The 139,717-nt window shown below is 42.0% G+C and overlaps 5 protein-coding genes across 8 annotated transcripts in view; 3 read left to right on the top strand and 2 right to left on the bottom strand.

Annotated features, from left to right (window-relative positions):
- Nucleotides 1-18,669: 18,669 nt before the first annotated feature.
- eme1 (essential meiotic structure-specific endonuclease 1) lies at nucleotides 18,670-27,719 on the bottom strand. Of its 2 annotated transcripts, none has more exons than XM_066665690.1 (9): nucleotides 27,239-27,719; nucleotides 24,732-25,453; nucleotides 24,463-24,590; nucleotides 24,011-24,100; nucleotides 23,481-23,605; nucleotides 22,240-22,360; nucleotides 20,177-20,292; nucleotides 19,856-20,045; nucleotides 18,670-19,042 (listed from the first exon to the last, which is right to left on the bottom strand). In XM_066665690.1, exons 2-9 carry the CDS (start codon nucleotides 25,426-25,428, stop codon nucleotides 18,866-18,868), a joined length of 1,644 nt encoding a protein of 547 aa, XP_066521787.1. In that variant the 5' UTR covers nucleotides 25,429-25,453; nucleotides 27,239-27,719; the 3' UTR covers nucleotides 18,670-18,865. The 2 variants fall into 2 exon arrangements, with proteins under 2 accessions (XP_066521787.1, XP_066521788.1); XM_066665691.1 differs by lacking the exon at nucleotides 27,239-27,719 and adding an exon at nucleotides 26,590-26,607.
- A 516-nt stretch (nucleotides 27,720-28,235) lies between these two features.
- On the top strand, nucleotides 28,236-30,983 carry mrpl27 (mitochondrial ribosomal protein L27). 2 transcript variants are annotated; one of them, XM_066666201.1, is made up of 4 exons: nucleotides 28,236-28,334; nucleotides 29,263-29,394; nucleotides 29,591-29,658; nucleotides 30,282-30,981. In XM_066666201.1, exons 1-4 carry the CDS (start codon nucleotides 28,295-28,297, stop codon nucleotides 30,486-30,488), a joined length of 447 nt encoding a protein of 148 aa, XP_066522298.1. In that variant the 5' UTR covers nucleotides 28,236-28,294; the 3' UTR covers nucleotides 30,489-30,981. The 2 variants fall into 2 exon arrangements, with proteins under 2 accessions (XP_066522298.1, XP_066522299.1); XM_066666202.1 differs by having other exon boundaries at nucleotides 28,331-28,410; nucleotides 30,282-30,983.
- A 3,588-nt stretch (nucleotides 30,984-34,571) lies between these two features.
- Nucleotides 34,572-68,212, top strand: pkd1b (polycystic kidney disease 1b). The gene is made up of 42 exons (XM_066663021.1): nucleotides 34,572-34,632; nucleotides 34,739-34,919; nucleotides 35,274-35,434; nucleotides 35,645-35,763; nucleotides 36,205-36,352; nucleotides 37,598-37,860; nucleotides 38,945-39,688; nucleotides 40,499-40,630; nucleotides 41,118-41,293; nucleotides 41,393-41,529; nucleotides 41,720-45,354; nucleotides 46,262-46,432; nucleotides 46,548-46,685; nucleotides 46,774-47,059; nucleotides 47,341-47,563; nucleotides 48,462-48,612; nucleotides 49,195-49,329; nucleotides 49,751-49,899; nucleotides 50,980-51,581; nucleotides 52,305-52,437; nucleotides 52,540-52,792; nucleotides 53,230-53,425; nucleotides 54,483-54,650; nucleotides 54,735-54,878; nucleotides 55,042-55,252; nucleotides 57,489-57,612; nucleotides 57,775-57,927; nucleotides 58,202-58,266; nucleotides 58,367-58,551; nucleotides 60,023-60,137; nucleotides 60,328-60,494; nucleotides 61,569-61,771; nucleotides 61,996-62,193; nucleotides 62,558-62,709; nucleotides 62,831-62,943; nucleotides 63,268-63,406; nucleotides 63,597-63,719; nucleotides 63,910-64,084; nucleotides 64,376-64,663; nucleotides 66,097-66,231; nucleotides 66,973-67,287; nucleotides 67,385-68,212. Exons 1-42 carry the CDS (start codon nucleotides 34,572-34,574, stop codon nucleotides 68,210-68,212), a joined length of 12,195 nt encoding a protein of 4,064 aa, XP_066519118.1.
- Nucleotides 68,213-71,344: 3,132 nt separating this feature from the next.
- On the top strand, nucleotides 71,345-75,620 carry LOC136691040 (pepsin A-like). Its single transcript, XM_066663293.1, has 9 exons — nucleotides 71,345-71,403; nucleotides 72,178-72,328; nucleotides 72,767-72,884; nucleotides 72,977-73,095; nucleotides 73,226-73,419; nucleotides 74,141-74,257; nucleotides 74,424-74,565; nucleotides 74,733-74,831; nucleotides 75,483-75,620. The coding sequence occupies exons 1-9, from the start codon at nucleotides 71,345-71,347 to the stop codon at nucleotides 75,618-75,620; spliced, it is 1,137 nt and encodes a 378-aa protein (XP_066519390.1).
- Nucleotides 75,621-91,233: 15,613 nt separating this feature from the next.
- The window catches only part of thrab (thyroid hormone receptor alpha b), a 126,525-nt gene continuing 78,041 nt past the window's right edge, over nucleotides 91,234-139,717 (bottom strand). The window contains exons 3-10 of one of the 2 annotated variants that reach the window (XM_066662904.1): nucleotides 122,613-122,850; nucleotides 107,578-107,639; nucleotides 103,120-103,220; nucleotides 102,037-102,184; nucleotides 100,111-100,316; nucleotides 94,488-94,634; nucleotides 93,006-93,264; nucleotides 91,234-91,765 (exon numbers count right to left, since the gene is read on the bottom strand). In XM_066662904.1, the coding sequence (XP_066519001.1) occupies nucleotides 91,515-91,765; nucleotides 93,006-93,264; nucleotides 94,488-94,634; nucleotides 100,111-100,316; nucleotides 102,037-102,184; nucleotides 103,120-103,220; nucleotides 107,578-107,639; nucleotides 122,613-122,668 (1,230 nt within the window). In that variant the 5' untranslated portion in view covers nucleotides 122,669-122,850 and the 3' untranslated portion in view covers nucleotides 91,234-91,514. Of the gene's footprint in view, nucleotides 91,766-93,005; nucleotides 93,265-94,487; nucleotides 94,635-100,110; nucleotides 100,317-102,036; nucleotides 102,185-103,119; nucleotides 103,221-107,577; nucleotides 107,640-109,979; nucleotides 110,102-122,612; nucleotides 122,851-139,717 lie in introns of those variants that run through there. The other variant, XM_066662905.1, reaches the window with a different exon arrangement.

Genomic DNA, 139,717 nt, shown 5'->3' with positions numbered 1-139,717 from the left:
GAAAAGCGCTTTAAAAATTCCATAAATTTTTATTATTATTATTAAACAGCACTAATGCCATCTGAACATAAATGTGTAATATGTTAGGCTTCTGTTCCCTTGATATTTCTGGACTGTTAAACAATCGAGTGACTGGTGATTTCAGTTTAATGCACTAATATCATTAATATCTCCTCTGTGGTAATGCAGATTTACACTTGGTAGAAATCATACTGGAACCTTTTGCTCATATTGCTCAATGTTTTACCAGTTTTATGAAAAGTAATGTTTCCTACTTGTGCATTCCCCAGAACTTTTTCAGTCTTTTCTTGTAAATATCAAACTGATTATAAACAGTGTTCATCTGATAGTGATATACTTTACACATCTAAGTCCAGGTAACAGAAAGACAAAGAAGAAACCATAATTAAAATAATAGAAACTCTTAAGAGTGATACTACTGCTATTTATAATATTTTGTATGTGTTATTTGATCTCATTAACCTTAAAGATTCAAATCCATCTGGGCACCACGTTTACATTACAATAACTCATTTTGTTTTGACAAATGAAGACGACGGATTCAGTGATGACATATCTCATGCAGTTAAGGAAAATGTTAAAATATAGTAGTGTGTTTATTTATGGGCTTTTTATACAAACAAGTTTCCTTATCTCTCACACTAGTGAATTTATATTCAAGGTCATTCAACACCTCCTGGAGCCTTACACTGAAAGAGAAGCAGAAATGCAAACACGACTTTGGAAAAGCAGCTGTTGGGGGCTGGATAACTGGTAAAGCCAAGGAAATCTAGAAAGAAGACAAAATATACTTCTCAGACAGATTTGGGTATTATTAAAGAAGGCCTTCAGAACATGAGCATGTTTTACTAATCTTATAAGAAGCTACAACATCAGTCTTAAAGTCCCATGCCATTATGAGAAATGCACAAAGACAGGTTTTACTTTGGCAAGGCACATCAACAAGGCTGTGAACTATCATTATTCTTGTTCAGTCTACATGTTACATGATGAAGTTTCTAAGGGCTGAGCCCACAGCATAACCCAAATCATATAGTAATACTGTACACTGCTTTGTCCTTTGTGCAGCCAAAAGGTGTTCATCACATCCACACAAATTTATTACAATAATGCATATCAATTTATTTTTTTCCAATCACTTTTTTCAGAAAAAGAAACACTGTGAAATAAATGTTCAAATACAGCTTGATGTTACATTATGCAGAGATTCCATCTGCAGCAGGTAGTTTGAAGCCTCAGTGATCAGACATGGAATGGTCGTTTTTCTCAAACTGTCTGTTTTTCCATTTCTCTTTTTCATTAGGTGCACTCAGGTTCTGTAATGAGAACTTAAATAGACAAAGTTAAAGTTAATATGATAAAACATAGACATTAACACTACAGCCCCAATACCACCCATAAGAACACTGAGACACCAATGCGTCTGCACGCTGTGCCTTATTACAAGTTACCGTTAATCAGAAAGTACATTTCGTACTGCACTGAGAGGTATTCTCTGGGTGCTTGTGGTTCGGTGCGAGATGACCTGACCTTGAGAGTTTCTTTTCTGTTTGTGAGATTCTACTCAAGCCCACAGCACATCTCACTCAAAAGGCGTTATGTTTCCTCCCCATCCCTACTGGAAAGAGACTTCCAATGCGGTAACCATGGTAACAACTCATCTGTAACACATTTCAGATCACCAATACTGCTGACACATACACACTATCAGCTTTTGATGAATATGAATCTCTGTAATTACAGAAACATTGTTACAGCACTTCTCATGACTCAAATGCCAGACAAGGCAAAAATCACTCTCTGCGTTTCTGTAGTGTTAATCAACTGCTCATATATCATCACTTTGCTGCAACGGACACTGAAATAGCCAGAGAACTCTTGCTTCATTTCCCCTCCCCCTCCAGAAATGATACATTCAAATACAGTCATGAACTCTTATATTTTACATACTGTATTAATAACTTATTACAATAATTAATGCATTTACCCTGCTGGCCTCTTTCTGTAAGCATCATTTACATAATGAACACGCATACCTTGAAAGCATATGTATATATTTTTGCCAAGGAGGTTTTAAGAGGAATTTAAGAGGAGCAGAGTCTTTAAGAGGAATTGCAACAAGACTAATTTACAAGAGATAAAGTTGTGCTGTTTTGAAAAGCACTGTGTGATCACCTGGAAGATTGTACAGATCCCACCAGGTAAAAGACCACCAGCAAGAATGAAACAAAGTGAAACACACACTGAAACAAAGCTCACAGTGCTTTTGGTTTTGGTTTTCTCTTATTTCCCCATTTTCTTCTGTTAAACTGAGTTTGGGTTCTTTGTTAGCTTTTTTTTTTTAAGTTACAGTAGTTAAGTGATAAGCTAAATTTTATTTCCATATTTCAGCATCTCTTTCAATTTACGCACACTCAAGCCATTCTTCTAACCAATTATATATGTACCTACAGAGCTCCTCACACCATGCATTTTTTCATAAGTGCTGTAGTTTTGACTGCTCCCCCACACAGTCAGTGCCAATTATGTAAGCTCTTTACAATAAAACCATTCCTCTTGAGTGCTACAATATTACTAGGAATTCTCATGAGCAAAGTTACATTTAAATCACTCTCAAGAAAAAAAGTCTTATAAATTCTATTAACCATTAATGTAGAAATGTTGCTGTAACTAAAGATATATGGCAGTAACTACATTAGCTGGGGTTGAGTGTGTTTGGGTGTTGGTTTCTGGATGTTAGGCTGGAAAGGTTTAATAAATCTTCAGTCTCAGTACGATCTGAAATGATTTACTTATAGTTCGCTCAATTCTGGATCCCTACCCTCTTCCAACAGTTAAATAGTGCAGTGTCTGCAGTGCTGATCCCAGGATAGCAACAACAACATTTCTGATCTCTCTATTACAGGTCCTTGTAAATGCATATAGTGTTTCTTTATGTATTTAATAAAAAAAACATGCCACAGTCAGGAGTCCTGAGTGGTCAGTTAATTACCCATGATGCCATAGCTATCTAAAGTTGGCATCTCTCTTTCTCTTTTTGGCTGGGTGGGATGGCCCCCTCTCTCCCATCATCACATGGCACAATGTCAGCCAGTGCAGGTATCTGTCAGATGATGTGATGGACCTAGGCAGTCTGTGGTCTCCTCCAGCACATGGAGCTGTCCAGTTACATTGCATAAGCAGCAGTGCAAAAAGAAGTGGCTGACCTTACATGTCGTGGAGGAATCACATGCTTTGCCTCAACCTCACCCACAGTGCTGGTGGTAGTGTGTATGGTAAAGGGAGTTCAACTAACAGCAAATGAGGTGGAGTTTGGAGACAACTAATGATTGGGTGTAAATTCAGCTAAAACTTGGCTAAAAAATAGAAATAAAGACCTAAGGTCTTTAGAAGAAATGAGATTTCTCAGGTGCCATTGTGAGTTGTGAGGAAAATTCACACAGTTCTTAATGGTGTTATTTAAACTGCAGTAACATAAACCTATGCCCAAAACAATAGAAAAAAAAAACAATTTCAGAAAACAAATAGCACTTGTTGGTGTACACCATGTTTCCTGAGCTGCTTGTCCTTTCCAGTTTAAATAAGCAAAGCTTAGATTATATTCCTTATCATGAGTGGTTGACTCTGTGTGTTTGTTTTTAATTGGACTGGATTTGATAGGATTATATTTTATTAAACCCCTTCAGGGAAACTGGCCTTCTATGATTCGTGAGACACTGGGGCACCAATATTCAAGGGATCATTTTGCACACTGTCCAGACCCATAGAGTATTCCACACATTAAAGGTACTGAGAGTTTGAGGAAGATGTGTAGGGGAATATACCACACAGGGACTGGCTTTTTCTCTATTTCTGGTTCAGCATTTCAAATTTTTCGAGGGGTCACCAGCATGTACTTGTTAATAATGTGTCAAGAGTTAAGTCCTTAGCAATTTCTCAGAAGTAAGACTTGTGTAGATTTTTTTGAGGTAGAGCCACAAAAGCAATTTTCACTTCTGCTGCCCTGTAGTCTGTTGAAGAGCACAGTGATGACTGAGTGTGTCGAGCTACAGGCAGAGTTAACAACCTCTAACAATGTCCAGCAGGAACTGTAGTGCCACTCAGCAGTGGACTGCAAAGATAATTAAAAAATCCTAAGCAGGACAAATAAGACTACCTCCTAATTACAACAACTAACAGCTACACAGCCCTGATTTACAAATTAGGGTCATTTTTAATGGGTTTTTAACACCTTACAGTCATATTATTGCTCATATCTTTTAAATCATAACCCTGCAACAGTCTCAGTGCTTTTAATCATTTTAATTTTTGGTAAATAATGGCAATTCAAGTCCTTATCATATCATCATTGTCCCACACGAGAGCCAGGATCTCCAGAATCCTTCTTTCTTATAATGTAAATTATAGGGATTTAATTCTAAGACTGTGGAAACATTTTCATTGGTTCAATACTCATAAATATATCAAATATTGCAAAATACAATAAAAGACAGAAGGTGTATAAGAATTAAAACGTCTATTATATTAGTACTTCAGTAATAATCATGTAATAAAAAGTTTTTGTTTTTATTTTTTATTTATTTATTTTCTATTTGGAGTGGGGAGTAGACAAAGACAATATATAGACAGGGTTGTTATGGTGTCATGTTTTCACAGTTAGTCGTGAAACTAATGTATGTATGGTGACAGTTACTTTTGTACATTTATTTCAATTTAAAAACAAGGCCAAACAAACAAAACCATGAAATTACCAAAGCTAGAATTTTAAATAACTTTTATTACATGAAAGAAGTTAAAGTCTCTATATTTTTCCTTGTTATTTTTATGCATTTCATTTTACTTTCATTGAAAGTTTTTTTGCTTTTTTTTTCTAAGTAAATAAGCTTTTGAAAGTTTAAGGGGAAACAGAAATAGTAATGAACTGCACCTTCAAGTTTTAATGTTCATATATTAAATTAACTGCCTTACATTTCTTTGTATATTTTTTAAAAAGGCCATGATATTCTTTACCAGATTATTATACCGTGGAAATTAAATAACACCTTGATATTTTTAAACATTGCAGACAAAATTCAACATATTAATATGGACTGACCATGCATGTTCACAAAGCACAGATGTCTCTTTAAAAATGCGTAATCCCAGACGTCTTTGCTTCAAATTTATATAGAGGTTTGACCCTTCAATTGTTCAGGACTCTTCAGAGGATCCGGCTTTTCATTCGTCATTGCAAGAATAACAGGTTTGTGCTATTTTCCTATTGATTTTCAGAATGATGCCTCAAAGGATGTAATAAGTTTGAACGTTTATAGCTTAAAAGAGGAATTTTAAAAGGTATTTTAATGGAAAATGTACCAATGGATATTTTTGTCAGTGTAATTCATATTTCTTTACATTCAGGATTAGTACAGAGCAGTCAGTGTCAGTTAGAGCCAGTGTGCAGTTCACAAAGTATTTCCACTCAAATGTATTTGCTTCAAAATGCTTCAGGATGATTCCATCATTAAAAAGAAAATATTTTGAGATTAGATTTGAAAGTGTTCAAAGTTGTATTGAAGACAAACATGTATACAAAGTATTTAATCTTCTAAAAGACACTTCACAGAATTATATTAGATAAGAGTAAGGATAAGTAATAAGAAATTAATTCATCTTCTGTGACTACTTTACCCTGTTCAGGGACACTCTGTGGATTCTTTATTTCCCATAGCTAATCTATACCAGCATAAGTGTTTTTTTGTAATGTGGGAAGAAACCAGAGCACCTGGAGGAGACCCACACAGGCTTCAGAAGAACATCAGAATACCATTCCGCCTAAACATTTCTATAAAGTAGAAGAGGGGCACTATAAGACATATAAAAAGTCCCCCCAGTACAGCTAGCTTTTCCCAATTTAGCAGTACTTTACCATTATCTGCATTTTGCATAATAAATATCAAAGGCATGTTTAGGTTCCCTGCACATTTTAGACAGTAAATAAAACTCTGGGGTTTGAGTCTTTTGTACAACGAGCAGTTTCATATTAAACCACTCTGTTTGACTGAGTTTGGAACCACTGAACTGTGGAGAAAACTGGAAAAATCACTAAAAGTTCTTTTTAACCAAGAGGTGAAGCTACTAAGCTGACAGAACCATTTGTTCACAAATGTAAAATCATTTCACTGGGGAGGCACTTAATGACGTTACAAACACCTGCAAATTAGCAAACAACTAACAATAACACCAAAGTAATTGGATTCTCTATCAAAGCTCCTGACCTGTAACTGCTTTCACAGAACAAAGTGTAGCTACAATCAGTTCCATTAGCCGTAGCAACTGTCCTTATCCATCCTCTAAACAGTCACCCACAACAAAGCTTAATCTTGCCATTGCGTCACTGTTTCTTTGTTTGTTTGTTTGTTTGTTTCCCCTCCAAATGAAAGAACTGCTGTAATATAAAATTTGCAACTGAACTCCACAAGGACAACAGCAACATTACCCAATTTAATGGGAATGCACAAAAGTCTCGTTCAGATAATTATCATCATTAAATACCTATCAATCAACATTCGATGTCAAGAAACGACATAAATCCCAGAGCCACAAAAACGTATAGCACATATACTGAATTATTTACCAGCCTGGACAGTTTAATAACCCTGAAGCTTGATGGATGAAGTTCAGCCAAAGCCATAGTCACTTCATCATGTTTAATGTTTGCATGCTTGGGAAATTTCCAGATAAGGAAGAACAGCAACAAATGACACAAGGTTTCACAAATTCTCTGTGATAAAAATGAAGAGCATGCTGAGCATTCCTCATTCATTGTGCAGTTAACTGGCGTTCATAAACAACAATAGCAGTGGAGATGGATTCACACGTGTAATGCCAAAACACTATGGACTACAGGAAGCTAATATTTTGATAAAGACGTCCCAGTGTTTTCTGAATAGTAACAAATGCCATACCCCAAGGCCTAATCCATGCGGACGGAGATATTCCGGCCACGTAGAGGAAGTGGAAGCTTTCATGTAAAAAAGTGGTTATTTAACAATTAACAAAGAACACTTGCTTCTAGAACCTGAGAACTCTTAACTTCCTTTAGAGCACTTCCAACTCATATGTGGCAATCAACTCATATGTGAACTGGCCACAGAAATCTCCCCCATAAATCTGTTTTGTTACTTCCTGTAAGACATCAATCACAATCTGCCATAACACCAGCAGCGGTTCATGTTGGAGAGAGACTGAAATATGCATTTCTGATTCCATTAGTCACTTTTCCAAAGTTAACATTTAAATGTGTGAGAACATAATAAGCTGTTAGGCTATTTTCGCATCACTGAATGTACCTTTTAGCTTGAGAAATGACAAATGAAAAGAAAATTATGGTGTATGCACACCTGGAAAAAGACAGCAAGACAGAGAGAAAGGGCATGAAACTTCACAAAGTTCAAACTCCATTATAGAGCCCTTTCTTATAGATGTCCCTGGTGCACAGATGCTCCATGCCCTTTTTTACTGTAAACGTATTATACTGTAATTACTGCACAACTGAACCCTACAAAGTTTACAAAGGTTGTTTGTATGTACACAAAGTGTGTTACTGTGCTCTGGAGGACAGTTGACAATCTATATTGTCAATTATATATGCTAGCAAAAATACCACTGTAATTATTTAACATCACTGTTATATTGTGTAGACCTTAGTGTTTACTGTGTACATTGTCTCTTATAAGTCTTCGGTACTGGCTTGTGGTTTTTTGGACAAGGCATTTTCATCAGATACTATGTTTCACTCAGTTAATCTCACACAGTTTTGTTTAATATTTCTGGTTGTTGCCACAAAATGCGGTCTACATTGTACTACATCAATGGTGGTGGAAAATTCAAGTTTTGATTTATTTATTCACATATTTTTGTTTTTTTTAAACTATCCAGGTTTTGTTGGAGTCTTTCGTCAGCTACCAATTTAATGAGTGTTTGAATCACTTCAAATGACCATGGTGTCATTTTACAAGCTGTTATTGCAAGTCAGATAAAAACAAAATGTGATCTCTACTGTAGCCTGAAGATTAGTTTGTAAAGTTCCACTTCTTTTCTGCCTGTTATACAAGCCAAAAATTATTGAAAATATTTCTAGCATCACTTGGACATATGAGCGATCTAAAACAAAGAAAAATGATTCTACCTCATTTTTCCTACTACTGAGGCTAACACTTAACTTATCCATGTCTGACACATGTTAGAACATGGATTGCTACCTTGTGGTCAAAGCTGGAACAGAATGTTAATTTTGGCAACTTGAGCGCTTGAGAATTTCTTTTCTCCTGTTTCATTGGAGCCTTGAAGGGTAATGAAAAACAAAGAGACACTAGGCAAGCCTAGTTTAGCTGGACCACCATTAGCCATACAGCCATTGTCACAGAGTTTTTTCCGGCATTTCAAAAACAGGAAAGCCCAAATACATACCCTTGACATTGTGGAAGATCTAGCTTTGGTGCTTCATATCTTTGTTTACAATAATAACAAATAATAACAAACTATAAAAATAGTTTATCTTGTTGGTTGCTGACAGTGTGTATATGATCATTGAAAGCCTGTTATTTTCTGTTCAGACTAATCTACAAAAACTGAAGCACAGTGTTGAGATGACATTAATGCAACTTGTTTACCAGAAAGAAACAAGAAAATATTTTGACATTAAAGTTTTCTAAACATTTCTAAAACCAAGCACTTTATCATTTTATCAAACACATAGTCTATACTTAATAAAGGAACAGGGCATTTCTGGGAACTAGATATTTATTACTGACTTACATTTCTATAAGGGTCTGGCGGCAATACACCCTGGAGGGGGCGCCAGTCCTTCACAGGGCAACACAGACACACACACATTCACTCAAACCTACAGACACTTTTGAGTCGCCAATCCACCTGCAACATGTGGTTATTTTGGACTGTGGGAGGAAACCGGAGCACCCGGAGGAAACCCACGTGGACACGGGGAGAACACACCACACTCCTCATAGACAGTCACCCGGAGCGGGAATCGAACCCACAACCTCCAGGCCCCTGGAGCTGTGTGACTGCGACACTACCTGCTGCGCCACCGTGCTGCCCCCAAGATGACTTTTTGTTTGTTAAATATATTTTAGAAAACAAAAGGCTGTGTCACAGAAACATTCTTCAAACATAAAGAAGAGACTATGACAAATATTACCTTGGCAATGTTCAACACATTTCTGTTTCAGGCTCCAGTAAAACACTGAGCTGCACCGCGGTGGACGGTGGACCTACAGCGCTGAAGTGGCGAGAGGGTGTCCCAATTCAGCTCTCAACTCTCTAACCCCTTGAACACTTGAACACGCATTTTTTACATCCCAAAAAGAGTACTTGTCCAGGGAAAAGAGGTCACCTCCAAATGGTTCCAAATTTAGTTCACGAACTGGAATGTAAAATATAGCTGAATTAACAGTTCCTACTCGTGCATGGGCATTTCAAGGTGTCAGTCAGTCAGCAAGTGCAAATGCCTCTTCTAGGCTGAACCGGCAAAAAAATTCTGCTACTAGCCACTTGCTGGTCAAAACTGATATAACATGATAAGTCTTAGCCTATTTTTTATATTTCTGGTTTGTATAACAGGAAGGAAAAAAACATTATGCAGAACTTATTCTCAGGAAAATACTTTTATTTTCATCATGCCCTTCAGGGCTTCCATAAAAACATTCACAATAGATCAAAACCTTTACATAACTTGATTGAGCTGTGGTGTGACAGCAAGTTAAGGCAGGTCAGGTCAAGTCTGAGTCATAAAGAACATAGCATCTCATGGCAGAGCAAAAAGCACCCCATATTTTGGCATTAAAGATCAAGCGTAGATGTTGACCAGATAACCCTAAGCTTTGAAATGGACACCTCAGTGTGGCTCTCACAATGGAGCTGGGGTTGAAGCTTTTCCGCCGGGGAGAGTGACAGACCTGTGAAAGTGTCACACGATGAATGACACCTTCTGTCTTTCTTTCATCTTCCTATCTCACCGCTGCCGTCCTGCGAGAGCAAAGTGTGTCTTTTGCAGACAACTGTGGCTGTCAAGTGTCTCCATTGTGAGAATCCGTCAGTGACACGGAAAAGAGAAATCAGGTCAAGAATAGAGCACAAGAGAAAGCTTGAAAAGTGTCCATCATTGTACAAGGACCAGTGTGACAGTGGCTCAAGGGCTTAGAGTAAGCGATGCAGATGCACAAAAAGGTACAACACCATTTAAATAACAAAAAAAAGCATCAGTAATGGCACAATCTTCCCACACTGAGTCAATCTCCACGTGTGCTTTGAGCATGAATTGAGTATTTTCTTGTGCCTCCTGGTGTAGGAGTGTATTCAGCTGCTATATCAAAGCCTATTCCCAATTTGTTTCTGCAGATCAAGCGTCGTGGCCCGGTGCTGATTGGAATGTTAATAAAAATGCCCTGGAGGGTGACCGTGTGTAATGAATACCGAGCGGTAGCATTGCAGGACACTCCTGCAGCCCTGGCCAGACTTCTGATGCAGACATGCACTCTCATACAACCCTAAGAGACTCCCCTGAGATGCAGACTGTCAGGCCACTTCACGGACAGGCTAAGCACGGACTCCTGAAGGCATGTGCTTCAAATGAATAAGTCGAAGCCTCAAAAACGTCATAAAACCAGCGCCACCCATGGCGAGAGCGATGGCTTGCACAGCTCCACACAAATAGAGCAATTAGCAATCGCATCAGGTTGCCACAGGAGTGGGATCATAAGGAGGGTGAGAGCATAGCATTGATTAAAGGTTCCTCCAGGGCTGGGGGTGTGATACAGAGTAAACAGAGCGAGGACTGGACTGATTTCACTCTCAAAATGCCCTTTGGAGACAAGAGCCTCCCTTGGTGAGGCTTAGCCTGTAAAGTGAGATTGAGTGGAGAGAGAGAGAGCGATTGAGTGAAGGGTAGACGGGCAGATAGACAGATGGTGATCCAAGATGCAAACAGCCACCTAAGCTTTAGGTCTAGTGTAGATGGAGGATGTGATGGATATGAGTATCCACAGCAAACAGGTAGATAGTACAATACAGAGTGGTCTCATCAAGTGTAGTGAGCATGGAGAAGCAAGCATCAGTGAAAAGAATTTCATAGTAGACTCGCAGATACATCGAGAGCAATGAGAGTTTCCAAAAGTTAATCTGCAAAAATAGACAGTGTTGTCTCTTCAAGCAACAAGCGTCAGTGGACATAAGGATTTCTGTCAGACAAGCAGACTTAGAGACACTGATCAGAGTTTCCCAAGGCCATCTAAGCTTTACATTCTCTAGACAATGAGGATGTCATCTCCTCAGGAAGCAAATGACAGCAAAAATGGCAATCCATGGCAGACAGGCAGATACAAAGGTGATCCAAGAAACAAAGTCATCCATGTTTCCAAGGGCTACCAAAGCTTTATGTTCATCTTCATAAAATGAAAGCTGTAGCATCTCCAAGCAGCACACACAAGGATTTGAAGTTTCCAGGGCTCATCTAAGCTTTATGTTCAGCTTCAACATAGTAGAGGATATGATCTCCTCTAGCAGCAAGCATCAATGAACACAAGGATCCATCCAGGATCTGAGACTATGCTGGAGCACACATGAGCAGCATGACAACTCAGCGTGCATCAAGAGCATTCAGTCAGCATCTTGCTATAGCGCACTATATCACCGTACAATAAAAACGGCATCAGAGAGCGAGTTTTGAGGCAGCTTCACGTCAGATTTCCTTCAAGATTCCACAAGAGAGGGTTCATACACTTTTATTCATTCATTCATTCATGGGCTTTTCCAGTTCAGGGTTGCAGTGGGTCTGAAGCCCACCCGAAATCACTGGGCGCAAGATTGGGGTTCGCCAGCCCTTCACAGGGCGACAGACACTCACACATTCACTCACACACTCATACGGACACTGGGACCTTTTAAGACTTTTCAGAAAAATCGAAGTATTCGATTTCTGAATAATCCACAACAAACTGAATGGAAACTGTGACACACCAGTGATTTTAAACTACTGATGGCAGAGTAGGACACACTATCAGTCTAAAGCTACAAAGGGCTGCTGATGATAACTGCTTTGCATCTACACAGTAGGGTATCAAAAGTAGTCGAGTTTTATTGCCCTACCTCATTTAGATTCCTTTATCTGCTCTTGATCCTCCGCTTAAAATCGAGTTCATCCTGGTTCTCTCTTTTTTTTTTTTACATCAAGTTTTTTTATGTTCCTCTATTTATTTAAGAGCATTTTTGCCCCTTCCTTCTTCTTCTTCAATGTGAGATCCCCATTATAAGCACCCCTGAGCAAACATGAGCTCTAGCAGCACATATCATAACTACTGGTGGCTAATCCACTGGCCTAGAGTGGGGTCGAGCTGTGACATCTAAAACAGAACTATCCTTTGCTTTTCTTAAGTTCAAAATATGTTCTTCCATTCATATGGCTTTTCAAATACCACTCACCCATATTTCCATTTTTGAATGTCTTCCTACACTAACAGGCTGCCACCATATGATCCAACCATATGCAGAATTTGTTAAAGCCAGTCCTTGCGGTCATAATTTTATAATCATTGCATATTAAACGCACTTTTTCCAGGGACTCTGACTAAGATAAATAACAATGTGACTTATATTTTCTCTTATGCACTCTTTAAACTCACAAGGTCATGTGAATTATATCCTGTGAAAATTAGACGATCAAATTTTGCTGGAATTTAACACATCCATTTCCCATGGTCTCCACATTTCCAGGACCCTACAAGTTCCACAAACCAGGTGAGAGTCAGTTAGAAAATGCCAGTGCTGTCAGGCATAGGTGGTGTTGTTAGACACGTGCAGGGCTGGCACTGTGCTGCTGCAGTACAGATTAACTTCAATAGAATGATTTACACTATGTATATGGGGCAGATACTTGTCATATATTTCTATAGAAATGTTTAAATAATTAATGGATGTTTTCTAAAAAAAAAACCTATACTCTAAAATACCATTTAGACTGTCAAACTGTAAGTGCAAAAGAAGACCACATAGTTCTGCTTTCAAGCTCAAAAATACATTAGGAACTTCATTACATCTGTAACCATTCAATAGCTCTCACTGGAATATGGTGCTTGATTTCTGTATTCATTATTCAGGGACACATTAACATGCACTGTAACCTAGAATTGTTCAGGATTTTAGCCAGAGGGGCTGTATGTGTGAAATCGAACACCCGCAATATTTGTCCTGGACTTTACATGACTTTAAGTCAGAATCAGAGCACGTGTGAACACAGATGCTAATGTTTAGGAATGTTTCCTGCACTGCACATTATTTATTTTTTCTACCTGTTACATACACGTGTGTATATAAGAACACATATTTCATTGTGTTCTTCAGTGCTTCTGTAGAAAGGGGCTATAATTATGATATCATAGCTATAGAGTAGTAACCCTTTATTCTTAATACTCTGTTTATACACTTGTTGTGTTTGAAGTATTGCTCTTTGCTTTGCTCTGGTGTCAAACTGAGGAGACGCTGGGTTCCTTTTTGAGTTTTGGATCCTCTCAAGGTTGCTTCACCGTGCTCTGAGTGGAGTTTTTCCTTTTTAAATCCACTTTACTAAAGAAAAATCATCACAGCACATTCATATACATGTGTACGTACATAATACACGTAACTTCACCAATTAAAAGTTCAGGGAAAAGTCTTTTCAATTTACAAATATCTGTCGAAAAACAGTTCCTGCAGGAATCTCACATTGCTCAATTATTATTTTACAACGAGTTTTCGAAATATGACAATTAATAATGCATACAATTAACCAAAAGAAATTAGCATCACTTTTAGAAAAGGACTCATTAAAAATCCCATAATTTCATTCATTATCTGTAAGCCCTTATCCAGTTCAGGGTCGCGGTGGGTCCAGAGCCTACCTGGAATCATTGGGCGCAAGGTGGGAATACACCCTGGAGGGGGCGCCAGTCCTTCACAGGGCAACACAGACACACACACACACACATTCACTCACACACTCACACCTACGCACACTTTTGAGTCGCCAAGCCACCTACCGACATGTGTTTTTGGACTGTGGGAGGAAACCAGAGCACCCGGAGGAAACCCACGCAGACACAGGGAGAACACACCACACTCCTCACAGACAGTCACCCGGAGGAAACCCACGCAGACACAGGGAGAACACACCACACTCCTCACAGACAGTCACCCGGAGGAAACCCAAGCAGGCACAGGGAGAACACACCACACTCCTCACAGACAGTCACCCGGAGGAAACCCACGCAGACACAGGGAGAACACACCACACTCCTCACAGACAGTCACCCGGAGGAAACCCAAGCAGGCACAGGGAGAACACACCAAACTCCTCACAGCCAGTCACCCGGAGCGGGACTCGAACCCACAACCTCCAGGTCCCTGGATCTGCGCCACCGTGCCGCCCATCCCAGAAGTTATACTTTTAATATTTATATTCGTGTACAGTGGAGAAGGAGATCAATTGTTTCATCTTCATTACAGTTGACCACAGGACATGTTTGAGTTGTCACATAACAACTCCACTTTACAATACACCTAACTGGTAACCTACCAACAGCTACAAGCCACATCACGTCTCTTGCATGTTCAGTCATATCTTTCAACCAGATGTTCCTCACACAAGGAGCTGTGAAGCTGACTTTAGACAAAACTAGTAAAAAGTGCTGTACGAATAAAAACTGAATTGAACTTAAAAATGTAATACAATGACCTTCCTCCAGTACAACTTCAGTGAGTCAAAGCCACACACTGTTACTTCAGTGATTGTTTTTGCGTCAGAATTGGGTTTAAATTTAGTTTATAAAATGAGGACATGCCACGTAATTATCAAACATTATGACGCCAGTGTTTATCTGCCAGTTGCATCATTCTCTTATCCAAGCCAGGTGTCCGCTGGGCTGTTTTACAGGTGAAGAAATACTGCCAAATTTAAAGTTTCTTAGATTTATTAAAATGTATAACTTGATGTGCTGACACAGAGGATGAACTATATTTACAAATAAAACTTTCTGAATCTTTATCCGAAGAGAAATCAGAACATCACATTGCACTTTTCAGACATAAATTCTTAATTATGACAGCCCATCAGGAGAAACAGCACTAATGTTCGGCTTGTTCCTGAGCAGTGGATTCAAAACAAGATGAGCGCTCACTGGTTTTACATTGGCCTCGCCTTTTTACAGCAAAGAGATGGAAGTCAATAATTGCAGATTTCATTGCCAACATCTCCACGAACGTAGACGGGAAACATGAACCTCAGCCATGTAGAGCAATTCCCCCACCCCGCAATAAAATGCTCAGAAGTGTGTAAGTGTTCAACAGACAGTGTGAGGTCTATGATTTGTATTTTTCATCTCCACATTCTGGCCATTCTGGCCTGTCTGACCTCCGCTGGGACAGAACTGTCTGGCTCGCCTCTACTGCCCCTGTAAAGCAAGCCTGCCCTCTTGTGGGAATCCAGGAATTCAGTCACAATGTGGAGAGCAGTTTAAAAGACTGTATGCATAGTTTATGTGCTCGCCATTGAGAACTTGAGGGGGAAAAAATGGGAAAAATAACATTCTGCAATAACGATGCAACCTTTTTTTTCCTTTGAGGTAAGAACTCAACTTCAAGCACAGGCAGCCGCAAAGTTCTGCTTTCTTGCGTTTTGCTAGCTCTTGGCCTTCTAAACTCTTGTTTGCTAATGAAAAATTGAGGCATAGATGTGAAATATTTTGAAAAGGAAGCAGGAATGACCGATTGAATGCTGGTGGCAAGGAAACCAATACCGTGTTGTGGGTTTTGACATCATTAAGTAGTTTTAGAATAAATTTATTTTTCATTCTTTGGTCCATGATGCCACAAGGTACATGCTTCATATGGAAGAGGAGCTCTACAGAATGCAAAAACATGGATAATACCTTGGCTTGCCACATATTACCCAGGCCTCTCTCTGCCGTATGTAATGCTGCAGAGTCCATCTTAAATTGGAGCTGAATTCTAATACAGAGATTTTCACATGTGGCAGGATTGTATTATACTGACTGTGTTATTCTCATCAAAACACTGAATAGTCTAAATTCTATTTAAAACCTATTTTATTGGCACAGCAGGTAGTGTCGCAGTCACACAGCTCCAGGGACCTGGAGGTTGTGGGTTCAAGTCCTGCTCCAGGTAACTGTAAGTGAGTAGTTTGCTGTGTTCTCCCCGTGTTTGCAAGGGTTTCCTCCCACAGTCTAAAAACATGTTGGCAGGTAGATTGGCGACTCAAAAGTGTCCATAGGTGTGAGTCTGTGAGTGAATGTGTGAGTGTGTGTTGCCCTGCAAAGGACTGGCACAGCAACCCTGAATTGGATAAGAAGTTACAGACAATGAATGAATGAATTATTAAACTATAAATAGGGTAAACAGGGTAACAGGCTAACATGAAACACAATGGCACACTCTTGTGAATCAGTGAGTTACAATCCAGTTCCATGAGGTGCTTTGCATCGAAGAAGAAACCAATAAATAGTAAGTCAGTTTTGTCGAGTCAATGTTGTGGTGACAATAATTCACACCAACTTTTAATTTTGGCACAGGAGCTTCTTCAAGGTTTTCTGTATTTCCAATGTTCAATAAGCCACAATAACTGCAGTTTGGTATTTTACATATGGTGCACCCTTACTCAGTATTAAAATATGATACACTCATTATACTGTGTACTTAAAGGGGACTTACCAACAAATAAAAATTAAAAATGACTGTACATTAGCGTATACATTTGAATATCTCAAGTGCATAGCAACCCACAAACTGGGAAATAAAGCAACCCAGTATTTGTGGGCCGGGCCAGCTAAGTCCAAAAACAGGATAAAAAAAAAACATTGTTCTTATTTTGTGCCACAGCCTATTTACTTTAGATTGCCCCACCTCCTCATAAGTCTCTGTCCAATCACAGTTCTAGCATTTATGTGTGTGCCAAGATGCTTAAACTGTGTAAATCGGAGGTGAGCGCAGGAAAGATAGGTGTACTATAGAGAAAAACAATGACTGCATTTCAGAGCATCTGCTCCTCACCCCTCACTCCTGGGCTCTGACACTGAACTGAGCTGTTGCTCATTATCATTTAAAGCTGCAGGTGCTGCAAGCAGCCATTTTGAACAGGTCTGTTTAAACAGGGAAAGATGCCGCCGTGCTCTTTGATCAATGTGGCATTTTTGGGTACATTTGACCCTTGAAATAGCACAGATTTTACCCAATCAAAACAATGCTGCAGTGTGAAACCCATAGAAACCATTTGTTTTCAGGAAAAGTCACCGTAAATGTCTATTACTTTAATATTTGTAATCACAGAGCAGGCAAAAGCAACATCATTTTAAATTTACCCTATAAAACTACTAAGTAAAACTTCAGGATGCATACATACATCAGGGCAATCATTAAAACAGGGAGATCCAGAAATCATAGTACTAAGAAAATATATATTGAATAAATATATATTGAACAATTTGTGGCAGTAGTTAAAAGAGGAAAATAAATAAAATGGAGAAATGAAGAAAAATAGATAATACCAGCAGATCTAATAAAAGGTAGCTGAAATGGTTTCTTCTAAACCAAAAGCCACACTGGTGGGCAAACTACCAAACCTGTTTACATAAACCCAATTCTGAAAAATACCCATTAATTCAGAACCTGTGGCTTCAGTATCCAATTGCATTTTATTCCATTTAAAAAGTCTGGCAACTGCTACAGCAATTTAAATTCCCAAGAAATTTTCAAGTGGAAATATTAGCTCTTCTTCGTTTGGGTAATAAAGGTTAATATCGTTTGGTTTTCGAGAACACAGGATTGAGATTTCATGTGCTCCGGCTAAACAATCACTCCAAGGTGATCCTTTTTCAAACCACCATAATGCTTCTGCTAGTATAATTCCCCCCTCAATGCACATGCACGCCTCTACCTGCTATAGTTTTTATGTAACCCCTCCCCCCCCTTGAAATGTAGGAGAAGTGCTGCCTTCAGGGACAGGGATGGCACGCAGCTCATCTCTTAAGCACATTTAACGGCTCGTTACCCCGTTGTTCGTTTCAGGCAACACGACACTCCTTGGTCAGGTGCCATTCGCTAATGTGCTGGAAATGAGCCGTGAGCCTCTACAGTCCTGAGACAGTGCAGCACTGAGAGCTCTGGGAGCCATTTTAGCTCAGAAAATGACAGGTTTGCTGTGGCACTTTAAGCTGGAAAAAAGTCAAAATAACACAGCAAGAGTAAGCAAATTGTTGGTTCCGCAATTACTGATGCCCTGCTACACACCTCCAGAGTAAGACAGCAGACAAGAGTAGGAACCAAAACCTAAGGAACTGGATGGTTTATGACCCCTAGTTCTTGACAGACCATCAAGTGGCAGGTCAGTGTCACCTGAAAATTGCTTTAAGTGTATATCATTTCTGAGAAAAACACACTGTGTCTGCGCCCGGAGCTTCTTGGTGTCCCAGTTCTTTTCAAAATACAGAAAAAAGGTATAAAAAAAAAAGATGAGAAGGGGATTTTACCTCTCCAAAAAATATGGAGCAAACATGTACGGTGTTAAAAATATTTAATAACACAGAAAAGTACATGGGTATTTCAAATCATTAAAACCATATATATACACACTGCAGATAAAAATGATATACACAGTACATGGAATCGGAAGACACAGCAAATAGCAAAAGCTCAGTAGCTGAAGGGACCAAAGTTGAGAATTTTATCTGGATCATTGGCTTAAATCAAAATCCCCAAAATTTGTCAAAGCCATTTGTAGAGAAATTTAAAAATGAAATATTTACACCATGGAATCAAGAGTCTGTTGAGGGTCTGCTGAGGTCATCAGCAGGAAGAGTCTTTTGGACAGCTCTGGACCAACCCGGCGGGTCGTCGATGTCACTCCTTCCCCTCGGCGAATCAGCACGTCTGACAGCAGTTTGACTTTTTCACGCTCTGATTTGCACTGTCTGTATGCCTGTGAACAAGAAACACGTACACGAGCCGAGTAAGACTTATCATGCCTGCTGCGTGTGATATCACAAGTGCAATCGTCAGCTTGAATGCGCAGTTGAGTTACTTGCTCTAATTGAAATGTAATGAGGGAAATACATTATTAGCAGAGCCTGGGAAATGTAATTGATTCTCAGATCAGGATTATCTATTAAAAGATTCAGAATCGATTCAGGCTCAGATTTTTACATTCGCTCTGCGTTTTTTAAATTTTCTCTCCAGTTATATAAAGCACAGGAGTGCCAGAGGCATTATGAAATGGCATACTTTCGGACACAGGGCTTCAAGAAGGAAATAAAATGCAGCATCTTACTAATCCACACACGTCTGCAACAAAACAGGCTGGTACAAGGTAAAACGTAGGATACTGGTATTTGAATACAGGTTTACAGTAATGTATACATATGTTGAGAAATTACAACAAATGAAGCTATGTACAGAGTTAAAACCTCACTTGTTGGGCTGATTAATATGTAAAGCACATTCATTCATTCATTGTCTGTAAGCGCTTATCCAGTTCAGGGTCGCGGTGGGTCCAGAGCCTACCTGGAATCATTGGGCGCAAGGCGGGAATACACCCTGGAGGGGGCATGTAAAGTACATATCCATGCAAATTACAGAGAAAAACATCATTTAGAAAATAGAAATAAAAATGAAGATGCACCTAAAATCATTCACAATCACGTTAAATGAGTTTCCTAGGGATTTACATCTGTGTAATATTTGTTTTGTTCTGTGGATGTGCCCTGTTTTTGTAAAGTGTGCTATTTCTGTTTACCTGAGTAAGAAGCTGTGGCGAGGGGTACGCATTTAATATAGCACTTGCGATGTCAGGGCTGACCCGATTCAGCTGCTGGATCTGCCTCTTCCACACCTGCAGAAGGCCTTTTCCTGTTCGATCCACCTTCTGACCACCTGCCCACTCACTCTCCAGGCAAAAACTAAAGCCAGTCTTCTCCCGCTCCAACCTAGAAGACCACACCACACACACAGAGTGAGAGAGAGTAATGACCCAGCCTGACCTCTCCGCTCAGCTAGATCATCCATAACTCTGAGCAAAACAGATGGAAAAGAGAAAAGACATCTGCCGCCCACTCACTTGAACGGTGCTTCGGCTACTGCCTTGGTTGACATAGTAACATAATCAGTGAAGTCTTTCCAGGTTGATCGAAAGTGGACTTGGACCCCAGTGTGCAGCTGCAGGTCAACTAAAGCCTGACAAATAAATATGAAAAAGTCAAAGAGGCAGATGTTAATATACAAAGACCAAATGATAGAAGAATTGACAGATTTAAGAGCGAAGAGAATTTACGGCTTATGACTGACACAGACAGTGATGGCAATTTATTACACATTTGAGGCCAAACAAAACATTAAAGAACAGGCCTTCTCATTTACATTATAGACAGCCCTGTCCAATAGTATGAGAGCTGTGGGCTGTTACTATTAGACACGACCGAGTTTTGGTCTCGTGTTATCTGGTTTCCTAAGAAATCCTGCTTTGTGAGATAATCCCAGGACATATCCGGCAAAAACAAAAACAGAATGCATATGATGAAACACTGAGCATGGGATAAAGCATATTCACACTGGGGTTTGTGTCTTATTTTCTGAGCTATAGCCTTTCTGACTGAAGTACAGAGCATGAGACAGCGTGTGTCATCTTCTGTTTTCTGTAAGAAGAAATGCTTACAGTGTAGAGAGAAATCACTTGCATTTGGATTTCAACCTAAATCGAAATCCCAGTCACCTGCCACTAGCAAGTGTGTGACATTCAGAACTTGCCATGCAAGTCTTGCCATTTTTGTTCTTTGTAGTCTAGCGAAACCAGTGACTAACACCAGCTTATGCGATCTGTCGTGAGAAACAATGAGATGAACAATGAAACAGCAGTGAACTGCATTATGCAAACAGCCAGCTGGGTAACTTTGAACAAAACCACACAATATACATCTAACAAGGACAGTGTCACTGATGCAAAGTACTATACACAGACACATGCATAGTACCTTGTTGTTGTTATTATTATTAGTAGTAGTAGTAGGAGTGGGAGGAGAATGAGTAATAACTCTGTAAGTACATCAGCTTATATTACTGTGTACAGTGATATTCCTGAAAGAACTGGCTGGTATTTATGTTCCTGATTGCAATAGCACTTTATCTTTCAAAATTTCTGAGACCAGTCTAGGGCTGGACAACTATATTAACATTGAATAAAATGTTTCAATAACAATAAAATGACTTTTAAATATTTTCAATATACACTATTTACAGCATCTGTCACTGACTGAAGTGTTCTCCCTGTGTCTGCGTGGGTTTCCTCCGGGTGCTCCGGTTTCCTCCCACAGTCCAAAAACACATGTCAGTAGGTTAATTGGTGACTCAAAAGTGTCCGTAGGTGTGAGTGAATGTGTGTGTGTGTTGCCCTGTGAAGGACTGGCGCCCCCTCCAGGGTGTATTCCCGCCTTGCGCCCAATGATTCCAGGTAGGCTCTGGACCCACCGCGACCCTGAACTGGATAAGCGCTTACAGATAATGAATGGATGGATGTCACTGACTGAAGGTCATTACAGGACACTGTTGTCAGTTCAGCACTCCATTTTAAATTTAGTTTAAAAATATTAATATTAATAAAGCCAAGATGTTTATGGTTGATGGTGATTTTGGTCATGTTTCTTGTTTGTTCTTAGAAGTTTTTCAGTGGATTTTATACGGTTCATATTGATATCGACCAAATAAAAGTAATACATCGTGATATAAATGTTGGCTACATCGTCCAGCCCTAAACCACTCCTAACTCAAATGTGGTCATTAATGTGGAAACTAACACTAAGCAGGGCACAGTGTGACTTGTGCAGAAGTTTGTTAAACCTGAGTGTGTGAGTGACTTAGGGAGTGTGTTGCACATCAAAAGTCCCTGATCCTAACCTTCTACCACAGTGCTCTGATAATTTCCCAAACAGTGATCAGAATAAAGGATACTATTAAAACCACAGCCATAATTTACTAAGAAATTCCATTTAGTTAATTTAGATAAAAAAGTAATTTTATTGAATCATATAAGCCCTGCAACTCTAAAAAAATTAAAGATATGTTTGAAAGAGACTTGAACAGACTCTGCCTTGTCCTTGAATAAAATGTCAATGTAGAAATTTAACCTGCCTCCTCCATCTCTACTCGAGACACACTGGGATGCTCCTCCATCTGTTTACGCTTTTTTTTCGTGGCACCATCACCCAGCACTGCATCACGGAAGTTCTGACGGCTCTTAGCACTCTGACTTCTGCAAATGAGAAGTTACAGCTAAAATGTGCAGAGGTGTTTCTCACAAACTGAGGAATACCAAGCCTCAGTAGTCAGCTGTGTGAAGTAAATCAGGTTGTTTTCTTTTTAGAGCAATGTGACTTCAGTCTATTCTCCAATGGCCTTTAAAGCCATTACTGTTCACTCAGTGTAAAATAGTTTTTAAGTGAACATTGCACTAGAGCCACACCAATAAATATCTAAATGTAGTTTTACCAGAAAATATCTAAAAACCTTCAGAGTAAAGAAGTTAATGATCAGTTTGTCCTTTATGCTAAAGCCAATATTTAAGGGACCAACACAAGATGTCATTTTTCAGATCCAATATTAATTCCAAGTGCCCAAACCTAAGTATCCGGCAACATGTAAGAACCATACACAGCATTTTGGTAAATCATTAGATGGATATACACAACCCTGGCATCTGCATATTTTATGAAGTTTTTCAAAACAAGTCTTGATCCCTTTATTTTCATTTTAAATATATAAAAACACTGGGGGAAAACATTAAACATTATATAAACATGACTTTTTAATCATTAAGTCGTTTAATAAGAAAACAGAGTCAAATCCCTTATGATAAGAACCGTGTTTTTCCCAAATTTAATTTTTATTGCAAACACGTGCATTTGATACTGTTTATACTCTTTAAATAACCTGTGCAACATGTGTTTTCTGTAAAGGGGAGAATCCAAAGTCCACCCCCACCATTTTACATTCAAAACATATTGTTTTAACATCCTATTTTCCATCATTACAGAAAATCTGCTCTGGAATTCAGCTCCAGTGGTAAACCACGCAGTTATATTTTTACATTTTTAAAACTAATCACCGTCCTGAGTCTGTGAATCATCAACCTGACTAGAAAACAACATAATTTTCAAACATACTGTATGCTTACAATGTTTTTGGGCCATTTTATTAATATGGATGACATCTGTGAACAATCTGAGTACAAACGAGACAGGTTGAGAGATCCAGCACTTTTATATAAATAAATATCTAATTATAATGGTTTGTGAATATATTTACATTCATTGCCTTATTTATTTATTGTTCATTTAATGAAAACCACAGAAAGACATTAAGAAAGTACTTACTTAAAATACACCTCTATGCCAATTACTACCAGACTGAGATCCTTGCCTGGGTTTTTGGACATGAGACGAAGGGTCCAGGCAGTCAGAGTTATGCCGCCGTGAGGTGTTCCTCCACAACTTTGCTCCTGTATTAGCACACAAACAACTTCAAGGTCCCCACTTTTAGGCATGCACCTCCAAGAAGAAGGAGAAATTTTGTAAGGTTAAATGAGAAACAGCATATTATCACAGGCGAATAGATCATTTGTAGATAATAGAGGTATGAGAATGTAATTACATTCATTAATTTAAATAGCTCAATTAAATCATCACAGGTCAAAACTACAATTTTGTGCTGGCCTTTTGCCTTTAAGACCGTCTTGCTAATTTCATTACACCCTAGACTTGATACAGCATGCAGGGGAAAGACACAGGCAAGTCAATGGCATAATTAGCATATTAATGTTGAACTGCATAATTCTTGGCATCTAATGAGTCTGTCTATGCTCCCTATAAGAGAGCAGCATAAAGTACAGTGCTCTACTGCTCACCTGACTGTAGTTGTGAACCATGCTGATGAAATCTTCCACTGGTACTTGAACCACAGCGTGTGACTCGGGAATAGACACCAGTTCACCAGTCTGTGATCAAAGAGAAAAAGAAAATATATATATATTCTTTAATATATATAATTTTATTTATTTTGTAGAGTGTTTAAAACTGCAGCAGAAAATGGTAGCCAAAAGGGTTTTAATATATTAATATACTCTGAAACTGTCCAAGTTACATCATATATTTCATAATATTTAACATGGTGTACATCTGTGTTTTATAACCCTGTTGTCTTGTGCCACACAAATAATAAATGCACTGAATTCCTTCACGGCGTGATGATGTATTGTGTGTCCTTAAATAATTCGTCCACCATTAAAGCTGCTATAATGAGTGTTAGAACAGAAACTAAAAGACAGGGAGTGCCAGTCTATGTGCACCAGTGACTAGCCTGAAGGCAGGACGCACGTCTGACCCAGGAGACACTGCGGGGGAGAGGCTGCTTCTCAATGGCACAGCTGCAGCCTAGTGCATGCAGGGAAGTCAGGAGAACTCCACCACCCTCCAGCTGCAGCAGCCCTACACAGGGAGACAGTTAATCAATACTAATCCATTCAGCAAATACAGGTTAATACTTCATGCCAGTGCTTTTTAAAAAATCAACACAAGTATCAAAGAACACAGAGCCTTCGCGTCTGCTGGAGCAACAGTGCCACCTACCTGGGTCTACGGTCACCACCATGTGTTTGAGGCATTCCTCGGGCCTCATGGCCTTCACAGCATCCGCCAGTGCTTTCTTCTCTGCTCTTAGCCTTTCTCTCTCTCCCTGCTGCTCTCGCTCCGCTCGCCTCCTCAGGGCTTCCTCTCTGGCCGCATCGATTTCCGCAGGGGTCCTCTTGCCCTTTTGCAGATTTTCCCCTCTCGACAGGTGGTCTTTTGAAACACATGCTGCGTCATAATCACTGCTCTGATGGCTAATGTGATCTGAATATTTCCCTGGAAAATCTGCTGTTCGAACTTCAGGAATCGTAGAGGTGAGAAGTGCAGGTGAATTATCCATTAGCTTTCCTTTCTGCTTGGCAGATGACGCCTGACTCTCATGGGTGCCCCTGGCTGTAGCAATGTCTGTCTGTTTCTGCTTAAGTCTCACTGCCAGAGGAACAAAAGCCTCTTCCTCTTCACTCTCACTGCTGACCATAAGGATGTCACCTCCAGCAGCTCCTGTCGGAGGGGGGTTTGTCCAGAAGGAGACCTGGTGAACCATCTTAGAATCAGAGCTGTCCAAAACCACCAGGTCATGTTTTGGTTCTTCCTGCGCGTTTCTACGCCGCGAGAAATCAATTACAGGAAGCTCCTCCGAGTCACTGGAGTCAGTGTCACTGAACTGGAATTGTGCTCTGCTGCTGCTGCCCATCATCCCAGCATCCCCAGCTTCCTTTACTCTAGAGAGAGAGAAGAAATATATATAACCTTATGCCCTTTACTCTGTGGAGAATTTAAAAACAAAAGTACAGCCTCTTCACCCATGTTTTGACTTAACTGAACTTCGGCGTTACAAAGGGATAGATCCAAGGACTGAGAGTGAGTTTAAATATTTAACAGCCTTTTGGAAGCCTTTTCCGGTAACCCGGAGTCACTGGGTGAGTCACTGGTATCCACCCAGAGTCACTGGTATCCATCTGGGTGCATCCTATCTGAGCTAATGCTATGAACATCTGGAATCTATAAACTAACTTTGAGTAAGGGATTTACAGGTAGATATATGGACTGTATACAATAATATTCATGCACATTTGCCATTTCCAATATTGATACAGGTACAAAAACATTCATAAAACGTTGAACTGCACCTATTAAGATAAACAACTACAAAGAATCAGAATATATTTCTAAATAATAATTTACCAAGTAATAAAACAGAAATCTCAAACACACATCTCAATGTTTTCTGAGGCTCAATCTCATATAAATTTCACAGTTATTCAGTTTTTCCACAGAATTTACAGGTAATGATCAAAGCTAAGTGTCTCAATGCTAATTTTGACTTTGCTTTTACTTGTGCAATATTAGTTTTGTATAAGGAATGTGATCATGTAACTTAAAATAAGCATTTTTCTAAGCCAATTCAACATCATCAGTGTAATTAAAGCTCCAGTGAATCACATCATTTAACACAAAAATCGGAGCCTTTATCTCAGCACGGAACATCACCCAGAACCTGAATAGCTGTATTATTTCAAAGGAAATGCAGTTAAACCAATCAAATGCAGACATTTTAGCACATTACTCATTCATTACATTACTACTCTCCTGCAGCTTTTCACATTCAGTCCAAGTCCAAACGTAAGACTTCCCTATCCTCAGCCAAAAATCTGCAGCTACTGACATCATCATACAACTTTCACCTGAAAAAAGGGTTATAAGTGGAAATCTATATAAACGTGGGGCTGGTAAATATTAATGTTTCTTTCTTTTTTATCTTTCATTCATTCATTCATTTAAATCCTGAGAATATCCAAGATTTCGTTCAATATCCAGCGTCTATCTCCACACACACACACGCGCCTCGGCTGCTCACCTGCAGTTTGAAAGCCCCACCCCACAAGTTGAAGGGATTGGTTGCTTAGATTTATGACACGAGGAACAAATGCTAAGCCATGGCAGTGACTACACGGTTCACTCATTAAACTGTATTTAGCATAGGTACACCACACATATAATAATTTAAAGAACAGGCTACTGGATCTTAATCTCAGAACTGAACATGGTTATGAAGTCTGACAATTATTATTATCCTCAATAAAAAGAAATGCATGTAAACAAGACACATTCCTCTCTCACTGATTCTTTATAATCTTTCAGTGTTTGACTATGCCCTGACAGCTATTATCTCTAATATCATCCTGACAGACTTTATTCTAACGAGCAAAAAGAAGGTGAGGGTCTCTCACACTTTCTGCTTTGATGTGAGGAGATTTTCTAGGTCAACCTCTATAATGTATAAGATAAAAATGAAGCGCCAAAACGTTATAAATAATGCAGTGACTTCATTGAGTTCAAACTTCACAACTTTATTCTGCTTTCCCAATTCAGCTCATTAACCCTAACTGTTCAGAAACCAGAAACTACCTTCATAACCTGTTCAGCGGCCTTAACAACCTAACTTCACCTTCCTATCATAAACATGAGAAACACAGGAATACGCACACACACTCAGATAAACTCACTCAGAGAGACAGGAGAAAGGCACTGTGCTCAGAGACTCAGAGCGTTCAAAAACCCGAGGAGGAAGTTAACGCTGTCCACCGGAGCCGCCGCTGTGTCCGCCTCGCAGACCGTGTTTATATATCTTAGTATATTAAACACAGTCCATGGTCGGCCTCAGAGACTGTGTTTATTCATTTGTTTATTACATTAAACACAGACCAGGGTCCACCTCTAAACAACTACACATCGCGCGGGTCTCCTCTTCTTCTTCAGCGGGTATGAGTTCAGCACAGAGTCACGGCGCACTGCTGCCCCCTGCAGCATCCAAATACACCAAACTGCACTCTGCTAAACTACGCAAAACTAAATTGCACGCCACTAAACTACACGGAAATACAATTAGCTAAAACATACTGCCCTGAACTACACTAATTACATTATAATATACGAAACTATACATGACTAATCTACACTAAACTGTGACCGGTCGTCCTCTTTTACCCGGACATGTCCTCTTTTTTAGACTTAAAAAAATGTCCGTGCAACATTTCACAAACGTCCGGGATTTTGTTTTTCTAGAGCTTACATAGAATTTCGAGAAGTTTCGTTCACAAACTAGTCCCGCCTTTCCCTACTCCGATTGGTTCGCTTGAGTGAGAAGGGGGCGTGGTGAAGTAGCCTAAAATCTTCTGATTGGACGGTCTGAGTGTAGAGCTACCGTTATTGGTCGAAACCTTCTCTGTAAACATTTAATTGGTCAGTCTTGACTTCAGTAGTAGTAGTAGTTTCTTCAAAATCCCCAACTCCATGCTTAAGAAACTTTAAGATTTTTCCTCTAAAGCTTCAGAATGTATACAACCGACCACCACCACCCCATTCAAAAAAAAAAAGAAAGAAAGAAACTAACAAATAATCAATTAAATACATTAAAAAAGTTTTTTTTTTTTCTCTAATGATTCAATATAATCATTATATAGCCATATTGGAAGATTTATTGAAAAAAAAAATCAAACCGGAGTGCGCGGGTCGGTTGAAATCTCGCGGGATGTGGTTCAACGGCGTCACCGGTCTTCATCATGGCGGCGCTGGTGTCCTTGCTGCTGCGGCCGAGAGTGGGTGAGTTTTCGGTTAAAGCCGTCGTGTTTGGTGTTGTTTATGACAGAAAAACACACGGAGCTGCTTCTGGAGAAGAGTGAGATAAAGACTCATATCCCTTTATTCCGCTGTGTGTGTGTGTGTAGTGTACGTGAGCTGTGCGCTCAGAAAGGGATGCATATATTTCTCCTTAATACATCCACAGAGAGCACTAGTGACCACACTCCTCACTGTAGAGATCGTAGTGCATTGATTTCTGACACTTCAGAGTGTGCTACTCGTCTGTTTTAGGCGTAAACTGGTAACAAATATAAATAAGTAAATCATATGATGCTTATGAAACAAATGGATTTAATAGGTGCTACCACTTTGCTGCACCGAGAGACTATTCTTTTGGGGAGGTTTTAAAGCACATCTCAGAACACTCAAAGATCCCATTTATTGAGAAATCGTGTTTTTAACCTTGTTAACACGCATGCGTTGTGTTGTTTATACGCTGGATGACGTATAGAGTGTGCCATGACTGAGCATTTCAGTATTTTAACAGCACTGTCCCAAAGATGGTCTCAAAGTGACAACTTCAAACTGGGTTTCTTACATTATAAACCTAAAAAAACTTGCAAGGTCAGACTTTAGAGATGCAGGTGAGCAGTGGAGACAGTGGTGGTGCTCACCTAGCCGACCCTTGTCATTGATCAAGGTGAGCTTAGGCTCGTGTAGTTGCTCTAGTGTGTTCCATTTCATTTCATTCTTTTCTGTAGAGACTATACAAGCTGGCCGTGCACTCCTGAATGTTTGTGTCCAAAATGGATGAATAAAGTTTGGGTGAATTCACTATTTATAACGGCAGTCTACTAAGTTTGGACATGTAACGAACAACGGTCAACTGACACTGTCACGAAAACATGAATAAAATAGGTTCACATCAGTATTTGTTCTCCCTCTGTAGGTATTCTCACATCATGCCAAACACCAGCAGTGGTAGTATCCACCAGATTTGCCTCAAAAAAGTCCGGAGGGAGCAGTAAAAATCTGGGAGGGAAGAGTCCCGGCCGCAGATACGGATTTAAGAAGCAAGACGGTAATATTTACTGTTTGATGACATTCTCGTAATTTCACAATTCCTCAGTCTCAACCACAACTAATCCATGAGCCATGATTTCATAGCTGTAAAGCACTCAGCAACAGCTGTAATTTAAGAGTTAGGTTAAGTTCCTTCTCCTTGCCTTTCCCTTGCATCTCATGTAAAACTATAATCTTATCTTTTGTGTTTCAAGGAGACTTTGTTCATGCTGGAAACATCCTCGCAACACAAAGGGCAATGCGTTGGCATCCAGGAGCTTATGTAAGATTTCCTTTGCACTATTTTCCATCACTGTTTCTGAAAAAGAGAAAACTATGCTGTCTCCAGTATGAAAATTCTGCATGTTCTACTTGTTTATGTGTTGCAAAAATTTCTTGTTTATGTAGGCGCTAAAGAAGGGGCATTCTGTCTTAAACCTAGCATTTAGTTAGGTATTTGTCATATTATTCTGTTCAGTTCATTATACGTCAAACAATGATCAGAAACGGCGTTCTCTGGTATTGAGTGTATAGTGGAGCAATAAGTGAATTTTACCAACAGGAATAAGCAGAGTTTTAATGCACGTATGTATATAATTTTCACTTTATATGAGATTAAGAATCACATTTGCTTCAGCCCTTGAAGGAAGTAGTTTATGCTGCATACAGTGGGTCCACCCACGTAAAGGTGGCTATACAAATCCCTGGTACAGCCAAACTACTAGCTGTCATTCAAATTGAGAATTCACAGCATGAACAAGAATCTTTGGAGAACATGACAGAGCACACCTTAGTGTATTAGAAAACAGATGTAGCACTGTTGTTAAATGTATTTATTACCAGAGTGCACTTTTTGTTACTATGGAAACAGTCCTGAGGTGCTGCACTTTTTTTTTTTTCTCACAGGTTGGCATTGGAACAAATAATACTCTGTATGCACTGGAGGAAGGCACCGTCAGATTCACCAAGGAGGTGTACGTCCCTCGCCCTCGCAGTTCTGAAGCCAGGAATATAATCCCAAAGCTTCCTAAGGGGGCTGTTCTCTACAAGTCCTTTATCAACGTAGTTCCCACAAAGCAGGAGAACAGTTTCAAACTGGTAGACATGGTCTGACAGAGACTTCCTGACCTGTCCCCTTGAACTTTGCCCTCGGGTGGCATGGATGTTTACTGGACACTGAGGAAAGCTTTGACCTCACCACTGATTAAATAATACATCTTTTTTCCACTGTTGTGAACTCAGAACTTGTAATAAATCTTCTGCTTATTTAGTTCTGTTTTCAGTGCTTATTCAATGTATGGGAAGCAAATACAACTTTGAGAAACCTTTCATAGCAATAGGTTATAAGAACAGATGCTTAAATTCAGAGTTTGCCACTTCGGTCATAATATTCAATTGGATTTGAACAGTTAAAAACTCGTATAACTACTGGTTGGAATCCTGGGCTGTGTTAAAGAGCTATGATGAGTTTCTGATGTACAGGGGTTGGACAATGAAACTGAAACACCTGGTTTTAGACCACAATAATTTATTAGTATGGTGTAGGGCCTCCTTTTGCGGCCAATACAGCGTCAATTCATCTCGGGAATGACATATACAAGTCCTGCACAGTGGTCAGAAGGATTTTAAGCCATTCTTCTTGCAGGATAGTGGCCAGGTCTCTACGTGATGCTGGTGGAGGAAAACGTTTCCTGACTCGCTCCTCCAAAACACCCCAAAGTGGCTCAATAATATTTAGATCTGGGGACTGTGCAGGCCATGGGAGATGTTCAACTTCACTTTCATGTTCATCAAACCAATCTTTCACCAGTCTTGCTGTGTGTATTGGTGCATTGTCGTCCTGATACACGGCACCGCCTTCAGGACACAATGTTTGAACCATTGGATGCACATGGTCTTACTGGTGCAATGTGCAGTTAATGAAGATTGGCCACCAGGCTGCTCCAATTTAGCCATGAAACCTCCCACAGTAAAATGACAGGTGTTTCAGTTTCATTGTCCAACCCCTGTATATGTTTGTTGTATACGCCAGCATGCCTAATGAGTACAGCCTTTTATTTGAAAGTGAAAATAGTGTTTCCCTGCACCTTTCATTATTGTTTTTTCATTTAATTTACCTACAAATTGGTAAAACAAAACTGAGGCCCGTCTTATGGAACAAAATGGCTGGAGAATACATTAGATATTTGAACAATACATTAGAAGATTTGCCATGGGCCCTATCATTGTTGTAAATTGGTGCTTTTATATCTGAGTTACAATTGTAAGTCAGGAGTACACACCAATTTAAGCTGCATTTACTGAAAACATCACTGAACTCTAGACATTACATGGTAGAGTGAGTATCACATTGAATACCCCTCCACCCCCACCCCCTCCCTGGTTTCTCACTGATGATTCTGTGTGAAGCATTTGGAGAAGACTCGTTGAAAGACCTAATGGATTCTCAAGTGATGACATGTGAGTGGTAGAGACTATAATACAAGGGCTACACTGTATGGCCCAAAGTTTGTGGGCACCTAAAATTAAAGGTATTATTACAGATTTTTTGAGGTAACAGCTTCTACTTTTCTTTCAGATGTTGGAACATTACAGTTAGTATTTGATGGCATTCAGCCAAATGGTCATTGATGAGACCGTGGGTATTGGATGATTACTTCTGAGTTAATGTTTCCAAATGTGTAGAATGGGGGTCTGTCAATCCAAAGCACAACCAAATGCTCCGCAACCCAACGCTGAACACTTGCCACCGAGTGACCTTAAGATCAGGTGCAGCTGTTCTGCTGAGTATCTCTTAATTTCATATTTTCCCGGGGGAATTACACAAGCTGGTGAAGTCATGTATACGGGATGTTTACAGACAGTTGGATGTATAGTTCTGATGGTTCAGGTTTCAGTCAGACTGAAAAAGCATGGAAAAAAGTTGACCTTTTTGTCCTACTGCAGACTACTTTGCAGTGTTTGCGCACCAGCGCGTCACCGCTATTGACTCTGTCCTCTCTGGTTGAAGAAGAATGGCACAGAGGAGGAGGAGGAGGCTGTTTAATTGTGCCTCATCACCATGGTGATGTGTTTCTCCTCTTCTGAATTCACTGGTATTTTCTCCTTTTTCCCCCCTAAATACACGTTACCCAAATTCAAGCTAATGAGATCCTTGGCCATGTGTGAAGTGTTGTGTGTTTATAATGAGTGCAAAAAAGCAACAAAAACAAGGCTAATCACGCAGGTTTTCTTGAGGACACTGCACATTAATGAATTCTCTTTTATCAAGTTTAGAGCTGGGCAAGTTTAGAGCAAGTTTAGTTTCTCCAAGAACCCCTTAATGCTTTTCATGGTTCAACACATTTTTCTATCAATTTTAAATATTTAGCATTATGCTTCAACTGCTCCAAACAAGTCCAATCAGTTGTCCAGTGATTGGCTAGTGGTGTAACTGTAGATGAATAAAATCAATAAAACATGACTGTAATTTTCCTGTTTATTCAATACTGTCGCAATCAAGGCCTAGCCTCTCTTTCATCGGTCTAACGTCAACTTAAATATTCATGGTATATTGTCTGTTGTAATTATATACTTATGAATAATTAATATATTATACTGCAGCTTTTGTAGGGTCGGTCTGGGATCTGTTACAAAGAATGGGATTCATTTTGAATTAGAAGGAGATAAATAAAAAAAGGTTTATTGTTGGATGCTGATGAGAAACTGGATGTTTCTCAAAGGTAGAGGTGTAGTTTTGTTCCCATATCTATATGTATGGGGATGGAGGTTAATAAAGCACTATTTCTTCACTTTCCTTCATTTACATTTTTCCGTAACAGTTTCTTTCAGCTACGCTTCCTTTCAGACCCACACAAATGAGTTGTTTTCTCAAAGTGGAAGGATGGACAAAAACACAAAGTTTTTTTGAAGATCTGCAGCAACAGTGGAGCTTGTTTTTCACCTGTCACTCAAAGAAGGCGGTTTCCAGGATACACAGCTGTTAAGAGTACAATTTTCTATATTTTTTCTTCTTTCTTTTTGTTTTAAAAAGTTATCTTATTTTTCTTTAACTATCCCCTTCCATGGATGAGTAGGTTCCCCTAGATCTTATAAAAAAAACATATAATAAGGTAATAATATAACTTACATAATGATTCTTCTGACTGTAATTGCAATGATTGTGGGTTGATCTCTGACTTTTACGCAGTGCTGCATCTGTTGTTGCGTAAATGCCTACACTGCACAACTGTCAAATGCTAATCCTGCTAAACGGTTGCTTAGCAACGAACCTTGCACCTGTCTTGTGTTTGTCTATATTTTGATTGCTTTGAGCATGAAGGGCTTTAGTGTTGTGAGAGCTTATGTAAAACTGCTGGAATCGCTTCTTTGTGAAATGGTATTGAGAATTCTCCGAAACCACTTGGTGAAAGCCTTCGACACAAAATGAAAACCTGACATTGCCATTTAATGACAGTCATCATGTGCTGCTCAGATACTGAACAAGGTGCAGTGCTGAAGATGGAAGCTTTGAGGCATCAGAAGTCTTCTGACAATTGTCTTTTCTTGAGGCAGAATCACAGATGGCTACATAGTTCCCTACAGAGTGGACTGCATAGGTCTTGACTTTTACAGCTAAAGATCGCACTAAATGTTAATGTAATCTTGTAGCTTTTGGTTGAATATAAATGAATTCATAACGGATACATAATTCGCTATTTACACGTAGAAGCTTTAGTTCCATTATCTGTTTAGTGCACTACATAGGGGACGGAATCATTTGCCATTAATCCTTATTTTATTTGTTTTTAACTTTGCTAGAGGTGAAGGGTTTAACCTGCTTCAGTGACTTTAACTGCCTATTCACCAGGGAGAGACTTTACAGCATGCTAATGAGCCCCCATCTGTCCTCTGTACTCACAGGCCTGTTGCTGTGAGACAAACTAAAAGTCATGCAGATAGTTTAAAAGAGGGGGTGGTGGGGGGCAAGCTATGTTGAACACAATGCTAATAAGTCACTGAGCAGAAGAGGAAGAGAAAAGGGCAGAGACCAGAGAGAATGAAAGGACTCGTTTTAAAAGGGGAGATGGCGAACAACAGAGTGGGTATTGAAGGTTGGAAGACACCAGCAACAAACTCCACAGAACAAGATATGAAATGGATCTCGCTCTAGCTCTTGTTTGATTATGGGTGTAATCTACACTGGACACCAAGGACATGGCCATTGTTGTGCACCTGCTTCTCTTCTGGATCCTCGGTGATATCACAAGCTCCGCCGGTGAGATCTGTACTGCATCTCTCCCCATAGATAAGCAGCTCTTTATGGGTCTATGACTGTTCTGAGAGATTCCTCTAACCTGCTGATTTGTTGTTAATTGTCCTAGATGAGGATTCCTGTCCAAACGGATCCAAAATTGACAGAGACAGTTTTCACTGTTTTTGGATGCCAGACTCCACATCAGACTGGCTGCATGCAAGAGATTATTGTCAGAAGGTGGAAGGAGGAGATATTGCTCTGGTGGACAACCCCAGCATTCTGAACTTTATAGAAAACTCCTTTCAGCCGTATGACATTGCTACATTTGATACATCAAATATTCTTTTTGTTCTCATCAGCTTATATTTAAATTCCACTGTGATTTAATAAAGACAGAACCTTGTGTGAAAGACATGTCACTGAAATCTTACATTGTGTTGAGAATGAACAATGAATGAGCCAATAGATATGCTCCAAAATTACTTCAAAATATATTGTGTTATATTGTGTTATATAATGTAAAATTACGAACCTTCACTCATTGATTTTGGAGATACGAGGTTTTGTTCTGAGAGTGATAATATGATAGATCTCCACTGAGCTTTATAGAAAATATAATGTCATACTGGTAATACACCTTTGTGCTTGCCGTCTGTTTCCAGACAAGCACCTGCTCTGGTTTGGCTGAGAAATGGATCTTCCAGCTCCCAGCTTGGAGACAGAGGGAAGGAGACTTGTCCTCAGATGGCACTGGGTTCAAAGCAGTGGAGGATTAGCACATGCAGCCAAGAGCATCATTTTGTGTGTGGGAAAGAAATATCAGGTGCTACAAACTTTTAAATATGCCACTACCTTATAAAACTGATAAACTTGTTCTCAGAACAGTGTTTACCACATATTGCTTTTTATTGCCGTTTTTATGACTACAGGGTAATTTCACAAATATTAGTCCTTAATATAAGGGCATTATAAGGGTACAGTAATATCAGTCTCACTTCTGTCAAACTAAACTAATCTCTCTTCATTCCTACAGTGTCTTTGCCATCGCTGGACAGTTATGTGATAGGAGTGACTCTAATGTCAGGCAAATACACACGATCCCACTTACAGATACTACCCTCACCTCCTGACATAGGGCATCTGAGAGTGGAGGTAGGTGTACATAGTTCAGCTGTATTTCTAATAAAGCATTTGGTACAAAGCATCACCTCGTACAAAGCATAATGTGACACTGATAATGTAGTTCAGTAATCCACACTTGTGGTCCAAATTTAGTAGATGTCTTGCTAATCCAATTTACCATAACTCTGAGAAATTGGAAAATGCTAAGGCATCTTGAACACAGGCATAAACTCATCCTGCCCAACGGCAAGCATCAGCCAGGGGGTTTAAGGCCCCCTAGCAAAGCCATGGATCCCTAAAGCAATGTTGCATTATCTAGTGTGCAGCCATCGGGAAGACTAAAAGGTGTTACTACAGTAGATGGAAACAAACTACCTATATTAATATCCTTAATATTAGAAGAACTGTTGGATGAGCAGGTTTCCATAAACTGGTGTTGCACTTTAATGCTCTTATATGATTCTGCTGCAGATGATGCTATTCCCAGGACTTTGGTTTAGTCACGAAGGCCAAGTGCTCTCAGTAGATTTGGTGTCTCAGCCCAGTCAGCTGCTCACCATGGTGAGAGTGCAGATATTACGACCCTACTGCAGTCCCAACCATCACCTAGTGCCCCCAGGTAAGACTTAGATCAGTAAAAGAATGTATGGCTGCTGTAATTATGTTCTGAAACGGTACCTCCATGTTCTTAAGACCCCCTGCCTTCCAGTAGTTTCAGCTATTCCCTGCTAAAACACAATTTTACGGACTCATCGGCCTGGCCATTTCTGAGCAGGGTCAGGTGTGCTAGGACAGAGTTGAAACTGTGATGTGACAGAGGTTCCTAAGGACATGATTAAGAAACACTGAATCATAACAAACACAAACGTGTTGTATCACAAAACCCAAATTTGTTCTGTAAAAGAATCATGAAAATAGAGACACTTAACAAAGGCAGACTACTGGCATCCCAGTCAACACAACACCAGCTTTACATCGTCTTCTTTTTTTACTTTAGAAATTATACGTTTCATTATCATCATTAGTGAGAGTGAACGTGTGAGTGTGTGTCACTCTGCGAAGGACCGATGCCCCCTCCAGGGTGTGTTCCCGCCTTGCGGTCAGTGATTCCGGGTAGGCTCCTGACCCACCGCGTCTCTTAACTGGATAATTATCTTCATTATCTAATCATTCAGCTCTTTGCAAGCAAGAGTTTTTTTCCTACCTACCGGCCCTTCTGTAGGTTGACACTGGGCTGGCCCAATCATATCATGAAACACCTCCTCCCTTTCACTCTGTTCGCCCGTGTGCAGTGAAAGTTATCTGTTAGGATCTTCTGAGATGGAGAGAAAACGCAAAGGAGGTGCAGAGAAACAGTGATAAAAATAAAGAAGCTTGATCTTGAAGCAAACACTGCCAAAAGTGCCAAAATTACAGACGTTTGCCACAACAGAGCTTTCATCAGCTCCCGTGGCTGATGAAAGTGATGGCGGTGGTGACGGTGGTTGTAACGGTGGCACTCACTATGAACAGTAACATGTAGTAGAACCTGCAGTAAGCTGGACTGCTTTCAGAACACTTAGGCTATGTAATGTTTAGGCCATTTTTGGAAATTGGAATCATTTAGAAACCACAGCAACTCAGACACAAAGTGGCAGGTCATGTAAAATTACATTTTACAGGTCATGTAATGTTAAATTTTAGAAAATAAAAAAGGGGGTGTAAGATGTAAAATAAGACGTAAAATCGTAAGATGTCAAGTTCTAAGAATGTAATTCTGACTAACAGAGCTCTTATAAATATTGTGTACACCCAGCCACAACTTTTCCCCTCTTTTTTTTACCCACCTACTCTGTCTCTCTCTCTCTCTCTCTGTCTCTCTCAGGCTGTAGTTCACTCCTGAACCCCTTCAGCATCTGCTCTGTTGACCCCATGTGTAACACCACTGGAGCCTGTATGAGTGGTTATTACTGGTGCCACCTGCTGGAGAGCTGTCTGCCCTTTACCAGCCCCTGCAGCCCTTATCTCTCTACTGAAGGACGCGTCTTCCCCCTGCCACCTCGCTACACTGCACTGCCTCCATTCTACCATATGGTGGCAGACATGTCCTTGACAATACCTCCAATTTCTGAGCCTGTCCACTTCAGAGTGAGTGGTCCCCATTGGCTTTTGTTTCCCATTTCTCTTCACTAAAGCTCATGTAAATCTGATATTAAATTTCAAACAGAACGAAGAATTAGAAAACAAACAACTATTTTTTTAAATAAAAGCACCAGTTTCATTTTGGGAACACTGGATGTGTATTGATCTAAAGCCACATGTTTTGTAGCATGAAGTGGCTGACTGTGGTCCACCTGTTTCACTGATTTGTAAGAATAATATAGCCAAAGGTTTGTAGACACCTAGCTACTCAATGAGAACACCAGTGAGGTCAGATGCAGCTGTTGAATGATTAGTTCTGGATGGAGCTCTTTCACTACAGAGAAACCCAGTTGCTGGGGTATTTTTCTTTATCACTCTTGTCCACTCTTATCACTCATGTCCTTGAGCATGATTATGTTAATTATAATAATAATACACCTGAATAAGTTAGCAGAACTCAGAAACATTAAGGCACTCTGTTGCCATAAAACTTTTAAGTTCATAAACTTAAATGTCAGAAGTATGCATACACATATACTTTAAGTGTCTACAACTTTATTTGATGCTTAATACAACTCTATAGAGCACTATTAACTAATTTAACCATAAATTTATTAATTGTCTGTAACACTCACACCTATGGACACGCTCGCACAGCCAGTCCACCTACCAACGTGTGTTTTTGCACCGTGGGGAACACACCAAACTCTTCAAGGCAGTGACCCGATGCAGGTCTCGGACCCATGACCCCAGAACTCTGGGTCTATGTGACAGTGATTCTACCTGTTGTACCACCACCCCTTGCACTGAAATAAACAAATTAACCTCTCCAGATCGACTAAAAGCATTGAACCCCAGACCATCCGCCATCTTGGTTCAAAATGGCTGCACTGGTATCTGCTAAATCAAAATTTTACAGTTTCACAAAAGAAAAAAATGTTGAAAATAATTGAATTGTCAAAATGAAACTTTTTAATATATTTTAAGTTAGAATCACTCAATCCAGTTAATTACTTTGGACATTAGGGTTTACAGTATACATGTCTGTGTGTGTTTGTGTTTGTGTGTGTGTGTGTGTCCATTTCTGCAGGTAACACTTCAAGAAACTGCAATCCCTGTTTATCCAGACGATATTATAGCAGTTCAGCACACTAGAAAACAAGGAGACTTCCTTCATTGTGACAGTGGCTCAGACTCAGCTTGGCGTCAGAGCTACATCTCCATGTCTAGACCTGAATTAGGAGGCTGGCTGGACGTTGGTGTGTCTGGACCGACAGATGGAGGCCAGTGGGTTGACAATGTGGTGTGTGACTTGCGGCTGGTCTATGAAGACCCTCTGCATCTCTATGCTGCTCCTTCTGTTCTGAGCAGCACGCAGAGTGACCTCAGGATGGATACTACTACACCAGCCGGTTTGGTCAGACCACAATCCCAAGTCTCAGGACTCCATGTTGTGTACCCTGTGCTTGGCAAAGGAAAGCAGATACATTTACGTGTAAATGTCCCAACAGTGATAATCATCAAGATCCTTTCAGGACAAAGTGCTACAAGCATGTGGTCAGCCCCAGTGTCTAGGAGTGGAATCCCCTTCCAACTGTCCTGCCCAATGGATAAGCTTGAAATCCAGGCAGTTTGTGAGAGGGACACAGCTGGCACGCGATTCTCTTATACATACGTAACCTTTTTCAACCAAGGGGAACACACACTTAACATTACTGCCTCAAACACCATCAACTCCCAGATGCTGAGTGTAAAAATACAAGCTCATATTCCAGTGTCAGGGCTGAGCATCCAGCCACAGGGCTTCCACAGAGTTCTGGTGGATATACCACAGGTACAGCTACAGATATCTGTCCTCAGTATTTCTATTAGACCCTTAACCCATGATTTATTAGAGCTTTCTGCATTTGGCTCAATTTTTCCAATAGTTTTGAAATACCAAAAAAGATGGTAGTATATAAACACAGAGTCACTCACTCATTCACATTCATTCATTCATTCATTATCTGTAACCGCTTATCCAGTTCAGGGTCGCGGTGGGTCCAGAGCCTACCTGGAATCATTGGGCGCAAGGCGGGAACGCACCCTGGAGGGGGCGCCAGTCCTTCACAGGGCCACTCATTCACACCAATAAACAATTTCTCACAGCCAGTCCACCTACCAACATGTGTTTTTGTATTGTGGGTGTGAATGGGAGCGCCTGAGGAAACCCACAAAGACATTGGGAGAATATGTTTATTTAATTTAAGGGAGGTGAGGGCAATACTGGGTAACACTTTACTACAAGTCCTCAGTTCGCTTAAAAGGACACCTGATACTTACATTTGGCATTCATGACAACTGATGTAACCCTAAATAAACCTCTCTATATATACTTCTTCCAACAAGCAACTGTTGTTGTAACACTCTCCATGGTAAATATCACTGACACAGCCTTTAGGTTAATTCATGAATGGAGTTTTTACACACCGCAGTGTCACTGCACGGTTTAGAATCGCCTGCCATGCAAAAATCTCCAGCCCTGACCACTGAACCAAGGCAACGAGTATGACTAATGCAAACAGTATCTAATTTTAAACCTATGAGTGTACTAACAAGGTCAAGTGGCCAGTAAGTGTAAGTTCTTCTTTCCCTCTTTGTCCAGGAATTTACAGCAGCAGTGGCCACTGGATCATCTGTGAAGTTCACCTGGGTCACTGATAATCGTGTCCAGTTTGCCTACATAGGACAGAATTACAGTATAGTTCTCAGAAAGCCTGCAGAGTATATACTGAAGGTAAGCATATAATATTGTCTTGTGTCCAACATAGATATTCATTCATTCATTCATTATCTGTAACCGCTTATGCAGTTCAGGGTCGCGGTGGATCCAAAGCCTGCTTGGAGTCATTGGGCGCAAGGCGGGAATACACCTTGGAGGGGGCGCCAGTCCTTCACAGGGCAACACAGACACACATTCACTCACTCAATCACACCTACGGACACTTTTGAGTCGCCAATCCACCTACCAACGTGTGTTTTTGGACTGTGGGAGGAAACCGGAGCACCCGGAGGAAACCCACGCGGACACAGGGAGAACACACCAAACTCCTCACAGACAGTCACCCGGAGCGGGAATTGAACCCACAACCTCCAGGCCCCTGGAGTTGTGTGACTGTGACACTAACATAGATATTAATCAGTAGAAATTAATAGCACAAAAAATATAAACATTTTAATAACTGCCTATTGATAAATATATATTGATATATTGTCTCTATTAGGTAACAGCAGAAAATCCTGTCAGCTCTGAGTCTCTACAAGTCAAGCTCATGGCCGACGTAATGGCCCCATTATCCAACCTTGAACTGCTCTCCAGAAAGGAGGTTGTCACTGTGAACACCTCCGATATCTTCATCCTCAGGTTTAAACTGGACATCTCCATAGGGGCCACAATACGGTTAGCACCGATCCAAAATCAGTGTGAAATTGTAAAATACAGTGTTGTTACTCATTACTTATATTTAACATAGATTATGTAAAATCTTATGTTCCAAAGGTGGGATTTTGGTGATGGTTCCACTTGTGTGAGCCATGTATTTTCTGCTCCCTTGGAAAGAAGTAACATCTCTCTGGATCAGAGCATAACACAAATCTATCTTCAAGACTCCACACCTCATAGCTACATCACTGCAGGTAAAAACAGAACTGTATTTAGTCATGCTTAATTTCTGGCATTTCCAAGCAATATAGCCTTTCCATTTTTTTAGAGAGTTAACTTTTCTTATTTTATTAATGATAACTTTTTAACCAAAACCCCACTGTCTATTATACTTCTGTCTGTTGATGTTCTTTGTATCTATTATAAATGACTTAATCTCTCAAGGTGATTACACGCTGAGGATACAAGCTGAAAATAAATATGACCGTATCGGAAAGGATGTGTCCATTAAAGCTCGGTCTCCACTGACGAGTGTTCAGTTATCATCAGTACCCACTGTCCCTAAAGTCAACGAGGCTGTTCTCCTTGAATCATCTTCACTGCCGTCTTCATATGGAATTCTTTACACTTGGAACTTTGGAGATGGTTCTCTTGAGCTTATAGGACTTTATCAAAAAGTCAGCCATGTTTTTAAGACTCCTGGTGTTCACAGGATTTCTGTGTGTTCCAACAACACCCTGTCACAGATGAGCTCCTGGATGGACGTGGATGTTCTTGAAACTATTTCAGGTGTCCGTCTGAGCTATAATGGCCCAAATGAACTCAATACAATCACTAAAATTAGTGGAAGAGTGTCTACAGGCTCCAATCTCAGATGGACCTTTGAGTTTGGAGATGGGTCCATGTACAAAGACATCACAGAAACCACAGTCTCTCACATCTACGAGTCTGTGGGAAACTACACAGCTCAAGTAACTGTTTCTAATGCTGTGAGCAGAGTGATGCAGTCGATCGATGTAGAAATCTATCAGCTGTTGATTACAGATATCCTGCCATCTGACTGCATTGTGAGTGGAAAAGAAAGAAGTCTTCAGGCAGTGGTCACTGGGAATATTCCTCTGCTTACTTTTCACTGGGATTTTGGAGATGGAACACCCCTCTGTGTGAGAAATGGAACATCAACCATTGCTCACACTTTCACAGACCCTGGGTATTATCTTATTGATCTGACCGTCTATAGCCAAACAGGATCCTCACATTATCAGACCAATGTCTGTGTTCAAGCCTTAATCACAGATTTGACTCTTCACTCGGCACAAAGTGCTGTAGCAGTGGATGAAGGGATATGCTTTGATGCTTTGGTGCAGCCCACTGGTGAAGGTTACCAATATCTGTGGTACAATAGTTCTTCCAGTGAATTTCCAGTTAGTGGACAATCACACCACTGCTTTGTTTTTTCAAAAGAAGGCATGTATGAAATCATGGTGACCACACATAATCAAGTCAGCCACAAAAAAGCCAAAGCTACAATTTTAGTCCAAAGGCCTGTCTTTAAACTGTTCATAAAACATGAGGGTAACTCAGACACTCTTGTCGTTAATCAGCCTTATTGCTTTTGGACTGAACCGAGCTTTAATCATGGAGTTGTTGAGTGGGACTTTGGTGACGGTTCCTTGAAGAAGGAAGGCCAAAATCAATCCCATATATTTACTACATCGGGAAGATTTCACATCACTGTTTCAGTTTTTAATGCTGTCAGCCAAGAGTTTACCGATACTTACGTAGCTGTACAAGTTCCTATTTCAAATCTTATAATACACACTAATCAGCCATATGCAGAGGTAGGCCAAGAAACTGTGTTCACTGTTGTGAGCAATGTCATGGAGGATGTGGCATTTTATTGGACAGTGGTTGCTTTCTCTCCATCAAAACCTGGAACGTCAGAGTACAGGTATGTGTTTCCCAAAGCAGGACATTTTGAGGTTAAAGTCAAGGTACAGAATCTTGTGAGTGAAATGGAAACATCAGCGTCAATAGAGGTTCTAGAAGGAATCAAGGGGGTTCAGATTACAAGTCAGGCTTTAAAGTCAACCACATATTTCCCAACCAATGAGACCATAACTTTAACAGCTGCTGTAAAACATGGTTCTAGCTTGACATATCTTTGGCTGGTTAATCAAAATGGACTTAAGAGAAAGGTTGGAAATGGTGACCAGTTTAAACTATTTACAAACAGCTCTGGTAATGTATCTGTCAGTCTGACAGTTGCCAATGCCCTTGGCAAAGAGCGCAAGGATGTTACACTGAGAGCAGTGGAGCGTGTTTCTGGTGTAAATATTTTAACACCAGTTTACGTAATAGCCAAAGGCTTACCTGTCAACATGTCTGTGATTGTAAAGACAGGGACAGATCTTCAGTACACATGGTTGCTGGACTCAGACAGCGCTCCTGTAACCACAGATATACCGTATGTGCTTCATGTATTCAACGGTATTGGTATTGTTAACCTTAGAGTGTCCGTGGCGAACGTTCTTGGCTCAGTTGATGCCACTAAACAACTCACGGTTCAAGAGTACATTTCAGAACCTGACTTTGAGGTTGATGGAAAGTCTCATACATTCTTTGTAACCTCAAACAGCATTTTGCAATTCCATGGATCTGTAGGTAAGGGAAGTTCTCTGCACTGGGAGTGGACTGTGGTCTTACAGGGAAGAAACATGGCTGTTTTCGGTAATAAACAAACAGTCAGCTATTCTTTTGTGGATATAGGGATTCACCGTGTAACACTTAATGTCTCAAATGACATTAGTTGGCAGAGGGTCTCACGTATATTAACAGTGGAGGATGCCATCCAGGGTCTTAATCTAAGAGTCAGTAAAACTGTCATCTGTGAGGATGATCCAGTCACATTCATGCCTTCCATCTCCCAAGGAAGTGGGATTACATTCCTCCTTGAATATGCAGGAGGGAACTCTTCCCTAAGGCATTTGGAGGACTTTACCATCTCATCTTTTCCTGTAGGAAACAACACAGTTAAAGCAATTGCCAAGAATCATGTTAGTATGTTATCAGCAACTGTAGAAGTACAAGTGGTAGAAAGGGTAAAGGGCCTTCATTTTTGCTGTTTTGCTGTTTTGGAAGCATCCAAACCTTTCCAATTTACAGCATCTGCCACCAGCAGATCACAAGTGGCCTACCAATGGAGTTTTCAATTAAACCATTTCAATTTGTCACAAGAAACTGGACAGAGTGTTCTGTATTCACCATTTAGCAATGGTTCCTTGTCAGTGACAGTAGAGGCTAGTAGTGCCACCTTCTGTTCACAGTCCATAACTGACACATTAGCTGTTCAGTGGCCAGTGAAGAAGGTGAAGCTTTTTAGTTCCCCAGATGGACCTTTCATAGATCACCCTGTCACTTTTTGGGCCCTTGCTGACAGTGGCAGCGACCTATCGTTTCAGTGGGACTTCGGTGACACTGATGAGCCAGTTAAAGTTACGAAATCCAATATGGTCGACCACAAGTACAAGGTTAAAGGCACGTTTGTGGTTCAAGTAACTGTTTTCAATAATGTCAGCCAGGTCTTCACACAGCTGCCAGTTGCTGTAAGGAAATTGGAATGCACACAGCCTCATGTCTCCCTGATCCAAGAGCAGTCAAAAATCCTGAAGTCCATGCCAAGCTATTTTGAAGCAAGAGTGAAACTCAATGGCTGTGTTTCTTACAAGACCACCTACCTCTGGGAGATATTTCAAGATCAAAACTGTACAGCGAAGAGAGTGACTTTAAACACTTCAGTGGATGTTTCTGCACCATTTCTATCCCTTCCAAAACATACATTTGAAGTGGGGGACTATTGTGTGAAGTTTACTGCAAGGTTTCAAGAAACACCACTGCAGCATTATAAGATCACCAAGATCTCTGTAGTGCACAGTCCTCTGGTTGCCATTATCAAAGGTGGCTCTCATCGGCTGTGGTCAAGCCAAAGGGACCTCATACTGGATGGAACAGAGTCCTGTGATCCGGATTTGGTGGTGGAGCAGGATGACCACTTACAACTTCAGTGGGATATTACTGTGGTAAGTCTCACGTTGTTGCACTTTTGGGTTATTTTCAAGCACATATGTCCTGTTTGGGGCTGTTTGGCTCCTTTAAACTGTTAAAAAAATTTAAAAAATAAAACTATACAAGGTATTTTTAAAGATAAGTATGGCACAGTTGTATTGGTATTAATGATATGGGTCAGTATATCTAGTATCCAGATGTATACATAGATTGGTCAAACTACACAGATGCAAGATGATCAGTAATAATATGAAGCACAACAGTACCTCTTGAGGATCAGTCCCTAAATACGAGTGTTAAGAAACAACCCTGTAATACGTAACCATGAGCGAGTAAGTGAGCAAAACACAACCTAGTAATTCACATTTAAATAACTATTGTGACATTTTATTGCAGATCTTTGTTCATAAGGCTATCAGCTTATACATAGGGTACCTACACAAACCTGCATTAACACCTATAAAGGCTTATTTCACAAAACGTCAGTTGTAATTAAACTTTTCAAGTAATGGACTACAGTAAAATTGGTGCCAAAATGACACATAATGTATTTATTACTTTAACACCTTCACAAACACACACACACACACACAAAATGATATCACCCTTTGCTTATTTACAGATATCTAAATTGCCAGAAGTCAACAGTTTCAGGATCCATGTTGAGGTATAGGTCCAGGGGTTAAGGTTGTCATTAAGAAAGGTCCAGAGTAATGGTTAGTGGAAAGCTTAGTGGAACCATATATATTTAGCTGAAGGTTGCTCCCAGAGATTCTAGGGAGGCTCTGAACCCACCCCAACCCTGAACCGATTAAGTGGTTCGAGAAAATGTATAAAGGAAGGAAGGAAGGAACAAAAATTACATGCTATATTTGTGTTATCATTTTCTGTCTAAAGTCTAATATTACCTTGTTACAGCAGCAGAACTCTACAGCATCTCTTTCTTCTGGGTCTTTTCTTCCTGATCATTCCATTCTGCAAAACAGCAGCATCCTCATCCTGCCCAGGAAAGCTCTGGAACCAGGCAGCGTTTATCAAATTAAATTAACAGTTCTAAAAGCTGGCCGGCCATCTGTCTCTACTGTGCAGTTTGTGAGTAAAATTTTAAACGACTTCTCGTGTAGGTTGTTTCTAGTCTTTGTACTAAATATGTTGTGTGAAAATGGTTTTGTAATTAATGTGTATTTGGATCCATTTACTCACACAGGTGACTGTGTACAGTGCAGAAGTGCTTCCTGTGACTGTAAGATGTGTGTCCTGCAATTTTCTCTTCTCATCTTATGTCAGTCACAGCAATCCAATTGTTTTGGCTGGACATTGTTCTCAAAGCAGGGCCTCTGTTCAGGTATTTTAAATGTTATTATCTTTGTGCTGTATGTTCAATGGTATACATTTTCTTATTGAAATGAAGTCAACCATTCTCTATCTGTCAGTATAAGTGGACCGCGGAGAATACTATAGGAGGAGAGGTTGTACAACTAAATGAAGATACATCCTCAACTGGAGACAGCTCTTCTGACCTCATCATAAGGCCTAATGTACTGACAGCTGGCTCTGAATATATATTCACGCTCAATGTGTTTCAACCTAATACTGGACAATGGGGTTCCGCCAGTGTAGCTGTAAAGCTCAACCACCCACCTCAAGGTGGCCACTGTACACTTTCACCAGAAGATTCTGTTTGGTTTCTGCAGGATATGGTTTCTTTCACCTGCTCAGGTAAGTGAGAGTCGTTCTTGTGTTGTAGATTATTATTGTCGTTGTCAATAAAACACATGTAACTCCATAATTTTAGTTTTACAGGATTAGGAAAAACCTTCTTAACTTTCAATAAAAGTCAATGTATAAATATTATATTCCAAGTCATTTTCGAGGTTTTTATTTGGTTAATTCACCATAAACATTTCACACAATGTAAAGGAAAAGTACAAAAATTGAGACAGATCTTCAAGTTATTCAACTGGTGAATGCAGTGTTTGGTGTCTCTTCTCTAATAACAGGTTGGGTGAGTGAGAACGGTAATTCTGCTCAGATGATATACTCTCTGCAAGTGGCACAAAATGAAGACCATAGACCACTCCTTACTCTGTACAGAGGAACACAGCACACTTTTAAGACCTTGGTCCCAATGGGCCATGCAGGAACCAGGGGCAATACCTCTATCATTACTGTACAGGTGCAAGTTGAGGACAGCATGGGAACCAAAATAACTGCTCTCAAGAGGTGTGTGTTTGTGTGATATGTTACACTAATACATACATTTCTAATTCAGTGTGTGTTGATGCTAGTCTTGTGGTACTCCATCCATCCATCCATTATCTGTAACCGCTTATCCAATTTAGGGTCGCGGGGGGTCCAGAGCCTACCTGGAATCATCGGGCGCAAGGCGGGAATACACCCTGGAGGGGACGCCAGTCCTTCACAGGGCAACACAGACACACACACATTCACCTACGGACACTTTTGAGACGCCAATCCACCTACCAACGTGTGTTTTTGGACTGTGGGAGGAAACCGGAGCACCCGGAGGAAACCCACGCGGACACGGGGAGAACACACCAACTCCTCACAGACAGTCACCCGGAGTGGGAATCGAACCCACAACCTCCAGGCCCCTGGAGCTGCGTGACTGCGACACTACCTGCTGCACCACCGTGCCGCCTTGTGGTACTCCATATTTTCTTATTTTATGATTTACTTGGAAATCATCACAGTCAGAACAAAATAGGCGCTGGAATTAGTTTTAAAAAATGGAGATGCAAGGTTTGGTTCTGTGAAATATCATCAGACGTTCAAAATGTCTTCCTATTCTCTACATTAGTCACGATATATTGCACTTTTATAGGGAACCCATTTCAGGAGGTTAGTGAATGATTTCAGACACTACCTCGTGTGGTTATTATGGGTCTCCACTATACGAACTATATTTTTGGACATCACTAATCCCCACAATAGTGCACCATATAGTGAAGAGGGCACAGTCTCTGACAAAGCAAATGTGTAACCTGAATGATGTAATTACCTCTCACATTTTCCATGCCTGTTATTTCCGGACCTGGTTACATTTTTCCCCCACCAAGTGAGAATTGTAATCTATTTCATAATTCATCATCACATGCAGGAATCTAGCAGTAGTGTTGCCTGTAAATGACATCAGCTCAACAGAATGGCTGAAGAAAAAGAGCCAATCAGAACTCTCTGCCTTACTGCAGCAAAGCAACCCACAGGATGTTATACCATACTCCACTGCCCTAATCAGCCATCTCAATCAGGTGAGGAGTGACAGTGAGGATCTCACATTCTTGGCACAACTGTAGTATCATTAGGTGGCCATCAGCATTAAAATTGTAGCTGACTTCACAGATTTAGTTAGAACAGTAAGTGTACTGCATGCTGCAATGTCCAATGACACTACATTATTAATATTTCAATGTATTACATTATTCAACAATATAAATATATATATATATCAATAAAATATATAGTGTATTTTTATAGCACTTTGAGTGACTGCAATTTGATATTGTACAATAAGTGTTATATAAATAAACTTGCCTGGCCCTGACTTAATCTATGCTTCTAGCTACATGCTAGTAGGCTAATAATCATAATGAAATAACACAATATTATTCAGTATCAAGTATTACAAATCAATGATTAATGAAATATTGCATTGATAAATACCTAGACATAGATGTATCTATTATCTATCTATTATTGTTCTAAGCTTTTGAACTGCATATTTTGTCTATGAATTCAGCAGAGGCTTCATTATAATGGAAACATAAATGTCCTTGATAAAAATGAAAACTACTTCTTTCTGCATCATTAACCCTCTTTCTCCTTTTGTCCAGTTGGAAGCTGTTAGTGCACATGAGTTGGAGGACAGAGTACAGATGCGAGGCAATGTGACCCAGGCCCTGGCTTCTCTCTCTGTGTCCTCGCTCCAGGATGCAGCTCAGATCAGCTCAGCTTTGGCTCAGTCCACTGTACGTCTCTGCTTTAATGATGCTTACTGAAAAAGACAGCTGTTCCCTCAGGCATCAAAAAGTGGCCTCAACTCCGCCAGCTTCAGCATCAGTTAAGACCCAACACCAAAGGGTCAACAGTGTCCGGTGGAGCATGTATTTAACAATCATTCTGTGTGGCAGAAAGGGTAAAAGGGCACCACTGCACAGACTGCCTGCAGGGATGTGGGGGAAGAAACAATAAATAAGTAAATTTTAAAAAGACGATGCTTCTTTAAACTGACAATAAGGAATGATTGGAAACTATAGAAACTGAAATAATAGATCCAACTGTCATTGAATTATTATCATCCAAATGATACATTTTCAAATTTCTGTTATTTCTCTCTCTCTCTCTCTCTCTCTCTCTCTCTCTCTCTCTCTCTCTCTCTCTCTCTCTAAGGCTGTTTCGTCTGAGCTTCAATGTGGAGACTGCCACACTAAAGTAGTGGAATCCATGAGGAAGATGATAAAAGTGATCAGAGAACAAACTAAAGAAGGAGACAACACACCTTTAGACACTGGAAGGAACATTCTGAATGTTCTAAGTAAGTTTAATGTCGGTCAAAAGCTTATAAATGTCTGTGTTGGTCAGAAATTATTGCTGGCTATTTGTATTCTTTATACGGTGTATGTAATGTGGCGGCACGGTGGTGCAGCAGGTAGTGTCGCAGTCACACAGCTCCAGTGACCTGGAGGTTGTGGGTTCGATTCCCGCTCCGGGTGACTGTCTGTGAGGAGTTGGTGTGTTCTCCCTGTGTCTGTGTGGGTTTCCTCTGGGTGCTCCGGTTTCCTCCCACAGTCCAAAAACACACGTTGGTAGGTGAATTGGTAACTCAAAAGTGAGTGAATGTGTGTTGCCCTATGAAGGACTGGCGCCCCCTCCAGGGTGTATACCCACCTTGCACCCAATGATTCCAGGTAGGCTCTGGACCCACCGCGACCCTGAACTGGATAAGGGGTTACAGATAATGAATGAATGTATGCAATGTCATGGGACAGCTCAGTGCACTTGAAGTAGAACAATAACTGCCTTGTTCTATCATGTCTTCCAACACTCAAACTGTGAATCAAGACTGGGCAGGTTTTTTTTTATTATTATTATTTATTAATATTATACTTATATTATCAAAGTCATTAAACAAAGGATAAAACAAGCAGTTCTGATTTTGTGCTGGTTCTTACGTGAAGTACAGACACTTCAAATGTGTTTTTGAAACAAATGCAATGAGCAAAGCATAAGAGTACTGGTTAAATATGTAGAAAGTGAGAATGGTTGGCTAAAAACCAGCGCTTCTGCTCCTCACTCCATGACTCTTATATTGAACTGAGCCATTCTGAACAGGGCTGATTAGACAGGGGGAGAATGGTCCTTGTGGAATTTTAAATAAAGCATGTCGCAGATATTTAATTAAGACCTGAGAGAGCTGTGTAAACTTGTGAGAAAAGGGGTAGAATACATTGCCTTTAACAATAATCTGGGGGAAAATGGTCAGATCATTATTGAAATCAATTGAATAAATGATAATCAAATATGCAAAGTGACTTTCCCATTCCTGGAAGTCATTGTTTGATTCACAGATTCACTCTGCAGTGTTTAGTTGACAATGCCTTTTCTGTCTCTTCAGGTAGCTCAATGACTGCAGCTCAAAAACCAAAGAAGACTTTAGGCTTAAACTACCACTACCAGCATCCAGGCCCTTCAGAAGCTGCAGTGTCAGCTCTGCAGCAGACAGGAGAGCTCATGCACTCTTTAATGGGGTCGAGGATGCCTGGCGAAGAGGCTATTTTTCTGAAATCTCCTCAGATCACTGCAGTGGGCATACGTGGCAGCCCTACTTCAAATCTACTGTGTGCAGAGCCCTCCAGCCACTGCCAGTTCCACATTCCTCCAGCCCTGAGCTCCCAGCTCAGCGAAGAGACAGAAGACCTCCTTCAGGTTCTGCTGGTTATGGAGCCAGAGGGGAACCCATTTGTCTCAGCTGCAGATCCACCGATCTCCACAACTCTCGCAGCAATGGAGTTTTCTACACCACAAGGTCGGCCCGTTCTCATCAATAACCTCACATCAGACAGAGCCATACACATCACTCTGCAGCAGAAGGAACTGGACGCCTCACCCAGGGTCAACATCACTCTGCCGTCCAGAGGGAGTGTGAACTTTATTGTCAGGGCAGTTGAGACAGACCCTGATGCCGGACTCTTCCTTGCCTTTAACTTTAGTTTGATTCAAGGTAGCCCTCTCTCCAAGAGCCTACTATAATCCATTAAGCTATTTATATTTAAATATATTTTACATCTGTCGTATTGTGCAGCTGATATTCTGCATACTTAAAAATAACCCCCCTCCCCTCCTGTTTTTCAATAGTCAGGACATCTACTCAACCACCACAGAGCAGTTATTACCTGGGTGAGGGGGTCATTCTCAGCACTGCAGTTACATTAAATTGGTGATTGGTGTGGTGCTCAGTCACAGCAGTGCTGCTGGAGTTTTTAAACATCTCAGTGCGACTGCTGGACTGAGAATAGTCCCACAACCAAAAAAGTAAAACAGAAATACCAATGATGAAAGACACAAACTGTGCAGCAATAGATAAGCTTCATTCTCTGATTCTACAGGGTGGACCAACAAGGTAGGTGTGTCTACTACTGTGGCCAGTGAGTTGACACAGTGGTGAAAAACTCCAGCAGCACTGCTGTGTCTGATCCCCTTGTACCAGTGTAACACACAGTGTATCACCTCTCCTCGGTGATGACATTTGATGAACAGGCCGAAAGGGGGGGGGGGGGGTATGAATGTATGGAGAGCAGCAGATGAACTGCAGTCTGTAATTGTAGAATTAAAAAATGCAAATAGATGGGCAGTGGAGATATAAAACTAGACAATGAGTGCAGAAACGTGTAGGTTTGTATGCTGTATATACACCTTGTGTATATATAATGTATTTGTTTTTCAGGAACTGCTCAGAAAAGCTATGGACATGTGAATATCAGTGTATCTGACAAACAAGGACCTCCACTGTCCACACACAGCATCTCTCTCTCTCCTGATACCCCTACAGTGGAAAATAGCATTTTCCTTACACCGCTGTAAGCTAAACATTCACTGCATTATTGTCTTCATGCTTTTAATGTATTTTTTTTCTACTAGTCTAACCTGAGATGATTTGTGCCTTTTCATATCAACCCCAGTCTGAATGGCTCTCTTGCGGACCTGTATGTGACCCTGAACAGCAGTGTGAAAGGAGCGGAGGTGTGTGCATCAGTGTGTGTGTTTAGCTCGCTCTGTCAGTTCTTCAGTATTGAAGAGAGACACTGGAGCACAGAGGGACTGAGCGTGCTCAATAACACCAGCCCCCACACAGCTCATTGCCTCTCTCGGCACCTCACACTGTTTGGAGCCAGCCTCTTCATTCACCCTGATGCAATCCTGCTTCTGCCTCCAGTGCGTAAACCTTACAGTTACACTTCAGCAGCATGGATACACACACAGTTCTCAGTGTATTTTATGCTAACATAATAATGATACACTACACTGACATATGTTTGTAGGCATCACTTGTAATGAGTAAATTCACCATGCTCAGTGCTAAATGTCAGTTAGAATTGAATTATAGAAGAGCCTTATAGCATTGACAAGGCTGTGATGCAGTGTAACTGTTCTCTGGAGTGATAATGCTCCATCCAATATGTTCGGGGTGGCTTTTATAACCCAAAACTAATGGATCCCTAAAGAAATGCTGGATGAGCTGGTGTCCACACACTCAGTAGAGAGTATGTGATAAATGCAGGACGTAACAGAAAATGAATTAATGAACAAATTAAAAAAAATGATGTCTATTGCTGGTGCTTACCTGACATTCCACTCCCCTGTTGTTGCAGTCAGACGGGCCGGTGAGGAACGTGGTGGTGGGGATTGTGTGTGGAGTTCTGCTCCTCATCCATTTGCTGGTTGGTCTCATCGCCCACAAGCTTGACCATCTGGAGAAGCTGCGCCTGAGCTACATCCCTCTGTGTGGTCAAGCAGGTCGCTATCATTACAGAGTCCTGGTCAAAACGGGCTGGATGAGGGGGGCTGGTGAGTGAAGGATGAATATTTCCATGAGAAAGCGCATTCACTGTAGTCTACAGTCAGATCAAAACTAAAACGATAGGATTTTTTTTTTTCACACACTGTTTTGGAGTAGGGCGGCACGGTGGCGCAGCAGGTAGTGTCGCAGTCACACAGCTCCAGGGGCCTGGAGGTTGTGGGTTTGATTCCCGCTCCGGGTGACTGTCTGTGAGGAGATGGTGTGTTCTCCTTGTGTCTGCGTGGGTTTCCTCTGGGTGCTCCGATTTCCTCCCACAACCACACATTGCAGGTGGATTGGCGACTCAAAGGTGTCTGTAGGTGTGGGTCTGTGTTGCCCTGTGAAGGACTGGCGCCCCCTCCATGGTGTTTTCCCGCCTTGTGCCCAATGATTCCAGGTAGACTCTGGACCCACCGCGACCCTGAACTGGATAAGGGTTACAGACAATGAATGAATGAATGTTTTGGAATAAATATAAAACAGCATTATATGCGGTATGTTCACAATGTAATAATGTTCATTTCTTTTTTAAATGTCCCTTTCATTTTTCAAAATAAGCAGTTTGCTGCATTCCTTGTTAGTTCACTTTCATGCTGTTCTTGGACAATCAGGACCTTCACAGTTCCAGCACAGAGCAGGTATTATTTAGGTAGTAGACCATTCTCCGCTCTGCAGTGACACTGAAATGGTGCCCACTCACTGGCCACTGTCCAGATACACCTACCTTGTTGGTCCATCTTGTAGATGTAAAGTCAGGGACAGGAGCTCATCTATTCCTGCACAGTTTCTATTTGTCATCCTCTAGTCCTTTAGATGTCATAGGATGTTGTTTGGATATGTTTGTGGGTCCTGACCATTGATGAACATGGGTTAAATGGGGGTAAAAAAGAATGCAGAGCAACAGATGGACAACACTGTGTAATTATAGAACTACAAAGTGCACCTACATGGTCAGTGGAGTTGATAAAATGGACAATGAGGGGAGAATTAAGGAGTTAATTGTAATGTTTTGGGTGATCTGTGTTAATTTGTGAATATTTTTCACTGGATCAATATCTCCTACAGGTACCTCTGCTCATGTGGGCATTAGTCTGTACGGTTTAAATAAAAGCGGCTCGCGTCACCTGAAGAGAGAGGGAGCCTTTCAGAGGAACAGTCTGGACGACTTTCAAATAGAAACGGATGCCAATATGGGAGAAATCTGGAAAATATGCATCTGGCATGACAACACAGGTGCATTATACTGTACAAACACTTGCTCTCGTGTTTGAACTGTGCAAGAATGTATAAGCAGTAACGGTTTCTTCTGTCCTTCAGGTCTGAACCCCTCGTGGTATGTTCAGCATGTGGTAGTGTGGGACATGCAGATGGACAACATGTTCTTCTTCTTGGTGGAGGACTGGCTGTCTGTAGAGAATGAAAAGAATGCTGGAGTGGTGCAGAAAGTGGTGCTAGCTACTTGTGAGGATAGATCCTATTCACCTATTGTATGCTGAATGAAGTGTTGCATGGATAAATCTTATTCTTATCTGACATTGGAACAACTGAGAAATTCTTAACTCATAATTGGGTTTAGACAGAGTCTAGTTTGCTTGAATGCTGTGGTCCTCTTGTATTTTTCCAGGTCCTCAGGAGCTGCATGAGTTTGGCCGTATACTGCGAGCTCAGCTGCTGTTTGGGCTGAGAGAACACCACCTCTGGCTGTCTTTATGGGAACGTCCAGCTCACAGCAGATTCAGCAGGACACAGAGGGTCAGCTGCTGCGCTCTGCTTCTGCACCTTTACCTGGCTGCCGGGGCAGTGTGGTATGGTGCAGTGAGCACAAAGAGCAGCAGGTAACAACCAAACACCACTCACACTCCCACAGCACTGGCCCCAGGTGTACTACACATTGCTGCAGTGCCTTCTCATAGCCGAGTGCCTACTCTGTGGTCATTGACTGCACCGAGTCAAACTCACTAATTTGGGTTAATGATCTACTGATGTGTTAAATCACTCAATCTAGGAGGGCATATAGCCCTCCCTCTCTCAATATTAGGCATGATACCACTATAAGCTGACATTACTAGACCTTGCAGATTAGTGTTCTCCTCCAAGGGTGTTGAAAAGATGTGGCAACACTTCATGTATCTTAAGATCTTAAGACATGGACACAAAATGAGAAGGTTGAATTTAATAGAAATTAAATTGGCTAGAAAATTGGGTATTCATATCCAAAAATTAATTAATTTATGTACAATTATCTTATGTTATACTTGCTCCACTTTCCTTTTACCTGTGTCTGAAAATGCATCATTATAATGCTCTGATGCTTTTTAGACTGTAAGAATCTATTAATATTAGTTATAATATTTAAAATGCATTTTGAGTCTAAATAAAATGCTAAGGGGCGGCACGGTGGTGCAGCAGGTAGTGTCACAATCACCAGGGACCTGGAGGCTGTGGGTTCAATTCCCACTCCAGGTGACTGTCTGTGAGGAGTGTGGTGTGTTCTCTCTGTGTCTGCGTGGGTTTCCTTCGGGTGACTGTCTGTGAGGAGTGTGGTGTGTTCTCTCTGTCTCTGCGTGGGTTTCCTTCGGGTGACTGTCTGTGAGGAGTGTGGTGTGTTCTCTCTGTGTCTGCGTGGGTTTCCGTCAGGTGACTGTCTGTGAGGAGTTTGGTGTGTTCTCCCTGTGTCTGCGTGGGTTTCCTCCGGGTGACTGTCTGTGAGGAGTTGGTGTGTTCACCCTGTGTCCGCGTGGGTTTCCGCCGGGTGACTGTCTGTGAGGAATTGGTGTGTTCTCCCTGTGTCTGCGTGGGTTTCCTCCGGGTGACTGTCTGTGAGGAGTATGGTGTGTTCTCCCTGTGTTCGCGTGGGTTTCCTCCGGGTGACTGTCTGTGAGGAGTATGGTGTGTTCTCCCTGTGTCGGCGTGGGTTTCCTCCGGGTGACTCTCTGTGAGGAATTGGTGTGTTCTCCCTGTGTCTGCGTGGGTTTCCTTCAGGTAACTGTCTGTGAGGAGTTTGGTGTGTTCTCCCTGTGGCTGCGTGGGTTTCCTCCGGGTGACTGTCTGTGAGGAGTTGGTGTGTTCACCCTGTGTCCGCGTGGGTTTCCGCCGGGTGACTGTCTGTGAGGAATTGGTGTGTTCTCCCTGTGTCTGCGTGGGTTTCCTCCGGGTGACTGTCTGTGAGGAGTATGGTGTGTTCTCCCTGTGTTCGCGTGGGTTTCCTCCGGGTGACTGTCTGTGAGGAGTATGGTGTGTTCTCCCTGTGTCGGCGTGGGTTTCCTCCGGGTGACTCTCTGTGAGGAATTGGTGTGTTCTCCCTGTGTCTGCGTGGGTTTCCTTCAGGTAACTGTCTGTGATGAGTTTGGTGTGTTCTCCCTGTGTCTGCGTGGGTTTTCTCCGGGTGACTGTCTGTGAGGAGTGTGGTGTGTTCTCCCTGTGTCTGCGTGGGTTTCCTCCGGGTGACTGTGTGTGAGGAGTATGGTGTGTTCTCCCTGTGTCTGCGTGAGTTTCCTCCGGGTGACTGTCTATGAGGAGTGTGGTGTGTTCTCCCTGTGTCTGCGTGGGTTTCCTCCGGGTGACTGTGTGTGAGGAGTATGGTGTGTTCTCCCTGTGTCTGCGTGAGTTTCCTCCGGGTGACTGTCTGTGAGGAGTATGGTGTGTTCTCCCTGTGTCTGCGTGGGTTTCCTCCGGGTGACTGTGTGTGAGGAGTATGGTGTGTTCTCCCTGTGTCTGCATGGGTTTCCTCCGGGTGATTGTCTGTGAGGAGTATGGTGTGTTCTCCCTGTGTCTGCGTGAGTTTCCTCCGGGTGACTGTCTGTGAGGAGTATGGTGTGTTCTCCCTGTGTCTGCGTGAGTTTCCTCCGGGTGACTGTCTGTGAGGAGTGTGGTGTGTTCTCCTTGTGTCTGCGTGGGTTTCCTCCAGGTGCTCCGGTTTCCTCCTACAGTCCAAAAACACACGCTGGTAGGTAGATTGGTGACTCAAAAGTGTCCGTAGGTGTGAGTGTGTGAGTGAATGTGTGAGTGTGTGTGTTGCCCTGTGAAGGACTGGTGCCCCCTTCTTTCTAATTTAAATATTTTTCCCCACAGTGGTCCGGTTGCTGAGCAGATGCTGATGAATCCGCAGACTGTTCTGGTTGGAATGACCATGGCTGCTGTGATGTTCCCTCTTCAGTCTCTCCTCACCTTTCTGTTCAGAATGACAAAGAACAAGGCCTGTTAATCTCTCACTTCCTCTACGTGTGCCACTTTTACTTTATCAAAAGCCACAATGATAAGCCAGCTTTGAAAACGTAGTGTTAATGTTAATAATGGTGCTTTATCAGATTATTTGATAGTGATGTGTACATGTGGAGATAAGGTGTTATTGTTCCAGGTGGTGATGGAGCTGTCACTTCCTCCTTCTCCTGTGTCTGACACTGTGGAGATGGAGGTGTATCTTAGTCACCCAGAGCTTTCTTGCTCTTCCTTTCTGTCAATTCCAAGAGGCCCTGAATCCTCCGCAAATGACGTGCCATCCCCTTTTAATGTGAGACCACTACTAAACCCATATTTCATCCACTAGTCTAATACACGGTAGTTTGTATTGTACTGATTTTTGTCAATTTGCACTTTTTGAATGGCAAAAGTTACATTCAAGAGATATCAAACGTATATATATTCAATTAGATTAACTGAAACAGACATATAAGGTAAAGAAACATAAATAATAAGGTGTGTGATGGATTCTAATGTAGGACATGCATCTTATCACTGGTCTAATGTGTTAATACAGAACTCTCTATGACATCTGTTTTATTAAGGAGTCCTTGAGTAGCCCAAAACTGGATTTGGAATTCTGGGGCAATTTAAACGCAGGAAAAGAAAGGTACAGCAAAACACTAATGATACTGCAGTCAGGTTACTGTCTGTGTAAACATTTGAGACTAGAGAAAACATGCATTTATCCAGTGCATTTACCTCTGTAGCAGTGTGGATCAGTGGACATCCAGTGACAGTATTTTTGGCCTCTCTGAGATGACTGGACCTACTCGACTCCTGAAGAGAAAAAGAGCACTTCTCCAATTACGACTGGTTTCTCCAGCCTCTGACCTCCCCAACTTTGAACCCTGCAGTTCTCCACATCTGAGAAAAACTCCTCCTTCACTCTCAGGTCTGCTACATCTCTCTCTATACCCTGACGTGGGCAAAATGTTTCTACACAGTTGACAGCGTATTAAGTACGCCAACCTGTTACGTCCGTGTCCAAACCTTTGTAGAGACCTTTTCTAATGAGTGGTTTTCACTACTTTAAGGTGTAGAGGTTTCTATCACAGACGGGGGTAGAGTTTGTATAATTCATAGTAAAGCATTGAACATTGGAATAGGATGCTCTGGAACAGCTGCACACGAACCTAAGGTTACCCAATGGCAGGAACAGTGGAACTGTGTTCTCTGTAATGATGCTGTTCCACTGGTTGGTCATGCTTTCATCTGAATTTTATAATGGAAGTATAAATTAAAGCATACATACATCAATAAGCACCTGTGGCCCCTCACCACAGCTCCTGAAACTGCTGTGAAAAGTAGCACTACCCACTAACCAGAGATTTCTGAAAGGTGGAAATCCAGCAAATTGTAATCCTGTTGTCAGAAATTGTGCTAGAACTTGTGTTAGAACTTGTGTCACTAACACTGACCGGTGGGTGGGCTGTGTCTAACACAGTGGCCAGTAAGTGTACATTATCAGTGTGTTATGGAATAATTTCTATACAGTCAGGGATATGCTATCAGTCGTGGTAGTTGAATGCAGTGATATTGTGAGCTTTTCTGAAGGGCAAGAGAGGAATTTGACCTATACTGCCTTGTCCAGACAGCCATTTTTGTTTTCCAATTTCAACAACATAGAAAGGTGCTTCCAATAGGAATCTCCAATAGGAATCTCCGATAGGTGTCCATCCCATCACATCTAAAATCATGATGCTATATAAGTGTGGGCTAGAATACTATAAAGTTGAACTGCATTCTCATGAGTGATGCTGGGTGTTCCATCCAGTACCTTATGAATGGGAGTGCTGTTTCTGCACCATGTTTATACTTGTGGAGTAATGCAATCAAAGTCTGCAATGTTCCAATATTTTGTTGAAAACACTTGGAAGGGTGGCGCAGTGGCGCAGCAGGTAGTGTCTCTGTCACACTGTTCCAGAGTCCTGTGTTTGTGGTTTCGAGTCCTGCTCCGGGTGACTGTTTGGATTGGTGACTCCACCTACATAGGTGTGAGTGAATGTGTGAGTGTGTGTCGCCCTGTGAACGACTGGCACCCCCTCCAGCGTGTGTTCCCACTTTGCACCCAGTGATTCCGGGTAGGCTCCGGACCCACTGCAACTCTGCACTGGATAAGCGGTTACAGAAGGTCAATGAGAGCTTTAGGAATGCTGTTGGTGTTGATATTAACGCTGCTGCTCTCCAGACTAGGGTTTAATTCCCTCCTCAGGCGACCATGCAACATCACTAAGAGTTCATAGACCATGAAGCATTCGTTCACATACATTTTTAACTTATAATAAATAATAAAAGGCAAGATTCTTTGTAAAAAAGTGTCTGCTAATGCAAATAGATTGTTTTTATTGGGTGTATTATTTCAGGAGAGGAGCTGAAGTCTGTTACTACAGACCCTTTCCTGTCCAGCACAACTTCCTCAGGACCAGCTACATCTGACAGTGGACGCTATTCACCCAACGAGACTTTTTCATCTGACTCGTGAGTGATGAACTGACTTCTGTTCTGCTAAATTAACAGTTCCATTCACCAGAATCTGCTTCAGCAAGTTCCCATTGAATATTTAAACACATGCATATTCTGTTCTCTGGCCTAATTACATCAATCTGTGAAGCATATTCTCATGCGTGTTTATTAGCAATGACTGCTCCATTCTGTGTGTTTATTCTAGGCAGGACAGGTCCTGTAGCGACTGGTCAGAGCTGAGTGAGGACAAGCTTGTGTATCAAGGAGGCCTTTATAAAGCCCCATCCTCTCTGTCCTTGTGTAGTGTGGCCAGCACCTTCCTGCCCAGTCTCCCTCCAGACACCTGCAGCACCACATCCAACACACGCATAGGTGAGTGGCCTAAGCCCAAACTGTCTGAACTCTAGTACTGCCACAGTCTCCAGTTAAAATGTATTATATATTAAACCCAATGCAAATGCAAATAAATAAAATGAACTGTTAAGTCTGTTAGTGTGATGACATATTCACTCCAAATCTCTCCTTCAGGAAGCTCACTGCTTGTTGGTTGCCATCCCATAAGTAATTCACCAAATCAATACTTCATTAAAGTATGCATGAAGTTAAATCAAGTGTGTCTGTTGTGCAACTGAACAAATCAATATGAAGCCTGAAGAAGGGTCTAACTGCAGACCTCCAGTGACAGACCTGTCACTTTCAAGAGACCCCTGTGTATGTGAATTTTGTTGATGTGAGAAAGACACCATCAGTACTTTCTCAAGGCTGAAGTTGGATTCTCATTTGAATCTGTGGTTACATCTGTAAACCACAAAACCTGCTGAATGCCAGAATGTAACTGTGTGTTTGTGTGTGTGCGCATGGTGATGAACAAACTGATGAACAGATTGTCCATTTTTTTTTATTAACTCTTGTGTAATGGTGATGTTTCACTTCACATAAATAACTGGTTTATGTCTCAATGAAAGTGAAACATCACCATTACACAACAGTTAAAACAATTGGGCATTTAGTTCATCTGTGGCAATGAACACACACACACACACAAACATATTTGTATTTGTGAATTGTGGGGACATTACATAGACTTGCATTCATTTTGTGGAGAATCAGCATTAACATTTCCTTATGTACTACCAGCTTAACGCTGACATGAAAATGTTTATATTGTGGAGACCAGCTGGACAACACTTTTGTTTGAGTATGTAGTTTGTAGTTGCCTACCTTAAGGTCACTTCAGCTGTGGATGTTGAGGAAGGAGAAAGCCCTGTGACACTTTATTAACTTTTTGAATGCAACATGACTATGTCTTTGGTAAACTGTGTCTGCTTTATGTGGTTGGATTCACATTAACTGTCATTAAGGGACAACTAAACACAACTCACCCCAATGCATATGACCAGGCAATACTCAAATGTGGAGGTAAACCTCTCTGTGTTGAATCTGCAGGTGTGGCTCGTGGTAGTCTGGGTGGGAGGTTACCCTCCTGGGTGTTGACTGTGCTGTACCTGCTGGTGGCTCTGCTGTTGGGAAGCTGCCTGGCTGTGGTGGGCTTATACGGAAGTAAATTCTCCAGCTCTGTGGTGCTCATGTGGCTCACCTCAGCGCTTTCTGCCTTCCTCACCTCCACTCTGCTCCTGGAGCCCCTCATGGTGAGCAGGAACACTTAACCCAAGTTAGATTCCTGTATTCCCTTATGTTCCGGAAGCAGTTTCCTGTATGTGCGACGTACAGCTACAGACCAGTTGTGGTGGAAATGCAATGCCCATATAAAAATGTATATAAAAAAAAGATTAAGATTCCTTTTTTAAGCTCATGCCCTCCGTGTTGGAGCTTACTCTGTACTGATGTGATGTGTTTGTCCTGTATGTCACAGATCTGTGTCCGGGCCTTGTTCCTGGCTGCTGTGGTGAAGCCGGTGGATCCAGAGGTGGAGGACCGACTTGCTCAGGAGACAGTGGTCCAGAGGTTGGGGGAGGAGCAGGGGATTAAAGTGCGTCCTCCCTGTGGATACGGCCTGCTGCAGGCCAAAGAGGAGGCACGGAAAATCAGGACCCTCCAAGCACTAATGAGGGTGGGTTGATTTACAGTACAGTCTCCTTCAGTGTTTAAATTTTAGGTTCTGAATAAACATATCAATTAATAACACTCATTATCACTAGTTATATTAAGGTTGTTTCATGCTTTGTTCTACTGCAGAAGCTGGTTTTTCTATCATTATTATTATTAGAAACTTGTTAGCTATTACTTTATGTTGCACTTCATTTCAAAACATGCTTTATGATTATGAGAATGATTATTATGATGAATATATTAATGCTATTGCATGTTAGATTCATATTAGTCACTGAATAATAACTGTATAACAAGGTCAAACGTGATGTGCCTTGGAAAATGATCATTTTAATGTCCATGCTGCTTTTCTACACCTTGTCCAGCGCTGCCTGGTGCACATGCTGTTCCTGTTGGTGGTTCTGATGGTGAACTATCAGGAGAACGTACAGGAAATGAAGAGCAGACTGCTTCATAAGGCAGTGAAACAGTCCATCATCTCAGCTTCAGCGGGGCCCAATTTTACAGCTCTCTCAGGGTGAACCTCTAAATAAAGCGGCACAGTGAATCAGTGGAACAGAGTTGTAACCATTACAGTAAAGTACACACTGTCAGTTCTACCCATGTGTATTAACAGGGTTTGTGTTGTTCTTATTCAGATGGACAGAAGTCTGGCAGTGGATGGATCAAAGCTTAGTTACACACCTCTACCAAAATCCATCCCTGTCTCTGATTGGCTCAGCACGACTACAGAGAGCGCAGTCAAAAAACAGTGAGCCTCGTTTACTATCGCATATCAATTCCATCAATCTCCACGTGGTAGAGTTACACGAGCAGGAAAATGTTTTTAAATCAAATGAAAGTTAACTGAGTATTTATTCCGTGTAATTTTATTCGCCTCGACATTTCACAGTGTTGACAGCAGCTGACATTGTGAAATGATGCCCTAAAAATGGGAGATACAGGGTTTTGCCCTGATGTCAGTGATCTATTTATTTATACATTTTCATTGCCACTTTACAACACATTTCAAAATAACAATATAAAGAAACTGTCATTAAATTAAATATGAATTACTTTCTTGCCTCTTTTCCAGATTGTGAAGGAGACCCTGAAGTCCTTCTGAAATACAACTTGTCTTCAATGGTGTTCACTCCTTCTGTTTGGTCACATTCTAAACCCCAACCCCTAAACAAAAACACCCCGAACCCCAACGCTGCCTCCCTCTTGCCCTGGTGAGAGGTTTCCTTCTGTATATCAGTGTCTAACTTTGTCGGTTTATCTTAGATTATTTATACAATGGGCTAGATTTAGCATCTGGTTACACTGGTATATTGTGTGCAAGTTTATTTCATGCTTTTATAGAGAGATTAAATATGGTGTAGTTATAACGTGGGTTTTACTATTGATTCGGCTTCTGTTTAGGTCGTGGTCGAACGACCAATTCGATATGTTCACTGAGACTGAAAAGATATTGCTGGGAAACAATAGTGTGTCCACCAGTCACATCCTGTCAGACCTGAAAACACAAGACTGGATCACGGCTGAGTGAGTGTGTGTTTACAACATTTAGAAACACGCGGAATGGCTTTGTGCTGTCATATTGATATTGAAGTATAGACTCAGGCATGGACCTATAATTCAGCAATAAGCCCAACCTTCAGAATGCAAAGTCCCCTTTTTCCTAAAAGCTGAAATGTTCACTTACCGAATCAAACCTGTTCCTTTTCTCGTACAGGACCCAGACTGTGTTGGTAGAGTTCATTCAGTACCACAGAGAGACTGGACTGTTCATGACTGTCTCTATACTACTGGACAACACACAGACTGACAGGATTCTCTCCACTTTCACCATTCAGTCTTTTCATATCCCGACACCTAGTACTGGACTGCACTTAAACATCACCTTAACGGTAAGAGCACCGGGAGCAGTGCTTCATATTTTCATTCATTCATTCATTGTCTGTAACCTTTTGTCCAGTTCAGGGTCCCGGTGGGTCCGGAGCCAAGGCGGGAACATACCCTGGAGGGGGCTTTTCAGAAGGCTTTATGAACTCAGGGTGGTTAAAATAGGAGTGTGTACATAATCAGTTCTCTTTAGTTTAAGAGATTATTATCATCATCAGTTATGACTCTTCTTTGTTAGAGCATGTTCAACTCTTTAACTGTGAGGAACTCTGAAGATCTGTGTTGTTTTGCTCTAGGCTCTGCTGCTGCTCTTCTCTGTGTGTGTTCTGAGCGCTGAGCTGTGGTCCGCGTTCAGGGCAGGTGTTCAGTACCTGAAGCAGGGCTGCCCTCTCTTTCATCTGCTTTTGGCCCTGCTGTCCTTAGCAACAGCTACGCTGCGTTTTTGTTTCCTGTCCAAGGCCACCTCCTGCCTCACAAACCACATCACCCACCCAGATGCCTTCACTGCCGTCCACAGAGCTGCCCTTCTGTCCGAGACATCCTCCCAGCTCTCAGCACTCTTACTGACCTTACTGCTCCTACAGGTAAAAGAAATAACTTGATCACAAAGAGTAGCATTTCAGTCAAGTAGGGCCTGTTTTTCTTCTCAGAGGCAAAGCATTACTCACATTCTGTTATTTACATTTTATTCTGTCTCACTGCTTCTGCCCTGGTTTGCATTCTCTGATCATTTATCTAGTTTTGTATATTGCTTAAATTGATCTGTTTAGCAGGTAGTGTCGCAGCTACACAGCTCCAGGATCCTGAGGTTGTGGTTCGAGTCCCGCTCCGGGTGACTGTGAGGAGTGTGGTGTGTTCTCCCTGTGTCTGTGTGGGTTTCCTCCGGGTGACTGTCTGTGAGGAGTGTGGTGTGTTCTCTCTGTGTCTGCGTGGGTTTCCTCCGGGTGACTGTCTGTAAGGAGTGTGGTGTGTTCTCTCTGTGTCTGTGTGGGTTTCCTCCGGGTGACTGTCTGTCAGGAGTGTGGTGTGTTCTCTCTGTGTCTGTGTGGGTTTCCTCTGGGTGACTGTCTGTGAGAAGTGTGGTGTGTTCTCTCTGTGTCTGTGTGGGTTTCCTCCGGGTGACTGTCTGTCAGGAGTGTGGTGTGTTCTCTCTGTGTCTGTGTGGGTTTCCTCCGGGTGACTGTCTGTGAGGAGTGTGGTGTGTTCTCTCTGTGTCTGTGTGGGTTTCCTCCGGGTGACTGTCTGTGAGGAGTGTGGTGTGTTCTCTCTGTGTCTGTGTGGGTTTCCTCCGGGTGACTGTCTGTGAGGAGTGTGGTGTGTTCTCCTTGTGTCTGCGTGGGTTTCCTCCGGGTGCTCCCAAAACTGTAAATCTGAAGTCCTATAATGTCTGAAAGATAAATAATGCTGTTGAATACAGGGGGAAACATGGAGTTATCAGAACAGCAAGCTCTATTGTTTAAAAAAAGAACAGTCACCATTCTCAGACAATTTCAAGTTCTATCCTTGTGAATACTTTCAACGTCATAGTTATGAAAAGAGCAGACTGCAATCTGTAGCTCAGTGCAAAAGCCTTGATACTTCATTTTCTTGATGTTTACTTTTCTACGTCAGTTAGATGTAGTTTGTCTCTGGATTGTGACAGTGTTTCATCATAAATGAACAAAACAATAAGTTCATAAACATGGAATACAGTTTTTTACATGCCATTATATTTATATTAGCCAACATTAAAAGTTAAAAATGTTCTTAAATTTTACAGTTGTAGATGTACTGCATATATCTGTTTGTTCTCTACATTTAGTAACACTAGGTAGTATTTTTACCTCAAAATTAGAACTTCAGTATCATTATGATGATTCACTGACCTGTAATTGGGAAAATAGGGCCTCAGTAGTAACTTCTCCAGGCTGACCACTGAAGAAACTGCACTATGTAAAGTTTGGAGGCTGTCAGTATTCGATAGTTGCAGTGATAAATGCTTGGTTGTTTTTTTTTTTTTTTTTTTTGTCTTTTGCAGATGGTGGGCGCTATGAGGTTTGTAAGGAGGTGGGTGGTGTTTGGTAGAGTTCTTCAGAAGGTCTGCACTCAGATGTGTGGAGTCGCCCTTCTCTTTATTCTTCTGCTGCTTCTCTTCTCCCACACAGGCTTCATGGTACTCTCTCTCTCTCTCTCTCTCTCTCTCTCTTATATCAGTGTTTATTTCACAAATAGGCTAGTAATATCGCTATATTTTTTATATGCCCTTTAACATGAAATGTGAAAGAAAAGTACAGGGTGGGCCATTTATATGGATACACCTTAATAAAATGGGAATGGTTGGTGATATTAACTTCCTGTTTGGCACTAATGTTCCTAATGTTCCTAATGTAAACTTCCTAATGTTGGCACATTAGTATATGGGAGGGGGGAAACTTTTCAAGATGGGTGGCCATTTTGAAGACAGCCATTTTGGATCCAACTTTTGTTTTTTCAATGGGAAGAGGGTCATGGGACACATCAAATTTATTGGGAATTTCACAAGAAAAACAATGGTGTGCGTGGTTTTAACGTAACTTTATTCTTTCATGAGTTATTTACAAGTTTCTGACCACTTATAAAATGTGTTCAAAGTGCTCTTCACACTGATAGCAACACCGCAGGAGAAAGGCTAGCACAGGCTTCCAGTATCCGTAGTTTCAGGGTTTTTTTTTGTTGTTGTTTGCATGCTAAATACACTAATAAGATGCTACTGTGATCCAGAACTGATCATCCAACTAAATCAGTATCTGACCTCACTATTAGCAGGTTTTTAACTAAAAATAGACAAAAAAGTGAAGATACATGAAGATACAGGTTTTTTTTGGACAGCAACGATAAAATTCCATATAATGTGGATGTACTTCTTGTTTTTCAGCTCTTCTCAGGTTCAGTAGAGCGTTTTAGCACCATATGGAAATCTAACCAGTCTCTACTGAGTTTACTGAGGGGTCAAAAGGTGCTACATCAACTCTATGAAAGACATCCCGTGCTCGGACCCCTGTACAGTTTCTCTGCATTTGGGGTGGGTTTCTGGTTGCTGGGGCGGCTCTGTGCAGCTGTGTTAGTTCACACTTATAGAACACTGAGAAGAGAAATGTACTGCTCATACCTGGAGCCACAAGATTATGAGATGGTGGAGTTCCTAATCAAGAGACTCAAGCTGTGGATGGGGCTCAGCAAAGCAAAGGAGGTAAACATGTCCTTCACTTTCTTACTGCGGATCATTCATAACCATTTTCTTTTACTTTTCTAACAGTGTGATTTTTCTCATACACATGTTTTTTCAGTTCAGACACAGAGTGAAGTTTGAGGGTATAGAGTCCCCACCTTCCAGATCCTCCCAGTTCTCCAGCTTATCTGTGCCCAACAGTCCCATCAGTCCCGGGATTCCCAACAGTCCAACAGGGTCACGCCTTGCCTCCTCTGCCTCCTCACTGGCCTCTGAGTGCTCCACCCTCTCTGACAGCCCTGACCTCCAGCAGTACCTTCACCGTCTGTTGCCCTCTGTGGACAGCCTCCTGGCTGGCTTTGATCGGGTCAACCAGGTGACCGATGATGTGTTGAACATTGAGTTGCAGCTTCAGGAAGCATGTAGTAGAATAGCAGAGAGAAGAAAAAAGCAGAAAGATCCACAACCACATTCACAAACATCTCAAAACCTATTCAAAGTTGCCCAACCTGAGGAATCTCCCCAAAGTGTGAGACCGAAAACTCTTCAAACTTCTCCTCAGGGTCCTCCTTGGACTCTTCCTCATCGCCGCGGTACACACTCTGAGTCGTCCATACTGGGGCCAGTCACTCAACCCACTGTCCACTCTGGAAAGCAGGCCTGGGAGCAGAGTCAAACAGCAGAGGGGGACATCAGGAGCTTCCCCAGACGTAGAGCTTGGCATTCAGGGTCCTGTCACTCTGCAGACCCCACCCAGAGATCGCCCAAGTCTCTGGACCCGGCCGCTATTCCAGCAAGACCTCGCAGTGAGGAGGGAGACAGGAGTGAAGTTGTTAATGGAGTGCCAATAAAGAGAAGAGCGTGGCATCCTGAGGATTCTGAGATGGAGAAGGACCATGTTTGCCATGTGTATACCACAGAGACCAAAGTTTGTAGCATTGATTAAAAATGCTTTTTCCAAACAAGAACAGTGCAGTGGTGAAAAGAAGACCATGGTGGAACAGAACAGAAAGAATATTTTATGAAATCATACTGAGAGATCACACACCACACACACATTTACAATAATGATAGTGAAAAGAATCATGGCATTTAATAATACTCTCAGTTTGAAAATCCATCTCAATTTGTCTGAGGTATATAACTCCACACTTTTACCCAAGATGCATCTACAATAGTATGTTCTTCCATATAATTAAAGTTTATATTAACAAATACATCTGAACAAATACATTACATGTCATCTCATGCACTCAGAACACAAGGGAAATATAAAAATAACTCTTTCAGGCAACTGTAATATTTCTTATTTGGGATTAAACTTGTGTTCCCTTCTGATAATTCCAATAAATATATTTTTGCTGTTTTATTACATTATTCATTCATTCATTCATTCATTCATTATCTGTAACCCTTATCCAGTTCAGGGTCGCGGTGGGTCCGGAGCCTACCTGGAATCATTGGGCGCAAGGCGGGAATACACCCTGGAGGGGGCATTACATTATTACATTATTGCAAACACTCAAACATTCGTTGTCACATGTACAATCTTGGGGTACACTGTTCCCAAAGCACGGGAAAATTGAAAATCTGTTGGGAAGCTTAGGAACAACTCGTCTGACCACAGGTTTTTGTACGTTAGCTACTGCATTGTTCATTTAATACTTAATGATTACATACAAATATTGTACATTCATACAAAATATTTTAAGTGTTTACACTGAGAGAGTAGAATAATGTTATCCACCCCCTGACCTCATTATCAACATTTCACATCGCGGTTTGCTTGATAGCACCTAAGAAACGCAATCAACATCAAACAAGTTGGAGGTAATATTTGATAAGTGTGGACGCTGTACACAATTTGAGACAACACTTCAGTTCTAACACAGAGGTCAGTCTTTGACCGTACCTGGATTTGATGGAGACTTTTCAACTTTTCTTGCTTTCTTAGCTGTTTACAAAGTTCCATTCGTTTCTCCTTATGTTTTACTCTCAGTTTCCATTTAAATTTCAACACAACCATAAAAGTCACTTCTGAGTTCAGGGTTGAGAGTGGGTACTGAAGTCATCTAATAACAGAGACAGGGACAGGGCTTTGTCACACAGCAGGTGAGAAAAAAGCCCTTACAGACCACTTATAGTGGATGGCATTTAAAGAGCAAATCATTCGCTTCTTATGTATAATTATATACAAAGACATAATTCAAGACACTTTGGCTATTTATCAGTTCTTCATGAACCTTTCACACGATGTAAAGGCCAACTACTATGTACCAATCAGGTAGAAAAATAAAAAGAGGAAACAGAGATCCATGTATTTGTTTAGGCAGCAGTGGTATTAGTCGCGGTGGTTCCAGTGCCTACCTGGAATTATTGGGCGCAAGGCAGGAATACACCCTGGAGGGGGCGCCAGTTCTTCACAGGGCAACACAGACACACACACACATTCACACACTCACACCTACGGACACTTTTGAGTTGCCAATCCACCTACCAACGTGTGTTTTTGGACTGTGGGGAAAAAACCGGAGCACCCAGAGGAAACCCACGCAGACACAGAAAGAACACACCAAACTCCTCACAGACAGTCACCCGGAGGAAACCCACACAGACACAGGGAGAACACATCACACTCCTCACAGACAGTCACCCAGAGGAAACCCACACGGACACGAGCAGAACACACCACACACTCCTCACAGACAGTCACCCGGAGGAAACCCACACAGACACGAGCAGAACACACCACACACTCCTCACAGACAGTCACCCGGAGGAAACCCACACGGACACGAGCAGAACACACCACACACTCCTCACAGACAGTCACCCGGAGGAAACCCACACAGACACAGGGAGAACACACCAACTCCTCACAGACAGTCACCCGGAGGAAACCCACACAGACACAGAGAGAACACACCACACTCCTCACAGACAGCCACCCGGAGGAAACCCACACAGACACAGGGAGAACACACCACACTCCTCACAGACAGTCACCTGGAGGAAACCCACGCAGACACAGGGAGAACACACCACACTCCTCACAGACAGTCACCGGAAGAAACCCACACAGACACAGGGAGAACACACCACACTCCTCACAAACAGTCACCCGGAGTGGGAATCGAACCCATAAATAAATATATTAATAAATAAAAATGAGGATGCGCAAACTAACCAGAGCTCTCAATTTCTTTTTGCTTCAGCATAAAATTGCTAAATCAGGATTATGCATAAGAGTTCTTGTCAGTGTATGCACAGAATCTGGCCTCATACTGGATCATGCAAAACTGCCACTGTGCTAATCTCTATTAATGAATAGAAATACTGTAACTGTCAATGTACATATTATCCATTTGTAACAAAGTTACTAAATCTAACATAAATATAAGCAATATATGTACATATTTATATATTTATATGTGCATATAGTCACATCTTTCAGTGTGTGAGCATGTCATACATAGAACAGTTTAAAGGTGTAGCATGTAGGTGTTCAGAACAGCAATGTGTATCAGTGTGGGGTTATAGACCTGGGGTTTGGTTCAATGTTTCAAGGTCTAGCTGTGATGTTGCACCTATACTAATGCACAGAGTGTACGAGGGTGAAGGCGTGATGGCAGGGTGTGTAGGGTCACTGCTGATGGTGTTTCTTCATTGAGAAGCAGCTGGTGAACAAAGTAGGAATGCATTAAGTGAAGATGCTCTCAATCTGTCAATACTACGGCACTAGAAAGTGACAAGCTGGTCTTTGCTGAGGTTTGTTGTTGTGCCTCCTTTGCCAGTGCTGTGCCGTTGACAGTCCTTGATAAATCCTCCAATATATGAACTCCCAGGAACTCTTTTTACCAATTGTACTTTCTGTTCCTGCTGACACTGTCTAGAGGACATCAGTATTTACTATTCTAAACTAGCCCTTATCACTTATCACATTTAAGCCTGGCCTCTGTAGTTCCTTATCAGTCTGATATAATGAAAAGCTGGATGTTGAGGTGTATAAAAGACTCTGGACTCTAGCAGGTCTCTCAGCCCTTGGGTTCTGTCTACACGAGTGTTCGAAGAAGCAGCCATGATGAAGTGGGCCGTGCTGTTGTGTGCCGTGCTTGCACTTTCTGAGTGCAGCGTCAGGTAAGAACAAGCCTTCCTCACCCTCACTTACTGCAGCACTGCCTCGTCTAGAATAGGGGCAAACTTGTGTCTTGGCCCAGCATGCTAATTAATAAAGGCTTTAATGGAATTCAGGCATGAGGGCATTACTGAGGTTAAGGTACTGATTTTTGACAGTCCAGAGAACTCTGCAATGCTCCATTTGCAGTTGCATCGTTTCATAGTTCAGTGTTTGAAGAGATGTGCGCATCTTGCCAGTGCTTGGAACTGATCATGCTGACCAACTGATATACAGCTGCTCCAGAGTCTCATTTCTTTTGCTTTTCTTTAGATGTTATACTATATAAGATATGTGTACAAAACCCACTAAATATAAGGAGTGTCTAGAAAGTGTTGGGCTTATAGTGTTTGTTGTTTCGATGAGTGAGAGGGCCGCAGTTGCCCACAGGCCACACTTTGTACAAAGATGAAGAACAGGATAATCTTCTTTATAGCATCATGGAGAGTAATGAATTATGCAGATCCAATTTAAGGCTCGATCCATTTACATTTCCCATTATACAGAACAGAGTGATGCACTGAAACCACTCAATTCAAACGTGAACATTAGTTCTACATTCATAAATATGACAATGTGGTATATTTTATTCATGTGGAAATGATGTACACATCTCAACTCAGTTAAGACATTTTACCGTGTACTGGACTCCCCTGTCAAAACTATACACTAATGGATGAATGTTCTCTCTCCTCTGTGTGTGTGTGTGTGTGTGTGTGTGTGTGTGTGTGAAACAGGGTTTCTCTGATCAAGGGGAAAAGTGCCCGTGATGCTCTGGAGGAGAAGGGGCTGTGGAATGAGTACAGGCTGAAGTACCCCTACAATCCAATGGCCAAGTTCGGCCAGAGCTATGCCGTCGGTTATGAGTCCATGACCAACGACGCTGACGTAAGCAAATGCTTTAACCCCTTAGACCCTATATTTTTTTCTTCTTAAAGCAGCCAAAGCAGCTATTGCTGACAGAAACATTCAACTTTACACAGACAGAATAGAATAGAAAAGAGGAGGGTGCTCTGGATCAGTTCCAGGAGTCTAACGCTGCCACGTGTGAGATTGATGACTAACAGCTACCAATTAATACTCATTTCTTTACAAATGCTGGATCTTTATTAGCCTCTACATCAGTGGTTAGTCTTGTAGTGAGAATTTTATTATTGCTTTGGAGTGGGATTGTCAGTGGTTGCATGACATAGGGTTAAATAATGCTGTTTCAGCAGCAATACAATACACATTTTTAACATGAAAAGAATATCAGCCATTCTTTCCTGCTACTGCAAACGATTAGAGAACCAGTGGTAACACTAATGTCCCTTCTCCGCTCTCCAGATGTCCTACTATGGAGTGATCTCCATTGGTACTCCTCCTCAGTCCTTCCTGGTCATCTTTGACACTGGCTCCTCCAACCTCTGGGTTCCCTCTGACTACTGTGGCAGCGCTGCCTGCAGTGAGTATACCCTCCTGTCCAGCTACCACACCTTTCTGTAACTCACTCGAGTAGAACAAGAAAACTATCACATTGCTACATGTCCCTTTCAGACAACCATCACAAGTTCAACCCATCCCTGTCCAGCACTTTCAAGAGCACTAACCAGCCTCTGTCTATCTATTATGGCACTGGCAGCATGACCGGCTTCCTGGGATATGACACTGTTGGAGTAAGTACTTCCGCAAAGCTATAACACACTTATTAATACGGTAAGATTAACACTTACACGTAAGCTGCTGTGGTTCTCCTGGCTTTGCCCTTTGCCTCATGAGTTGCACTCTTGTTTCTCTTCTGTCCAGGTTGGAGGTATCCAGGTCCCTCATCAGATTTTTGGACTGAGTCAAACCGAGGCTCCCTTCATGGCTTACATGAAAGCTGATGGAATTCTGGGTCTGGCTTACCCTCGTCTGTCTTCTGCTGGTGCTCAGCCTGTCTTTGACAACATGGTCCAGCAGGGTCTGGTGCAGGACTACTTCTCTGTCTACCTGAGCAGGTAAATGCTCTCCACTGTTAATACATTTAACATCAGCGAACACGTTTATTCATAACATTTTCCTTGTTCAAAGCGTATCTTATTTTTTAAAAATCACCTGCCCAAAGTGTAGTTGCTTGCTTCCCTCAGTATGCATCAATATCATGTTGACTGACAGTGGGAAAGGTCAAAATTACCTGGAATAATATACTCCTACTATATTCCATCATTCTCCTGAACATTTTCTTGCTCCAATAGTGACTCGGTTACTTCAAAGGAAAAAGAAACTATAATTAATTCTGATAGATTTTCAAAGACGTTCTCCCTTTGACTGCTACAATGGTCCTACTCTGAGGCTGGACTGGGGCTTGATCTCGGCACCTTGCAAAATGTACAACTTAAAAGTACCTCTCTGTAATTGTTACCATCACAATATTTATGTAAAATTTATATTTTATAAACTGCAACATGAGCTGAAGACACAAATTGCTCTGTAGTTTCTGACTGACCAAGTTCAGCCCCTTTTATAGGGGTGGCCATGTTTAAAATATATTTACCACAGAATCTCAGACACATACAGACCACTAGGTGTCAGTACAATGGCTGCTTCATAATATGAAAAAGAATATTTATTGAGAAAATGTCTGATCGCTCCTAAGATCTGGTTTAAAAGATCCAGATCTTGAGTGTGGTCTTGATTAAATCTTCATTTAAATAATCACATATTGTTTATTGTTTCTAGCAAATCTCAGACTGGCAGTGAGGTTATTTTTGGTGGAACCAACCCCAATCACTACACTGGCTCTCTGATCTGGGTCCCTCTGTCCTCTGAGACCTACTGGCAGATCACCATGGACAGGTAACCCAACCTAAGGGCACATCATACATACAAAATTATAGCATTATAAATGTATTACATTAATTCGGCCATCTTTAATTAACCCCTATAGCACCAGTCTGATCTGGTGCTGGTTTTTATACTGACCACTGATGGTATGAATGTTTTTGTTGTTGGTTTCGTCCAGTATCACTGTTAATGGTCAGGTTGTTGCTTGTAATGGAGGATGTCAGGCTATCGTGGACACCGGCACCTCTCTGATCGTTGGTCCCAACAGTGACATCGCTAGCCTTAACAGCTATGTGGGAGCCACAACTTCCAACGGGGACGTGAGTACTACGATAAGAAATGTTTCAGGAATACTCAGAATAGTCTCATTAAATTCATGTTTTTGAGAAAATATATATAAAATATACTAATTACATTCTATATAAATATGATTTTGAATAGACACTAACAGGTGGGAATTATTTTTTTCATTTTCATCTTCTTTCAGGCTGTTGTGAACTGCAACAACATTGCTAGCATGCCAGTGGTCAGCTTTAACATCAACGGCCACTCTTTCACCCTGCCTGCCTCTGCCTACACCAGACAGGTCAGTACCACTCCGTTACAGAAATCACACAAACTCTAACATTCAGAGGAAAGCAACTAAGAATATTTTCTCAGCCGCGTGTTTTCAATTTAATAGATTTACTTTAATATTTCATGAATCAGTTTCGGAATATGTTTTGATGATAGTAAAGGAATGATGATTTGATGACTGTTACACTAGTTCATTTCAGGACCGTACTCTCTAACAAAATCAAGTCTTTGAAGCGCTCTTACAATATTCTTTAAAATTACAAGGGCGTTAGTTTTTAGGGTCGCAGAATCTAATCAGCTCGTATCATCTCTAACATTATATATACATCGCACACCAAAATCAAATGTGGGCAAGCATTAAGGGGATGTCGCTCATTAGGTGGGGGTTTGTGTATGTCACCACCCCAATGCACAATTAGTATATACCATGTGCAGTGACAATAAAACCTTTGCATCTTATGTATCAGCACTGCTTTGCTCTTGCTAAATTTTTTAGTTTTTGAGCTTCAGGCAAAAACAAGCCCCACCCCCCCAAAAAAAAGAGTATGACCCAAGAAGATTGTTTGTGAACTCAGTACTTTTTGGAAATCCTTTATAGTAAGACGGGACGAGATGTGAAATTGTATCATTTCAAGCTTGTTTGTTTGTTTGTGTTCTACAGTCTTATTACTATGGCTGCCGTACTGGTTTTGGCAATGGTGGCTCTGACCTGTGGATCCTGGGAGATGTGTTCATTAGAGAGTACTACACCATCTTCAACAGAGGAACCAACTCCGTGGGTCTGGCCAAGGCTGTGTAAACTCACTCTGATTACATCTGTAGATCATATCCATAACCACCACAGCACTTCAGCTGAAGAGGTTAATATTCCACACAGTGAGAGTGATAAAATGGGCCGCTTAAACTAAATAAAATCTTCTGCTTTAATGCATTCAATGTGAATGTTTCATTGATTTCGTTTTATTGACATCTTGCTATTAAATTATCATATAAACACATTACTATAAAGTAAAACGTGGAATAGACCAGTTTACAGATCCTGGGTTCAGCCCCTTCACAGTTAGTAGGAAGGATGACCATATTAGGACAGATGATGAAAGACCACTCTACTTATCCTGATTTATACTGACAACTGAATTATTATTCATTCATTCATTCATTATCTGTAACCCCTTATCCAGTTCAGGGTCACGGTGGGTCCAGAGCCTACCTGGAATCATTGGGTGCAAGGCGGGAACACACCCTGGAGGGGGTGCCAGTCCTTCACAGGGCAACACAAACATTCACTCACACACACACACTCACACCTACGGACACTTCTGAGTCGCCAGTCCACCTACCAACGTGTGTTTCTGGACTGTGGGAGGAAACCGGAACACCCGGAGGAAACCCACGCAGACACAGGGAGAACACACCACACTCCTCACAGACAGTCATCCGGAGCGGGAATTGAACCCACAACCTCAAGGTCCCTGGAGCTGTGTGACTGCGACACTACCTGCTGCACCACCGTGCCGCTCTTGAATTATTATTATGATGTTAAAATATTTCATAACATTTAGAAATACTAAAATATGGACACCACCAGTGTATTTTAAAAACACTTTTTTTCAATATTTAAATGTTTTGGGGCAGCAACAAATCATAAAATTAATAATAATATACCTATATATTATATTACTGTCATATGAAGATTAAGATAAATTTACCCAGGTGTAGAGTCACAGTTTCAGAACAGAATAATTTTAATTGTCAGCTTGCATCAAAACTCAGGTTTAATATTATTTAGAACAAACTGCAAATAAATTATTAATAAAAAAATACATAAATAAATATTTGGAAAATAATTCTTTCCAAAACATGTATGATTTCATTCCTCCACTAGATGGGGCTGTAGTTACACAGTGTGTGAGTGTAAGCCTGCACCTCCATCTCTCAGCTGTTCCACCGGGTGCCAAGAAAAAGCTGCAAATGCTTTCACAACTGAGTACACTTTCACACGTAGCTTCGAAATGCCAGCATTAGAAAAGCATCTGTTTGCAGGGCAGCACAGGGGCAGTCTCCAGGGCGCCTGGGGTTTGTCGGTGATGCCCAGTCGCTTCCCTTTATCAAATAGTACAACAAACTGGCTGTAAATACCCCATCATGTCTGGGGTACGGATGGATGGCACTCTGCTGCACAAAAAAAGGAGCACTTTCATACCTGTTTAACCGGTGTGTTTCTGAATGCAGCGCACGGTGAGCCGATGCCCATCAGAACTTTGTACCTAGTCATTCAAACTGTTTTATCCCTGTAACTGTTTAGACCGTATGTGCAGGGCCTTTCTCGACTAATGACAGTCTCAGTAAGAGGATTAGAGAGGGAGCTTTAGCACTGTGGCTGCAGGGAAAGAGTCGGTCTGTACTCTCTCTCTCTCTCTCTCTCATTCTGCATTATGTAAGAGCGCAGAGGCAGAGGATGCAGACGTGATGTAACAGTAGCAGAGAGTATATCCTGCCCCGTCCCTGTATAACCCTCCTCGCCAGCCTCAGCACACTTCCTGCCATCTGTCTGCCTCATATTCCCTCTCTCTCTCTCTCCCAACTTCACCCCTTCAGGCTGTGGAAGCCCCTCTGGGCCTAATCTCCTTACTGCAAATAGAGACTCAGCCTCCATTGCCCTAAAGTGCTGCACTTGGCTCCTGACATCACTAATGCTTCTGCGGTGGAATGCAATCAAATCCTCACAGAAGTGTTCCAACATGTGGTCACAAACATCAGGCCGCAAAGCTTGGGACCGTGTCAGAAACCTCATAGTAACTCAGTGGTTGACGCTGTGTAAAAAGTCTTGTTTTTATCAGCATCGAGTCAGTGAGAACGTGACCTGCTTTAGCACACACTGGGCCTCCTCGTGGTCAGCTACGGCAGGAACATGACAGCCAAGACCGGGGCGCTTTATTTACAGGGTGTCCAAGCTTAGCTGTCTTATTTTTGCTTTGCCTAAACTGCCCTCTCTCCCTCCCTCTCTCTCTCTCGCTGGATGACCTGATCAAAAAAATCCCCTTTTCCTCTGTAGTTGGCCCACGTGGTCTTCATCATCTCCTTTTTCTTCATCCACATGGCTCTAAGTTCTGAGTGGTTTGAAGATTCTGATTCCCCGCAGCCTTGTCCCTGTGCGTTCCAGCGTTCTTGCTTCACACACTTCTCTCCGCAGCGTGTCCTCACCTGACCCTCACAAGTGGAGCCAAGGACTCGAGGCTTGGAGGGGCGGGCTCTTACGTAAGGGGCTTTTGCATGTGCGTAGTTCTAAATGAGTGAGAGGGAGTGTGTGTGTGTGTGTGCACAAGTGAGAGGGGGAGAGTGAGGGAGAGGGGGACAAATTGAGAGAGAGAGAGAAACTGCTGTCAGATTCAATTCATTTCTGATTGTTTGGAAGCAGGAGGAGGGAGGAGTGGCTGCACGCCCCCACTTTCTGCTTTCACTCACACAGTGGAGTAGTGTACACTTACTGTGTACAAGCCAATGTTTATTTTAAATATATATGCACACACACACACACACACACACACACACACACACACACACACAAACACAAACAAACATCTGTTTGTTGATGCCTACTCCAACGTTTCTGAAACAGTGTCTCAATAGAGGACTATCCCTCACTGCTGCAGTAATAGTCTCCTTCTGTTTTGATGAAATGTTGAATCTTGCTGTTTGGATTTGATTACATTCAGACAGAGCGCATCACTCAGGTCAGACTGGTGTTGAATGATTGGTTCTGGATCAGAAATGTGGCTCCAGTTTATCCCAAAGGTTTTGGGTGGTACTACATCCCTCTAGAGAACAATGAGAGAGAGAGAGAGGGAGAGAGAGAGAGAGAGAGAGAGAGAGAGAGAGAAAGAGAAAGAAAGAGAAAGAAAAAGATAGAGAGAGAGAAAGAGAGAGACAGAGAGAAACAGAGACAGAGAGAAAGAGAGACTGAGAAAGAGAGAGAGACAGAGAGAGAGAGAGAGAGAAAGAAAAAGATAGAGAGAGAAAGAGAGAGACAGAGAGAAACAGAGACTGAGAGAAAGAGAGAGACTGAGAAAGAGAGAGAGAGAGAAAGAGAGAGAGAGCGAGCTATCTACAGACCACCGCTGAGAAGGAACCTATAGACACTCACTGTGGGGAATGGTGACCTAAGGTTCAAATGCAGTGTGGCGTGGTCCAATTGCGTTAAGTGCGTTTTATGCAAATATTATATTCACGTTTCCAGCCGAAAAGGCGTAAACACAGACTTTAAAGTTTTAAAAATTGAGCAAATAAAATGTAAAAAAAAGGCATTGAGTGATGTCAGAGCGAATCTGTGTGTCTTACTAAAACAAACATGTGGTCTTGTAACTAACATACTCACTCACAGTGAGGAACTGTACCAAAGGGGGCGCTATTTCTCTCACACTCACTCACATTCAGAACCACCTCCACAAGGGGGTGCTATTGTGCTTCGTGTCCTGGGTTTCTGAGCTGGAATTAGTACTCAGATTAACTCCCTCTGATTGGACACTGCGAGGGTCAGTGACTGGGTGAGGTTTGACTGACAGCGTGATATCACTGTCTACGAACCCGAATATTAATTGCTGAATAAACTAGTATCTGAACAAAGACAGGAGTAGTACTTGCTTATTGGTGTGTGATGTGTGTACCTGAAACTACTGCACAGCTGGCAGTGACGCTTGCTTGCTCCACAATATTCTGCTGAAAACTGAGAGAGAGAGAGAGAGAGAGAGAGTAAGGAGAGAGGGTAGTCAAGGGCAGAGAGAGAGAGAGAGGCTGGGCACGATGCAGGCAGTAGGAAGGGAGGGGCAGGGAGGCAGGGTTTTCATACTGCGTTCTGATTGGCTGGCTGGAAAGCTGCCTTTATGAGCTCACACGCTCCACAACAGCTTCAGCCCACACGAGGACTGAGACTGGGCCTCACTCGGCCACTGCTGTGGACGTTAGCGTTGGAGAGCCTCTGTTCCCAAAGCAGAGGAACAATCATTCATTCAGTCATTCTCAGAAATAAACAAAAATAAATAAATAAAATCTGAAATAGCATCAAACAGCCAAAGACGTGCACAGATCTCTCATCTGGAGGCGCTGGTGCTCACTTGATTCCAATATCTGCATCACACCTACATGAAGAAAGCATGTTAACAACACAGTTTTGAGCATCAACCACTGGAAAGACACACGTGGAGATGATGTGCACGTCGGACACTGGCGGCCATGAGCTTCAGTCCATTCAAATAAATGCTCATGCAGAATCAATTCCACCATTTCCAATGTAGTCTAAAAATTGATGAACACGCACCCACGCCTCTGAAAGTTCATGATCTCTATCAGCAGAGGGCAACAGTCAGTCAGAACGTGACCAGCTTCACAGCCACTTGGCTGACCTTCCTTTCTCCTTCAGCAGTTCAATATAATTCAATTTGTACCCATTGGTTATATCACTCTTGTTCGGTTAAGGCAGAGTGTACAGATTTTTCACAGCCTCTTCAGCATAAATTAAAAGGTGATGTCGCTTGTTCCAGGCAGAACCAGCGCCCGTGGACCCCACTGCAGCATGTTCTCTTTCTAATAACGATCAAACCACACGTACAGCACAGAGACGTCACGTCAGAGAAGAGAAGGAGTAGGAGAAAGCAGAGGCAGGCTGGAAGAATGGATGTATATATAAATATAAATATAATAAACCATCTGCACATATTGTGATGTGTGGAAACGTGGAGGCCCAGGAGCTGTGGAATGTGTGGCCTGCGTGGTGCTGGCTCCAGGACCGCAGCTCGTCCACTGCTAGAGGTGTGTATGGAGGGCAAATAAGTACAACGTTCCCCTACAACACAAGGATGTATCTCTCATTTCCCCTTAAGCTTGGCACATCTCACGTTGGTAGAGGGTGGATGGAGCTTTCGTTAAGTCATTAGGTTTGTTATGAATATTAGAGCTTAGTGCAAACACTTTTAAATAAACGCTGGTGAAACGGCCAACACCTTGGACAAGTACCGCAGCCCAACCCCAAAGTCCAGCAAACTGACACCAGAGCGGGGAAAGGAAACGCAAATGTGGAGGGTGGGGGGGTGGGGGGGACGTGGCAATAACAGACCAGGGAGTCCGGGATGTAAATTTAGTCACATATTTATTACATAAATATATAGTAAAATAGACCAGCGACAATTACCATAAAAATATCTTCCTTTAAAATCCTGACCATAAACAAAGAATTGGAAAATCACACATTGACATTTACAAACACGCTGATTGTCTGGACCTGTCATAAGCAGCCCACCACAAAAACCTGACATCACACCACCCACTGGACTCTTATTGGAGGAAAGGGTGGATGTAGAGGCATTGGGGGGTGGAGGGATGGTGGTCGTCAGGGTGATGGAGGTGGGGCGGAGTGGGTGGTGTGAGAGGAGATCACAGTAAATATTCGGAGGTTTTGTGTGTGTAGTTTTGAGAGTGTGTGTGTGTGTGTGAGTGTGTGTGTTTTGTTTGTTTTGCCAGAGCTTGCATATAAGCCGTCCCGTGTTTTACTGCGTACTCTCTCTGCATGCCTGCGCTGAGTGGGAATTGATTCTAAACACTGTTCCTTGACTGCTTTACTGCACCCTGGAGACTGGGGCACTTGCTGTGGCTGAATCTGGCCATCGGTCAGCGCCGTGAAGGCCACCACACTGGAGTCTTTAAGAGTGAGATATCTGCACTTGCCTCGGGATTGTTCCTCTAAAGTGAGCGTTTAGCCACCACTGTGGTTTAGGATCACTACGCCATAGCTGACTCTACACTAACGCCGTGCTCAGGTGTTTTGATGTTGGCTGTGTGCCACTTGCATGGCCTTTTAATGATTTCCTATAGAGAGTACTGTGTACAAGTCAGAGGCCACCATTTATTTATTTAATTTCCAGTCAAATCTATTTATTCCTTCAGATATTTATGAGGAGATCTAAAAATCACCAGTTTTTAAGAAGGATCTTTGAATCTATGGGTAAACACAGATTTTAAAATCTGGTTTTGGTATCTGTGTGAACTCTATCCAATGTGATTTCAGCATAAATACCATCACCGATGGAAATTAAATAAACGAAGAGCCCTCTAAAGCTCTCGCGGATTGGCATCAAAGTGTTGGGTTTCCTCATATTACAGGGACTTCTACTGACTGTCACAGTCCTACCACTTCCAACTAATCACCTATCAGCTGACAGCATAAGCCTGTGATTGGTCAGGACCCCTGAGTGACTGTGAAGAACATGCCTTCTTTTCCCAGCCGCCTCAGAGATCACAGTGAAGTGAGCAGCATGGACAGAGAGGAGTGAGGACGAAAACACAACAACAAAATAAAAAAAAACATTAGCATTCAAACCTTCCGAACAGTAGTAGTAGACTAGTATTAGTTGAAGTAGCAATGGTAGTTACAGTGTTTGCAATAGCTTCTGCTTGTTTACTGCTGGTTGTTGGTAGTTTGGAATCACTTTTGCAATTGGTGTGTCATCAGAACCACAAAACACATCGTACAATGTCCCGAAGTAGAAAATAAAGAACAATAAAACACCTGCATAATACTTAACAGAGACAAACAGAGAGAAAACAGAGGCTCAGACGTGAAGTCAGGATTTGGTTTTTAGAGAAGAATACTGCTCGAATACTGTTTGCTTTCGCGTCTTTTTGCGTGCATTCTCCGAGACTCAGGCCGAACACGTGGGAGTCCTCTGAAGTGGACCATAGAGCGTGAGCCCCAGAGGGAGTGGTCGACTATTTGAAAGAAAGAGCATGAGCCAGAGTGAGCAAAAGAAAAGAGTGAGGGAAAGAATGATGGACTTTTAGACATGGACCCTTCAGGTCGCACCTGAAACCGAGGAATCTGGCCAGATTTCAAATAAGTAAAATAACTAATCATCAGCAATATCCATGTATTGACTGAATTCTTTTCTTTCAGTGCCCCCTGTCCAACCCCCATTTGGCTGTTGGCCGTATTTCACGCTGTGACTAAAGTGTTCCATGCAGGGAAAATCTATTCAGCTTCAGAGCAAGTCAGCATGCTGGGAGTGTGAGGGGGAAAAAGCCTAGACAATCATGCAGCAATCTGTGGAGCACAAGAGGGGGCAGCGAAAGAGCACCCTCCGAGGCCTCGAGACCTAACCTGAGCAAGCCCAAATCCACGGCGCACGCTTTCAAACCTGACACACATTGCATAAGTATCAATAGCTATTCCACAACACACAAAAACGCCCCCCTGTGGCCATCCACAAGCATCCTCCTCGGGAATAATCTCTCTTCCTCGGCTAAGTACATTTGCATCAGTGTTTGCATACATTCCTTGTTGTCTAGGCATATCACATCGTCTTTTAGTTTGATATCCGAGAAGATAGAATCTAGGAAAAACAAAAAAAAAAGATATCAAAAAGAAAAAGACGTCAGCATAAAGGTTGTATATATAGGTAGTCAAAGCACAAAGACATCACTCCAGCTCATCGGGCTAAAACACCTCCAAACATTAACCATTCACTAGGCTCTAGACTTATTCACCTCCCACTCTTTAAATCAGCTGTCACTGAGCGGACATCTTAGATCACAGCTGAAGTGGCGTAGTGTCAGTTAAAGCTCTCAGCACAGTGTGGTCTGTATCGGCTGGTCTTTATTGCCATATTGATTAGGAGATACAGCTATTGCGCTCTCGTTTTTTTTTGGACACAAATACGCCCCAAGTCTAACATGGCTCCATTACTGCATGAGGCTTGCTAGAATTCTTGCTGGAATCCTAACACAAGCCATAGGACTTTGGTGTGTCTGAAAATGCTTTTGGTAGCATGGCATACATGTGCATATGAAGCATCAATAAATGTCAGCGCATCATCAGAGAGGAACTGCACCAGACACAATCGATATAACTGCTGTAGAGAAACCTATGAGAGAGAGAGAGAGAGACATAATGCAAGAGAGTGTAAGAGGGGAACAGACCTGCCTCACTGCTATTGAAATGTTTTCCATTAGCACATGGAAAATCATTAACGCTTCCCTTAAAAGCTAGACCTCAGAGTCATTACCGCGACTCCCTTCGCCTCTAGGACCATCTACTCAATGTCACTGGCTACATTCTTCCTGAAAGTAATGTCTATTGCAAATCTCTGCTTTATACAGTAGTCTCCGGCCTCGAAAGGTGCTGCGAGCGGAACAATAGTCAGCGAAGGACCCTGCCCAACATCCAAGAAGAGTGCACAAACGCACCACTACAGTCGCACGTGTGCACACGCACATATGGTACACACATACACACAGCACATGCACAAACACACAACCTGTAGAACATCGACGCCTTCAATACACAAGCAGAAGCATTTAGTGAGGAGCAAATAAAAGAAAGGGTTGGTTGGTGCATGCTGCATGTCGTGGTAGTTGATGGGCAAACATGAACAATCTGACAAATTACAAACACCCACGGTCCTGTTGGAGTTCACACACATATATAACTCGTGTCTCTCGGTGTGTACATGTAATTACAGGTTTCATCGAAGGAGTTGAAACAGTCCAACTGGGCCTAACTCATAGGGCAAGCTTATGTACATTACAAATGGAGCTGAAAAGAAGTGTCTCGGTTCATATGTGCAATTTACATCTTCATTAACTGCTCGTGATCTGATGGGTGGGAGTTTAACGTGGTTTTATTACGTCTATGAAATAGGCCCAGACAGATACAGAGAGCGAGAGAGAGAGAGAGAGAGAGAGAGAGAGCAATGATGGACTCAGGAAAGATAAGGACACTGGACACAAACACAAAGCACAACCTCCACTCAGAGAGCAAAGAATGATGAGCTAACAAAATGGCAGTGGCTCGAGTTTTTCATCATTTATTTAAAAAAAAATGCTTGTTATATTTTTGTTTTATACCTGAGAGAATCCTTCAATAGTTTTCTTTTTTTTTTTTTTCCAGTCTCACTGATAACAAGTTTGGAGTGGACATCATCCTGCTCTCCTTGCACACTCTCATGGATGGGTGCGTTTTCAAAGCATTCGGGCATTTGGGGATACATTCACACTAATTCAATTTGATTCAAACAACTCAAAAAAAAAAAAAACCCAAACTAAGTTTAGATTCCACTAGGATTTAGGGTCATGTGACCAGGGCAACAATTTCTTTTTTTACCTCATGTATTGCACTCGCTGATTTGGTTAGTTTAGGGTTCTCTCAACACCACTGTTAAAGCTGATTAGAAGGACAGGGCGGCCATTGGGATCGATTGCAACGCGACAGCTAATTACATCCGTCTCCTGAACTGTACACAGGCCAGCAGCTGCTCGTAAGCACCACTGTACCTGTGCCACGGAGCGGGGCCTTGTTCGCTTGCTAAGTGACTGTAAACAGACGCCGGTGGCGCTGTCGACTAATGATCACTTCACTCACAGGAGAGGTGCCATTCACCTCCATTAAGCACTCCACCTCAATTCTGCCTCGACTACATTCTGCCGTCTCACATATATACGTACAAACTTTAAGTGCGTCTATGTTTCATAAAGAGCGACTTGATTTACTCATATCTTCGTTCCTTTCTTTTCATCTCTTCTACCACCCCTTTTTTTTTTTAGGTAGTACCAATCCACCGAACCATGAGAGCGTTCGTCTCACACACACACATACACAAACAAGTACACACACTGGCTTCTAAGCAGCCTCTTGACAGTGGATGACAATCGCTGAATCATAGCAAAGCGCTTGCCTTGGGCTAACAGGCAACAGCAAGAGCCTTCTGTTTCAGGGACCACAGCAGGACTAAGAGAGGCTCCAGTGGTGAAGGAGGAGGAGGAGGAGTAGGTGGGCATGGTTTTTTAGAGGGGAGTGTCGGTACAGGCCTTTGGGCTCACTCTAACAGCCTGAGGGGAGTGAAGGGGCATTGCATAGACATTCTTGCTACAAATTGGTCTTTTTCCGTTGTTGTTTTTAGCTTTAGGAGGACACAAAACACAACTGCATTTGGCAAAAGAATCAGAGGAACATAAACTGTGCTATCAGCGAAAAAGCCGAACAAAAAACACTCCCCAAGCCGTCCTCTCCTTCCTGGCATGCCTATGCATATGTATATGTGTGCGTTTTTGGGGTGGGTGTGGATGCATGTGGCCACAGGTTGTATACGGTTGTGATCTAGCTGGCGGCTGCGAGGCGAACCGAAGGCGTGTGAGCAATGTTCCTCCGCTAACGTTAAAAAGGGGGGCTCACAAGACGGCACTTTTTTTTAAAATTGATCCATCTCTTTTTTTCCCACCTGCCATCTGTCATCCGAAGCTAACCCACGAAGGTAGAACAGTCTACAACAACTCTTTCTATTTGCATCAGGGTCGGAGGGAAATGTATGTCTGTGATAACTTTGTGAGGACTAGGAGGCACAGGGTCGGACCGTTGAATGGGGCACTTCTCTTTTTCCGTAAAAAGGGGTCAACATGCGCGTTTGCGAGTGCACACAAGCACACATACAGATGTATGAAGCAATTACATAGCTACGTATGCAGATTTACTTTACAAAGTGGTGGATTTAGCCAGCATGGTTTGCCTTCTGGCCTTTCAACATCCAGTATGTGAGTGTTGCATATGGTTAACATATACTGAATTAATCTTTCAATATCTTTTTGTTTGTTTTGTATTTACAACCTTAGTTATGGCCAAAATAAAACCCTAAATGAAAAGAAAAGAAACAAAACAAAGTACAAAAAAGGAGAACACAAAAGTTGAACAAGTATTGCACCTTGCAGACGGGCAATAGATTCTCAGTTTGTTGTTATAATGTCATTTTTTTTGACAGCAATGTCCACTCTGCTGGTGACCTGAAGTGAGGTTCTGGTTGCTGGGCTAGGGTCTAGCCCAGTCCTGTCAGCTACATTCAATACCATGAAGCACTCTCCACTGTCACAGAGACACACAGCTCCGCTCCAGGCTTTTTTTTTTTTTTGGCCACGCTGCACTCAGCCCTGCTCCACACGCTTCCAGAGGGAAATCCTGCTTCCGGATGATGACTGCAGACTACTGGATTAGAAAACTGGCTCTGCTGGCCATCAAACATGGAGAAAGGGGCTGTGTGCGTCTGTGATCACTAGACACTCCTGCGCACCAAGCACTTTTACCTCAGAGTACATCTCTATACATGCATTTGATGCACTTGAACAAGTGCCTTGCAGAAAAGCGCTCCTCCCAAGTTCATTTGAGTTTTGTGTTGTGTGAGGTATGAGTAGATTGTGTTTCAGTTTTTACTTTTCTTTTTTGTTTTTTTTTTTGTTTTTTTTTGTATTTTCAGTCTCTGTTGCATTATTTTCCTGTTTTCTTTCATAAAAAAGGAAACAAAAAATATAAAAAAATGAAAATATTCCTGTTTTTGTTTGTTGTAAATTCATCTGGATAAAAGGACGGACAGTAGGACAGATATACAGACAAACAGAGCAGTTGGCTTATGGATACAAACTAGTTGTGAGGTGAAAAAGAGGTGAAATTCTGTCTAGGTTACACTGCACGCATGGTCAAAAGTGACTACGGCTGTTCTTTTGTCTCTTACACAGAGCAGTTAAGCGCCAAAAAACCAACAAACAAATAAAACACATTGAGATAAAAAAAAAAAAAAGAACAAACAAACATAAACTCAATCTCCAAATTTTAACTTTGTTCTGGAGTCTTTAAAGTCTTTTTTTTTTTTAAGTTTTGTTTTCTGGGTTTATATTTCTTTCATTATATCTTTTTTGTTTCTCTGAAATAAAATTAGACTCAGAAGGTAAAGCAGCATCGTAACCCCTGCTTGTTACACACACACACCCAATCAGAACCAGTGACATCACTGTGACCCGAGGCGATCCAGCGTGTCGCTCCAATTCCATACGTGCATCTACGGATCTCCACCGTGACAAAGGTCTCTGTTTGGGATTTGGTTTCTCTTGCTCTGAAGGTGGGGGTTACAGGGATATCCACTGAGAGGGGCGGGGCCAACAAGGACAACTGTCCAATCCAGATAAGGGAAGTGGGCCTGTTCTCTCTCACTTATTCGCTCCGTTCTCAAAGTCATGATTCACTGACTCTGCTAAGATTGCCCATTCTGCTTCGCTTTTCAGAGCAGGGGTCTCAAGCTGCTCTTTGCGTTCGTTTCTCTCTCCCGCTTTCGTTTGTACTCGTTTGTCCTGCTGCTTACCGGTTCACATTCACTCGCTGGTGCCGTGTCTCAGCCTTGTCTCACAAGGGAGAGGCCCCAATCGATTTGGTGTTTGTCTCAAGCCATTGCAGAGGACGCCCAGAGGGGAACACAAGGGGATGTGTGCGCGCGTGTGTCGTTAGAGTGTGTATGGGCTGACGCGTTGGTCGTTGCTGAAGTAGAAAAGGGTGATGAGTTACTTTAATACTGACTCTGAGAACGTGTTGAAGAACACATGTAGGTGTAGCCTCTGTCTGACAGAGCGCTTGTGGGGGTGTGTCCTCAGGATAAGGGCGTGCATTCAAACGTCTATGCTGCGGTTAGATTTTGTAGAAGCGAGCGAACGATCTCTTCTTAAGTGCAAAATCTACTGTTGGGGGCGGGCACACACGAGCACCTTATTGGTGGTACTGATTTATAGAGAGGCCAACCTTGCCAAGGGCCTATAGGAACATACAGGGACCTGCCCGCCTCCCTCTCTCTCTGTCCTCTTACTCAAATCTTGCTCGTTTTCCCCTCGCACGTTATTTCACAAACAACTGCTTGATATTTCAAAGACACCAAAAGAAAAAGGTTTTGTTTTTTTTTCTTTTCTTATTTTGCTATCCTTTTTAAGAAATCAAGACTGTGTTGGGTTTGGCCTGGCCACTCGTGGGATCTTCATCTTCTCCCACGTTAGAAACTACAGTCCCCTTTGCCACTGGTTTTCAGAGCCAGCAGCATTTGCTCTTTCATTCACACTGTCCATTCCCACCAGATTATCTTCCGTTTTGACGGAATGGAATGGGGTTCCAAATTTCAAAGTGACAATTGGTCCCACAATGAAATGAAACAGAAAACAAAAAAAGAAGAATATCCCCCAAACAGAATTGTCCTCTCAGCCCAGAATGAAGGGACTTGAATTAAAGCAGACAGATTAGGATGAGGAAATGGTAGGCCCTCCTGTCTACAGTGGTATTTCAATAGGAGTGAGAGGTAAAGGGAGGCGTTGGTGTGTTTTTGACGAAGGTGGGGCTCAACTATACACCTGTGTGTTCATCATAGATGTTAATTTCTTTTGTGTTCCTGCTCATGAATTCCTCAGTGTGTGTTTAAATGTAGGTAATGTTTGAGTGTGTGTGTGTGTGTGTGTGTGAGGTGCGTGTAGGGGGGAAGGAGGAGGCTGTGCGGTAGCTGCTCTGTGTCCAGAGGTGAGGTAGAGCCTGTTAGCACAGAGGCAGTCTTGGAGCCACAGCCTGAGGTGTGCCCACATCGAGGTAAAAAAAATGAAAAATACAATTAAATTTAAAAGATAATAACAACAAGAACAAAAACAGCCAGTCCGCAAGCCTGCTCTGCCTAAGCCCATCACTATGTGTATATGTGTGTTTATATGTCTGTATCTGTGAGTGTCTTTCACACTCAGGGCACCAGTAACAGATCACAGAAGGACTGGACTGAACTCACAATGCCCTGCGAGGGTGTCCAGGGCAAACAGCACTGCAGTGCATACAGTAATGAGGCATTTGAGTTTTCTGAGGTGTATGTTTGAGTGTGTATATTTGTGTATACTCGGCCAAACAAGGATGGTAATACTATATCAGTGCTTTTCAGTTGGTCTTAGTGGGTGGGTGTGTTGGTATTCAGACGACGCCTATTCAAACGCCCTCAAGCATGCGCGCTTTCACAGTAGTCGGGGTAGTAGTACATCTTCACTTCAAACGTTCAAACTGTCAACATTCTCTGCTGTGAGTCATGACGTACACCATATGTATTCAATCACTGACCTATACATAACAAGGATGCCTGTTCTCAAGTGACTTGACAAGAAATTTAACGCAACGCCGGCCCATGAGAAAAGAAACCCAACTTCCTAAAAGCGAGGAATTTATTTATTTATTTATTTTTAAATGTGTATTTCTGAAATATTTAACTCCTGCATTTAGACTTCTGTTGTCTATAATACATTTCTATTTATTTTAGTTGAGTTTTAAAACAATAGATCGATAGATAGAGGCTTGGAAATGAAATGTATTTTCTGACCGTTATGAAGTACGAAACGCAGTATACCTGTTTCACAGAGGTATCGCCTGAAAGCCCCCCGCAAGCCGGCCTAAATGTCTTGCTGTCTTTTGGGAACTGGGTTCGGGAGCCAGCTTTGTGCTCTACGTGCTTCAGTGTCTTTCCTAGGAAACAGGAGGGCTTAATTATCATTCAGATCATGCCTGTTTGCTGGCACAGAGAACCCAGGCAATGACAAGGCAGATCCACTCACTAAAGACCAAGGTTGCACTGTGTGTGAAAGTGAATGTGTGTGCGCCCCTGAATGTGATGTGCACTGAATGTAGACCAGGTACATTTGAAATGGCCTACTGTGTGTGTGTGTGAGAGAGAGAGAGAAAGAGAGGGAGGGCATATTTCCTAAACGTCCCAAATCCTTTCGAGAAGCTTTATTTAAATATAGCACCTGATTTGGTTCAGAAATATCCTCCCGCTCCACACACATGCTCACTGTAATTAGTTTGAGTGTAATGAGGTCTGTTCAAGTCGCTTCAGTTTAGCAAAGAGCTTTAAACAAACTACAAACATCATGCGACATAGCTAACATTGATCTGGTCACGCGACGTGTATATTAGAGAGACACTGGTGATCACTAGTGGTACCAGAATTATATTTACCCTACTGGACTGAACCGATCACTGGTTAACAAAAATAATCTCTGCTGTTTCTTGGCAGGACGGCCAAGATCACTGTCTAGCACTACGCTAGCCCAATGAGAGAGGACACACGGATGTGCCTCAGACAAGAAAAATAAAAAATGCTCTGCACAACAGAGCTGTTTCGAAAAAGCTGGTGTGAGGGTAGTGCTGTGTGGGTCGTGTTTGCTTAAGAGTTCTGACATGAGGTTAAATGTCTGTGTATAAGTGGGTGGTACAATGGTACTTATGGTGATACACTGTGTAATTGTGATGAACAACTTGCTCATTTGAGAACATTTTTAGATAATGTTTTGAAGGACTTTAGCCTAGCTTAGCAGAGTTCTGCATGGTACATGTGTGTGTGTTTTTAAACAACTACATCTTGTCCGCAGGTCAAATCATCCTGACATGTATTTTGTATCATGAAAATGTGTTAATATATTGCTGCCATATTGCCCACCCCTATCTCTATGTGTATGCATTGTGTGTCCATAGCTGAGGTTCAGGTAGGTCGGTCTAAGACATTACTTAGAGACAGAAGGGCCACCGGTTAAATTGACTGGCAGGGAGGATCAAACGTTGGAGGGATGGGGGGGGGGGTGGAGAGAGTGAGTACAGAACATTCTGTAAAAACAAAAAAAATATAAATAAATAAAATAAAACCCCAGAGATGAACCCCTGATTGCGACCCCTGCCTCTGCCTTTCTGTCACTGCAGCTGCTGGTGAGTTTGACGCACAGGGAGGAGGAAGGTGGGGGGTGTTTTGTTTGTGGGGTAGAGGGAGGTGGTCGGGTGAAGGTTTTAAAAAAAAGCGCAGGTTCCTGAAGCTCTCTTATTCTTCGTTGCCAGCACTCACACCTCCTGGTCCTCGAACACCTCGAGGAAGAGTGGAGGGAAGAGCTCGGTGGGACACTCCACCTTCATGTGCAGGAAGCGGCTGGCGTGGCAGGCTCCGATCATGCGCAGGTCCGTCACCTTCATCAGCAGCTTGGGCCAGAAGTGGGGAATGTTGTGCTTGCGATAGTTGATGTAGTGTTCAAACGCTAGAAGGTAGGTCTCCTGGCATTTCTCGATCTTCTCCACACATGTCAGGCCCGAGCGGTCTGGAAGATCGGGGAGAGGGAAAAAAACTCAAATCATCAAAACAAGTAACAGCTACTATAATCATTTATTAGACAGCTTTCAAAACGGACACAAGCCTGATGTGTCATCGTATAATCAATTAAAAGTTATTTCATCAACAGAGCAGTCTAGCTTGCCACTAACATTGGTTTTGCATCAAAATTTCTTGTGGTAGGACGAGAGAACAGAATGACAGCACGTCCTGAAGGGTTTTAAATGGGTATTATATAACGTGTCAGACTGCGAATGCGCATCACATTACAGGGCATTTTAAAATCATTTTTGTTTACCCTATGACCCTTTGTTGTATATACAAAAACATCCAAATGACCACTGTTTCTACACTGACTGTCCACTTAACTGTAGTTCTACAATTCCACATCGGCCACAGTGGTCATGACCGATACAGAACAGATGCTTATTAAGTGGTGGATGACTCTCACTAACGCTGTGCTAATTTGCCTCGTACTGGTACGAGTGAATCAGACAGCAGTGTCAAGGCTGGACTGAGAATAGCCCACCAACAAAAAATATCCAGCCAAAACCATCAATCAACAACTACAGTTTCTGACTGTACACCTACAAACTGGACCACACCACCACTGCCGTGTACCGATGCAACACACAGCAAGGCAACCACAATCAGTGCCACTGCAGTACTCCGAATGATCCACCACTCAAATCATACCTTCTCTGGTGTGGTCCTCTCAGGGTTCTGAACGTTGAAGAACAGGGTGAAAGGAGGTCAATGGAGAGCAGCAGATGGACTACACACTTTAATTCTAGAACTACTAAAAGCACCTGATAAAATGGACAATAAGTGTCTATGTCATTTATGGTGGATCGGTGTATACTCTGTATTTATAATTAAACAATAAACAACATTTTAATTTATAGGAAGCGTGATATTCTGATGACCAAGATGATGTCCACTGTAGGGAGACACAGCTAATCTATGGTGTTATCTTTGTAGAGATATTATCAATCACTTATATTAACAACTTCTTGCCAATGGATCTTCATCCATAAAACAAGGCAGATCATCTGAGGAAGGTGTTGTTGCGGTTTCAAAATTACAACCAAGTCTGAATTGTCACATGAAGATCACTCATGCCGCAAGCCATGCATTTTTAGTAACCAACACATTAAATCTGGGCAGAGACACCAAAATATAGGCAATTATCTTAGCAGCCGGATCAGCATTTAAGGCTGAGAACTGACCTGAGCTCATGAGTAGCACGGCCTGCAGCAGGGCCACCTCTGTATCATCCAGATTGAACTGAGCCAGGCTCTTTCCCAGGTCAAAGATGGCGTCTGACACCACTCCTAGCCCTCCGTTCTTTAGCTGCTCTCGTTTCACTGCCATCTCCCCGCTCAGCGTTAGAGTCTCGCTCTCTGGGTCGTACCGCACTGCTGCCCGCAGAGACATGATCTCCATGCAGCAGCCCTTCAGCAGGATGATCTGATCCTCACAAGGCAGCTGTACATGCAAAGACACCATTTTAAATAAATACATCTATAAAACAGATATGATTATCAAATTCAACTAAGGGTCTATGTGATTCCTTTTTTGTCTAACTTCCCGCTTTTTGTGCAATTGGAATTCACAGAAATATTGCGTGGAAATCAAAAATATATAGTGAGGTGTGAGCAATCTTAGATATTCAATTAAGATTTAGTCTCAGAGGTCAATCTCTCACCAAAACCACTAAGCATAAAGACCATAGCTGGTTCTTACCCAGCTGCAGTGTGTGTGCAGAACTGTGTGCAGACAATAACAAAGTCCCTGACATAGGTGGGATGTGTAGTCTACAGGGCAAGAATGTACACACTCGCTGGGGAAGCTGTGCTGCTGTATGCTAAATATGGACAGTATGCCTCATAGCAGTGACTAATATAGCACTCTTCAGACAGACAAACACACAGGCATCCCACCCACTTGCACAGAAATTTCACTGATTCAATACCACAGACAAGCGTTCGTTTGACATTTAGCCACTCTACAACACATACACAAACAGACACAGATTCATTTGCTGCTTTGACACAGATTCAGATCTTCTATCCACTTAGGTGAGTAAAAATAATTCGTGAGGTCTATTTATTAACATTACTGTGCCGTTAAGAATGTGAGTTGGTGGGTTAGAGAATGTGCAGAGCAGTTGGAGCATTTGACAATTATGCCACCAATTACGTTGATAAACTGCACAACACGAACTCACGGGTCTAAACCTGATATTTCATATAAACAGATTAACTACATATTTTCATTGCCAAATATTTTCAGAAATACCATCTACTAATTTAACTCTATGTTGAACAAATCTCTAAGTTAAAAAGAAAAATATAATTTAATAATGTTTATGGCAGTGAGCATTACAATGGTATCCCTTGCTTTATTTGGCAACCCTGGTTCTGGTTCAGCAGGGTGTGTTGCGTCTGTTTTAAACCTCTTAAAAATGAAAACAAATTGTTTGGCCCCCCATCATTAACGGCCAGAGTAGGGATGAAGATTTTTAAGTGGCTTAAAACGCATTTATCTAATAGTACATGCCAAATGCACACATCAGCTTTAACACACCCTGAAGATATATTTTGGAACAGGTAACTATCCAGTCTGCTCTCATTTTTCTCCATAAGAAATGTAACTTATGCAGAAAGTTACTCCAAAGTTAATACTACATGCGCACACAGGTCACCCACCTCTGAAAACATGGGCAGTTTTTTGGCAAAGTCAACGACGCGCGTGATGGCAGGGGTGATGATCTTGGTGAACTCGCTAAAGGCCTCCAGGTCCACCTTGTCCCCATCTGATGTGGGAGCTACTGGGGACTGGCCGATGTCTTCAGGCTAGAAAAAGAGCACAAAGAGACTTTAATAATCTACAGAGCCAAAAAAAAAAACAAAAAACATCAGGACATCATATGACAATATATCACCAGTAAAAACCGTTATACAAACACAGCTCCAGTTTGTATTACTATATAAACAATAAGTCGACAACACTGTATCAAGATCATTCGGATCATTCATTTTTATGGCAAATTCCTCACAAAATAAAGCATTGAGAAACTCTACCTCTCCGCTGTTGATATTGTAAAGCTACTATATATAAAATCATTCACAGTGGTGTAGGTGTGTGGCCCTGGTCCGAGCAGAGCTGGGGCTGTTCAGGGATATTCGGCAGCAAAGCAGTTAGAGCTGACGGATGAGGAGCTCACATGTTCACAATGGCCTCTCTGTTCAGCCTTGGGGAGGACAATAGGCCGACACTGCTCAGGCAGTGCAGAAGCAGAGAACTCAAGACCACAGCTTTCACAACATCATTCACTCACACATTGGGAGGTACACTATGCTCCAGGCTGTTTTCAGCATCCAAGAGACTGCTTTGTAGCTAGTGTGATTTGAAAAGGTAACAGCTTTTGAGACTACGTTCCCAAACCAGAGGTCATCAGAATGTTATAACATGCTTTATGTAGGAAACGTGTGTGAGATGGAGGAGGACACAGTGAAGACTAGGCTTGAGGATACAGGAGAGACTGAGACAGAGGGATTGAGTATGCTGACATTTAGCTACAGCAAAGACAGACAGAAGAACAGAGGTTGCACTGGGTGGAGCTCAAATCAGCCTGTAATATGATTAGAGCCAAGGCTCCAGTGACCACTCCACTGCCAAGTGTGCACTTCAGATGCCTGCCAAAACTACTAACAGATGGGGTAAACCAATGCTGCTGAGCAGCAAAAAAACACTTTCACTTTCAAAAGAGCATAAAAGAATATTAATCTGAAAGGACATCTAATAATAGTCATCTGGACAGTTTCTACCAAACAGAGACACTTTTAAATATGATACATGTCTTTTCTAGCAGCATTAGTTCACTTGTGTTGATGGATGACAGAAATGCTAAGCAAGAAAACTGATTAGAAATTGTGGTTAGATCAGGGCTGCAAAAACAGCTGGACTAAAGAATAAACACAAACAACAAAGCTAAGTTCCACTTTCCTAGGATAATACAGAACATACGGGAATATTGAAAAGCAGCAGAGGACAAGGATACAGAATTTTTGGGGGCATCAAGGACGACTGTCCAGAATGCAGAGCTAAGTACAGAGAGGGGCCGCTATGTTTATGACCTTCAGCATATATCATCAGAGCTGTGTGGCAGGGAACAAGGTAAACATAGTTCACACAGAGAGAGGGAGGGAGAGAGAGGGAGGGAGAGAGAGAGAGAGAGAGAGAGAGAAAGAAATGAGGGAGAGCTATTTAACAAATTAAATTCATGGAAATAAAGTGAGTGGCTTGTACTCATTAATCACAGTTAACAAGTGTCAAGGGGTATATTTTATACTAAATCAGTGTGTTTTGATTTAGAGAAGATATATTGGTTATCAGTGGGTATCGGGATCAAGCTGATTTCATTAAAAAAATTAAATTGGGAAAAAAAAAGTAAAACCTATCCAGTTCAATAAAATGTCCTAGCACATGGTCATACTGTGTGATGTTATGGCAGAGTCATCATAATAATTATTATACAATTGCTTGATTGAACATATTTTAAACAGATCACAATTCTTTCCACAGTTGTTATCTTCTGACTAGGGAAGACAATTCAAATAATCAATTAAGAAAGATTTGAAACTGATTACTGAATTAGGACAAAAGTTTTCCAATCTGTTTCATTATTGTTCTAAATGTCGTAACTTAAGAACAACAAAATACACGTCTAAACTCCACCAAAGGACCGATTAATATTAATTAAAAGTAATTATTAATTGTTAGATTTATATTTTTAATTCCAAGATACAATCCTCGGGTTACGTCAGTCCCGAGTTACGATGTTTCGTGGTTATCACACATCTCCCATTTACTGTATAGAGCCTTGTTTCGACTTAAGTGGTTTTGCGTCGTAAACATCGTAACGTGAACTTCATGTTTGGTGTGCGCGGCGCGGCGGAAGAATACACTGTTACGCGGCTCGGGACTGAAGAGGATAGGTGTTAGGATAAGTGCTTACAGTATGTTATTTACGTACAGTATGTACGTATGTTCCGACTTACACCAAAAACAGGTTTACAACGCGACGTAGGAACGGATCAACGTCGTAGGTCGAGGACCCCCTGTATTATAATATCTATTTTTATAATTTATTAATTAGTGAATCTGTATAGGCATAGGTTTCAGTATCAGAACGTTTATCTGAAAAAGAAGAGTGATCCTATTTATATTATAGACATTCATTCCTAATCCTATTTTAAATGTGTGCTTTTGAAGCACCTCTACAGGGGCCAAGTTAAACTGTGTTTGTAATGTGCTGCAGCAGGCTGTGCAGTGTTTAAATGCAAGTTTTTGTTTGAGAACAGACTTGTGTGATAGTATTGTCACGATACCAAAATGATGACTTTCGATATGATACCTGCCTAAATATCTCGATACCGATATTGAAACAATATAATCACAAAAACCTAAAACATCAAGAGAAGTAATGTACGTTCTCTAAAGCTGAGGGTGGTTGGCAAATACGCTGGTGCTCGTTAAGCGTGAAGCCACATGTGCATTTCACCATTTCTGGGTCCGATCGTGCCTTCGACCCTATGTCAAATTCATAAGACACGTTTACTGTTTGAATAAAGCTGAATGCCTTATTCAATTATGCAATCAGAGTTCAGAAAAAGGAATAAATTCAACATAAAAGGAAGCAAATGTGTCTTGGGCAGCACTTTTTGCACATTAGCTACTCTTTCTGATCTGCGTGAGCTGCCATGCGGACCGACTGTGCTGCTTGTTCTCTGGAGCAGATGAGCCACTTCGAGAGAGCTGTGTCTCCCGGAGCAGAGAAGCCACATAGAGAGCTGTCTCTCCCGCTCACGGTCAGTCCCGGTGTTCTAACGAGTCGTGCTATCGGCGATTCTCTTCTATAAAAAGTAGCTAAGATCGCTGGTGCTAATCATTGAGGGAGAGGAGGCAAAGTGCTGCGGGCACACACCGCCCCCCTGTGGCACTCGTTGGAAATACCTCCTTCTTAAAGTAACGGTACTCATTATATGTGGTACTGTACCATATGGATGAGTGCATGTGCTGCACGGTTTTTAAATAAATGTGAGACAAAGATATGTGGGTTCTCTAATATTCACTGGTGCTCTCCCTCTTTCTTTTTTGTGTCAAATTTCTTTGTTTCTCTCAGAGAGAGAGAAAGAGATAGAGAGAATAAATATGAGAAAGGCAGTGTGCTCTTAGCAGGCTCTTGGCCTTGTTGTTCTTATTCTCTTAATGGTGATGTATATGGACTGTAAAGGTTGTGTGCATGCTAGTGTCTTTTTATAGAATTTCTCAACCGATGAACGAGTAATCAATGTCATTTTTTTAACGGACATCAAATTTTTCATGTCTTCCATTAGTCTACTTCTCCATCATCCTTTGCTCCTTTCCTATACCCCTATATCCTAGTCTCCTCAGGAGAGGGATTAAGATTACAGCCTCTTCTGAGTTCCATCTCTCTTCCGCTTTCCATCTATGACTGTCCATCTGTCACTCAAGCTGCCCCCTGCCCACTCACTGTCCTTCAGTCTCCTGCCGTTCCATTTACTGATTCCTGAAAGTAGGAGTCACTTCTGACACTGTAGACTAATACTGACATTCTGAGCGTGCACAAGTGCAGGATTATCCCTTTTGACAGACAGTCCAATCTTCACACACACACACACACACACACACACACACACAGTCAGAAATACACATATGTACACAAACACATGGATGAGACAACCTGTGACTCAGCCCCCGTCAGACTGGGAAAATCAGCTGTAGAACTGCTCTTAGTCTGCTGAAGTCCTGTGCCACTACGTTGGGGGAACACCTACAGCACATTTTTAACCTGAGTCTGCAATTGGGGAGGGTCCCCACACTGTGGAAAACAGCATGCACCATCCCTACGCCCAAGAATGTGCGGCCCAGTGTTGTTTTGGCACCTTCTTGCACAGTTGTAGCAACAGCTGCAGTGGTTTTTGCCCTTGCTTCTGTAGTTCTAGGAAATTTCACCCATTCACTCTGCTCATTATTCTCTCCCATCCAGCAATATTTTAGAAAAATCACTCTCTTTTTGACACCGTTCTTAAATGTTCACATTCTTCATCATTTAAAGAGTTCTAAAATCTTCTCCCATACTCACACTGTTCTAAACGTTGTTTCCACTAAACGTTTTAGAATCTTCTCTCCATCCACTACACAACCGTATATTTGGAAAAGGTGACTGATACCAGGAATTGTCATAAAAACATTTATAAAAATGGCGGCACGGTGGCGCAGTCACACAGCTCCAGGGGCCTGGAGGATGTGGGTTTGATTCCTGCTCCGGGTGACTGTCTGTGAGGAGTTGGTGTGTTCTCCCTGTGTCCGCGTGGGTTTCCTCCGGGTGCTCTGGTTTCCTCCCACAGTCCAAAAACACACATTGGTAGGTGGATTGGCGACTCAAAAGTGTCCATAGGTGTGAGTGTGTGAGTGAATGTGTGAGTGTGTGTGTTGCCCTGTGAAGGACTGGCGCCCCCTCCAGGGTTTATTCCCTGGAAATGGTGCTAACATAAGTTATACCACAGACCACAGTAATCCCACAGACCTGCTGCTCTCAGCGCTGCAGCAAAACAACCCCCTGTAGGAGGGACTGTGATTCCATTGGCCTCTGATTGGCTAAATAAAGGCAACAACAAATGAGAAGCGTGTTCTCTGTTTAGGAGCCGTGGAGTATCTGACCCTGGGTCCGGCTGAGAGAGAGCTGCGTGTTTCTGTCTCAAACCATCACCACAACAGTGTGACCTCAAAAATACGCAACAAAATGTGTCCCTATCGGTTCAAAATGGAACGCATCTTTTAGTGTCCAAATATAGGACGGTTCTGTATTTTATGGGACAGTTGGCAACACTAGTTTCAGCCCTGACATCCAGCTAATCGTCCAACATGCTAACCAAAACAATAGCATGGCATTGTTTCCCCTGTAGCTCTAAACACTTCTCTGGCATCGCCATAGTAACACAGCAGTCCTATTACACACCGTGACACTAGATGTCCCATGAAACTACAGCACGCCTCAGAACTATGCCCTGCTCTGCAGATGGCTACAACTCATTAATGCAGGCTGACAAACTTCTCAGAATGGTTTTAAAAATAAAATCATAATGTATTCAATTCACAGCTCAGAAATATTGCCTTCCATTTACAGTAGTTTACTTGGTTCAAATTAGAACTGGCACAATCAGAAGGTTTGTTTTGTTGGGTTACTTTGGTCTAGATTTATGTCACACCAGTGGTGTAGTGCAGCGAGATAGATCTCCTCACCAGGAACTTGCGTTTCTGTTTCCAGTGGGAGCCCTGTGCATTAGTATGACGATGAGCATCTGTCACCATTCGGATCAGCTCCCACTCAGAGCTTGTAGGCTCCGGCCGATTCTGTAGAGTCTTCACCATCTCCTCCTTCTTCCTCTTTTCCCTGTTCTCCTCTATCAGGCGTCTCTTCGCAACCCGTTTAGCTTCATCAAGAACAACTACAGAAAGAGAGAGAGAGAGGGAGGGAGAGAAAGAACGAGTATGAGTCAGTGTGTTTAAAGGTAAATGGGTTAAGAGGCTGCGCTGAATCAAGGCACTTGCCTCAGAGAAAACACAATGACCAAAAGGGGCAGAACAGGACAGAGTTCTGGGAGTAAAATGGAGGATAAAAATATCTGAGTGGATGGCAGCACACGTCACTGAACAGTCTCAGCTGTGAACTGAGGGGGTCTGATAAAGTTCAAAATACTAACGATAAAAGCAACTGCCTTTAAAAAAAAAAAAAAAAGACAGGAGTGTGGAAGAGAAAGAATAAGAGTGAGTGAGCACTGGAGAGTAATCAAAAAAGCATAGGAACACGAGAGCTGCATAAAGAATTGCTAGAGGCCCGGGGGGAAAAAAGAAAGTGTGCTGTGTGAGTGCAACATGTGGGCTTCAGGTCGAGGCCATATGGCTGTCTGCACGCTGACCCTCCACCAGCACCACAGACAGCCTGAGATTCATTTACTCTGGCTGTCAGCACATGCATGTGTGTGTGTGTGTGTATACACTGTAAAGGCAAGAAAGCCCTAAAAACTGGAATAACCTTCAATGTCAAGAACAAAAATATGACTTTGTGAAGTGTTATTATTGTTTTCCTCCATTCAGGTTACTTTTTTTTTTCCAAAAGTGAAAATTAACACATTTTATGAAGTTCACATAATGACTGAGGCATCTCTCGCCATGTGGCATGAACAATAAAGCCTATTATTCCAATTAATTAAATTCAGCAAATAAACAGCCATTATGCAATAAAATGTGTTCTCTCTTTTATTAGATTATGTACTTATTTCCATTTAGAAAACCAACAGAAAATGAATCGGACCAATCAGATCTGTACACTACTTATGAGACATGTGAAAGACCCACATCCTGACAGTGTTTAAAACATATGGGTCTTAACTCAATTTGTCACAAATTAACATTGAACCCTTAATTTTCACATTTCAAACTTTTGTCTGGAAGCTTCCACAATTTAGCTGTTACTTGTAACAAATAAAGTCCTCTAGACTGAGTTTAAGAAAGAGCATCACCAAAGGCTTATGACGGGTCGAGGTTAACCACTTTCTGCCAAACTCTGTGGAAGATTGCTGAGAATTAATGTCTTTCACTATCTAAAGTTCATCATCTCATTATAATATTCAAGACGTTGGGAAATCCCAATGCATGTAACCTTTTCGCAGCAGTGAACACACAAACACACTAGGGGCAGTAAACACACACCCAGCGTGGTGGGCATTCACCCCCGTCACCCTGTCAGGTCATGGCTGGTCCCAGATCCAAGTGATCAAGGTCAATAAAGCTTCAAGTGAATGAACAAGTTACAGACTTCAATTTTTAAGATGCTATTTTGGAAATTGTATTTTTATATATCATGCTCTAGTGCAGATCCAATTACAATGGTAAGCAAACGATTTATGAGGAGATATGGTCGAGTACTCTTATCAGTAACTTATAGCAGTGGCACTGACATATGGAAAGGGAAACCAGGACTATGACGTGGCGGGGTGAGTAATCCACTCTGCTATTAGATAATAAACCACTGAGTGCAAGGAAACGACATATGAATCAAGCACATTTTATTGGTTTTGAAACTTCTGAATTCTACTCTCACAGAGATTAATAAGACCACTACAGGAAAAAAAATCAAGTGATTGAAACACAGAGAAGGAAACTCACGATCCATGGCCATGCCCACAGCAATGCACTTCTTGAAGCGACAGAGCTGGCACTGGTTGCGGGTGATTTTGTCAATGATGCAACAGCCATCATATTTGCAGGAATAGGCAGGGTGCAGGTTCTTCTGAATGGTGCGCCGGAAAAATCCCTAAAAGATAGACAGCACACAGAGAGAGAGAGATAGAGAGAGAGAGAGAGAGAGAGAGAGAGAGAGAGAGACATGAATTAGTCACAGTATCTGTCACTTTCCATTAAAAGTGACAGTTTTGTCTTGGCTCTCACATATAAAAATGTACTTTCACAGGTTCAGTGATCTGCCTGCTTCCTGAGGTTGGTGAGGTTATTCAGAGAAGAGCAGGATTACTGCTGTCACCCTGTGTCTGTCTGTGTGTATGCACACAAACAAGAACATCAGATGGAAGTGGGAAATGTCAGAGTTGATCGGATGACAGCAGAATGACAACTCAGTGTTTCGATGGGAAGAGTGAACTATGTATAATTATATATATATATATGACACTATATATTCTGACACTTGCACCCGGACTAAGGGGAAAATTGTTTAAAAAAAATATATAATAATAAATAAAATAAAATTCCACACAATCACTCTACACCCAGTAAGAAAAGGGTGTTTATTTTGAAAGAAAGAGGATTTACCACTACACCAACCCATGGAGCTTCATAAGCTTTAGATATAGTCTACCACCATACTAAAACACACTGCTATACCGAACGATTGTTTGAAGTGTTGAGCCAAAAACCAGGGTTGAATTTCTCCTGGTCCCGCATGACTGAGTCTCCTTAGGATGTGCATGCACCACTGAACCTCCGAGCAAGACAACAAGCTATGAATTCCAAAGAGAGGTTACAGTTCACCTGTATTTACTGAAACCTGACTCAGGAGCTCAATGAGGATGGTAACTAGGTTTCGATCTGTCGCTGACCTTGAGTCAAATGCACAACTGTAAAAGACAGGAGAGTGTTCCCCGTGTTTCTCTCTATACTCACTCCGAGGGCCAGCGGTCAAATTAACAACTGTGCGTGTCTGTGTTTCGGCACCCACGGGTGGGGTTTTTCTACCTTGCAGCCCTCACAGGTGATGCAGCGGTAGTGGTAGCCCGTGGCTTTGTCTCCACACACCACACACGGCTCATCCTTCTCTAGATAACTGGGGATGTACCCTACAACACAGAGAACAGAGAAGAGCTTATTAAAAAAATGCACATTTATAAAGAGCATGTGGATTAACAAGTCAGACACATAAAAGCACTTCTCACTCTAAAACACATACTGAGAACCCTGCCATAAGACAAATCACATGCTGGTCATAATGCGCAGATTTCTGTGTAGAAAACATTCCAAGCAATAAAACCAAAGCAGTAAAATCACAGGCTTCTCTTTCAGTTTACTACAAAGCAAGAGCAGCTGTAGTAGACGAGCTGTTGAAACACACATGGCACTTTCAGCTAAGAGTGAACAGGAAGCTGTTTACATTAAACTCCTTACACAAATCTTGTGCCTTCTTCTTCTCATTTGAAAAGAGGGGAATCCACATTCATATGGTCCCGTTTTTTACTGTTTGCCTATAAAGTGTCAGAAAAGCCCTACGTTTTGAGTGCAGAGAGAGAGAGTATGATAGGGATGGCACGATACCACTTTTTTAGGTCCGATACCGATACCGATATTTTAAATTTGCGTATGTGCCGATATCGATACTAATCCGATTTTTTGAAAAATTAATTGCTTTAAAAAAAATGTTTTCCAGCAGCGTTTGTTGATGCGAAAGAGTTTTCTTCTTAGCATTCGAGGCCTTGATAAATACCGTGTACTCCTTTCTGTGGTGTTTCTGTAAGTGTTTAATGATGTTTGCGGTGTTAAAGTTCCCAACACTGCTACCACCTCGTGAGACAGTAACATTACACAAATTACACTCGGCGGTCTTGCTGTTTTCTTCGTTGACTGTGAAGTAACTCCACACTGCTGACATGTTTACAGGCCTTTCACAACAATCGCTCCATCACGTGATGCCTGCCGGTCCTATGCGAAAGTGCTGCATTGGCTTATGGCATGTTTTGTTCCTTTCCGATATCTGATCCAGCAATTTAGGCCAGAATCGGTACCAATAGTATCCCTAGTGTATGAGTCAGCGTGGTTAAAAGGTATATGGGTTAAGAGCTGCACTGAATCAAGGCACTTGCCTCAGAGGGTATCCATCAAACATTTTTGAAAGTGCAGCAGAAATAAATGTAAAATGAGTCCTGTTTCTATTTGCTGCATTTTTGCTAATAGACTTCAGATGACATAGGCTCCTGTGATCAGGGACGGTATCAAACAAGGGAACATGGACAGATCTGAGGGGGACATTGCTTTGATCGGAATTGATTTTACAACTCTAGATTTAAAAAAAAAAAGTAGTTTATATCAAAAGCTTGATTTGTTTGGTCTTGTTTTACATATAGAACTTATTCATAATGTTTTGAGTGGAAAGTCTTTCATGCATTTGCAGTCTTACTTTTTTATGGGCCTTTTCCATTTAGGTTTTTTTATTATGTGCATTTTCAGAGATAGAGAGAGAGAGAGAGAGAGAGAGAGAGAGAGAGAGAGGAGAGAGAGAAGAAAGAGAGAGGAGAGAGAGAGAGAGAGAGAAGAGAGAGAGAGAGAGAGAGAGAGAGAGAGAGAAAGAGAGAAGAGAGGAGAGAGAGAAGAAAGAGAGAGAGGTGAGAGAGAGAGAGAGAGAGAGAGAGAGAGAGAGAGAGGAGAGAGAGAAGAAAGAGAGAGGAGAGAGAGAGAGAGAAGAAAGAGAGAGGAGAGAGAGAGAGAGAGAAGAAAGAGAGAGTGGAGAGAGAGAGAGAGGAGAGAGAGAGAGAGAGAGAGAGAGAGAGAGAGAGAGAAGAGAGAGAGAGGAGAGAGAGAGAGAGAGAGGAGAGAGAGAAGAAAGAGAGAGGAGAGAGAGAGAGAGAGAGAGAGAGAGGAGAGAGAGAGAGGAGAGAGAGAGAGAGAGAGAGAGAGAGAGAGAGAGGAGAGAGAGAGAGAGGAGAGAGAGAGAGAGAGAGAGAGAGGAGAGAGAGAGAGAGAGAGAGAGAGAAATATCTTAAGCCAAAAACAGCACGCAAGCTCATGCCTCTCTTTCTCTATTTGTTCTCTATATGCAAGTCAAATGGCATGGAAAAGACAATCTATACTTTTTCCATACTACAGTCTCCAACACTAAACTAACAGTCAGAGGAAATGGCCTATTGACCGCCATTCCTAAAATATATAGCCAGCAGGGTCTGGGGAGAGGGCACTGAAGTACACACGCTGAGCACAGCTCTACAGTACACGGCTGGACAACACACTGCCATTCTGCCTGGGCCATAATGAGTGTTTTCTCTATTCTGATACAGTACGTTCAGGACTTTAAAAGCCCCTCAGAGACACAGAAGAGGCCAGAATCAGGAGAGAGAGGCCTGCTCTGTAACCCACTGGTGACTGCATGGGTCAGGAGAGAAAATCAATAGAACTGTAGGCAGGGAAGTTATAAATGCAACACCATTACTGTAGCTACAGCAACTGCCTGCAGACTTAGATATGCATTTCGGGCAGTTAAGCCATACACTGTATTTTAATAATAAATAAAAATAGTTCAGTCCTGGAAGGGGGTTCAAGTTTCCTCTCACAATTCAGTTTATCCAAAACGTATTCAATGATGTTGACATCATAGCGGCAGTGTTTTTGGAGAATACGCTGCAGGCTGTGGTTCCACAAGGTGCATCTCAGTTCAGGGGCTGCATTTTGGTTTGGCCTTCAAAGAACACTCAACAGACTTCGAAGGACAGACCTTAGTAGACCGCGTCCTTCGAAGTCTGTTGGGTGTCCTTTGAAGGCCAAACCAAAATGGGACAGTCTACTCTACGACGGACTTCCTGTTTGACTTCTGTTACTGTCACTAAACGCAGCCCCTGTTCGCTCCTGAAGCTGAAACTTTCTTTTTATATTTTTAAGTTTATTACAGCTGGAGAAGAAAGTTTTATTACAGTGATTGGGAAAAAGGAAAGGCTTCAACCTCGACAGCTTTCTGATATGAACAGAGCTCAACAGCACTCAACACCAATGAGCCGAAGGGTTCATTCATAGATAAACACTACATTTCCCACGATTTCTTCCAGCGCTTGTATTTAAAATATGACCCAAGCAGGAGTTTGGTGGCCTCTTGGCAGATTGCTGGTGTCGCTTGAGCTCCTCCTAGCATTCACTCACCATTTCTAACCTCCCTGAGCTTCCCTCCCTTTGTCTTTCTCTCTCTTTTCCTCCAAACGCTCACCCCGACCCACACTCTCGGTCAGGCTGTGCATTCCTCCATGCAGGATGAAAGAAAGAAAGCAAGGGATTTATTTCAGTGGCTGACAGGTGTGTTGTAGGTTCCCACTCCTCCTGCATGTGGGTGATAAATATCCAGCCAAAAACAAACAGACAGGCAGGAATAATCTTCTGTGGCTTCTGTGCACTGCTCCACAGCAGTCAGAACTCAGGCCTCCTCGAACCTGTTAAGGTCCTTTCTCTGCTGTCCCGCTGTGAATGGATTCAAGGTATGGAGCTGGCAGAAGAAACCGGAGCCTGGAAAAGAGATCTGCGGAGCTTGCCAAAACTTTGGGATTGGGGGGGACAAGGCTTGAGAATAAGCCTCTGGGACAGGGCTGATGGGAAAGGAATGACATCCTCTACAAGCTACCCAAGAGCTCTTCAAAAAATGGAGAGGGTCCAGAGCCCAGGGCAGCACTGTTTGTAAAGTTATCCAAAAACCAACACTACAGGTCATTAGCAGAATGTATATATTCTACAGAAGAACTCCAGGGATATTTAAGGGGAAGGATCACTCTGTAGTTGTTCAGAACAAAGCAGGAAATGTGCTTTGACCTCCAGAGATGAGTTTAAACAGTGTGTTTCACGTCAATGCTAAAACTTCTTAAGTAAAACAAGTAAAAGTAGTACACGTGTGTTGAGCGTTACTGCCTTAGCCTTGTCTGCAATAACAGTGAAACTGAGAGAAAGGAGTAAGCTACTGAGGATATTTTAGAGCAGTTTGAATTTGCATTGTATTAATTACTTTGTAAAATGCTCATTTGGCACAACTCTTACACAAAAGGAATTGTTTCCCAAGTAAATATCAGTGCTTAAGTTAACTCCACAGAGATGGATGTAAAATGTAGAATCAAAGAATTAAGCATAACGTAAGCCAATATTACGGGGCTGTGTTTTCTATGAGAATACACGTACTGGGTAAGACTGGTATTGGCCTGATCCCCTCATCATAAAAGTAATTGAAAAAATATTATATATATATTCCAACATAGACCTTATGATTTTTATATATTGAGAAAAAGTATATATATTTATAAATGGCAGGTAATCTAATATGCTACAGTAGGATAATGGCCTGTTTCAGAGCCATGTTCTCTTTAGAAACAGTGCTGATACACTGCACCTCCCATAATGGCGTTCCGTATAGCATCATCATACCAGAAGCTACTATACAAGCGAATGGGAGAGAATGCTTACCAGACATGCTCTTCACCGAACACTGACTGTTCTTCCTCTTCCTTTTCGGGCCATCGAGCCACCTGTGTACATGAGAGGGAGAGAGAGAGAGAGAGAGAGAGAGAGAGAGAGCTGTGAAGACAATATGATGCAAGTACAGCAACATCTAAGTGCACAAGGACTTTAAAGCCCAGTGTGGCTCAGGGCAACACATAATTCGTGCAGACTCCTACAGCACTGGCCCCAACTCTCAACTCTCCTCCCCTCAGGCCTGAGTGCTCAGCTAACATGACAACCCTGCCATTTCAATCCACAGGAGGAAGAGAGACATGGAAACAAAAGCTGAAAAGAAGGAAAAAGAAGTACAGATTCAAAGCCAGCAGCAGCTTCCAATAGTACATCAGTAATAGCTACCAGGCTAAAGGGGCTAGCTTACTGCACCGTGCACAGGGAGCCAGGGAGCAGATTACATAACACAGGCAGCACCAATAACGCAGCCAAAACGGTTAGCGCTCAGTGCTAGTCTCTCTACGCTCCTCCAGAGACTCCTCCACTCGGAATATCTGCTCTGGCAGCATTGACACGAACGCTAACCGGGGCGCCTATGCATGAACGACAGCTTTTCAAGCAAGCCTGAAATAAAGAGCACCATGTGTTAACACATAAACAAGGACACTGTGGGGAGCCCGATGAACGTGATGCAAGAACATGATCTCTCCCTCTTTAATCACTTGATGAGTTACATCTGATGAAACCCCATTCCACTCTAATAAGCATTATGCTCCTTTTTAAGGATAACGCGCCAGTCTGTTCTCTCCACACCTTATTGAATCTTTGCCGAATTTAATATCATCTAATTGCTACGAGGATAGAAAACAAGGAGCATGTGATGTGCTCCATGAAACAAACACACTCACACAAAATGCCATCTTTGTTCCAAGAGGCGATGGGTCTCTGATTGGAAAATAACAACCAAAAGCTGCAGTCTAAACCTGATCTTAGTTGATGACTAAATTTACAGATTTAACTATTGCTTCTACACGTTTCTACTGGAAAGCTATTCGTATGTCTTTCAGTAAGCCTGAATATGAATTTGCAAGGACACCAGAGCCTCTCTATCTCTCTCACTCCCTCCACCAGTGCAAGGTAAATGTCACTCTTAAGCCCTGCTGTCTCCAGCACAATCTCTATGATTTGCTGTCGCCTGCGGCTTCACCAATATATCTGTCAGTCATCTCAGAGCCATTTCTGCCCACAAAAGCTTGTCCACATCAGCAGTGTCACACCCCACAACAGACAAAAAAAAAAAATCTCACACATGCACACACACATCTAACCCTGGAACAGCAGGAGCTCTCTAAGGACGCCTGTCCTGCCATGGCCCGACAGCCTTAAGGCGGATTTCACATTTTAGATTGGCATCAGAGAGGACATGGGATGGGGATTTTAAGCGCTGGAGGTGATGAACACTAACCACATTACTTTAAATAAACAACCTTTATTTCAATTTCCAAAGGTCTCCTTATGGAAGCCTAGTATTGTTAGTATCTTGTCAAACACCTTTATAAACTTTAGAGTAAGTTAAATGAACTGGGCTGCAGATGGACTTACTACATCCATACGATGACTGAAAGCATCAAGAACAAATCTGGGGCCAAACATTTGAAGAGAGATTTGCAAAATTATGACTTGCGTGTGTGACGTTACACATGACAATACTGTGATAACGTACACTCCTACTGCCTCCCAGCTCTAGGGTTGTTAGTATATTGTGCAACATTACCAACCTTACATAAAGAGGAAAAAGAGAGAGTTACAGAGACGAAGACAGAGTGTGAGAGACAGCTGGAGGCTATATTTGGGGTTCCTCCAACTTGATCGATTCAAGTAGAAGACTTCAGAAGACAGACTAGTCAAAACAGGAAAAAAAGTATGAAGGGAGAAATAGGCTCCCACTTAGTTCTCCCTGAAAACATCAATTATTTCTCATCCAAATGGAAAGGCTACATGACTTTGCCATTAGCAGGGAGAGCCCTGAGTGAGCTAACATCACACAGGATCATCTGCAGTTCTCGCTGCGACAGTGAGCCAAGCACTCTACTCAAAGTAGCATTTTGTACCAAAAAATGGGGCTATCTGTTTTGGAACACTATAGAAATAACACAGCATTACTCATGAAATACTCATCCGCGGTGCGGCTTACATGAAATTTTAAATGTTCTGACACCAACAAGCTTCTTGATCAAAGTCGCCTTGCACGGCACAGCTTCTCTGCAGAAGAACTGTCGAACATCAAACACTTCCCTCAGACAAGCCATCAGCGCTATAGTGAAAACCACTTCAAACTCTCCAACTCCAGAGCAGCCACACAAAACCCAGTCCATGGAAAACAGGTGTGTGTGTGTGTGTGTGTTCAGTCTTACCTTATGACGCAGTGGGAATGCAGAATGTGCATGGCTGTAGTAAAGCACTCTCACAGAGTTCAGACTGTGCTGCCTGGCCAATGCTGCGATACAAAACAACTTCACTTCCACATCAACTGAGCTCACTGCAAACACTGTCAGTGGCTGATGCCGTCTACTCACACATGCACTCCCTCCTCTTGCATAAACGCGCTCTCTCTCTCTCTCTCCAACTCTCTTTTATTTTTTAGCACCCCCGTTCACTTTCCCTCTCTCTCTCCCTCTCTCTACGTGAACCCCCTGTGACTGTCTTGTACGCTATTTTCTGAGAATTCCGGCCGTAAAACTGTCATGTCCGATGTCTGTCAAAAAAAACTCTTCGAATCCCCGGTGAATTCTCAGCTGCTATTTTCCAAGAAATCCCCTCGCTTCCTCTCTCATCTCTATCTCTATCTCTGTCTCTCTCTCTCTTTCTGTGTGTGTTTGTTGCAGTAATCCTGCTTCAGGACAGAGATTGGGTGATTGGGGGAGAGAGGTGGGATTAACGATGGTAGAGTGAAGCTGGATGAGGGGCATAAATAAACACAGTGACTCAGGCACCCCTAGCTATTTTATCTCTCCTTCACGCTATAAAAATAAATACAGGATTTCAGTGCATAGGAAAGCACTGCACGTTTCTTTTAAAATAGATTTACAGCCAGCATTTTTCTCCTCTGATGCTGGCTGAGAAAATTCATTAATTTCTTTGTTAAAACACTTGTATACAGAGTGATTGGTATCGCACGTGCACTGTATGATGATACGTCTAGGTCAGACAGTAACGTATTTGTTTACAAATTCGCTCTGCCAACTTTTGTGCTGGATAAATCAACAAGCAGCAAACTGACAAAAGCAATAAAGCAGGAGGGTTCCACTGAGGGCTAGGGTCATGGAGGAGTTGGACTGACTATATATAGACGATATACTGGTTGGAACATGCAGCCACTAGTGTTTTGAATGGACAACGGTGATGAAAACTGGAAACATAATTCTGAATTATTTATGCTGCCACATCTGAGCTCGTTTTCAACGCACATAACTTCAAGGGAATCAAAAACTCTAATAAACACGTCAAAAGCGTGCACACTGTGGTCCTCAGCTATTCAGGGGTGTAATGATTTGAGTGACAGCAGAGCTGAAGGCAATCAGTGTGTGTTGTTCTGATGCTGAAGCGTGTGATAGAGCTGTTCTTGAACTATCTCAGTTTGTTTCCTGCTTCTAAACCCCAGTTTGTTGTATCTGCTATTGCGTATACTGTTCAGATCTCTATTAAATTTACTCACTCTCACTCCCTCTCTCTCTCTCTCTCTGGAGGTTTTATGAGGGGAAGCTTATTTTAGCCCCAGTCTAAATGCGCTGGCACACTCTTGCCACCACGTGCTCTTTCTGTTCTGGGAGAACACGATAGATAGAACAGCGAGTGAGTGAAAGTGAGAGAGAGAGCCAGCGAGAGAATAATAGAGTGAGAGTCTGTGTGCATGTATGTGTAATTTAAGATATAGCAATACTAGGACAACCAACAAATACCTTCAGCTTGCTGCCACCAGTAGAGGCCACTCACCCACTGCCAGTCAACCACACCGTTTGACAATCTTTCTAATAAACAACTTAATTTGTCTGCGCTGTTATTTTTCTCAGATCCTCAGCAATGTCAGTAAATTAGCCGCTATTACCAGATTATCCATAGATTAGGTTTCTTAACAGGAAATTATCATTTCAACATCAGCCACACACCAGTTGCAGTGTTTTTACCACTTCCCATGCAGCAAGAACTGTGATGAAGATCTGGGTGTTTAAAAAATAGAATAAAATATCAAAACCCCACCAAACAGAACAGGTTTATATCAGTTGTTTCACTACTAAGCTATAGATAAGCAAACCAAATGAAAACGTGCAGTATACTCTCAGCAATGAGCCATAAATGAGGTGATGCACTGCCCTGCAAGCTGATTCATTTGAGTGATTCATTTATGGATAAACAAGGAATATGTTTTTCTCAGGAGGACCTGAAACAACGAGACGTATATCTATACAGATCTGGAATCCATGGATAAACTACTGAAAAGAAGTGATGAACAGATTCAGATACTCCTCCATCTGTGGACAATTTCATAAAGCCAGCTGATCTACCAACCTGTGATAATAAACCAGAGCACCTGCAGGAAACCCACACAGACACAGGGAGAACTCAGACAATGACCCGAGGCAAAGATGGAACCCAGGTCCCCAAAAACCACAGAGAGCTGTGTGAAGTGACACCACCTGCGTCCAAAAACATGACTACAACATCTATTTTAACATGTATACAATGCATTTAATTTGGGGTTTCTCGTAGTTTAGTAATGTCTGCCACTTTGGTTGTGATTCTGATTTCAGCATGAAATCCAACTGAAAACAACCAAAAACCCACAGCCTAGTATAACTACCCACACACGCAGTCGTGACTAGCAGAGGTTTCATATTAAAAATAGGCAGTAACTGAGCTCACAGACAATAAATAAATGATACAGAAGGGACCGAGATAAAATTAGAGCAGTCCTTTTACTTTACAGCAGGATTCTACTGATTCTTGCTACACTTTCTGTAACGTAATTATGAATGTGATAGTCTATTACTGCATTATTGCTCTATGCACAGCTGTAAACATCAGAGCTTCTCTGAACAGCAGGGATCATTTGCCTCCTGTTGTATTTTGATTACAGGCAACACCACTTTATATTGTTCTTTTCAAGTACGTTGACATCTACTGTTGAAATAAAGGCTGTGTGAGCAAAGAAAACGCTGCATTATTCTATAAAACGTTCTCATAGGTTTTATTATGGAACTCAGGAGGAGAGTTAAAAGGCCTTAAATTACAGATTCAATATGCATTTGTGTTGTCCAAGTAATATAATATCCAACATTATACTCTCAGTTGTACACGCTTGAGGGAGAAGTTTCTTTTTGGGTTTTTCTCTGGTTAACCACTGTTCATAGTGACAAACCTCAGAGTGTTCTGCTCACATTTACTCCTGAGAGAGCTACTGTATGGTTTACGGAACAGTCAAAAAAATATCTCAAAGACTGTCACCCTCTGTCTCAATCCAAAGCTACGTTACATCAATTGGAGAGCACTACAAACACAATAAAATGCCCATTAATAATGCAAACATGTATTTTCATCATATCATAAAAAGTGAAATTGTACTAAAACACTGTTACAGTGGACAATAAATAGTACCCTAATAAAAAAAATGATACCTTGAAAAATAAACAGGCATCTGAAGTCGTCTGACGAAGAATACAGCCGTAAACGTGCTACAGCCGTCGCTAAACATCCGCAGAAACAAAATGCTCAAGAGTAAAGGTTGATACATTTGAAATGAACTTGAAAATTCGGCTTGGTCAGACAGAAGCAGGAAACATAACTATAGGGTAGGCATTTCGCTGACCATGGCAGTGACTTGACTTGGAGAGTCCTATATTGTACTTATAAATAAACAAAGCAAGTCTGGCTGTCTGTCTGGCCGTCTGCAACGGTTCCTATCGACTCTAAGAGCACACACTGTTTCGAACGTGACCCGCGGTCAGCTGAAATACATTTTCTAATGCAGTTAATGCCAAAAAGTGTCTGGAGGGATTTTTGGGACAGCGATGTACAATTTTCAGACTGCCAGCAAATGTCTACTTAAAACTAAATTAGGCCCCTGTCCCCTTCTGTGTGAGTCAACATTGTGTTTTGCCAGTTGCGGCACCCTTATCAGCATTGTAAACCAATTAGACAAGGCAAATTCAGGCTAATTAAATTCACTGCTGCCACACTGATAGCATCTTGCTGTACTAAATAGAAAATAATTGCACCAGAACACCTCAAGCCACTGTTATAGAAATGCAAAAGCAAATAAGATCATTTTCAGTGAACTCCTGAGTTTCGTGAAGCTGTGAATTCGTGTAAACACAGAGACAGTCAGGTCGCGCTGGGGAGGATATAATTATGACGGTCACTGTGGCTGTACTCATGTATTTAAATAGAACGTCGTGTTCAGGGAGGATCATGAATGGGATCAGTTGGAACTGTGTATGAAAGGGAGGACAGAGGGCAGATCAGAGAGAGAGAGAGAGAACCTTACTCAAAGTGAAAGGAGCAGGGTGTATTGGGCTTCTGCTCTTTAATTTTCCATAGAACCCTATAGGCCGTGATAAAGCCCAGTCACGCCTCTCCTGTGCCTCTCGCTTGGATGGCTAATCCTCTGACAGGTGTGTGTTGCGTGAGCATAACCAAGCCATGCTGCCAGGCCTCGCTTTTGATTTACACACTTAATCTGCTCCTGCCAGCACCTGCTGCTGATCCCAAGCTACATTCCAGCGGTGAATCAAACCCTGCTACACACTGTAAATACGCTGTAAAGCAAATACAATACTGTAACTATCTTGATGTACATTTTATATGGTCAAAAATACCTTAATATTTCTTCTGAAATCAACTAGGGATTTACACTAGGTCAGGTAGGGATAAAAAATAAATAAAGAAGTCCGTGATTGGTTAAAGGGCTTGTTTGCATATTGCAGCTCTCTGAAAAGGCCAAGAAAAAGATAAAAAGTAAAAAGGATATTTCCTCAGCCCAACTTAGAAAACGGTCATCTGGAACTGAGCGTAATCAGGATGCTTATAAAACAGATTTTAAAAAGATGCTGTGATCCGTTCGAGGGCTTATTTGCATATTGGAGCCTTCTGTAATATCAGTCATACAAAGGTCAATGCTGCGATAACAAAAAAAAACAACAGAATTTTGTGCTTCAACCCAAAGAAACACACACACAACACTGAAGCACCTTGGAAACCCTCGAGTTTGTAATTAAATGCTATGTCTTCTTGATGTCAGGAACTATCGTTTTATATGATGCAGTGTTTGATGCCAAGCTCCCATACTCTCCCCTACTGTTAAATGTATGATGGTAATTATGGAGCACTGATCTCCACCCACAGGGTGCTGCGTCTCTCTTCCCTCAGCAACACCGCTCCCCATCTAACTGTAAAAGCTGAATAACATAATGATAAAAGAAACGTATGGCCACAGACAATACTATACAACCTTTGTACAGCTACAACTGTGATATATATGTTACAGCACTAGTATACAATGAACTTTAACAAATATCTTACTTTATCTAATCAACAGAGACTCAGGGTTAAAGATTAGCCAGAATTATTTTAACCCAAAGTACACTACACTTTAAAGGCTAAGCACCAGCTGTATGAAAGTGTCAAACAAATAAATACAGTGGAATTTGAGTTCTTAACTTGTGTTTGTTGATCGTCATAAAACAAGTTATTTCGTACTAAATCAAGGAATAAAGTTTAAAAGACCGTTGGTCCCCCCCCCCCCAACGATGTTCGGAAACTCTAATAGGCGTCTTGCCTGTGACGTAGATGGTGGACAACAACTCTAGAAGTTGCACTTAATTTAATGCAAAATGACGAAAAGGTGTGTTGTTTTTGGCTGCAATCATTCAATGTACAGTGGGACATCTGTGCACAAATGGCCCAAACGCACTAAATTTGTCAATTTTAAACAGGCACTTTGGAAAGGACCATCCGCTCACTCCGTTATCTGTAGCTCATTTCACTGGCGCTTTTTCAACAATATGGGCATGTAAGGACACCAACGAAAGGTGTTCAAGAGCCTCTGTAACATGGAGGTAAACAGGGTAAGGACACTCACTTCGCCTGTTTTAGTTGGTGTTAGTTAACGTTAGCTTGACTCGCTAAACTCGGTGGCTCAGATTATACTCGGCTACGTAGCTGCATTACGGAGGTTTATAGTGTCGGATGAATTCGAGTTCGACTTCGATCACATTTACAAGAATAACGGTACCTCTAAATTTGAGTTTAGCTTATTGCTAGGCTATTGTCATGAATAATGTTGGTTATTTAGCTAGATACTGTCATAACAGTCAGTCATAACGGTGTTTTACCGCGGCGTTGTTCAGCTGTTGTCCACCAGTGACGTCACGGTTGCGTTCAAGAATTTCCGTAGTGAGCTCAGTTTTTTTTCGTCAATTTAATAAAATTGTCAGTTTTAAAGCAAATTAAGCTGCTATTTTCATCTGAATTCATACTTATATATGTCAGTAACTAAAATAATGTGAAATACTCATGGAGGTCCATTAAGTGGTGCTTAGCCTTTAAGGGTTTGGCACATTAACAAATGCTAAGATTTATAATTGTATTCAGTAAAAATGAGAAGCCTGATGAACAGTATTACAGGAACTAATACAAGGTAGGTACCAGTTTCAGATGTTTCAAGAAATATTGGAATGGACAAAGTATATATTTATGCAACACATTTCAATGATACACGGTAAACTATAATTATCTGCTTGTTTCTTGATGTTATCTGCCTGAGATTTCATATTTTACAGCATGCTCAACCACTAGGCAATCATCACCAACTGTGTTTTTCATCACATTGTTTGCAGCTTCTTTCTAATATTTGAAAATCCTTGCAAAATTCATTCACTTAAATATTGTTTACTTGCTTCATCCTAGTCAGAGTCACTCACATGTGGAGAGTTTTGCACAGTCAACCCACCCACCAGCATTTTCTGGGTTTTTTTTTTTTTTTTGATATTGTGAGGAAAATGGAGCAACAAGAAAACCAAGACACATGGACAGACAGAGAGAACACAACCTCTCAGAGACTGAGCCCAGGACTCTATCATTAGATACAGCTATTTATTTATATATAAAACAGGAAATGTTCCTAAAATCGGACCGGTATACATTCGAAACACTAGTATATTATACTTTGTTAAGTAATATTAATAACATAACACAACCAAAACACACAAAGGAACATTTAGAAGGAACTGTAGTAATCCGAGATGCTCAATAAACACAGTAGAAATATTGCGATGGGATTAGAGCCGAGGGGTTATTTTCATATTGATGTTTTGGTCGTAAAATAGTCCAAAAGGAGCTAAAAATCTTAAACAAAAGGGTTTGAACATACTACCTTTGAAGATCACGTTTTATTCTGAGCGAAGATTTTCTTTCTACAAAAAGGCAAGAAAACTTTCTTAAGGAGAGCAAAGTTGAGAGCTTGGGCACATCCTTAAATCTTTTGGTCTGTACTTAACTGTGTGCATAGCTCTCTCTCTCTCATACACACAAACAAAACGCCATGTACGCATACAAACACACACACACACACACAAAGCATCAGATTCCATCTTTCAGATCTGAGAAGAGGACAGGTGGAAGAAGATAAAGAGCAGGGAGTGAGTTTGTGACAAAGCACAGTGAAAAGAATAACCGCACTGGGACTGAGGAAGAACAGAAGAGAAGACTAGAGGGGAGGGGAGGGGGGGGGAGAGAGGTAAGATGAGGGAAAAGATGATTACTGATAGAATATGGAGAGTGAAAATAAGATGAAAAGTGGGAGATGAGAGCTGAAGATGCAGGGAGATAAGAGAGAATGTAAGAGTGTGGAATGTTAACACTGGGAGAGGAAAAGGAGGCTGCATCTGTCAGTTCCTGAGGAACAGCAATATCAGTTCATCTAAATAAAGACACCAGCTAAAGATGTATCATACATCAAACTCACACACACACACACGGTTTGAAATCAGGCTTGGTGTGAATGGCTGACTGGCACAGACTCTGCTGCTGGCTCATGTGAACTCTTTTTGGAACGTGAGGGGGCAGTCTACTCCACCTTGCAAAGACCCAACGCCTGCACAATGGGCAGTGATTTTGAGTGTGTGTGTCAGTCTTGGACTGTAACCACATTTCCCAGAACTTCAGCTTCTCTCCTGCAGGCTCCAGGCACTGTGGAAAGAGTGTGTATTTATGCATGTAGGGGTTTACAAGAGGGTGAATGAGTGTGTATGGAGTAGACGATAAGGTGAACGTTGTTTTGGAAGAATGTCATTAGATCCTGTAGTGCAGTAATGAACTGCAGAGTCAGAACTGCACTAAAGGCCAATTCACTTAGTAAATCACAACTATTCCTAAAGTAACATTGAGACAATGTTTTGATCCACATCACTTGCCATAGAACCTTGATACTTAAATAGATGAGTCCAGTTTCGTACACTTGTGCTATCTCTTCAGGAATCCACTGAAATATTCTAATAAGTTTCTCATTTTTAAGCAAGAAATATATAACCCAGGAAGTGCTGGGCGATGTGAGCACAAATCAATATCACGATTAACTGGACATTTTACCATGATTACAATTAATAAACAATTATTTTGTTTTTGTATTTTTGACTCTCGCAGTGACGAGGCTTGTACTGTAAATATGCTCCAGTATTAATTATGGGATATTTTTCTAATGTTGCTGGGAGCTTGCTCCTCTCTTGATTGTTGAGCACTCTTGTCTTAATTATAGTCAAAACACAGCACGTCCAAACCACGGATGCTGTAATTTTCTTTGGTACGAGTTGCTCAAGCCACTTGGTCGGTATTGGCGTTTAGGTTGTTTCCACGTGGCAGATAGGGGCAGACTGACATGACTACAGCTTGGTAGCGTGGTTTAAAAAGGACAGTACATGAACACACAGTGGGGACATGACACAATAAAAATAATTGATATAATCGATATAGGGCAGTACGGTGGTGTAGCAGGTAGTGTTGCAGTTACACAGCTCCAGGGGCCTGGAGGTTGTGGGTTCGATTCCCGCTCCACATCTGTCTGTGAGGAGTGTGGTGTGTTTTCCCTGTGTCTGCGTGGGTTTCCTCCAGGTGACTGTCTGTGAGGAGTGTGGTGTGTTCTCCCTGTGTCTGCGTGGGTTTCCTCCGGGTGACTGTCTGTGAGGAGTGTGGTGTGTTCTCCCTGTGTCTGCGTGGGTTTCCTCCGGGTGACTGTCTGTGAGGAGTGTGGTGTGTTCTCCCCGTGTCTGCGTGGGTTTCCTCCGGGTGACTGTCTGTGAGGAGTGTGGTGTGTTCTCCCCGTGTCTGCGTGGGTTTCCTCCGGGTGACTGTCTGTGAGGAGTGTGGTGTGTTCTCCCTGTGTCTGCGTGGGTTTCCTCCGGGTGACTGTCTGTGAGGAGTGTGGTGTGTTCTCCCTGTGTCTGTGTGGGTTTCCTCCGGGTGCTCCGGTTTCCTCCCACACTTTGGTAGGTGGATTGGCGACTCAAAAGTGTCCGTAGGTTTGAGTGAATGTGTGTGTGTCTGTGTTGCCCTGTGAAGGACTGGCGCCCCCTCCAGGGTGTATTCCGCCTTGCGCCCAATGATTCCAGGTAGGCTTTGAACCCACCATGACCCAGAACTGGGTGTGTATATGTGTATATATCACCATGCAGACTTTGTTAGACCGCTCCATTTAAGAGAGCAGCTGGCTTCTTCACAGAATCAGTAATGTACTACTGAGGACCCTTCATTCTGAGGCTGCAGCTTAGCTCAGACACCGAGATGCAGCCACGATCTGTACAATTTTTGACAATAACTCTTCCTTTTACTTGAGGCCAAGCAGTCGTAAAAAAAAAAAAATCTGTGAGTGTGATCCTGATGCAGGAAAAAAAAAAACTTCTCTTTACGCTATAACACTTCAGACGTGCTGTGAAAGTCTTCTTAGAAAAGAACAAAACGAGCTGCAATTTCCACCTGAAGCACTTATGCAATGGAACTGAGAGAGAAGCAGTGAGGGGTGGATGGTTGATCGGCAGCTTGCACTTTAACTCTGCTGTTGGAATCTGCAAATACTGCTAGTAAATACTCATAACTACACACGGTCACTGCAGAACCGACTGAAACCCCGACTGAATGTATTGGATCATGTCTGTCATAGTCCTCTGTTAGAGATGTTTGTGATTAATCTGACATGCTCAGCATTCACATTAGTTCCTGAAGTCCTAAACAATGGGAGATCGCTGAACTGTATCCACCTAGGTACTACAGGGAAAAGCTAATTTATTTCATAGAAATCAATACGCCTTCTCCTAGAAGGCCCTCATGGTTCCCCTTTGGCCACCCACCCACCCTCGATAATGAGTAGAGCCCTTTTTTTTACTGCAAATTTCATTGGTGAATTTTTCATTGGTTTCTACATTGCCCAATCAGATTCCAGGTCTGTCCAGTCCTGTTGCAATTTTTACATAATCTTCATATTGTGGTTTTTCTACTGAAAGCTTGACTGATATTATTTTCCCACAGTGATTGCATTTGAAACCCGACAAACTGAATGTGAACCAAGTGCACTTCCACTGTAACAACTTAGAGAAATATCAAATACACTGAGCACAAGGTCATTTGCATCTAAACCCTTTTGCAAGGACGATCCGTGGGTGGCCCTTGTTAGTTCAGCTTCAAAAAGACATTCAAACACTGGTAAATCAACAATCTGCCTTCTACATTTACATCAACTTAAAAGCATGCTAACACATCATGTGCTCATGGATATAATTGTATTTATGTTTTTAAGCGGCGTGAAATCAGTAATCCACGCACATATTTAGGGGCAACACATTCCCAAGGAGTGGCCGTGAGACGTGGTGCTGCACAAAGCGAGTGACCAGAGAGGTGAGAGTTCTTTATAAGCAGTGATACTGTGGAGCGACACAAAACACACGCTCAGAGCTCAATCTCTAAGGATTTGTTCTGCTTAGTTCACACGGAAGCTGAGTTTATTCATAAACCGAGTCTGTGTTTATTAACTTCTAAACTATAAAAATGAAGTGTGAAAATAATGACAATGACAATATTAAAAAATATTTTAGACTTGTGAAGAGACAGCACATCAAAGCCTTGCTGCAAAAAATATAATAATAAAATAAAGAAAGAAATAAATACAGGTAGAATCGGCTTTCCTGAGGCAGGAGCAGGTGGTATGTCACTGCAGATTAAAACATGAGTGAAACTACTTTAATCTACTCAGCTTTTCACTTCAGTGCGGAAATAAACTGGAATAAAAAAGGTCTCTCTCTCACACACACACATTTGTCCCCATCAGTGTAATGTTGAATAAATGGTGAATAAATAAAACACGTACACCGACTAAACCCTGTTGGAAAAAAGTGTTGGCACCTGTTCCATTAAAAATATAGTCTGCATGAGTGCACTACGCAGTCAAACTTGCTGCTCATCAGTTTAATGGAATATTTCCTCAGGAACTCAGTGTGAGCAGCACAAGCAGCGATGAGTGATTTACTCATGTTTGGTGTCAATGCAACATTACTGCTTTATTCATTCATTCATTCATTATCTGTAACCCCTTATCCAGTTCAGGGTCCCGGTGGGTCCAGAGCCTACCTGGAATCATTGGGCGCAAGGCGGGAATACACCCTGGAGGGGGCGCCAGTCCTTCACAGGGCAACACACACACTCACACCTACGGACACTTTTTGAGTCGCCAATCCACCTACCAACGTTTTTTTGGACTGTGGGAGGAAACTTGAGCACCCGGAGGAAACCCACGCAGACACGGGGAGAACACACCAACTCCTCACAGACAGTCACCCAGAGCGGGAATCGAACCCACAACCTCCAGGCCCCTGGAGCTGTGTGACTGCGACACTACCTGCTATAATTAGTCAATATGCGATGTCCAAGTAATTCTATAAAACATTATAAAGTAAGATTTACCTCAAAGCAAAAGTAAAACAAGATCCGGCAAGGTGTTACACTCATTAAACTGGGTAAAATGCATCAAGAAACATGGTGCTTTGTTAGCCATGACAGATGATAATGTGGTGTTTTACGCTGTATACCAGTTATCTACAAACATGAACAGACTCATCAACAAAATACAGGCTTTGGTTCTTTGGGAGAAAAAAAACTAAAAATTAAGAAAAAAGTTCATTTCTTTCTGCAGGAAGAAATAAAATGAAAAGTCCTTTTCTCTTTACGCCAAAAGAAGTCCTCTGAAGTTTGCTTTAATTTGGCTTTTTTGCCATGATACATATTATAATTTACAATATAATAATTTATTTCTAATTAATCCACTTTAATACCCAAACCTAAATGATTACAGAATTATTGCACTCATATTTTCTGCAGTTTAATAATTTGTTACATACAGGGGTTGGACAATGAAACTGAAACACCTGGTTTTAGACCACAGTAATTTATTAGTGTGGTGTAGGGCCTCCTTTTGCGGCCGATACAGCGTCAGTTCGTCTTGGGAATGACATATACAAGTCCTGCACAGTGGTCAGAGGGATTTGAAGCCATTCTTCTTGCAGGATAGTGGCCAGGTCTCTACGTGATGCTGGTGGAGGAAAACGTTTCCTGACTCGCTCCTCCAAAACACCCCAAAGTGGCTCAATAATATTTAGATCTGGTGACTGTGCAGGCCATGGGAGATGTTCAACTTCACTTTCATGTTCATCAAACCAATCTTTCACCAGTCTTGCTGTGTGTATTGGTGCATTGTCGTCCTGATACACGGCACCGTCTTCAGGACACAATGTTTGAACCATTGGATGCACATGGTCTTACTGGTGCAGTGTGTAATTAATGAAGATTGGCCACCAGGCTGCTCCAATTTAGCCATGAAACCTCCCACACTACAATGACAGGTGTTTCAGTTTCATTGTCCAACCCCTGTATGTGTACACTTAGAAAAACTTCCATAACATCCCTCCCTCTTTCATAACTCCAGCCCACTCTAGATAATCATATAACACACTCACCGTTTCTCATCTCCCTCTGATAGGTTAGGGTCCTGCTCCTTGGGCATGTGTTCCATTCACCTTAATTCCATCCAGCAGCCAATCATGTGAGACTGAGGCAGGCCCCACTCGTGGATGAACTCTTGTCATTCGCGTTGATGAGTCAAACAGGCATCCCACAGCTCTGCGGAGCACTGATCAGTGACCAAGCCCGACTCACTGTGGCACTCAGTGACGCTACAGTACAGGGCGACGAGATCTGAAACAAACAGAAAAGACACGATCAGGATATGACTATTACACTGCGAGGAGTACTATGAAGCTAAAGCGATGTTGCAACTGAACAACATAATCTTACAATGAGGAACGTACAGTGGCATTGGACCCAGTTTGTGCAGATTTCATTTATAATCTATGTCACAGTCTCACAGATGTTTAGATCTGATTGATATTGTATTTTTCTTATTTCACTCTTAGAAAACAGAATTTTTAGGTGAATCTGGGACATTTTAATGAGTTTTAAACGTGCACTACATTCTCTTCCCCAGAGGAAAGGCATTTGTACTATTTCATTTAGTATTTATTCATTTTTTTTCAATACATACAAAATTAAAATAAAACCCCTGGAGTACAGAGAGGGTTGAGAAGCCAATACAACTTAAAAAAAATAATAATTAGGTTTCTTAATTAAACATATTGAAGACGGACCCTCGAGGGCACTACCCCAGTGCCAGTGCTTGTGCAGTCTTCAAAAGTATGTTCTTTGCTGGTTTTACCAAGCACTGTATTTAACTGTGGTTTATATTGATGTGAGTAACAATGCAGACAAGCCACCGCTCAACTTTAACACTGTTTATGTCAAATTAGAGAGTGAAAACGTTTAATCAGCGAGATGCAGATATGCAAAATTAAATAATGGGGGGGGGGGGGGGGGGGACACAATGTTTGTTTATTTACAGGCCATTCCCACAGCATCCTCCTTTAAACACTCCGAATAGTACACAAGGATATTGGAAATCATTTTTGCAACGATTCCTCGCAAAAAGAACGGAAATTCAAGCCGTAATTAACCAGGCCATTAGTTAGCCTATTTGCATTTCATTGGTCTATTTATGTGAACATGTCTCCCAGCTGCCGTCTGCTGCTAGCCGTACTCCAGCAGTGTTTGGCAGTGTCTGAGTCGTGTTGGCAAATGAAGCTTTTCTATCAGCTCGGCTGTGTACGTTGTCGGCTGTGTGCCACAAATATTTGTGGAAAAGCGGAGAGTGGTTTATTTTGCAGGCATTAAGAAGCGATGCCAGATCTGCTACATATTCAGATGAACACTCCACACTCCTTCTAAATACAAACTTTTTGTTACTGTGGCAGAAATCTAAAGTCTGGAAACTGACATTTACTAAACACACACACACAGCCAAGCCTTCTGTGTGAGGTTCTCCTCCACAGGTGTTACTCATCGCTATCTTCTTCCAGCTATGGCATCAGACCAAACAGTAGTTTTGCATGTTTGAATAGGTACAGATTTGATGTTAATAGTGTACAGCCTGCACAGAGCTTGCCAAGCCAAAAGCTACTGAAAAGTACATAGTCTAATAGAAAAGCAATGAGAACTAAAACACGATGGAACAAGGCCCAGAAGCAAAGCCACAATCTCTCAAATCGAAATAATTAACGTGTAGGATATAATAATATTATATAAATTATTACACGGAGATGACTACTGGCAACACAACCCCCTAGATTCCCCAGAATGCATTGCATTATTTCTAAAACTTTATGAAAACATTGACAAAAACAAAGCATACAGGATAATACAAGTTCAGAAGATCAAACATACAGTTGCTTTATTTATACAGTGATATAACACTGTATAAATACTGTATAAATACCTTCATTAATAATACTGTTAGCTGTTAACTGTAAACATCCAGATAACTTCTTAATTTTGAATAAACCTCTTTGCTTCAAATTCATAAACACCCTTACAGCTCAGCTGGTGTAAAAACAATGTTTGGAAGCCTTAAAGCCTTAAAAGGGTCATGTTTGTAATCAAATACACATCTTTACGAAACCCTAACGTTAGTAAATGAGAAAAATTGGGCAATATTTTAAACTAATCTTTCAAGAGGCACTAACTGCACTCAGGAAGAAGCTGAGTTTTTAGGGCATGCTACAATCTAAATATTATATATCAGCCTTATGACCCAAAACATTCACATAACACCCTCTGTAAGTATGACATAGGCAAATGTACCACTTCAATAAGGCCCTAATACAAATACGAACACACAGCCACACACCACTCCTCTGCCATCGTTTCCCTTTGGACAGACTTCACGTGTGCTGCGGTTAAGCCTGCCCAGCTCTGTGCTGTCAGCGCTCATGCTTTCCAGGAACACACCTCTGATTAGCTGATCCTAATCCTGAGGCTTCCAGCACTCCAAACAGCCAACGTGGGAAAACAGAGGATTGCTCTCTTCCTCCTGTGAGTCGTAGGCAAACCCCTGTCACCACGACTGCTCCAAAACCTTGACAATCCGCATGAACTCCAAAGGTCAGGTCATCAAGGCAGCACTCTCTGTATGCTGTGGTCTACTGCAGCTTATACAAATGGAGGCCTGTCTTCTAGTCCCCAAAGACCACTCCGGCATTGGATGAACCCCTTAATATGTCTAGCAATGTCTAATCCCAGAATGCAAATGAATCCATAGAACAATACCCAGCCATCCTTGGTACTTATCTGCTTACCCCATGTAAACCAGGGGCGGGTCGTGTAATACGCCAAAGTAAAAATGGGCACCTATCTGTGGGGGGGTTAAAGTGATGCCTAAGTGTGAGCACAATGTGGCTCTGGCGAGCGCTAACACACATTTGAACCTGAAAAACATAACAGACACTGCTGACTCCTCCTCAAAGGAAAGCTCTTATCTGAAAGAGCTGCTAGCTGGAGAGTCAAGTTCAAACACAGCGAGGTGGGTGATCTGCTGACAGGTGTGTGGGCGTAAAAAAGCTGAATAACTATTGTGAAGCTTTTATGATTTTTGCAATCGCTGAGTACAAGCACAGACACAAGCTTCACTGACGAACCAGTTCCCAAGATGCCTTGCTCTGTGTGCATGTGCTTAAGTGAGGAAGAGGATGATACAGAGAGACAGAGAGAGACAGAGAGAGAGAGAGAGAGATTGTTGCCATATTCACATGTTCATTTAGGTTCAATTGTTATACATTTATTATTTCATTTGATGTTTAACATGTTCCTTGATTCCCACTGTTCTTTTAGATTGCTGGTTTATCAACATTATTATTATTTGAATTATTTATTTATTATTATTCATTAAGAATTATTATTAATAATCAATATTGTTGTATTAATGCTTTGGCAATACCGTATCTAAATATGCTCATGCCAATAAAGCTTATTAAACTGAGTGTGTGCGAGTGTGTGTGTGTGTGTGTGTGAGAGAGAGAGAGAGAGAGAGAGAGAGAGAGAGAGAGGGAGGGAGGGAGGGAGAGAGAGAAAGATTGTGTAAGAGAAAGAGTGTGTGAGATAGAGAAAGAGAGAGTGTGACAGAGAGAGATCGAGGGAGAGTGAGAGAGAGGGAGATAGTGGGTGAGAGAGAGAGAGAGAAAGTGACAGAAAGAGTGTGACAGAGAGAGATCGAGGGAGAGTGAGAGAGAGGGGGAGATAGTGAGTGAGAGAGAGAGAGAGAAAGTGACAGAAAGAGTGTGACAGAGAGAGATCGAGGGAGAGTGAGAGAGAGGGAGATAGTGGGTGAGAGAGAGAGAGAGAAAGTGACAGAAAGAGTGTGACAGAGAGAGATCGAGGGAGAGTGAGAGAGAGGGGGAGATAGTGAGTGAGAGAGAGAGAGAGAAAGTGACAGAAAGAGTGTGACAGAGAGAGATCGAGGGAGAGTGAGAGAGAGGGAGATAGTGGGTGAGAGAGAGAGAGAGAAAGTGACAGAAAGAGTGTGACAGAGAGATCGAGGGAGAGTGAGAGAGAGAGGGAGATAGTGAGTGAGAGAGAGAGAGAAAGTGACAGAAAGAGTGTGACAGAGAGATCGAGGGAGAGAGAGAGAGAGAGAGAGAAAGTGAGAGAAAGTGTGTGAGAGAGAAAGAGAGAGTGTGACAGAGAGAGATCGAGGGAGAGTGAGAGAGAGGGAGATAGTGAGTGAGAGAGAGAGAGAAAGTGACAGAAAGAGTGTGACAGAGAGATCGAGGGAGAGAGAGAGAGAGAGAGAGAGAAAGTGAGAGAAAGTGTGTGAGAGAGAAAGAGAGAGTGTGACAGAGAGAGATCGAGGGAGAGAGAGAAAGAGAGAGAGAATCAGAATTAATCAGGATAAAAAGATAGACATGAGATAGACCGAATGAGACCGGAGAAAGACATTAGATACAAAACGAAAGTTGAAGAAGCAGGTTGAGAAACCTCAAAACTGAACCATGAAAAGGTATGAAAATGTAATATCACGGTTGCCATGGCTAAAATCATCAAGGTTATCTGTATTACTGCTGTATTTTTCAAATGTGCTGAACATTTCAAAGAGTATTTACACTTTAATCATTTCACCACATTTTATAGAAAACTAAATCTACCAGCAACATTTACTCATTTAAACAGGGAACAATTTAAACAAAAACAGACTTAATGAACATTAAACTCCAGTCTACTATTTCTCTCTGCTTCCTGTGAAGTCAAGTGCAATTAAGACTGCAACTATTGCATTAGATATTGTCAAACTGTAATCAGTATCATGAATGTGTAAATCTTAATGTTGTTTTTGTGGAAATAGATTCTACAGTAAAGCACGTGTTCACACGAGCACAGACAGTTAACGTTGGCCCATTAGCTTATTCCTCAGTCTTCAGGAGCTCCCGGGTGGGGACCAATCTCAGATCGCAGTCCTGAGTTACCCTCCTCCCCATGTTTTAAGGGTCCTTGAGGTAAGGTGAGATTGTGCACCAGACTATGGGTCTGTCACTGCGGCATGTTTCCCCTGACAAGAAACAAACCCACATTACGTGCTGGACTGGCGACGCTTGGGTCGATGCGGTAACGTGCGTGAGGTTTTTAAACCAAAGTAAATAACGCTAAAACTACACCAACCATGACATGGGTACGAATTTTAGGAGCAATGAAGAGAGAATGAGTGAAAGAGTGTACAGACAAATAGAGTAGAAAAAACATATGAGAGAGAGAGAGAGAGAATGTTTGCATGTTATTTGAGCTTGGTTCAGAACTGTGCTGTGCTGGGAAAGAGAGCAGGGCTGGATTTTGTGTCATAAACCGAGTGATCCCCCCCACACACACACACTCTCTCTCTCTCACACACACACACACACACACACACACACACACACACACACACACACACACACACACACAGCTGAGGCTGTATCCGGCCGTCCCACACCACACACTAAGTGCAGAGGCACACCGCAGTTCAAGGGCATGCCAAAGCAACGAGACAAGCGTGGTGATGCAAGCCAGCGACAGTCAGGCCAAAGGGACATTTGTTCTGTATTAGTTAATGCTCGGCCGGCCTCTCGCCTTTCAGGACGCCGGCCTGCTCACATGTCCACCGGCCGAACAGGCCCTTTCATTAGCTCTGCTGTCTGTCCACCTAATATGTGTGAAAGTAAGTGAGAGGGAAAGTGAGAGCGAGAGAGTTTCTTAGAAAACAGCAGCTGAATGTGGGGTGTGTGTGCGAAGCCATTAGAGCCGAGCTATATAACATCTCGCGGGGTTCTACTGATAATGAAAGCAATTTGTTCGGAGCAATAAAAACCAAAACTGGTCGAGGGAAAAAAAAAATTATAATAAAAAAAATGGTTACACAACTGAGTATGTCTTAGTCATGCTGACGGCATGTCCCACAAAGCTTTCCCATCCGAGAGGCTTTTACGGGTGGGAAAAGGCCCCAGTACTTCCATGAGACTTATACACACCCCGTATCCCCAGCTCTGTAACAAGGCTAATCATGCGTGCGGCTGGCCTTCACTCTTCACAGCTTCTGCCAGTCGCAGGCCCTCCTCCTCAGGTCCAGGTCAAAGCCATAAAGCTTCGTGCCATCAAAAATTGAGGACCTATAAAAATAGCTTTACAGCCTGGGGTTGCTGTTTGAAACACTACAGGACAGGGAGCAACTGAAGAGACACTGAGAGTGAAGAAAAATGAGCAAGAGTTATAAAAAGGAGTGATAAAGCTGGAGGTGTCTGATATACACTCTAAGGCCATAGGCGCCTGCGTCTCTTCAAAATAAATAAATAAATCAATAAGTAAATAATGCCAGGTTCCTTTTATTCTAGTCTGTGTGGGTTTCCTCCAGGTGACTGTCTGTGAGGAGTGTGGTGTGTTCTCCCTGTGTCTGCGTGGGTTTCCTCAGAGTGACTGTCTGTGAGGAGTTGGTGTGTTCTTCCCGTGTCTGCGTGGGTTTCCTCCGGGTGCTCTGGTTTCCTCCCACAGTCCAAAAACACACGTTGGTAGGTGGATTGGCGACTCCAAAGTGTCCGTAGGTGTGAGTGTGTGAGTGAATGTGTGTGTCTGTATTGCCCTGTGAAGGACTGGCGCCCCCTCCAGGGTGTATTCTCGCCTTGTGTCCAATGATTCCAGGTAGGCTCTGGACCCACCGTGACCCTGAACTGGATAAGGGTTACAGATAATGAATGAATGAATTCAGGTTTACTCTGAAAATAAAGCTGGTTCGGCAGGAGTTAAAGAATAAAGCAGAATTGTACCAGAGCTGCGGAAAAATAAAATAAATAAATAAATAAAGATATAGCAATAAATTAATGCCGAAGCAGTGACCAAACAACATGTGAACATGTGCCTGGGGAGATGGAAGAAATGCACAAAGCCCACATTAATAAAGCACCGTAGGCATTCTTTGGCACTGCACCTGTAAATATGTGCAGCTATCTGTGGGCACGCGTGTACATTGTGTGCGCAAAGCAGCAACGGGGTTGACATATATGTTGACTCAGTGCCTGCTGCAGTGTTCAGACACAGCTGCAGGTGCAGCTGAGTAAGGCCCTTTTAGCTTCGTCCTTCAACGCTGTGACAGTGCTGCGCTTCTCCTTTCTCTCCAACAACCACCCAAAACTTTTTAATTGGCCCTGAGAAACCGGACTCGCTCTTTCCGCCTTTAAGCCTCTTTCTCTTCTCAGTGTGCCCTTAATTGCACATTTTAAAATGCAGGCTGGAAATACGGCATGAAAAAGAATAATTACTGACCGGCCACGTGTTGTTGAGCGGAACAGAGTTCTGATAATTAGACTCTCTGACTCTTACTAAACCCACTTTTCACTGTCTTTAAATCTACCTCTTCAGCAAGGTCTGAATACTGCACTTAGAAGAGAACAACTGTGGTATTAGAAAGCCGTCTAAAAGGGATAAAAAAGAACTGGATACGTGTGGAACTGAAGAGGAGAGCCGGGGTACATTTTTAGAGAGTTAAGACAAGGTAAGGCTTCAGAGCTTAGGCCGCTGTAACTAATGCCCTTCACAGGGGCACCGTGGAAACACTGATCCTGGAGCTGTTTACGTGGCTACTGTAACCATTAATAGGGTGGGACGCAGACGGAAGATCAGTGATCTTGTAGACCTTCTCTGTGAAAGGATCACGTGTCTGGTGTCTGCTCTGGGACCGTTGTTCAGAGGCAATGAGGCGGAGCTCCCATTAATGCACTCACAGACCACAATCACTGTGTAATAAATATTTCAGCTTGAGTGTCACAGTAGCACGTCGAAAGAAGAGCCTTAAAGCTTACAGAACCACATACATTTAACAAAAAGCCTGGATGTGGTCATAGCTAATCAGAGCTGTATTTTTCGGAGGACCATGAGAGTCATTTAACAGGTCTAGAGGCATCTTTTACATGTTCGACTATCATTTAATTCTTTAGTAAAGCTACTGCAATAAAACTGAACACAGGCTCATTCATATTTTACACTCTACCAGTCGGCAATGACAATGTCGTGAGAACGCTTGAAGAACGCTGCACTGTGTACTCTCACCTTTTAAACTTCTCTTATTTCCAGCAAAATAAGTAACAGGTTTTACAGAGCCTATAATACAAAACATGTATTTGCACCGAGGCCAAGCCTACAGCACAGAAAGCAGAGTCAAGTAGCAAGTACAGATGGCAATGATAGGTTATGGCCTCATCTTCACTGACATTTGACATTCAGAACTGCTCACAAGCATTAGTGCCAACACTGATTATAGATTACAGCATCATCCTTTGGGCCTAAGAACTATTCTGGATATTATGTGTGCACGCACGCGGACACACACACACTGTGTTGTAACAACACCCTTTTTTATCTCCTACTCTAACGTATCTTGCGTATTGTTCTGTTCTACTAAGGTTCTACTAAAATTCCTAAACATCATATGGAGGTTATTTTAGTTTAAAGGCTAAGCACCACTTAATGGACCTCCATGAATATTTCACATTATTTTAGTTACTGACATATATAAGTATGAATTAAAATGAAAACAGCAGCTTAATTTGCTTTAAAACTGACAATTTTAATAAATTGACGGAAAAACCCGAGCTCGCTACGGAAATTCTTGAACGCAACCGTGACGTCACTGGTGGACAACAGCTGAACAACGCCGCGGTAAAACACCGTTATGACTGACTGTTATGACAGTATCTAGCTAAATAACCAACATTATTCATGACAACACCCTAGCAATAAGCTAAACTCAAATGTAGAGGTACCGTTATTCTTGTAAATGTGATCGAAGTCGAACTCGAATTCATCCGACACTATAAACCTCCGTAATGCAGCTACGTAGCCGAGTATAATCTGAGCACCGAGTTTAGCAAGTCAAGCTAACGCTAACTAACACCAACTAAAACAGGCGAAGTGAGTGTCCTTACCCTGTTTACCTCCATGTTACAGAGGCTCTTGAACACCTTTCGTTGGTGTCCTTACATGCCCATATTGTTGGAAAAGCGCCAGTGAAATGAGCTACAGATAACGGAGTGAGCGGATGGTCCTTTCCAAAGTGCCCGTTTAAAGTGGACAAATTTAGTCCATTTTCTGGATATTTTGGGATCTTTGGGCCATTTGTGCACAGATGTCCCACTGTACATTGAATGATTGCAGCCAAAAACAACACACCTTTTCGTCATTTTGCATTAAATTAAGTGCAGCTTCTAGAGTTGTTGTCCACCATCTACGTCACAGGCAAGACGCCTATTAGAGTTTCCGAACACGAAGAGTTTCTTTTAAACCTTATTCCTTGAATTAGTAAGAAATAACATGTTTTCTGACTATCAATAAACACAAGTTAGGAATTCAATTTCCACTGTATTTATTTGTTTGACACTTTCATAGAGCTGATGCTTAGCCTTTAAGAAGGTCCTCCATACTTTTTTTCCCCACTTGAGGTAAATGTGTATTAATTTATCATGATAATTAAATACATTCCATCAACATATTTATTACTAAATGTATGTAAACAGAAAAACACAAATATGTTGATGTATAATGATGTAAGGAGGTAGAATAACTGAATTTTTCCACAGGTGTGTGTGTGTGTGTGTGTGTGTGTGTGTGTTGCCCTGTGGACTGGTGCCCTGTCTGAACTGTGTTCCTGCTTTGTGCACAATGATCCCAGACAAGCTCCGGACCCAGTGTGATCCTGATCAGGATGAAGTGAATACAGAAGATAAATTAATGAATTCATTATGAGGTAATAACACTTTGTCATGTCAAATTTAGTCTTCTGCCTCCTCATAAGTTTAAAACATCACTGCAATCAGGGCAAACGCGGCTCTTAAATTGTTCTGTGCACAGAGAAAGGAATTTAAAAAATGCAAAAAATGTATGCATTAATACAGTTGTGAAATGAATGAATGCAAAAGCTTTCAATTTCCCACAACCATTCACTGGGAAATGGCACATCCCTGAGATGGAAGCACTGATGGAAGCCTGTTGAGACTTCAATCTCTTGACCATTATTTCTAGAAAATAACGCTTCCGCTTTAAATCTTCCACACAGAAAACAAATTGAGTCCCCCCTATGGCATCATATGCCACTTTTCTGGCAGCTTGATTTTTTAAGAATGAGCCACAGCAGGTTTATTTTATCCTGCATAGCTCTGTAAGGCTGGGTCCGTCTGCTCTCCAGAAAGCAGCAGATGGACTCCAAAGGTCAGGGATTACTGCAGACTTACCTTACCCATCCAACCTTCTCAGACTCTAGCAGCCATTTCCGCCTCTCCATGTCTTCCCCTCTCTACTTCTCCGTTTGCATTAGGCAGAGCCGTCAGATAGATGGATCTGGTGGATGTAGCCCTGCTGCCAGGAGACCACACCACTGACCTGATTACTATCACAGGGTTATTAATAGGTGCTAATGTGTCACACCCATGGAGACCTGCAGACCTCCAAGAGCTCTGCACCTCAGCAGGAGCCAGTAGGATATAACACAGACTGAGAGTATGAGTGTGAGTGAGTGAGTAAATGAGAAAGAGACATGAGAGCTTAGCCAGCCCTGACCTGAACTGATGGTGATATGTCCTGCTGCTGTTTATAGCATCTTTGGTCCAAGGCTGTGAGAGACATCACCTGCACTAAAACCTGCCTGCGAGCACTCTCTACCTCCATCAAATCCCCTTTAGCCCTTGTCTGTTACTAGGTTCAGCTATGTATATATATCAGTGTATGATACAAAGCCCAAAATGAACAGGTTGAATCAATTGTGTGATCAATCAATGACTCCATGAGCCTCTCATCAACACTGCAGACAACTAACGTTTTGACTGATCAACCAATAATCGTTTTCACTGTATAATATTTTTGTCAAACTACCTCTTTAATAAAGGCCAATGCAGGAGGCTGAGAAACCAGAGCTGGCCCAAACCTCTCTCACAACACAGAGAAAGCAAGGCTTCTGCCTCTTCCAGTTCCACTATTCTGGCAAACGAGGTGCTAAGATACTGCCAAGAATGCCACTGTGTTTGAAAATCAAATATGACCCCGTTTTTCCTTCTCTTCGCCTTCCACGGCTCGCTTTTTAAGGTGGATCAGCAGAAGTAGAATCTCAATGAGGTTTCACAGACGAACTCAGTGTTTATCTCTGTAGGGCTGTGTGATATTTACTTAGCGAAACCTCAAATCAAATCATATTAATCTTTCATAAATAAAATCTGAAATAGGAGAGGAAATATTCTTTGTGCAATCCATCTTTAAACAAAAAGACAGCCAGAGGACCTGTCAAGAGATTTGTTAAGAACCTCTCCGTCTGTGTGTGGTTTTTTTTTTCCCCTTCTTTTTTTTGTTAACTGAGAATTCTTTTCCTTTTTCCTCTTTATTTTTTTAATGCTGCAGACTAACTGAAAATACCTAACTGCAGAAAGGAGGGTGAAAGTGGACCAAGTAATGCACTGGATCACCCAGTTCTCTTCTGAGGCCTTTGCCAGAACACATCAGAACAGCCAAACACCATCTAAAAAAGAAATACACACACCGAGCTCCAACTTACAAACGTAATTGGTGCTTTTTAAGTAGTAAATGAGAGACAATGTAAATAACAGATTCGGTGACAGAAAAACGAGAGCAAGAAAGAAAGTGACAGAAAGCAAAATATCTGAATCCGGAGCAGACAGACAGACAGAGGGAGGGAACAGCATGGATCAGAGGTCATGGCTGTGCTTGGCTTGGAGCCCAGTCAAACGTACCATCTCTCGTTCTGTCTCCAACTCGCTCCCTCTCTCTGGTCAGTCGAGACCTCTCCCACAAAAACACTGGTTTTGGCTCTGTGTCAAGTGAGAAGTATGTTTTCTGAAGGCCCTCTGAGATGAGAGCATTGACCACTTTATTACGGATTTTACAAACCTCAACATACACTGCTCTTCAAACTATTCCTCAGGAGTTTCAATGCTCGTCATCATTAAAGCCTTTTGAAAAACTGCGAGTAAAAGTGGCCTAATATGTGATTGATTGAAATTGTAATATAGTAATAGTACAAAACAGGTAGGAAAATAAAACCCATTTGCCTTATTTCCAGAGTTACAGCTGCACAAATATTTAAAATTACAAGACATTTACACGAGTTTGTTTTACTCGGTCAGTTGTTACAATGCTGTTACTGCTAACAACAAACAAAGCATATTCATGTGCTCTAGAAAAGGTTTATTAATCGAGGCACAAGTTTGACATGCTGAGTAAACACACACAATGACACAAATAAAGTAATAAAACGGGCCTTGGCAGGGAAATTCTGCCCATCCCACAAAGCCAAGGGTGTGGAAAATCTGTGGCAGAGCAACAAAGGAAATAATGAAATGGGCATGGATACAAAAGAGAAAGCAAAAGCGAAAGTGAGTGAGTCAGTGTGTGTAAGTGTTCTAGGTATGGGAGTGTGTGTGTGTGTGTGTGTGACAGGAGGCAGGCTGAGCAGACAGATGAGGCCAGGTGAGAGGTGTGGTATCTGGGCACTTTGCCCCAACCTACCGCCTGATCCGGCACGGGACGCTACACATTCTGCCAAGCTGCTCGCAACTGCAGCACTCACTCGCGCTCCCTCTCGCTCTTTAACTGCCTACCTGTCCTTGAGGTAGAAGCATCTGCCTGAGATTCATGTTAGTTTTGCTTTAAACACATTCATTATGAGGCATTCGTTTTGCTACATAGTTTACTCAACTTTTCTAGATTTGGACACAGTTCCTCACTTCCTTCATTCACCTGAAATCAAACAGGGGTTATACGACACTGTTGTACAGACCCTGATCGTATATAACACACACCACATACTCGTCTGACTCCATGCTGCCTGGAAAGGATCCGTCATCACCAGCTGCATAAGTCAGTGCACCAGAGATCAAACTGCAGCAGAAGTAGAGAGAGTGATGTCTGGATTTCATAGCAATCTCCTGCCATACAAATTACACGAATTTCTCAAAGAAATCATGCCGTGAAGGAAAAGCCGTAGTGTGGGTACACACAGAGTGTGAGTGTGTGCACAGGGCGCTGCTAGTTCTCATCATACACTGAGCAACGCCACTGATCGTTACTGGGCAGTACATGTGCAAACACGACCACCAAGTGCTGACCACCGCACAAACAAAACCAACCCGCCTGTTGGCCAAGCACGTAAACACCAGCGCAAATCAAATCAGAGGAATAAATAAAAGAATGTTTATGAAGAGAAAGACAAAACCTCAACAAACTGGGCAGGTTCAGAGAGTTTACAGAGGCACAGAGCCGACAGCCTGAAGCTGGTCCTCAGCATGGAAGGGGATTACAATCTGGATACAGAGTTCCTCAACACACACACACACACACACACACACATACACACATACACACATACACACACACACAAGAAGCAAAAGCAAACAATCTACAAACACAGAGTATGAATCAAAAGCTTCAGCACTGAGAAGTTTTCTAATTATTTTTGTAGAATAACAGTGGCAATAAACTATTAAATACCACATGTGGAACTACGCAATAGAGGTGAACGATACAGCCCTAAAATATTATCACAATATTTCATGTACATTTTGCGATAACAATATTCTTGACAAAACAACAAACCCTGAAATATATTTTATTAATTTCAAAGTTTTATATGTTTTATTATGGTACAAACTTAAAAAGAAAAATTACAAAAAAACAAAACACTCTTAAAAGCAACTACAGTTCTCTTTGGTTCGTTTACGTTCAGAAGCTTAACTCTTTATTACAACTTTTTTATTCACTGTTTGAACTACCACAGAAAATTAGTCTTTAATTTGATGCAGTTAGCGGTCTCTCTAAAGCGCTACCTAAATTATTAGGAAAAAAAACAAACATGTACGTCTGAAATTTTGTAACCAAACCACCTTCGCACTACAGAAGTCATGCCCCTTTCTGGAACAAACTACACCACCACAGAGCCACTTTCCGCCATATGTGCTGCTGTGCCTACAGGACTCGTGTAATGAACATATGCAAAACTGAATGATGTCACTATGTAAACAAGTCAATATACCACTGTTATCACTAAATTGATTTCATTTTATCATTTGAAGACTACAGATATTATTGAGAATAACACAATACAGGTCATGTACCTGTAAATTGTACATGTTCTGCAGTGAATTTAGAGTATGAGATGTTCAAGAAGGAACACATTTAAAAACTGTGAATGCCAGGGGATAATCTCTAACTGTGTAAGGGAACATTACAAAACAAAACTTGTAAGAACAACCAAAAACTCTCAATCAATATATATTTAAGACTGTGAAGTCCATACACTTAAGACCCTATGCACTACACATGTACTCAGGTCCTTCCACACGGCAGCACCCCCTCACCGCCCCAACAACACCCGCCCCCTGTCACCTCCTCCAATCAGCTCCTCGTCTCGCACACCTCCGTAATGAGCTCCAAACACTGCGCACACACACTAATACAGCCCGGTGCTTGCATTCTGTGTGGAGCCAGCGGGCGGATGTAGCGCCCCTGAAAGTGTAGAAGGTGGCGGCGCTGGGTGGGCGGTGGTGGAGGAGAGGGGAGAGAGGAAGAGGGAGAGGGTGATTTTCTTGGCTTTGTGCCGGAGGAAAAACCCGTCCCATGACACCTATACACTCCTGGATCTGATTAAAGCCACATCCCATACACACATATATACAGTGTGCTTCAGCCCATTTCCTTATTGCTCTTTGTCTTGTGCTCAGACAATACTCAGCCCATCGAGATTTAAGACTGCTTACAATAACTAACCAGACCTCCCTGTTTCTGAATTATATTATTGTTCTCTCTGAAATGTTGTGAATTATTTGAAAGGGTACACGTATAAAACCTTTTGCGCCAAACGTTGTTGAAACACCTGAAACATCTGAGTGCAGATAAACTGATACCGCAGCGAGAGATAAAAGATTGGGGCTCTTTCTCTCTCAAAACTGTTTAGCAGTGTTTCCCATGCAGGCGTAGAGTGATGCCACAGAAATGATGAGCAACAGATACGGCAGTTTTAAAAAAACAAAAACTGTTGAAAAGGCTATTTAAAAGAGAGCAGAGAGTGGAGAGGTGGGGTGGAAAAAGACGGACGGGCCAAGAGATGGAGGGATTGTGGCAAACTGCCCTGAGGTATGAAATGAAACAGTTACTTAATCATATTTTTTTTTCCCCTTCATTTGCTTTCCAGCTATTCTTGTTTTCATTTCTTGCCTTTTCCCAGGTCCCCACTTTAGCCCCCTTTACTGGGGTGGGCGCCTCAAAAAGAAAGCAGAGCGAGAGAGTTGGGTGGCGTCGGGGAGCTTTTGCTGGACAATTCATCATTATTATTGTACACATAGTGTACTTGTGTTAGCGTGTGTTGAAGGGTATTTGTATATGTCTGAGCTGCTTAATCTGGGATATTTGTGAATAGGAGAAAACGTGTTTGCTTTCTGCGCTGCGGGCAAAATGCACAGAATGTCCCAGTCTCAGTGCATCCACTGAATGCATATGTATAACATAGAATGACTGAGCATGCCTCTGTCTATTTATTTTTGTGTAAACACAGCTCTTCCTCTGGCTGCGGAATGGGAGTAATGGAGTTCTATTTCCTTCGTTCTTGGTCAGGCTGCATACATTTCGCTGCATATATTTCCCTTGCTTCCTTCTGCAAAGAAATAAGGAAGACACACACACACACACACACACACAAAATCTGTAGGTGTGGTCCAAGCTTGCGCATAAGCTCTAAACAGCAGCTTTGTTGTATGACAGCAGCGGATGAAGATTTTAAGCTAGAAAAGGCTTCTTTTTCCCATGAGACCTTGCAGTGCAAGAGACCACACGTGTCCCAGTGGGCCCAGCTCTTGGGCTCTTTGTATTACAGTAATGAAGAGCGGAGGCCCCTGCAACTTCATCAGCCGACCTGCTGCTCCACGTGGCCGCAGAGAAAGAAGACCACTTCCACTCCTCTACTCTCCACCCTATCCAAACCCTGCAGTCTTGACACCGCAGACGCCTGATTGGCTGGTGTCGAGGAGGGTGGGGCCATTGAAGTGGTGGCTAAAGAGGAACCTAATGAGGCCCGAATGGGTGAGGATACACACACATACAGACACTCCTCCAGTGTTTGACACAGAGCACTCTGAGTGTGTGGTAAATCCAGTTAGCATGGGCAGTAACCGCAGAGAGGAAGTAGTAAAATGGAATGATAGTGCTGGAGACGAGAAAAGTAATGGGGTTAAAAGGGGCAGGATGGTAACTCAAACACACCCACACACCCACACACAAACACACCCTCTTCTACCACCCTGTGAACAAAATCCAAATCTCTGAGACAGCCTTATATCCCTCCTGTGTGAAAGAAAGCTTATGCAATGTACACTGTGTCAACTAACACCAACTAAAACAGGCGAAGTGAGTGTCCTTACCCTGTTTACCTCCATGTTACAGAGGCTCTTGAACACCTTTCGTTGGTGTCCTTACATGCCCATATTGTTGGAAAAGCGCCAGTGAAATGAGCTACAGATAACGGAGTGAGCGGATGGTCCTTTCCAAGGTGCCCGTTTAAAGTTGACAAATTTAGTCCATTTTCTGGATATTTTGGGATCTTTGGGCCATTTGTTCACAGATGTCCCACTGTACATTGAATGATTGCAGCCAAAAACAACACACCTTTTCGTCATTTTACATTAAATTAAGTGCAGCTTCTAGAGTTGTTGTCCACCATCTACGTCACAGGCAAGACGCCTATTAGAGTTTCCGAACACCGTTGGGAGGGGGGGGAACCAACGGTCTTTTAAACCTTATTCCTTCAATTAGTAAGAAATAACATGTTTTCTGACTATCAATAAACACAAGTTAGGAACTCAAATTCCACTGTATTTATTTGTTTGACACTTTCATAGAGCTGGTGCTTAGCCTTTAAGGCATTTATATGAGAATGAATCTATGTAATATGTGGGAGACCATTCAATACACACTGGAGATATGGTTAGAATGTTAGTAGTTACCACAAAACCAGGATTTTCTAATACTATGAGTATATTGTGGACCACACAGCTTCATGTTCATTAACCTCTCGTCTGTATGTATCTCCAGTTATGCATCTGACATTATCCTCATCATCATCTGTGCTTCTTTTTAATTTACAATTCTGTCCCCCAATTCAGACCCCAAAGCTCTG

The sequence above is a fragment of the Hoplias malabaricus genome, chromosome 3 (assembly GCF_029633855.1).
Source record: "Hoplias malabaricus isolate fHopMal1 chromosome 3, fHopMal1.hap1, whole genome shotgun sequence".
Lineage (NCBI taxonomy): Eukaryota > Metazoa > Chordata > Actinopteri > Characiformes > Erythrinidae > Hoplias > Hoplias malabaricus.
The sequence above is the reverse complement of the archived record's forward strand: the minus strand, read 5'-3'. Positions and strand labels throughout refer to the sequence as shown.

Excerpts from the sequence above, each read along its gene's own strand:
- LOC136691040 (XM_066663293.1), top strand. The coding sequence starts at position 71,345 with ATGATGAAGTGGGCCGTGCTGTTGTGTGCCGTGCTTGCACTTTCTGAG. Across the intron at positions 73,096-73,225 it reads TGGGATATGACACTGTTGGA|GTTGGAGGTATCCAGGTCCC; the intron begins GTAAGTACTTCC and ends TCTTCTGTCCAG. Across the intron at positions 73,420-74,140 it reads TTCTCTGTCTACCTGAGCAG|CAAATCTCAGACTGGCAGTG; the intron begins GTAAATGCTCTC and ends TATTGTTTCTAG.
- pkd1b (XM_066663021.1), top strand. The coding sequence starts at position 34,572 with ATGGCCATTGTTGTGCACCTGCTTCTCTTCTGGATCCTCGGTGATATC. Across the intron at positions 47,564-48,461 it reads AAAATAACTGCTCTCAAGAG|GAATCTAGCAGTAGTGTTGC; the intron begins GTGTGTGTTTGT and ends CATCACATGCAG. Across the intron at positions 67,288-67,384 it reads GGCTCAGCAAAGCAAAGGAG|TTCAGACACAGAGTGAAGTT; the intron begins GTAAACATGTCC and ends ATGTTTTTTCAG.
- eme1 (XM_066665690.1), bottom strand. The coding sequence starts at position 25,428 with ATGATGGGCAGCAGCAGCAGAGCACAATTCCAGTTCAGTGACACTGAC. Across the intron at positions 24,591-24,731 it reads GGTGGTGACCGTAGACCCAG|GGCTGCTGCAGCTGGAGGGT; the intron begins GTAGGTGGCACT and ends CTCCCTGTGTAG. Across the intron at positions 24,101-24,462 it reads GACGTGCGTCCTGCCTTCAG|ACTGGTGAACTGGTGTCTAT; the intron begins GCTAGTCACTGG and ends CTTTGATCACAG.
- mrpl27 (XM_066666201.1), top strand. The coding sequence starts at position 28,295 with ATGGCGGCGCTGGTGTCCTTGCTGCTGCGGCCGAGAGTGG. Across the intron at positions 28,335-29,262 it reads GCTGCTGCGGCCGAGAGTGG|GTATTCTCACATCATGCCAA; the intron begins GTGAGTTTTCGG and ends CTCCCTCTGTAG. Across the intron at positions 29,659-30,281 it reads GTTGGCATCCAGGAGCTTAT|GTTGGCATTGGAACAAATAA; the intron begins GTAAGATTTCCT and ends TTTTTCTCACAG.